Below are 136,235 nucleotides of genomic sequence, written 5' to 3'. Positions count from 1 at the left end.
TCTGGGCGGGACTGTTTATTCACTGAAGGGATGCCAGGGAATTTAACCCTACATTTCATTGTCCTCCTGGTATTTTCTTCCCCTGGGAGGCTCCAGGCAACCAGACGGAAGAACCAAGGTTTTGGCATCCGCCTGCCCTTTGAGCTCCCAGTGCTAGTGAGCGAGCGAGGGCTGATGGCACAGTTTCTTCACTTGCGAGTTGGAGCAGAGGGTCCCGGCTGGGGTTGAAAGCTGGACTCCAGGGGCGCCTGGGTGGCGCAGTCGGTTAAGCGTCCGACTTCAGCCAGGTCACGATCTCGCGGTCCGCGAGTTCGAGCCCCGCGTCGGGCTCTGGGCTGATGGCTCGGAGCCTGGAGCCTGTTTCCGATTCTGTGTCTCCCTCTCTCTCTGCCCCTCCCCCGTTCATGCTCTGTCTCTCTCTGTCCCAAAAATAAAATAAAAAAACGTTGAAAAAAAAAAGCTGGACTCCAGCTTAGGCCCCTCGTTCGGAACCTCTCCCACCACCCCCTCCCCCAAAAGACCGTAGCCCAGAGACGTATACTTCTCCGTGGAAAAAGAGAACTCGACTTTATTCAGAAAGTCTACAAAATACAGAAGGCGGATAAGTCGCTTACTGTAAGTCAGAAAATAAATAAATTCTAGGGGCCGGGCGAATTTTTTGCGTTTTTTTTTTTTTAACATTTTTTGGTCGTTGCCATCCGGCTCTCCCTAAATATAAGATAAAATGTGATTTATTTGCAGATATAAAATATAAAGTCCAGCGCAGGGCCACACACCGCTTTTCCCAGGGAGTGGGCGCTAGGTTTCTGGCTGGGGAGAATAACTTAGATTCGTGCAATAAATAAACAGCGGGGAGGGACAACCGTATTGTGGGGCGGGGCGGGGCGGGGGGGGGGGAGAGGGAGGCGCAGGGAGGGTTGGGGCTGGGGCTGGGCTTCCCAGGAGAATGGCAATCAACGACAGTGGCCAGCCCCTAAGCCACGGTGGACATTCCCAGGGGGAGGGGTGGGACCCTTCCCTTCTCAGGACCCCCTCCCCTGGCTGCAGGACTTGAGCATCTGTCTTCCCACCTGCCACAGTGGGTGGTCACCTCCTTGGTCCCCTTTCTCTTTGGCTGGCCAGCTCCTTCCATCTCTTCCATCTGTATCACCTTCTCTGGCCTTCTACTTCTCTTCCCCTAACTCACAGAGGCGGCTCCCGGGTCAGGGAGGCCCTTCCATCACCCTTTCCAGGCCGTGTCCACAAGCCCCCTGCCAACCCCCGGCGGGATCCCCTGGCTGGAATCTCGGGGCAGCAGTAAGAAAGCCTAGCTTTTCCAGCTCAACCACTAAGCACAGATGGCCTTGGGCACTGGCATGTCTGCTGGAGGACGGTGTCCCCATCTGTTAACTGACCTTCCCTTCTCAGCCCCGGGAGAGGACATATTCCTAAATCCTGGGGGGAGGCGGGGCTGTGGCACGATCTGAGCAAACAGTTTACACAATGAGGGGTGGCCCTCTTCTCCCCGACAGCCCTTCTCTAATCTGCTCTGTATTCCATCCTCCCAGTCCAAGAAGGCAGGACTCTCTCCGCCAAAAGAGACCCCAGGCGCCAACCCCACCCTACCATTCTCACCAAAGGTGCCCCACCCCAGGGCCACCTATTGGGTCCCGGTTATAGGGGCTACAACGAGGAAGACAGCAGGCTCGGGAGGGAACATGTGTTCACCACAAGAGCTGGTGGCTGCAGAGAAATGGCACCAAGGGACAGAGACCACGCTTAGGCACTTTGGGAAGGAAGCGGGGGTCGGAGGGGCGTGGCCTGGAACGGGCGTGGCCGGGCGGGGCGGGCACTAGGAGCAGGCGGCGGGGGCGGGGCCGGGGGCGGGGGCGGGGGCGGGGCCCGGGCCGGGGGCCGACTTGACGATGGTGATGACGCTGGCTGGCGCCACGAGCGCGGCCGGGCCGCGGGTGGCGGCCACCGAGCGCGCGAAGCCCTGCAGCGCCTCGCACTTGCCGCGCAGCGCGTCGAGCTCCAGGCGCATGGCCGCGTTCTCGCGCGCCAGCTTGTCCACCTCGCGCTCCAGCTCCGACTTCTGCTTCTGCAGCTCCTCCTTCTGGCACACGCGCTTCACGCGGCAGCTGGCCGCGTAGCCGCGGTTCTTGAGCGTGCGACGTCGCTGCTTGAGCCGCGTCACCTCCTCGGCCGAGAGCCCGCGCAGGTGCCGGTTCAGCTCGCGCACCGACAGCCCCATCAGGGCCTCGTCTGACAGGTGCGGCGTGTTCTCGCTCAGCTCACGCTTGATCTGGGGACAGCACGTGGAGCGCATGGGGAAACTGAGTGACCTGCTCGCCCCACCCCACCCCCGCCCCCCCGCCCCCCAGCCACCTCCCTGGGCACACAGCCTGTGATCAGGCCTCTTGCTTTCCAGCCCACGGCCCTTCCCGGGGCCTCACGAACACCTGAAGCCTGCTGAGCCCTTGAGGATGCCAGTAACTGAAGAGGCAGTTGGGATGGGCCAGCCTAAGCCAGAAGCGAGGGGGAGAACAGGGACAACAGAGGCAGCATCCTCACCTTCAGGGCTTTGCTGGATAAGGGGTCCACAGACATGTTTGCAGAAGGTGCCCTCTGGGCTGAGACCTAGGAGAGAGAGAGGAGACCGAGGTTACTTTCTCCTCTACTTGGAATAAAACTCAGACTCACTGCCTCGGCATTCAAGGCCTCTGCTGTTAAGGAAGTCCTGTCATACCACCTTTCTCTGTCCCAGGGGCCCATTCCAGCCTCAGGACCTTTACACTTTCTGCCCTCTTTACTGTTCTCTTGCCTTTCATCTTCCCATACCAGCCATCCTTCCACATGGGGTCCAGATATGTCTATTTGATTGTTTTTAACTTCTCACTGAAGTATAACCTACATACACCAAAGCACCCAAATCATATGTGGGGCACCTGGCCGGCTCAGTCCGTAGAGTATGTGACTCTTGATCTCAGGGCAGTGATTTCGAGCCCCACGTTGGGTATGGAACTTACTTAAAAAATAATAATAAATAGGGGCGCCTGGGTGGCTCAGTCGGTTGAGCATCCGACTTGGGCTCAGGTCATGATCTCGCAGTTCGTGAGTTTGAGCCCCGCATCGGGCTCTGTGCTGACAGCTCGGAGCCTGGAGCCTGCTTCCGATTCTGTGTCTCACTCTCTCTCTGCCCCTCCCCTGCTTGCACTCTGTTTCTCTCTCAAAAAGAAATAAACATTTAAAAATAATGAATAATATAAATAAAGAAACTTAAAAAAAAAACCAAAACACCCAAAAAAAAAAAACAGTCCCCTCCTCCCTCTTCCCCAGCCCAAGCTTTCCTCACCAAAGTTTGTCTTGGAGAAGCTTCCTCTGCCCGGCAGCCGCAAGCACGAATTCAGCACCACCCTGGTCAGGCAGGGCAGTCAGACCTCAACTGAGGAGGGGCCCAGGGGCCTTCAGTGTATCCTCCATAGGCCTGAAACCTCCGTGTTCCTTCGGCAACTATTTATCGAGCATCTACGGTATGCCAAACACTGACGTGGGGGAGATATGGAGAATGCATTCCGGAGGCCAGTGCCCACGAGGGTGACGGTCTCCCCAAGCCCCCTTTTAAAACAGCAGTCCTCTCCGTCCCTGCACATCGGATCTTCTCCCCCATTCGTTGTTAGCCCGCACTTCCTCATCTGTTACCATCCACAGGGAGGCAGTGTGGGGGGGGCGGTGAGGAGCACAGAGGACAGGGCGGGAAGACGCCCTGTGACCTCAGATGCAGCACCCTATCAATTCTCATTAGCAGTACCCAGTATGTCCGCAGGGGCAAATGAGGGCAAGCCCTGGTTTCTCGAACTTTCTGAGGGACACACCTCACAGCCTCAGCTCAGCCTCTGATACCTTCCCACGGGCCCCGAGAAACGCAAGTGCCTGGACCCGGGTGCCAGACACACCCGGAGCTTTTTGATGGCGGTTCCACTCACTACCTCCGATTCTGGTAGATCGGGTAACTGTTCTGTGCCTCAGTTTCCCCCACAGAGTGTGTTAGGTCACTCATGTTACTTCTCCCTGGGGACCCTCCCGTGGCCCCCATCTCTCTTGGGAGTCAAAGTCAAAGTCATCACGATGGCTCACAAACCACTGCATGATGTGGCCCCAACACACGCTTCTGACTTCAGCTTCGGCTCGGCTCCCTTCCCTGGCGCTGCTCCAGCCACACCCTCCTCCTTGCTGTTCCTCAACAAACCACGCCCACTCCTCCCCAGGGCCTTTGCACTGCCTGTTCTCCTGGCCTGGCTTTCTCTTCCCCTAGATGGCCACAAGGCTTGCTTCCTCACCTTCGGGGCTCTTTTCAAATCTCACGTTCTCACTCCATTTAGAATTCCCAGCCCTGGATATACACACACACACACACACACACACACTCTCTCTCTCTCTCTCTCTCTCTCTCTCTCTCTCTCTCTCCATTTCCCTTTCCTACCTCACGTTTCTTCATGGTACTTTCCACTATATGTAATTGTTATGACATCTATTGCACATATAGGTTCAGTGTCTGCCTCCCCATTGGAGCGCCCTCTGCCTGCGTGCCAGTGCCCAGGGCCTGGCACACAGCAGGTGCTCACGTATTCCTGCCGAACTACCGTTGGAACTCTCACTGTGACTCAGGCCGACGTGCAGAGAAGCCCCAGGCTTCTCTGGAGCCCCCCAGCAGCTCCTGGGGCCCGCATAGCCAGGGGCTCTGGCACCCCGGAGGGAAGCAAGGAGGGGGACAGGAGGGGGAAGTGGCACTTGAAGAGATCCCCTGAGAGGGGCAGCCACCGTGGCCGTTGGGCTGGGAGGGTCCTCAGAGCCACCCAGGCTCCTTGCGGTGTAGCTGAGTCCCAGAAAGTCCCAAGTAGGACCCTGGCCTTTCACCGACACTACCCTGAGACCCTCCCAAGCCACCCCTGCCAATCCTGCCCTCCAACACGGGCCTCTTAAATAGCCTTCCCGCCACACACACACCTGGGAAGGGCCTAGAATGCTTCTCTGCTGGCCTCCGCTCATCCTCTTCACAGCAACTGGACGTTCTTTCCACCGGTGACTGTGACCACGTCACCACCCAGATGAAAACCTTCCATGGCCCCTTACTAGCCCTGAACAGGGTCCAGGCCCACCTGCGCGGCACCTGAGGCCCGTCTGCCATCACTGCCCGCCCCCATCTGGCAGCTCAGTCAGAGTTTCTTTCACTTCCTCCCTCCCACACCGTATGGCCCCTGGGCAACCCCACGCCCCGTGACACGTCTCCCCCTGACTTTATCTGGCAGACTCCCACTCATCCTTCTGCCCTGGGCCCAGACAACTCCTCCTCCAGGAAGCCCTCCCTGATCCGTAAGAACGTCACGGGTGCCGCCCACCCTCGCACATCCCCCCCCATCTTGTGATCGTCTATTTCCTCGTTGTCTCCCCACCTGACAGGGAGCTCTGCGGCAGAAACGGGGCCGGAGCAGTTCTGGGTGCCGAGGCCACCAGCCCCGGGCCCGGCAGGGAGCAGGCGCTGGTGAGACGTGGGTGGGTGGTCTGACACCACGACCCGGCTTGTCAGTGTCCGAAGCGAACGCCAAGCCCGAGCCTAGCTGAACACTGTCCAGGAGAAAACCTCCCCGTGCCCGTCTCCAACTCTTCCCCCGTTCTACCTGCCGCCTTCTTCTGCCTGGCAAGAATAGAACACAGAGGCTAGGGAGACGGGAAGGGAGCAGAAGGGATTCTGCCCTCACGATGCTGGGCCCCCAGGTGGGCTATGGGAAGGAAGGAGCACTGGATGGAGTCGAGCCTGGGTTTGAGTCCCGTCTCTGTCTTCTCCGGGTTGTGTGGCCTCGGGCAAGGCACTGCACCTCTCTGGGCCTCCACTTTTCCTACTGTGGGATCAGAACGATACCCGCCGAGCAGGGTTTTGGAGGAACCAAGTGGTATAGAACGCAGAGGTCAGTGAGCACCTGGGGGTCATTAGAATCGCTGAGTCCGTCCAGGAGGGGTCAGGCTGGTAGCCCGCACTGGGACCTTGCTTTGACTCAGGGTCCCCAGGCCGGCTGGGGTCACACGGGAAAGGCCCTCGGAGAGCACCCAGCCCTGCATCCTCACTTCACCCACGAGGAGGTGGAGACCCACGGAGGGGCATCTCTTGCCTGAAGTCACACGGCAGGTGAGTGGCTGCCTCCCCCCCAAGTTGGCGGGGGCCGGGGGGGGGGTGGATTCTGAACACGTGTAAAGGACCCAGAGCTGGATCCGGACCCCTTTCATAACAGCATCAGCCTGGTCCTCCTGACGGCTCTGTGAGGTTAATGCCCAGAGAGGTCAATAGGGTAGTCCAGGGTCACCCACAGAGAGACCTGATAGGAGAGGTGAAGCAGGTTAACTGAGAGCCCGTTGGGTGCTAGGTGCTGAGCCCTGGGTGCTGTGGCTGATGCAGAACCTCGGAAGCACGGCCTGACCCACAGACAAGAGGGGAATCTCTGGGCCTTGGTTTCTTCACTTGTAGGGTGGGGACAATCATAACAGTCTAAGCACGTAAGATACAAGAGACTTAGACAAGGTCAGGAGCTGCAAATGGCTGGCTTACCTCCCCATCGCCCCCACCCCCTCCACTCTCTCTGCAGGCATCACTAATCAATCACAGCACTGTTCCCCCACTGAGCTTTGGCGGGGGGGGGGGGGGGGTGGCGCCTGGGTGGCTCAGTCGGTTGAGCGTCCGACTTTGGCTCAGGTCATGATCTCGTGGTCCGTGAGTTCGAGCCCTGCGTCGGGCTCTGTGCTCACAGCTGAGAACCTGGAGCCTGCTTCAGATTCTGTGTCTCCCTCTCTCTGACCCTCCCCTGCTTGCACTCTGTCTCTCTTTCTCTCAAAAAAAAAAAAATAATAATAATAATAACAAATAAACATTTTTAAAAATTAAAAAAAAAAAAAGCCTCAGAATCCTTCTCAACACGGGGCGACTGGGTGGCTCAGTTGGTTAAGCGACCGACTTCGGCTCAGGTCATCATCTTTCACTTTGTGAGTTCGAGCCCCACGTCGGGCTCTGTGCTGACAGCTCAGAGCCTGGAGCCTACTTCAGATTCTATGTCTCCCCCTCTGTCTACCCCTCCCCTGCTCATGCTCTGTGTCTCTCTGTCTCCCAATAATAAATAAGTGTTTAAAAAAATTAAAAAAAAAAAAAAAAGAATCCTTCTCAACACAACACACGCCCAAGAGGTGGAAACTGTTGGCCATCTGCTATTCTATAGAACGGCTGAAGTTCCCATCCACTCAGCTGACTGGGATTCTAAATACTTTCAGTTTCTAGGGACACTGTGAACCTGTTCTTCCCTCTTCTCCTCCTCCTTCTCCTGCTCTAGCCTCAGCCCCTTCAAGCAAATCCTGGATGTCAGCAGAGGCACCTTTGTTTGCCCAGGAATGTCCCGGCTCAGCAAAGTCAGGTAATCACAGAGGGAAAGTCACAAGAAGGGGGAACTGTCTGATAACCTCAGGCTTTCACTCTCCAAGCCCAGGCCAGGGGTCACAGGGCTCTAAGCCAAGGGGCGTGGGTCCTCCGCCAGGCTGCCTCGGCCAGTCTGGGGGACCCTGGGCCGGAGACAGCAGCAGGTCCAACCAGCTCGGTAACTGAGGCAACCAAGCGACTGTTTGATGGCAGTGATGGGCTGGGACCCAGGGGTCCCGATTCCCAGGACCCCCAGCTCGGGGCCCTTTCTTCAGTGCCGGCCACCACATCTCCCCCCACCTCCTCAGTTTCTCCTCTTCTTCCCTCGGAGGCCAGCAGAGTTGACCTCCAGGGTCTGCAGGTTCCCCACATTCTTTGGGAGGCACGAGAATGAGTTTACGCTCGGGGATTGATTGACAGCTGCCTCGCCCAGTCAGCAGCTGCCAACCCCGCTGCACCCGCCCCCCTCCCGGGTCCCGAGTCCACTCCAGAGACATCCTGCAGACGGCCCACCCACTGGCATGGGCTCCTCTCCGGCTGCTGAGCCATTCTGCTTCCTCTGTGAGGACAGAGGGAAAAAATGTGTTTTCCTGGGCCTGGGCCGCCAGCGCTGGTTGGAGCCTCCTCCCTGCTGGAAGCCGAGCAAAGCTGGGAGAGCCCAGCACCCCATGGAAGCAGGGCCCTTGCATTCTAGCTCTGGTTCTGCCACCCCCTCACGCTCACCAGTGTGACTTCAAATCCGTCCCTCCCCTCTCTCTCTCTGGGCCTCAGTTTCCCAACATGCCGAACTTCCCCCAAGCCCAATGCACCTCCCAGCACTGATGATTTGGGAGTTTTATAGAGTGTCAGATTCTGGTCCAGAATGGAGCTCCAAAACCACCAGCAGAGTGGACGCCCTGGGAAAGGAAATCAGTGAAGGCTCCCCGGAGGCAGGGGCATGAGAACACAAGCTCGGAGACCATCGGCCTTGACCATCCCTCTGCTCCACCTGCACAGCCAGGGACCACTTCCCCTTTCAGCTGAACCAGGACTGCAGCTGCCTCCTCGCTGGCTTCCAGTCTGGGCTGCCTCCACGGCCGGCCCTGCCATCTGTCCCGCACCGAGTGCTGCCCGAGGGTCTGCTCACTTTTGAGGGGCTGCTTCAAGAACCCTATAGCCCACTCGGGCTCCCTGCTTCACTGGAAGTTTCCCAGGCCTCGTTTTCCAAGTGCTGTGGAGTTCTTTCGGGACACGGGCCTAGTGTTCATTCCTTCATTCAATCAGCAACCATCCAGGAAGCACCTACTCTGTGCCAGGCTCGGTGCTGGGTCCCGAAGGCCCAAAGATGAATCACAGTCCCTGCCCTTAAGGGCCTCGTAGATGACCAGCACGCCATCTGAGAACCCAGCTCACTGGTCACCTCCTCAGGGAAGCCTCCCTTGATTGCCCTGGCTAAGTCGGAGCCCTGTTTATATGCTTTCAAATCACAGTGGCTGCTGCCCCGGACTACCCATCTCAGCCATGGTTCTGCATCGAGTTTGGTAGCTCTTCCTTCAACTTTGGCTCCCCCTCCTCGATTGGAAGCTCCAGAGGGATCTGATTTGCTCACCATCTAATCCCCAGCATCTGGCCCATGACAGGCTCCATCGCTGGGGGGTGCCTGGTTCCTGTGCTCCTGGCTGCCGCCTCCCTCACCCAAACCCTATACTCCCGGACCTCCCTGGGTCCAGCCTGGGGCTGTTGGCTCTTCTTTTTCTCCCATAGGCTGCAGGTGGAGGCTGCCACACCCCACCCCACCCCACCCCCCTTCTACACCCATCCTGCCGCCCTGCATGTTGCCTAGTCCCTGCTGCAGATGGAGATGCTGAAGTTCTGAGCTGTGGAAGCAGGGCTCACCAGGGCTCAAAGATTCAAGGTTAAAAGTTCGTCCGGTTCCTCACCCCCTCTAGCTCAATCACTGCCCCCCCACCCCCACCCCGCGGACGATTCTGAAGCCCTGTGGTGGGAGGGGGAGGGCAGAATAGGACCAAGGACTCCCTAGACCCCATCCCGTTCCACGAGGCTGATGCGGACGGGGGGGTTGAGTTCCGGGCCCCACCCCTCATACGTTGTTCAGGACCAAGATCACCTGTTCCACTGCCTGTTGACCATGCCTAGCCCAGGGTGAGGACTCTGGGTCCTAGGCCTGGCCCAGGCCCTCAACTAGCTCCTCAGGTCCAGCCATCCATAGGTCTGACTAATCCCACCTGGGAACTGAAACCACCAGGAGAGCAGAAACCAGCTCCACCCCAGTCTCCCGGTCTCACCCTCCCCAACCCAGCAGGTACAACCTCCAGAACCAGGACCAGCCAGAGGAGCCACCAAAGAGAGGAAGCCACGGATTCCTTCCTACTTCCCAGCTTTGTGGTGGGTTTTCAGGCCCTTCCTGTTCCTCCCGAGAGGGAGGGGATGAGCAACCCCGGGGAGATGAAGGAGAGTCCCTAGGGTCTGCCTTCCTGGGGCAGCTGGAAAACCTGGGGACAAGGACAGAGGCATCAGGGTGCTGGGGCGGGGGAGGGGTGGCCCACTCATCTCACCCCCCAGCCCAGCCGGATGGGGCCTTTGATACTTTGCCCCACCCTAGGGCTGCAGGCGCCGGCTCTGGGCGGGGGACAAACACCGCAGTCACATGGCCGTGTCCCTGGGAAACTCCGGGGACAGCCAGGGCCTGGCCGAGGTCTGGACGAAAGGGGACAGCCGGAGGGAGAATTCCCGTACCCCCGTGTGACCTTGGAACTGGCCACTTCCCTCGGTCGGGTCCTTATTCCACATTTATTCATGCGGGCGCACTCTCTCCAAGGCACACACAGGCCCCGGGGTCTTCACCCCCCTGGGAGCGCGCGCGGCGGACACACCACACACACACACACACACACACACACACACACACACACACACACACGAACCGGGCAGGATACGCGGGACACTGGCCCGGGAACACATACGCACGCCCGCCTTCGGACGTAAACAAACCGCGCACGCACTGCTCGCGGGCACCGGTCCAGGGACTGTTCTCACCGAGTCACGTACGTGCACACACCGCCCCCGGTCCCGCCTGGGCGGACGCTGACGCTCGTCGGCCTGCGCTGCCCCTTCCTGCCCCGCTCGGCCGCCTCCCCGCGCGCTCCCCCAGAAGGGGCCCGTCACCACCGCACCCCGCCAAGCTCGCCTGGGCCCCGTCTCGGAGCTCCCGGACCTCTGGCCCCCGCCCCCACCCCCACCCGCCAGCCGTCCGGGCGAAGGACACACCAAAGCGCCGACGGAGCGGGGCCCCGGCGCCCCGCCCCGGGCACGTTCCCGGGCACGGAGACCCTGCCGCCTCGGGTTTCGCGCGCCCGTCCCCGTCTCGGACCCGCGTCCCTCACCCGCAGCCGCTTCGCCTGGCGCCCCGTGCACGCGCGGCTGCCGCTGCCGTCCCGGCGTTGCTGTCTCGGCCCGCGCCCTCCTCCTGTCCGGTCCCCCTCCGGTCCCGACCGCCGGTCGCTCCGAGCCGGGCTCCCGAGAGCGCAGCGCCGAGTTTTGTTGTGGGGCGGGCGGCGCGGGGGGCGGCGCGGAGTTGTAAGGCGAGCTTCCCGGAATTACTCACTCACAGGATTCCTTTCATTCATAAAAACCCAGTCATGCGGTGACGTCACCGCCTGGCGGCCCCTACGGCCCCGGAGCGGCCTCCCGGCTCTGGGCCCCGCCCCCAGGCGGCCCCGCCCCGATCGGGCCCCGCCCACACAAGGCCCGATCTCCGGGCCTCCGCGCGGCGGGCGTTCTCAACCCCAGTCAGAGGCGGCTGGGTGCGTTCACGTGATACCTCGCGAGAGCCGCGTGGGCGGAGGTGTCGTTTGTCTCGTTTTTGCAGTCGACAGCCCCGTACCTCTTCTCCTTTCACCCTACACCCTCTGCCTTGATCTCATCCAGTCCCGTGGTTTTAAACGCCATCCATATGCCCAGGATCCCCAAAGAGCTTCTCCAAAGAGTTCGAGACTGCCCACTCTGCACCTCCACCCGGGTGCCAGAGGAGGACCGCAAAAATCCAATTCCTGACCACCAACACTACCTCAGCTCCCGCACACCCCCAGACTCCCCGATTTCAGTTGTTCAAGCCCGATTCTAGGAGCTTTGCTCCATGCCTCTTTCTCCCTTCCTCCCCACCAGTCAGGCTGGCTCTCCCTCCGACGCCGCCCTGCATCTGACCACTCTACTCCATCTCCCGTCCCCCCACCTGGTCCAGGCACCCTCAACTTACCTCGACAATGGCAGCAAGCTTCCTGATGGACTCCCCACTTTGCTCCCAACGGCTTTCTTCACGCACCAAAGTTCTTCTTAAAACAAGGATCAGATTGTTTCACACACTTCCTGCTCTCTGGCTTAATTCCCTCACCGGCTTCCGTTTGCATTTGAAATATAAACTGTACTCCTCCTTTTGGTCTATAGGGCCCTAAGCCACCTGACCTCTACCCAATTCTGCAGCCTCCCCTCCTTCCACTCTCCCCTCACCCACTATTCTTCAGTCACACTGCCCTTCTTACTGTTTTTCAAACACGCCTAGCGCGTTCCTACCACAGGTCCTTTGCACAAGCTGTTTCCTCTTCCGTTCGCTGCCAGGCTCTTTCTCATCTCTCAGGTCGGCTTAGATGTCACTGTCTCAGAGAGGCCTTTCCTGACTGCCCTAGCTAAAAGAGCCCCCACTTCTGAAATAGGTTTTTATATTACCTTAATATCTCCTATAGTTGCTCACTATGTAATCTCTGTCTCCCCAACCAGAATGTAAGTTTCTTGTCTACCTTGTTCATCACTGCATGTCCTGAGCCTAGAACAGTGCTCAGCACATAGTGAGCCCTCAACAAACATATACTGAGGACATACATGAGTGGAGGCTCAGAGAGAGAAAGTGACTTTCCAAAGTCACCTAGCTAGGAAGTACCAGAACTGGAATTTGAATCCAGACCTGATTGACTCCTGGTCCAGACGTTTGGCACTATACCCAAATGAGTGGGTCCCAGTATAAACGGGAGGGATGTATTCAGTGCCTGGAGCTCCACTCAAAAGGGGCAGTTTGGGGGGCACCTGGGTGGTTCAGTTGGTTAAGCATCCGACTCTGGATATCGGCTCAGGTCATGATCTCATGGTTCTTGGGATCAAGCCCGGCACTGGGCTCCAGAATGAGAGAGCCCTTGTTATGCCTTCCCGCCTCTGGGTCCAGGTCCATCTGGGATGGGGACAACTATCTCTCACTTCCTGAAAGCCTTGGGTTTCCTATGCAGATTGGCCCACTAGCTTCCCAAGTGACCAAATGTTGTGGCGAATTTGACTTGACGCTTAAAGAACCACACCCCCCCAGCAGATTGCCCACTTGCCCTACATCTACACGTCGCACAGAGCCCCTCATGTTACCCCTGGGGTACAAAAGTTCTTGATTTTACAAACTGCGCCCTTGTGGCTGGTGGTCTTTCTCTCTCCCCACCTCCATTTTCTAAGAGCATCTCAGGCCATAGTAGTGAATGAACTAGTGAATGAATCCCCGGTGGCCTGCACGACACCCCTGGACACCATGCTCCCTGAAGCCTTTGCTCCCATCCCCAGCCTGCCCTCGTCAGGGGGTCAGCACTTCAGTGCCCACACAGCAGAGACTGCTTCCCCGAAGACATGGTTCCCTTTCTGGTCAAGGTCGAGTGACAATGTCATTTTTTATTTTTTATTATTTTTTTGCTAATTTTTTTTAATGCTTACTTGTTTTTGAGAGAAAGAACATGAGCGGGGGAGGGGCAGGAAGAGAGCAGGAGACCCAGCATCCGAAGCAGGCTCCAGGCTCCGAGAGGTCAGCCCAGAGCCCGACGCGGGGCTCGAACCCACGCACCGTGAGATCGTGACCTGAGCCAAAGTCCGAGGCTTCACCCACCGAGCCACGCGGGTGCCCCCAGCAACGTCGTTTTTAAAAGCAGCAGCTCTGCGGCTTGAAAGGGGGCTCCCACAGGACAAACCTAGGACAATTTGAACATCAAAATAAATAACAGTAATGATGATCAGAACCCATTAAATAAAAAGAGAATCGATGAGTCTATACTAATGTGAATAAATGAATGAATGGATAGATGAATGAATGAATAAATAAATAAGACAAAGCTCCTCCTTCCAGTAGAAGGAATGACAGGGTGAGAAAATGACCATCAGGCAAGCATTCTAGTAACAATGGATTCCAAGAAGAATCGTCAATGGATACGAAGATTTGATGAGCAGCGTGAAATTGTGTAGCCTCCAAGTATTGCCCTAAATACGATTTTTAATTAGAAAAGGGACGATAGTAATCCTACAGTGGAGAAACCTGGCCGATACCCCTTTCACTAAGTGATCAAAGTTCCCATCCGCAGTGAGGGGACAAATCGACCCGTGCATCCCCTAAATGATGCACTGAGAAGGACGAGGCATCCAAACACTCCTGGTGAAGGTGATCGTGAGGAAAACGTGTGACCACCCTAACGCCGAGAGACCGTACGTTTGAAAGAAATGGCGAGATCACGAAAGACGAAAAGAGAGGGCAGCTGTTCCAGGCTGACAGGAGACACGGCAACCGGCAACCGAAGGCGGTGTGGGGTCCAGGATTTCCTGCTGGTACGAAGGACGTTGTGAAGAGAGCTGGTAAAACCCCAGTGAGCTCTGGAGACCAGCTAATAGAATCTCACTGGTGTTAATTTCCTGATCTGGGGTCCTTGTCCTGCCGTCAGGCAAGAGAGAGTCCTCGATTTTAGGAAACACGTGTGGGCATATTTGGAGGTGAAGGGGCTTGCAATTTACTCTCAGATGGTTCAGAACAAGACAGAAGGGAGTTAGAAAGATAATGTGATAAAATATTAACAGCTGGGGGATCTGGGTGGAGCACATACAGAAATTCTGTCATTCCTGCAATTTCTGTTTTAATACCTTTTTTTCCTTTGTTTTGCTTTTTTTTTTTCTTTCTTTTTTTTTTTTTTTTTTTTTTTTTTTTAAGTAGGGGCTCTCAGGGTAGTCTGCCGGCTTCAAATCCTGGCCTCCACCCCTCCACGGGCTGAGTGACTTAACCTCTCCCTGCCTCACTCTCCTCCTTTGTAAACTGGGTTTACAAATAGTGCCGACCTCATGGGTTGAGAAACAATTTAATGTGTTCACACTTAAAAGCATGTGGCCCGGTGCCAAGTGCGGGATAAGAGACTGATAGATATTGGGTGAGAGAAAGAGGAGTCCTCCGGGATCCCCTAGCTTCCTCCCTGGGCGAGTGGCACAAAGACAGTGAGGACCCCGCCCCCGGGGCCAGAGACCCCACCTCCTGCCGGCCGGCGGGGCGGGTCCTGTTGCCAGTTTCTAGGGAGGGAGCATTTCAGCCAGCTGAGTCAGGCAGAACACTGACTGCGAAGCTCCACCCCCCTGTCGCCTGGCCAAGACACCAAATAGCACCCAAGCACATCTCCGTGGGACCCCAGCCCACAGGGCGTGCCTTGCTCAATAGCAGGTGCGCGGTGACAGCTTGACCCAGGCCGGGCTCTCAGCTCACTCGCACCCCTGGCTGACCCCGGTGTGGGGCATTCCTCGCTCCCAGCCTCAGTTTCCCCATCTGCAGTGACAGCCTGGGATTAGGTCAGTGATTTTGAAACAATCTCAAACCCACTAAACTTTCTTCGAAGGAAAGTTGACTCTGCCGTGTGCGTCCCACATTGTAGAACAGCCTGGAGGCTCACTGCCAAGGGGGACCGGTGCTGGCTTTGAGACTCCCGGTTGGTTGGTCGAGTGTTCTCTGGAGGTGCTTCCTGCCCTGAGATTTGATTTCCAGGCCCCTAAGAGCTCCTGTCCCTGGACACTGGGGCCTTCCCAGCCCCCCTTAGGGGGGGCAACCCTCCCTCAACTGAACCAGGTGCCGCATTTCGGGTGCATTCCTCTGCTGGGTGGGAGTGATGTCACAGGGATCATTTCTGGCCCTGGTTCCCAGTTCTTCACCCGTCGCGTGCCTCTTACCACCTTATTACTGCTTAAGACTCATCACTATGTTTAGGGGACGCTTCCTATGTGCCAGGCACAGCACTAAGTGCCTCAGACCTGTTTGCACGGTGTGTATTTCCCCGGATCTTTTCTCCCACTGCTAAATCCACCAACCATCCCCCCCCCCAATCACCTGTGCTTTTATCGCATTTCAGCGTCTTTATAACTTCACTTTCCTTCTCACAAAAGCCCTCCACGTGGCAGGCGGGCAGTGGGGCACAAATGATCAGCCTCATTTTAAAGGCGAGGACACGGACCAGTTTACGGGCTCGCCAGCTGCCCAGAGGGGACCCCGTTGCTGGATGTGCTGGGCCTGATTGCCACAGGTCCTCTCCACCATTTGAGCAGCTAGGTGTTGTCATCGCCTGACGAGAAATCGAGAAATCTGAACGCCAGGAGGGGAGGCAAGACCACCAGCCCAATATCCACACATCCAGTCAGTGGCAGAGGACCCATCCCCACCCCCCCAGCTCCTGTCCACTCTCTCAGCACTGACATTTTCCCCAAGCGGCTGACATCACCAATCCCCACCCTGCCCCCACCTTTTATCCCCCCCCATCACCCCAGCCCCCAGCCCCACCTTTTCTTCCCTTTCACAGCCAGATCTCTCTCACCCCCTCTGTGCTTTCTTGCCCCCTCGCCTCCCCAGGACCTCCTGGTTACTGAACCCAGGTTCCCTTTCCGTCCCAGTCTTGTCCTTGGACAGCATTGGACCGTGTGGCTCCCTCCTCTCCGTTTTGAAACACTCTCTTGGCTCTGCCTCTAAGGCTTGGGCTTCCCTTCCTACCTTTTCAGTCTCTATCCCTGCTTCCCCATGAGCTCAGTGATTAGTGATGCTCCGAGCTGGCCTCTGACTGCTCTTGCTGTCCCTGGGGAATCTCATTCCCTTTCAAGATCTCAGGGGCCATCGGTGCTGATGACTCCCAGATCGTTGTTCACGACTGCGACATTCCCTAGGCTATCCCTGCCTGGTCCCGTGGAACACGATCCCTTGTCATTTTGTGATTTTTCCAGGAAAATCATATTTGCCTGTAGTCCAGGGCTTTGTCACAATAAACGATGACCTGTGTATCTGGGGCAAGTGTGCATTAAATTGTGAACTCTAAGGACAGGAACAGAAGGACCTTTCGTGTCCCCACCCCGCCAAGAGTGAGGCTGTGCACGTAGTAGGTGCTTTATCCGTACTGGCTGGAGAAACTGAAGTGAGGAGCCCCGGAGAAAAAAGAAAGGGAGGAGACCCCCACGTTAGACCCCCATCCTGAGAGGCTAGACTCCGCATGATCACTGGCACAGGTCCCACATCTTTGCCCGAGATGCCCTCTGCCCAGCCTCTGCAAACCCTCACCAGCCTTCAGGATCCAGGTTCAGGCTAACTTCTTGTCAAAGCGTCCCTGGCCCTCTGGCCCTGAGGCCACGGTCTCTCCTGTGAGCCCCTGCGCTGGGCTGAGGGGCCCCTAGAGCGGGGACGTCTTGGCTTAGCTGGCCAGGACCGGCTTTCCTCCTTGGGATGGGAACACACGTAGCTGCACAGCCCAAGGTCACCTGCACTCATTTCCTTCCAGAAGAGGGTACAAGACCCGATGCCTCCCACCCCCCACCCCCAGCATCAAGTCAGAAGCCATGTAACTGGTGTAATCATTACACAGCTGCCTGTGACCTCTGTGCCCTCCAGTCACCTCTCTCATGTAATCAGGGGGATTTTTTTTTTCCCCACGTCAGTTGTCTGCTTGTAACCCTTCCGGGGCTCCCACTGCCTGCAGAACAAGATCCGTATCCTCAGCCTGGCACTCGAGACCCTTCACGCGTGGCCTCTGTGGCTCACTGCCCACTCACCTGCTCACACATCAGATTCCAGGAGTGTTCAGCCTCTTGCAGTTGCCCCAAACGATCCGCACAATCTTATGATGTTGACTTTTGCTCATACGGTTCTTTCCATCTGGCATGTTTTTACTTTCTTTCTTTCTTTCTTTTTTTATTTATTTCTGAGACAGAGAGAGACAGAGCATGAGCAGGGGAGGGACAGAGTTAGAGGGAGACACAGAATCCGAAGCAGGCTCCAGGCTCTGAGCTGTCAGCACAGAGCCCCACGCGGGGCTCGAACTCACGGACCGTGAGATCATGACCTGAGCCCAAGTCGGTCGCTCAACCGACTGAGCCACCCAGGCGCCCCATGTTTTCACTTTCTTAACCCAGCTGGCAAACTCCTATTCAACCTTTGAAACCCCACTTAAGTACAGGGGTTAGTGGAGGCACCTGGGTGGCTTGGTTAGGTGTCCGACTCGGCTCAGGTCATGCTCTTGTGGTTCGTGGTTTGAAACCCTGCATCGGGCTCTGTGCTGACAGCTCAGAGCCTGGAGCCTGCTTTGGATTCTGTATCTCCCCCTCTCTCTGCCCCTCTCCTGCTCACTGTCTGTCTTTCTCTCTCAAAAATAAATAAACATTAAAAAAAAAAAAAGAACAGGGGTTAGTAAATTTTTTCTGTAAAGGGCCAGGGAGAAATATTTCAGGCATTGTGGGCCTTATGGTTTCTGTCACAATTACTCAAAATTCTGCCGTTGTAGAAAGCATAGGCGTGTGAATGAATGATGTGGCTGAGTTCCAGCAAAACTTTGTTTGGAGGACCAGGTGGTAGGGGGGTTATTTTGCCCGTCCCCGTTCAAGAATCATCTCACAAAGCTTCCCACTGGACAGACCTCACCAATGCCTTCTTGCAATGCCCTCTACACCTTACGCGTTCTATCATGACACAAACCCCAACCGTAATGATTCTGCGGTCGTGGTGATTGGATGGGATAACGGGCCATACCGTCGTCTCTCACCCCGCTTTCTAGAACAGCCTCCTCACCGGCCTCCCAGTCTCTGCTTTGCCCCTTATGGTCTAATCTTGCCCGAACAGATAATGATCTGTTAAAATGTAAATCCAATCAGGTCACGGTGCTCAAAAAACGCTCCGTGGCTCCCCATTTCCCGCCAAGTGAAAGCCAAAGTTTTGAAGCGGGGCTCGATCCCACGGCCCTGGGACCACGACCCGAAATCAAGAGTCAGACCCTCAACCGACTGACCCACCCAGGTGCCCCTTCCCCAGCTTTTGAATTATAAAAATGTTCAAACACACAGAAAAGGGAGGGACTAACACGACGGCACTCACATACACAACCCCAGATTCAACATGCAAGGTATTTGGAAAGATGCTAATAACATCGTGACACTTCACCCGAAGACTCTAGCAAAACGCACTCCGTGTTTGGCTTTATCTTATCATCTGTCTTCCCACCACAAGACTGCAAACAGCACAAGGGCAGAGATTTTTACCTATTTTGTTCAGTGTGGTTTCCTCAGCAGCAAGAACATTACTTGGCACCCAGTGGGGACGTCTACAGAGTAGGGAAAGAAAAGAGAAGACAAGGTCCTGATTCTGCTTCTGCCTTTTATTGACCCGTGACTTGGGAGATCATTTCACACTGCAGAACCTAGGTTTCTGCAACAACAGAGTAGGGGGCGCGCCTGGGTGGCTCAGCTGGTTAAGCTTCCGGGGTCTTAAATTCCACTCAGGTCTCCATCTCACAATTCATGGGATCCAGCCCTGTGTCAGGCTCTGCGCTGACAGCTCAGAGAGATTCTCTCTCTCCCCCTCTCTCTCTGCCCCTTCCCTGCTCATGTGTGCGCTCTCTCCCTCTCACAATAAATAAACGAACATTTAAAAAACGCAATAAAGTGGAGGATAATAGTAACTACTTCTCAGCATTGTTGTGAGGATCAGACAAGGTAAGGGTGGAAAACTGCACCATTCGGTAAATTTCAGTTACATTTCCATCCAACTCTGAGGCAGAGGACTTGGTCTAGCCTGATTCTCTGGCTTCTGGGCTCCTAGAAAGAAGACCTTTTGCTCTGCGATGTTTGTAGCTGCCAGCCCCACCGAGATGTTTCTAGCACAGCCCCTCAAGAGAAGTTCTTGGACTTGAACGGCCCCAATGCAAAATCCAACAGAAACCCAACGGAGTGCATTCCCTTGCCTACTCATTTGCCCCCGGCCCTCCCATTGCTTGATCATTCAGTGCTACCTAATCATCCCCTATACTTCATCTCCTGCTTTATCCACTCCTTTAACAGTTTTCACCGGAAATACCTAGAGGAGGGGCACTCGATTTCATCAGGCCCTGAGATTCTACTTTGTGAATTTCTTTCATGGATCTCTGAGGGTTTCTAACAATTGATCCGGCCTCCCTTGGCCTTTTCTGCATTTCAGGTTCGGTTGTGCGTCTGCGTTGCCAAACTTGTCTTTCAGACCCACTTTGAATACCCGAGTGGGTGTTTGCTGAAGAAAGGGACTCGTCCCGCTGAACCTACATGTTTTCTTGGGTCAGATTACTCCGCAGAGGGAGGAATGCCTGGCCTTTTGCAAGCTTCCTGATAACCATCGCCCTAACTCCACTTGTGTGGGGCGTGGAGAGCAAAATATTTGCAGTGAGAAGTCTGAGTCTTCACCTGGTTCTCTCGACTCAAAGCTGAAACTCTTGAGCAAAATTCAAATTGTGGTTTAGGGACATTTTCTTCACCTGTAAAATGCAAACCAGAGGAACTGCAGGGGCACTTGGGTGGCTCAGTCGACTGAGCGTCCAACTTGGGCTCAGGTCATGATCTCATGTTTTGTGGCTTCAAGCCCGGCGTAGGACTCACTACTGTCAGTGAAGAGGCTGCTTCGGATCCTCTGTTGCCCTCTCTCTCTCTGCCCTTCCCCTGCTTGCACTGTCTCTCTCAAAATGAATAAGTAAACTCAAAAACAAACAAACAAAAAAACGAAAAAGAAAAAGAAAGAAAGAGAAAGAAAGAAAAGAAACTACAATTCAGAGATGATGGATGTGAAGTCAAATTATTTTGTAATGGGTATTAGTTCACGTGATCTGCTTGGTCACAAGCAAATCTGTCACTACAACCTAGGCTCCTCTCTTCTCTTCTGTGTCCCTTTCTCAGCATTACTAATCATAACAACGACCATTTGTTGAAATTCCACTATGTGCAGGCACAGAGATTAATTTATCTCCAGGTCACAACATCCTTATTAAGGATGAGGAGTCCACAGAGACCAAGTCATTTGCTCAAGTTTCTACTAAAAGATATTTCCTGAGATTAGCTTGCTATAGGGCTGCCAGATAACAACGAATATATATATATATATATATATATATATATATACACACACACACACACACACACACACATATATACATATACATATACATATATATATTCGTATATATATGTATATTTTTTTAGCACAAATGCACTTAGTGTTTTTTTATTTAAACTGAAAAAGTATTGGTGGTTGAGCCAAAATTCAAATTTAACTGAACGTCTCATATTTTTATTTGCTCAATCTGGGGGTCCCCCGGCAAAACCAAAGCAAGTTCCTCCCCGCGACGCCCTACGTCTCCCTGACACTAGGTTCAGACTCCAGACCTCCGGACCCTTTCCGGAGGCGGAAGGCGGAGAAGGCGGAGACTCCTGCCCCTCATCAACATGTCCACCAACGAGCCGGCGCGAGGACCTTCCGCCCCGCACAGACGTGGCCGCGCCGCGCCGCGGAGGATTGGCTCCAACCCAGAGCCCGGCCTTCCTTGGCGCTGGGAGCCCCTTCCATTGGGCAGTTACAAAACATGGCGGAGCCCCGCCCCCGCCTTCCTCGCACCACCCCCTCGCGGCGCGGGGGCGGGGCCGCAGCGGCGGCCGCGGTAAGGGTTTCGGTGATTGGCGGAGGGCCGTGGCCGGACCGTCACGTGGCCTCGGGCACGTTTGTTTGCGGAAGTAGGAGGAAGTAGATGTGCTGAGTAAGCCGAGGTGAGTGACGGCCCAGGGGAGGCGGGCCTTGAGGGCCCTTCCCAAACCTCCTCCGCGCCCCAATTTCGGTGGTCTCCACCCGGACCCTCCTTCGGACCTCCTTTGTGTTCCCCGGTTTTTAGTCGTGTCCTCCATTGGCCCTCGTGTGAACCCCTGAGTGCCCGCAACTTCCGCCCTTTGATCCCCCAGCGTCCCCAACTTCCATCTGTGACAGCTCTTGTCTCATCTCGAGCTTGTGACACCCCCACCCCCTGGGTCGCCACCTTCGACCCTGGGTCCGTCCTTAGTACCCCGGTCTCCTTGATGTGTCTCTCCTCTATCCTGACTTCCTTAGTGAGGCCTTCCCCGTCTTCCTCCAGCTCCGGTGCCTCTCAATGCCCTCAGCTTTCACTCTGGGCCGCGTTGATTGACCCGTTTCCTTCCTGTGCCTTTGTCAGTGCTCCCCACTTTTCTGCCTCTGTATTCCCACTTGATCCCTCATTTCACCTCTTTTCTGACTTTCTCCATTTGTGTCTCCCTTGTTGTCCATTTTACTCTCCCCCATTTCTGACTCGCTTCTCCTTGCTTGTTGTCTCTCATGTGTCTCCAGATTTCATCTGTCCCTGCTCCCCACCAGGTTCCCCGTAGCTTCCTCACCCAGGGTCTCCCAGCCCACCAGTCCGTGTCCAGCTCCTGCTCCCAGAGATGCCCTGACATCTGGTGACAGGGAGTGCATGACCTGTGTGACCATGCAACTGGGATGGGCAGGCCCGTGGGTGTGGGACAAGGAGGGCACAGGGCTCAGGGATCTGTGCCCATTTTTTTTTTTTTTTTTAGTGGACTACGCATAAACAAATACCTTCCCTTCCCCTGAGCTTCTGGGTCTTTCCCTCACCTGCCCTTTCACCCACCCAACAGGATGTTAGGCAGGTTTGGGTTGGCAACACAGATGCCCCACCCTTGTGCTGAATGCAGTGTTTCTGTTATTGTCTCTGCTTTAAAATGTTCCTGGAGCATGGAGGCTGTTTTCTGTCCCAAGTCTCAGTTTCCTTATCTGTGAAAGGGGGATTGAGGTTGAAATTTTGAGAAAATGTAGCAGATGAAGCTTCGTAATCGGCACGGTCCTGTGCAAACGCATGGGTTTGCTATTGTGTCATAGGCGGGAAAGGGAAAGGCATAAAAGGACAAAAAGCAAGGAGGGAAAGGCAAGTAGAAGGAATGTTGTCTTTCATTTAGCATTTGGCCATATTTATGGCTCATCTGCTGTGAGTTAGGCTCTTTTGTGTGTTGTTGCTTTTACCATCCGTTCATTCCTCATTTATTGAACAACTATTTATGGACTGTTTATTACGTTCTGGGCTCCTCTTGATGTAGCCAATGTCATTCCTATTTCACGTAAGGAAGAGAGGCACCAGATGTTGAGAGGAGACTGGAGTCCCACCCTGAATACCGTACTTTATAACACCCGTGTGGGCCCGTGTGATTGCCCTGCTGGGCAAGGGTCACTAGTGTTGTCTCAGGGCCCAGGGCACTTTTTCTCCCTTCTGTGGATTGCTCTCTCGTTAAGGGATAGCATCCTCAAAGGAGAATTTCCTTTTCACTCAGCAGAATGATGTCACCAAGAGAGAGGAAGTGCTGTGTGTGGGTCTGCAAACATGTGCTGGGTGTGTATGAACGGGGTGAGGGGGTGTAGTGATGGGACTGTGTTACGAGCTTCACTTCATAGAGGGTGGCTCCTGGGAGAACATTTTAATAGACCCGTGCCTTAAATGCCTCTTGTCTTTTTTGATCTGTCTTCATTTTTGCGGGCGATCTCATCCGGTCTCATTGCTTTAAGCACCATCTCTACTCTGACAACTCCCAAATTTATGTCTCTGGTCCAGTCTAGGTCTTTCCCCTGGATGATAGACTCACCTGGCTTGCTCAGCACCTCAAATGGAGGCCTTTCCAAGTTAAAAGCATTCAGAATTAAGCTCCTGACATTCATCTCCTGCGTCCCCTTCGGCCCTGCCCCACCTTCCCCCAAAATCTTCCCTTCCTCCCCGCCCCTTACTTTCCCATCTTTAGGAAATGGCAGTATTCTTTTTTCTTTTCTTTTCTTTTCTTTTCTTTTCTTTTCTTTTCTTTTCTTTTCTTTTCTTTTTTTTAAATTTAAGTTTATTTATTTATTTTGAGAGAGACAGAGACAGTGTGAGCAGGGGAGGGGCAGAGAGCTAGGAAGAGAGAGAGAATCCCGAGCAGGCTTCCACACTGTCAGCACAGAGCCCGACACGGGGCTCAAACCCACATACTGTGAGATCATGACCTGAGCCGAAGTCGGACGCTTAACCCACTGAGCCACCCAGGTGCCCCTTCTTTCTTTTTTAATGATATTGTTTTGTTTTGTTTTTTGTTTTTTGTTTTTTTCTAAATTTATTTTTGAGACCGAGAGAGACAGAGCAGGAGTGGGGGAGGGACAGAGAGAGTTGGAGACACAGAATCCGAAGCAGGCTCCAGGCTCTGAGCTGTCAGCACAGAGTCCGACGCGGGGCTCGAATTCACAGACCGCGAAATCACGACCTAAGCCGAAGGGGGACACTGAACCAAATGAGCCACCCAGGTGCCCCAGAAAATGGCAGTGTTCTTCTTCAGTTGCTTAGACCAGGGCTGTCAGGTTATCCTTGAAGCCTCTCTACACCCTGCCGTCCAGCCAGTGATCTGTTAATGTTGCTCCTTTACTCCAGGCCTTGCAGTGGCTTCTCTCACTTGTACATGCCTGGCGCTCCATTACCCCCCTGACCTCACTGGCTCCCTTGCTGTGCCCGGAACTCATCAGGCATGCTGCAGCCCCAGGGCCTTTGCACTCGCTCTTCCTTCTGCTTGGAAAACTCTGCACCTGGGTATCCGTACCATTTCTGCCCTCATTTCCTTTTAGTCTTTATTCAAGGTCACGTCCTTCGTCAGGACTTCCCCGGTCACCCTGTCCAAAATTTCAGTCTCTACCTCCACACTTCCTATCCCTCTCCTTTGGTTGACTTTTCTTCTCAGCATCTAAGTAGCACCTAAAACCAACGTATCTGTGTTGCCCATTTATCTTTTTTTTTTTTTTTTTTTTTTTTTTATAGCTCTCTCTAAAATAGAAGTTCTAGGACGGCAGGGGTTTTTGTCTATGTTGCTCACACCAGCGGAATCTCTGCTGTTAGAACAATGCCCGCCACAGAGTAGGGCCTCGATAAATATTTATAGAGTGATTCATAAAATGGGCCACCCTGTACCTAGGCACGAGCCCAAAGATCTCTTCAGGCGATCGGTGTCTCCCGTCCTTGGGAGCCCCAGCAACACATCTGGGGCAGCCCGCTGTCAGCTGTGGTCCAGCCAAGCAGAGCAAATGAAAAAAGAAACCTTCTCCTCCCTTGAAGGGCGTTTGCCTCTGGCGCGTGTGAATGGCGCTGCGTTTTCAGACGTGAGCCTTAGCTTTCGGAGGACAAGAGGTTGACCGTCGAGCCACTCGGCCACTTTCCGTTCAGGCTTTCTCCTTGAAGGCAGTTTGAGGATGACGAGATGGCATGCCAGCGGCCGACCCCTTGGGTGCAGAGCCTGGCAAGTTACATAACGTCCTGTGCCTCAGTTTCCCGTGTGCAACGTGGATAGAAGTACACCTTCTCTTAGGAGAGTCGTGAAGATTAAATGCGATAATTGCCTCAGCCACATGGTGAGGTGCTGGGTGCCCCGTGGGTGCTGAGTGCACGTGGCAGTGTTGTTTCCTGGGTACAGGGACGGGAGCCAGCTCTCCTCGTTCCTCACTCACATCAGGAGTTTGGGATGCGCTGGGATCAAAGAGAACATCTGAAGGAACCTTTTGGTTTGGAGGCAGCTTTGGCGGTCCAGAGCCTGGAGGGGGGATGGAAAGAAAGGACATTTGACCTACCCCTACTTTCATCCAGTCTTGTCTCATGCACTAATGGAGCACCGACTGTTTGCAGGCCCTGTGCGTACCACAGTTCAGGAGTCCAAAGAAGAAGCCACCAAGGGCCACCTGCCTGGGTGGCTCAGGCGGTTAAGCTTCCGACTCTTGATCTCAGCTCGGGTGTGGATCTCAGGGTCGTGAGTTCAAGCCCCGTGTTGGGCTCCGCCTGGGGCGTGAAGCCTACTTTAAAATTAAAAAAAATTAAATAAAAGGAGAAGAAGCCATGAGTCCAGCCACCAGGCAGTACCTCCCACTTCTTTTCTCTGGGCCTCGGTTTCCCTGTGTGCCAGACAGGGACAGCACCCGCACCTTCCTTCCTTCACGGGTGTTTGTGGGCTTTGGGACAGCCAACAGAGGTGGGACATGTTTGCCAGCCATAAAATGGGGTGGTCTCGTGAGAGGGCCTCATGAGGCGGTGCGCTCACGCGTTGAGAGGTGCGGCCGGCGGGGCCGAAGGAAGGAAGGCAGTGCTCGGCCTGGGCTCGGTGCCCTGACCACCCTGCCCGGGCAGTGGACCGGGGGGACACATCAGCCACACAGGAGGGATCGCTGGCCCGTGCCAATTGTTCCAATCATGGGACATCCTGTCCTAAGCAGCCGGGGCTCGGGAAGCCTGATTTACAACTCGAGCGGTCCTGTGTGTGCTCCCAGGATCCCCCACGAGGCCAGGCCTGTGAGGTCAGCTTCCTGACCCGGCTGCCTGTGGGATCCTGTCACGCACCTCTCCCGGGCAGCTGTCCCGGGCCTCTGGCTGGGCTTTGTCCAGAAGGAAGCAGAGGGCTTAAAGAGGTCCCCTGCTTAGACTCGGAATGAGCTCAGCTTCAGGTGTGTAAAGCCAGACTTTCCAGACCAAAGCTCGGTGCCACTCGGGAGGCCCAGCAGGTGCCCGTGCTCGTGACCTGAGCCGAAGTCGGACGCCCAGCCGACTGAGCCACCCAGGCACCCCGAAACATGTATTAAAGATCCACTATTCATTGGGAGCAGCATGCCATGTGCTTGGGTAAAAAAAATAGAGGATAGCAACCCAAGCCAACAGATGCACCGTCATCATCACGGGAGAAAGGCTCCTTTGGGGGAGCCGCTGGGCTGTGTGAGGGTGTCCGCAGGGCTGAGAGTAGGGGAGGCTTAGGGTATGACTTTCAGATGCGGTGTCCTGTGAGCCGGTTCTTGAAGGACGCGGAGGGTTTTTTCGTTTGTCTGACGGTGCGAGCGTACCATGAGGCAGAGGAGGAAAGCAGGGGAACACAGTCTAGGCAGGGGTGTGTGTGCAGGTGCGGGGAGGCCTGGGGGGGGGGGGCATGTTCCAGGAGGTCTCTGGTGCAGCGTGGCTGGAGGAGGGGTGCAGGAGGTGGGCTCGGCCAGCTCCTGTGGGCGCTTGCCTCCCTGGCCCGGAGCTTGGGCTGCCTCTGGAAGGTGGTGGGAAGTCTGTGGGCAGGTGGGGGCATCCGATCTGCATCCTGCGGTAGGCACAGAGGGGCTGTAGGGCTGGACAGGCCGACCTGGCTTTCGTGTCGCACGGGCACCGAAAGGATATAGTGCAAGCTGAGAGTGTGGCAGGGGGGACCTGTGTGGCACCCTGAGTCTCCACAGGGGGCAGCTGGGCCTTGAAGGACAAGCAGAAGCTGTGACAGAGATGAGAGTGGTGGTGGGGGCAGGGAGAGGACGATCCAGGTAGGACAGGTAGACAGTTTGAAAACGCGGGGCCACCCCTGTCGCTGAAAGAGAGAACTGTCCCAAGGAGGAGGACAGGGGACGGGGCCCAGGACCTGGCGGCTTTGCACTTCCTCCCTTGCTTGACCCCTGCCTGGGGTCCCTCGGGGACTTCCCGGCAGAGGTGGAACCAGACATTTGGGGACGGAGTTCTCCACAACCACCGCTGTAACCAGCCCACGTGCTCCCTGTTCCTTATGGCACTTCTTCAGCTGTGTCGTCTGCAAGCTAATTAATTAATTTAGAGAGAAGAGAGCGAGCAGGGTAGGGGCAGAGAGAGGGAGGGAGAATCCCAAGCAGGCTCTGCACTGACAGCGGGGAGCCTGACGTGGGGCTCAAACTCCCAAACCGTGAGATGGTGACCCGAGTCGAAACCAAGAGTCGGAGGCTCAACCCACTGAGCCTGCCCCCCCCCCCCCAGGCGTCCCCCGAGCACGGCTTTAAATTAGACGCTGGCAGAGTGGCTCCGTGGCGACCAGTCTTCATGTTGATCCAGCAGTGCCCGTGGTGCCCATCCACGCCGCCCAGGCCCCGTGAAGGTGCTCGTCCCCGGACACATCATACGGGCCGTCTCCCTATCTTCCCACAGGTTCTCTTGTGCTCCGTCTGTGGGGTGGCCTTTCACCCGGGACCCCACTGCAAAGTTCAGCTCAAGAATCACGTCGTGCAGTCCTCCTTTCCTGACTCTTCCCCCCCCCACCCCCCACCAGGGGACAGAGACTGGGCTTGGGTCCCCCCGGGGCTACTCATTTTATGAACCCAACCGGCCGCTTCCGGGGAACTCACCAGAGACGCCACCCGTTGGTTCCAATCTGCCTGTGACCCCAGTACTGTTTCTTTTTTTGTTTTGTTTTCTTTTTTGGTGGACATCGGTATGTCCCACTTGAACTTGCCCTTCCCACACCCACAGTCTGAGGCCTCCTCGGGCCTCAGTTACTTTATCTCTAAAATGGGGACACTAGGACGCGTCCTTCCTGCCTGACAGGTCCTCTCCCCTAGGGGCGCCTCACCCAGCAGAAGAAGACTTTCTGAGTCTTCCCTGAAGAAACCAAGCAGGCGGGCTGGGCCTTTGACAGGGGATGGGTCAGCAAAAATAAGGAGAAGAGGCCAGAGAAATCCGGCCTCACTGAAGGGAAGACGTAGGTGACACCCGGAAATCGCAGGAGTGCAGAGGCGGGACTGTCAGCGTCCCCCTCACCACAAAAGCTCTTGCTTTTCTGCCTGTGGCATCTGAGAGCTGCTCAAAGCCTTAGGTGCCCAGGAGCGGACAGTCCCTGCCAGATGACCTTGGTGTCCCCTGCGCCACCACCTACGTGGTGCGGGGAGCAAGCCCAGGTGAGGAGCCGTAGAGACCGGGTGTCAGCAGATGAAAGCGAGTGTTGATGATCTGGGGAGGGAGGTCAAGGGCAAGTAGCTGTGAGAAGCCAGAGCGGGGAGGAAGGCAGGGGTGAGGGGGTTGGGGGGGGGGGGGCTGTTCCCATGGCAGCCTGCTCCCCAGCCCCGCGTGCTCCCCCCTGCAGCCTCGCTGGAAACAACGTGGGCTCCAAGGTCAGGGGCAGGATGGGAGGGAGAGCGCAGAAGCGAAGCCAGAGGGAAGCACAGGCATGCGCTCTGTCTGCTTCTCACTCGCTGCTTTCCGGGCTGGTCTGTTATGATTGTTCCAGGATGTGGCCCAGGGGTTTCATTTCCTTTCTTCTACCTTGTGATAACAATGGCCCCTGTTTGTGTGCCCACGGTCGGCCAGCGTCTGGGACGCTTTCCCTCCATTGTGTCATTTCACCCTCACGCCCACCCTGGAAGCCTCCGGGTGATGGCCAGACCTGTCCTTTCTGTGGCCAGGCTGTCGTCAGCATGTGGGAGGCAGCCCGGCCACCAGCCCCAGGACCCTGAGGAAGGCGTCTTCTCCTCTGGGGCCGGATGTCTGCTTTTCCATCCAGCTGGTCGCCCGTGGTGACTCTCCCCTCAACCTCCAGTGGGCTCATGGGCGCTGGTGCTCTGGACTGTACCCACTGCCTCTGAGCCCCTCTCTGGTGCCACCCGCCTGCTCTCTGGGAAGCCTCTGTGCTGCTTTTCTTTTTTTAAAAAAGTGTTTATTTATTTTTGAGAGAGAGGGAGAGACAGAGCATGAGTAGGGGAGGGGCAGAGAGAGAGGGAGACACAGAATCCAAAGCAGGCTCCAGGCTCTGAGCTGTCCGCACAGAGCTCGACGTGGGGCTCGAACTCACGAACCGCGAGATCGTGACCTGAGCCGAAATCAGAGGCTTAACTGACTGAACCACCCAGGCGCCCCTGTGTTGATTTTCTAAGCCGGTCCTGACCCCCGTGGGTCCCCATGTCCCCAGCTGTGGGTCCCAGGGGCTCAGCCTTTACTCCTACTTTCTTTAAAAAAATAGAATCATCACACACACAAAATCCTTTTCCATTCCATTTGACAAACAGGAAAAAGGGGGACAAAATGGCCCATGAACCCAATATCCTCATCTCCCCTTCGTATTTTGGTATTTTTCTATCCCTTCCGTCGTGGTTGTTGCATAATTTTTACTCAGTTAAATTATGTTTTCACAGGCTTGCTGTGGGCCACGCCTGTGCCAGGGGTGAGTGCACATTGGTGAAAAGACCAAGCACCTGTCCTTAAGAAGCTCAGACTCTCTCTAGGCTCTAACTCTTGTCCTTCACCCACTCGCTGTGTGACCTTGGGCCCGTTGCTTTACCTCTCTGTTCCTTGATTTTCTCATAGGTGCAACGAGGATGATAACGGTAACAATTTCATAGGGTGGTGGTGCAGATTAAAGATGAATATATGTCAAGTTCTTGGCCCAGGGCCAGAGAGCACAGAGAGGCACATGAGTGTTTGGTCTGGCTGGTGTGACGTCAGGCAGGAGGATCAAGGAGAGAAAGGACATAGCAGATAGACAGCTCAACAGTGGACAGGCAAGGCGGTGCGAGACAGCCCTGCTTTCTGGAACCTTGTGAGGTTTGGAGCCCAGTGGGTGGGACCGACCGGGAGAGGCGGCGCGGAGAGGCAGGGGCCTTGCGGTCAAGTTTGCAGTTCACAGACAGCACAGGGAGCATCGAGGACTCGACGCCACAGAGCCTGTAACACCACCGCGTGCTTCCTGAGCTGTAACGGTCACCGTCACTGTCTCTCGTGACTCCAGGGGCTCTCTGGAGTAAACACGGCGGAATTTACAATTCCTGTAATGTTGGGTGTAGAAGTTACTTCCGTTTCTGGGTGAAAACAAACATTGTTGCCGCGCACACTGATGCGTGTGCCACGCCTTCTGTCTCGGAGGCGTCTTTTCCAGGGACAATTTCCCATGCCGTCTTTTGGGGTCCCTCCCGTCTCCTCTGGCTATGGGGAGGGGCGCAGGCCCCCCCCGCCCAGCACCTCTGTCCTTTCCGCTCCCAAGGGCAGGAGAAAGAAGGACCTTGGCACAGGTCTAAACATTCTTAGATCACAAGAGGAAGGGTGCTGCACAGCTGCAGAGCACTTTCAAAACTCTGCAAGCACGGTCTCCGAGCCTCAGTTTCCTTATCTGTCAGAGGGAGGGCGATCGGAGTAAAGAGGACTAATAATGTTTATTGAACGTTCGCTGTCTGCAGGTTCTGTTACTGGGCACCGTTACGGTTCTTACGGTGCACATAAGGACACTGAGACACAGAGAGGTTAAGTGACTTGCCCGAGGACACACAGCTGGTAAGGATTTGAACACAGTTTTGCTCCGGCACCCTGCCTCGTGTGGTTTTCTCAGAATGGAATGAGACAGTCACGTAAGATGCTTGGCTCAGGGCCTGTTGCCCAGTCAGTCAGGGCTCAGTAAACGTCCCCTGGTGTAATTATCGTCATCGACCCTTGTTCCCTTCCTAGGTGGTTCTTCGTAGGCTTCTTGTTCTTTTTATCCCCAAGCTCGATCCTCTCCTCAAGAGCTGGGCCAGAGTGTGGCCAGTGTCCGTTCACATGTCCACCCTCCCCCGGGGTGCCCACACTCCCGACCCGGAGCCAGAGGGCAGCCTGTAGCTAAATGTCACCCAGCTTTGGTGGCCCTGCCTCAGGAACGCAGTATGCTTTCTGGGAGCCTAGGCAACAGTGAGACGTCTGATTCTGTTGTCCCAACTGGGAACGGTTTCCACGGCAGAAACCGTGACCCTTTGAATCTGACACGTAAATGTGTTTCCATCCAAACACACGTTTGTGGTGTCTAAGTCTTGATGTTCACGTTCCTTGCCGAGGCACTTGGGAAGCCGGTGGTAGCAGGCACCAAAAATTGGAGACAAACGCTTCCAGTCCCCCCGCCCCCGATGGAGTGTGGGACGATCCTGGTCCCCTTGCGGCCTCTTGTAGAGACGGGACACTGGCTTCGTTTGCAGAATTGAAATGACTCATGGCAAGCTTTCTGAATGCTAAAATCCTGACTCTGAACCTCAGGTAGCAAGAACCCCTCCATCTGGACAGAGCAGTATCGTCTGTGTGTATTCATGTCTGCCATCTTCTTTTTTTTTTTTTAAGTTTATTTATTTATTTTGAGAGAGAGAGAGAATATCCCAAGCCGACTCCATGCTGTCAGTGCAGAGCCCGACATGGGGCTCGAACTCGTGAACTGTGAGATCATGACCCGAGCCGACATCAAGAGTCGGACACTTAACCGACTGAGCCACCCAGGTGCCCCTTTGCCGCCTCGTTGAGTGATACGGCTCCACACTACAGACGAGGAAACTGAGGCTCCGTTGGGGAAACTGGTCAGGAAGCAGGAGGGGTCTGGTCCCCTGGGTATGGTGGCAGCTTCCCATCAGGCCTTCTGACCCCCTACCCAGTGTCATTTCTCTTTCTCTCCCTCCTTTCCAGGACCCTCCAGGCCCAGAACCAGCAGCACTGGTGGGGAGCGATCTGGGAGCCTGTGCAGGAAACTGCTACCCTTGGTGAGGTGGGCAAGGGAGACTGAGCCCAGCTGACCAGAGACCCCGTTTTCTTCCAGACCGAGGGGGCAGGTGGCAGGGCCTCCCCACCTGCCCCGCGGAAGATGCAGTTCTTTGGGCGCCTGGTCAACACCCTCAATAGCGTCACCAACTTGTTCTCGAACCCGTTCCGGGTGAAGGAGGTGGCTGTGGCGGACTACGTCTCGAGTGGCCGGATTCGGGAGGAAGGGCAGCTGGTTCTGTTCCAGAACTTTCCCAGCCGCACATGGGACTGCGTCCTGGTCAACCCCAGGAACTCACAGAACGGATTCCGGTGGGTGACGACGGGCTCCCACACGCACCTCTTTCCTTTGACTCCTCGCACTGGAGGTCCCTTGGGCAAAAAGCAGCTTCTTTGGGCCTAACATCTGAGGGCTCTGGAGTGGGGGGGGGGGGCACCTCCTAGTCTGTGCACCTTCTGGCCTGTCAGGGGCCCCGCAGCAGGGGCGTGGGGATAGAAGCCTAGGCTTCGTCCTGCCTCCAGGCTGGACCCATGCTGCGGAGGGAAGGAGGAGGGACAGGAAAGCCGAGAAGGGTCAAATCGGGTCAGGTCGAGGGATCACCTGTAGCCCTGGATCTTTAAAGGCGTGACTGTCCTTGTCGGGGCCGGCCAAGGTGCGGGAGAATGTGTAAGGAGTGGACAGCGCTCACTTTTCAGGGCATGCTGGGTCTCCCGTGGGCTGGAAGGAAAGGGTGGGAAGCCAGGACAGGGCCAAGAGAACTGAGCCAGCTGCAGAGCCGAGTGGCGCAGGGGTGGAGAAGTGGCCGAGCACCCGCCACGCAGGGTCCAGAGGAGCCTGGCAGACTGGCACTGGGCTAGTGCTGATGGGCCTTTTTCCATCCGTTCATCCATCTGGCCGGCCCACCGTCCACCCCTTCACCACACACCGGGCGTCTCCGGTGGCTCGGGAGTCCCGGGCCCTGGGCCAGGCCCAGCTGGCGCTGTGAGACACGCTTCGTGTCCTTACGGAATGTGCGGTCTTCGGGGGAGGCCACGTGCACAGCCAGGCACCGTAACAGCCACGTGCGGAGAGCCGTGGCAGGGGCGGACAGTGGGGACGCGGGAGGTGATCGCTTCCCGATGGGCTACTCCGAGCCTAGAGTGGGTAGGAACGTGCCCGGCAGAGGAGAGTGGATAAGGTCATTCCAGACGAGCAGAGGCGTGGAGGTGGGGGGCGCCTGCAGGCTGACAGGCCGGGTCGGATCCCCGGTGCGTGCGAGGCTTTGGTGAGAAGTGAGGCCGGAGGGAGCCTCCGGGGCCGTGCCGATCGAGGAGGCGTGCCAGCAGGATCTCAGCGGCGAGCTGGGGGGGGTCAGTGTCCAGCCAACAGGAGGAAAGTGGAGGCGGCCTATCAGGGGAGAATCCAAGTCTGGCTCTACAGAGAAACTGAGGCAGAGGCCCCCACAGTGGGCAAAGAACACAGCTCAGCAGCCAGTGGGGACACCAGTTTTAAACAGGAGAGCTAGTCCACACGCCGGGCACAGATGGGCCTGAGCGGATGGCCATCCTGCTGGCCTTGGTCAGGACAGGGCAGGCAGGCTTCCTGTGGCTCCAGAACTCTCCTCCCCAGACCCGCAGCTGAGGGCGGCCGGTGGGGAACGCACAGCTGAGCACGTGGCGGGTCCCCTCTTTGGAGCACCACTCAGCTTTGCTTTTGGGGCACCCCGCCCCGGGAGCCCTACCAGCCTCCCCCATCACCCAGGTCCTGTCCGCTACAAATGTCCTTTGACAGGGTTCCAGATCCGACTCAGCAAGCTCGAGCCCCACTTCCATCCAGGGGGTTCAGCCCTTTGCCAACAGCTTATTAACTACATGTTTATTTTTCTCATGTATTTTATTTTTAATGTTTATTTGTTTAACAAATAATTTATTTACAAGCAGGGGAGGGGCGGAGAGAGGGAGACACAGAATCGGAAGCAGGCTCCGGGCTCCGAGCTGTCAGCACAGAGCCCGACGCGGGGCTCGAACTCGTGAACTGTGAGTTCATGACCTGCGCCGAAGTCGGATGCTTAACCGACTGAGCCACCCAGGCGCCCCAACTACGTGTTTATTTACTACCTTTAATTAGGGGGCCACTTTATACTATTTTCACATATGGTACATGAGCACATCCTCCAGTGACCTTTAGAAGGAAGCAAGGAAAGCGGTATCCCATTTTATGGGTAGGAAAACTGAGGCTCGGGAAGATAAGGGAGTCATTCAAGGTTGCACGGGAAGCAGTGAAGAAACGGAACCTGTGTCCTCTGGTTCCTAAGCCTTTTCTCTCCCTGCGCCGTTGTGTTTTTCCGAGCCTTTAGACGGAATAGGGAGCGTCGGGTGTGGTTTCGAGCCAAGCGCAGCGCGTCTCCTCTCAGAATTCCTGACCTCCCTCACCTGGCCCTGGACTCTTTCTCCTCTTCTTCTGACCTGCTCCCACCCAAGCGTTTCTGTCTCAGCAGATGGCATCGCCATCCATCTGCGTGGTTGTGCAATCCAGAAACCCAGGAGTGATCCTTGGTTCCTCGGGCTCCGTCACCCCCAGATCCGGGTCACGACTGAGTTCTGTCGGGTGCCCCTCCCAAGCACACGTTGAGTCTGCCGCTGCTTCTCCGTCCGTCATGCTTAGGTTTGGCCTGAGTGATTTCTCCCAAGTGACAGCCACGGCAGACAGCTCTGCTCTGCAGAGACCCCAGGGGCCCGGGCTCTTGCTGTCTTGTTCTACCGTGGGTGGCCTTCATTCTCTAGGTCACCACCTGGTCCCAGGTGGGCCATGCCAGATTCAGCCATCACGGCCATCTTCCCAGTCGGCAGAAAAGTGAAGCACAGGGTGAAAAAAGGCACCCTTCCTTCTTAGGGGCTTCCCGGAAGTTGCACAGAAGCCTTTCACCTGAATCCCTTTGGCTCGGACGTGGTGGTCACGTGGCCACAAGTAACCGCAAGGGAGGCTGGGAAGCCGAGCCTTGTATTCCAGCCGCGTGCCAATCCAAAATCCGGGGCTCTGTTATTCTCCATTTTGCTGCCGCCTCTCTTTCCAGGCCATGGTCATTGTACACACAGACTCCAGCTGCACCCCCCGCCCCCCAGCCTCTGGCTCTCCTCCCATCCTCTTCCAAGCTGCTGTCAGAGCAGAGCTTTCCAGAGCACAAATCTGATCCCTCCCTTCCCTGCTTCACTCTTCAAGAACTCCCTATGTCCTTAACTCATCAGCTGCTTAGCCTGGCTTGAAAGGACCAGCGTGGTCAAGCCTTGCTCCTCCCTCTGGTCTCAGCTCTTGCCACCCTGTGCTCCTGGCGTTCGCCCAGACTCTTCCGTCGGCCTAGAATGCTTTCCTTTTCTTGGCCCGCCTCACTTCTGCTTGCCCTTCCCTGACCTTCAGGCTAGAGCAGGGGCTGCTGCCGTGTGGCCCCATAGCACCCCATCCCTGCGCTCAGTAGACTGCCTTCCTGGTGGACCACAGAGCCCGTGAGGGGGAGCAGCCGTGTGTGTCTTGTTCAGCCCAGTACAGTCCCCAGCACCCGGCCTTGTGAGATGAGCACCGTGTAGTGACGCAGCTTCGGCGGTATTTACGGAGGGCTCGCCGTGCGCCATGCCCTCTGTCCGGGACTGGGGACTGTCGGATTCAAGGCAGTTGGGGAGGTGAGCTGGGAAGCAGGGTGGAGGTTATGAAGAGGTGCAGAAATGGCCATGCCGAGGCCTGGGAGGGGGGGGGAGGTGTGAGGGCCAGAGCCCAGGGGTTCTCCTAAAGGTAGTCATTGCGGGGTCTCCCCCGCTGCTCCCAATCCCCTGCAGTTCGTAGAAGGAAGGTGTGGTGTTCTAGACTTCTCCGGGGTGCTGACGTCCTGCCTTTGAAAGGCCTCCCCCGCCTTTGCTCACCCAAAGGGCTCCGACTGCCCCACGGCACACAACCCCGTTACAGGTAGCCAGGGAGGCTGGTCAGTCGTAGAGCTGGGGTCCAGACCCAGCATTCTGGCTCCGGGACCCAGGTCTTCCTTCCCCTCCCCCTACCGGGCCACCGTGCAGTGCGGAGAGCTGGGCGGGACTCCGCTCGCCTGGGCCCGTCCTGGGCACCCCGGGCCTGACGTATGGTCGGTCCAGAGCCCTGGCTCTTCTGGTAGTCTCTGGGAGCCTTGCGTGCGCATCCTGATAACATCCAGACCTACGTTCCTGCTGTGAATTCATCACCTACTCCTGCCCCTTGCTTGTGACATGTGATCTTTGCTTCTTGAAAGGGGACTGATCTTCGAGGCAGCCCCCCCCCCCCGCAACACTGGGACCTCAGACAAGCTGAGTGGCCTGTATCCTGGCTTGCTCCCTCCCTATTCATCCAGCCCACAGCCCACCCTCTCTGAACACAGCACACCTTCAGGAGCTCACACAGTAGCAAGGAAAGGTAGATCCGTACCCAGCATGCAGCGGGAAATATGTTACAATAGGAACGAGGAAAGCTCTTATGTTCCCCAAACAGACCTCCCCCTTTGCCCCTTCCTTCTCTGTCCTCACTGCCGCCGCTCTTCCCCACCCCATTTGCCCGACCCTTGGCTCCCTGCTCTGTGGGCGGGTCCTCCCCCACTCTCTTCTCCCTCGGCACTGTCCATGCTTCTGTCTACCCCTCTTGCCTGGGATCGCTATGTGTCTGTTTGCACCTGTGTCTCCCCAGCAGACCGCAGAGGTCCCGAGGGACAGCACCTGGGTCAGAGTCATCTCCCCGAATGCCCGTGGTAGTGCCAGGCAGGCACTCAGGTGCGTGAGGAGTATTTGTCGCAAGTGTGGTTCCCCCCGCGTCCACTGAAGGTAGATGTGTCTTTAACAGGAGGGGTTAGGGGTGCCCCGGTGGCTCAGTCGGTTGAGCGTCCCACTTCAGCTCAGGTCACGATCTCGCGGTCCGTGGGTTCGAGCCCCGTGTCGGGCTCTGGGCTGATGGCCCAGAGCCTGGAGCCTGCTTCCGATTCTGTGTCTCCCTCTCTCTCTGCCCCTCCCCCGTTCATGCTCTGTCTGTCTCTCTCTCTCTCTCAAAAATAAATAAACGTTGAAAAAAAAATTTTAACAGGAGGGGTTGGAAAAGGCCTCTCGGGGGCAGTTGGGGGAGAGATGGGCCTAAAAGGGGGAGGAGGAAGATTTCACCTGGAGGAGGCACCGAGAGACGGCTCTGCAGAGAGAGAGGCACGTCACGTGCAGAGAGTTTCTCCTCGGTGCCGAAGGGCTCGTGCTCAGCTTTGAAACTGGAGAGTTAGATACCACTCTAGCCTAATGGTTCTTGCCCATGTTTTGGTCTAGGACGCCCTTGAAAGTCCCAGGGGACCTCTCCATCTCTCTCTCTCTCTCTCTCTCTCTCTCTCTCTCTCTCTCTCTCTCTCCCCCCCCCCCCCCCGCCCCAAATGCACGGCATGCGATTTCCTGAAGTTCACGGAGCCCCTGAGGCACATCTACAGCTCACTCGCAGCCAAGGCTGAGGCTTCCCGGAGCTGATGCCAGGTGGTTTTTGTCTGGGGGCTCAGTTCCAGAAGAGAGGGAAAAGACAGCCCCACGAGCCCTCTCGGTGTTCAGTCTTCTCTCTGAATCTTGTGCCCCTGGCCCTAACCCACGGCTGGCTCTCCCTCGAAAGCCTCAAGAGTTTTCTCTCCCGGTCTTTCCCCTACTGGGCCTGGAGGAGGGACAGGGTGCCCCTTGCCCCCCACCCTTGAAATCATCATCCTGTATTATCCACACTCTGTCCCGGGGTTCCCCACACCCTTGGGGACATGTGCCCCTGGCCCAGAGTGCCCTGTCACCATCACTACCTGTTTTGATGCTCGGTGACTGTGAAATTTGCAGGGCGCCCTCCCCACCTTACACCCACGGCTCTTGGTGCCAGACCTCCCTCAGCCCACATGGCCATTCCCTGGATCTTGTCATCACCAGTAACCGCGGCTCTTCTGCAAATACAAGCCCCCCACTTGCCGCCCTTGCTCCTGTCTTTCCCGCTCCTTCTCCCTAGTCCTCTCAATGCCAAGTTCTCCCCCTGCAGACACAGACCCAGGTGTCACCCTGCTAGGGTCCCCGTCCCCTTCATGGACTTCACTTCCTGCCCTGCTGAAACTGTCATTATGATCACACCTTGCATACCATACCCTCTCTTCTTTCTTGCTTCTCTTTCTTTGTCATATTTGCTTGGCAAAACCCTAATGCTGGTTAATTCCGGTTCTCCACCATGGCCTGAAGAGCTCCCCTCCCTGCCGATTGTCCTCACCCCAAAGGGCCAACAGGTATGTCTGACCCTGTCCTCCACCTCCTTCCCTCCCCACCCCCTTCATGCTCACCTGCAGCTGGTTGTGCCTCCACCCTGTCTGCCCACACCTGCTCCGGCATTCTGGGCCTTCCCTGTTGTCACTGCAGAGGCCGGTCCCCGTCAAGGTCAACATCCCCTCATCCACCTCAGGACATCACTTCAGCAATTCTTTCCTCTCTCCTGGGTAATTTCTCCTCTTGACCAGGTATTTTCCATTGCTATACAAATGTGCTGTTTCTTCTTTGTTCCTTTTTTAAAAAAAATTTCATCCTTGACTTCATTTCCCCTCAGGCACTGCCTCTATTCAGCCATCCCCAATTCCCTCCTCCTGCTCTCTCTCTTTAAACTTGTTAAAGATAGTGAAATACACCACACACGGAAAAGTATGTGCAGCTCAATGATCACAAATACCTCTGTAACCAGCACCCATGTCAAAAGATAGAACATTGCAGCACCTCGGAAGCCCCCCTTTTGCTCCCTTGTCCCCCTAAGGGTAACCATTAACCCAACTTACTGGTTATTGCTTCTGTGCCTGCCTTGTTTGCACAGCCTTTTGTTAGTGAGATTTCCACATGTTTTTGCATGGAACTGGGTCCGGCTTCTGTGCAGTACAATTCTGCTGTGTTAACTACATCACAGCTCACTTATTCATTTGTGTGTTGGTGGGAATTTGGGCTGCTTCTGGTTTTCTTGGTGTGTATACGTGTGCATTTGTGGTGGGCGTCTATCGGGGAGTGGAACCAGCTCCCGAGCTGAGGCCATACACACCCTGAGCTTCAGTGGATAATGCCCATCTGGTTTCCTGTCAGCGGTGAAAGAGATTCCTGTTACTTCTGATGTATAGTGTTGACAACTTAAAAAAAAAATTATTCTGTTGGATGTGTAGTAGTGTCTCGTTGTGGCTTTCATTTGCCTTTGCCTGATTACATACGAGTTTGAGCACCTTTGGATAAGGTGATGAACCATTTGGCACTCCCTTCAGTGAAGTACCTGCTCCATGCTCTTGAACACTTGAAAAATAAAGTTCTTTTTCTTACAGTTTTAGCATCTGTATTCAAACACACACCTTTTGTTGGTTATGCGTGTTGCAGCCATCCCCTCATGGCTTACCCTTGTACTTTCTTCTTCTTTTTGTTTTTAATGTTTATTTGTTTATTTTAGAGAGAGAGCACAACTAGGGGAGGGGCAGAGAGAGAGGGAGACACAGAATCCGAAGCAGGTTCCAGGCCCTGAGCTGTTAGCGCAGAGCCTGATGCAGGGCTCTAACTCAGGAACTGTGAGATCATGGCCTGAGCTGAAGTCGGACGCCTAACGTTTTAAATTTTTAACATTTATTTGTTTTTGAGAGACAGAGAGACAGAGCATGAGTGGGGGATGGGCAGAGAGAGAGGGAGACACAGAATCTGAAGCAGGCTCCAGGCTCTGAGCTGTCAGCACAGAGCCCGACATGGGGCTCGAACTCATGGACCGAGCCGTGAGTGAGATCATGACCTGAGCTGAAGTCGGACGCTTAACCGACTGAGCCGCCCAGGTGCCCCAACCCTTGCACTTTCTTAATGCTATCTGTTGACAAGAAAGAATTCTTAGTCTCAAGGAAGTCAGAATCTCTGATCTCTTTTATTGTTTGCTTTCATGTACCGTATAGGAAAGTTCTTCTCTCCCATGAGGAGTTGAGGATATTTTTCTGTAGTTCTGTAGTATCTTCCCGAAGCTTTATTATTTTGCCCTTTGTAACTAGATTCATTATCTATCTGGAACTGATTCCTAGGTCATAATGTCTACTCTCAGGGCGTAGAAGCTCTGAGGCCTCAGCTGAAGGCCTTGGTTTCACCAGGCTCCTTCCACCTGGTAGGCCTCGAACTTTAATCTCTGTTTTCTAACTACTGAAAAACTGCCCCAGTTTCCGCTTGGCTCTGTAACCTCTCTGCTGCTGTTTTCTGTTTGGTTTCTTTCTTCTTCCTCTTCTTTTTTTTTTTAATGTTTATTTATTTTTGAGAGAGAGAGTGAGCATGAGCAGTGAAGGGGCAGAAAGAGAGGGGGACAGAGGATCCAAAGCCAGCTCTGTGCCGACAGCAGCAAGCCCTATGCGAGGGCTCGAATTCATGAGCTGTGAGATTATGACCTGAGCCGAAGTTGGATCTTCCACTGACTGAGCCACCCCGGTGACACTGTGGTTTCTTGACATCTTGCTCCGCCTAGCTTAGGAGGGAGAATTGCTTGCAGAATTTTGGGCTTACTTCCCTGTAATTCCCTCAAGTTCTGGCCTTCTTGGAAAACTCTGAACACTGGCTTCTCTTTGCAGCGTCTGGCTGCCTCCCAGCCTTTGTATCCTTTATATCCTGCATCACAGGTCCCAGAGTGCCCTGAGTAAAAATGTGGGGCGTACCTCAGTGTGCTTTCCTCTTCTCTACAACCTTGGCCTGTATTCTCGTCTGCCTTGGGCTCCCTCCAACACCTTCATGTACTCATTTGCATTAAGTCCTGGTTTTCTATTTGTTTTCAGCAGGAAGGCTAGTTTGGTATAAGCTCCTCTGTCCTATCCAGAGGTAGAGGTTCCTCCACAAATTTGATAGAGAATGTTTACATTATCACTGAGTCAGGATGTTTGCCAGATTTCCCCATGACTTCTTGTTTGAACCATAGATAGTTAAAAAAATTTTTTAAGTTTATTTATTTATTAAAACAATTTTTTAATGTTTACTTATTTTTAAATTTTTTTTTTCAACGCTTTTTATTTATTTTTGGGACAGAGAGAGACAGAGCATGAACGGGGGAGGGGCAGAGAGAGAGGGAGACACAGAATCGGAAGCAGGCTCCAGGCTCCGAGCCATCAGCCCAGAGCCTGACGCGGGGCTCGAACTCCCGGACCGCGAGATCGTGACCTGGCTGAAGTCGGACGCTTAACCGACTGCGCCACCCAGGCGCCCCAATGTTTACTTATTTTTGAGAGAGAGAGAGAGAGAGAGAGAGAGAGAGAGACACCAAGTGTGAGTGGGGGAGGGGCGGAGAGAAAGGGAGACAGAATCCGAGGCAGGCTCCAGGCTCTGAGCTGTCAGCACAGAGCCCTACACGGGGCCCAGACCCACAGACCATGAGATCATGACCTGAGCCAAAATCAAGAGCTGGATCCTTAACTGACTAAGACACCCAGGCGCCCCATTAAAAAAAAAAAAAAAAATTTTTTTTTAGGTTTATTTGAACCATAGATAGTTTGTATGTATCTTGTTTAATTTTCAAACGTATGGGAGACTTTTCGTTCCCTTTTTGTTCTTGGTCTCTTGCTTAGTTTCACTGTGGTCAGAGAACATGGTCTAAATATTTTAAAGCTTTTGAGGAATACCTGGGTGGCTCAATGTGTTGAATGTCCGACTCTTGGTTTCAGCTCAGGTCACGATCTCACAGTTTGTGAGTTCAAACCCAATGTGGGGCTCTGTGAGGATTATCATGGAGCCTGCTTGGGATTTTTTGTCTCCCTCTGTCTCTGCCCCTTCCCCACTTGTGTGCACGTGTTCTCTCTCTCTCTCTCTCTCTCTCTCAAAAATAAATAAATAAACATTTTAAAACAATAAATATTTTAAAACCTTTGAAATTTGTTCAGATGTTCTTTACGGCCCAGCTTACGCCTAGTATTTGTAACTTTTGTTTGCACATGCTTGGAAAGAAAGCTTATTCTGTAGCTGACAGTGTTTCATCTATGTCGGCCAGGTCAGGTTTACTAATCATTCTAGATCCAATAGGGATTTTTTTTGGTTTGATTGTTTTATGAGTGGTAAAAGTTACTAAAATATTTCAGTGTGATTGTGGATTTGTCTCGTTTTTTCTCTTTTTTGCTGGAATTATGGATGATTTCATTGTTTTTAGAAATGTCTAGTTTAAAAAATTCTATCAAGTTTGACTTTGTTCTGGAGATTTATTATGAAGTGCATATTAGCTTAATTGTCATATTTTCCTGGTGGGTTGAAACTGTCATCATTATGAATTGTCCCTCTTTGTTTCCAGTAAGGCTTTTTACCTGAAACTCTATTTTGTCTCTTATCATTATAGCTTCACCAGATCTTTTAGGTTAGTATTATATTGTATAATATATAATATATAACATAATATAACATATAAATATAAAATAAATATAAAAATGTATAAATACTCTCTTTATATATATATACATTTATATATATACATTATATATACATTTATATATATACATTATATATATGTGTGTGTGTGTGTGTGTGTATATATATACACATTTTCCTTATATTTTTAATCTTGTTAAGAGTATAGAGTTGACTTTTTTCCCATATTATCTTTGTCTGTTATTCCTTACATTTATTTGGAACATTAAGTCTCTTTCTACTTCATACAATTCTGATATATTTGGGTCTAAATCTGTCATCTTGTTATTTTCTTTGTTGTTGTTCTACCTATTTTCTTTATTCCTTTCTTTCTTGTCTTCTTACACAGTTTTATTTTTGTTTTGTTTTAGTTAGCTTTACTGAGATGCGATTTACAAAAATGAGAAATTTACCAACTGGAAGTGTAGCATTTGGTGAGTTTCGGTGACACCCATGTGCCATCACCACAGTTAAGATACAGAACATTTCTGTGGTCTCCAAAATTCCCTCCATGCTCCTTTGTGGTAAGCCCCCGGCACCCACCACAGCCCCTGGCAAACACCGATACGCTTTCTGTCACTAAGGTTTTGCCTTCTAATCATACAGCATGTAGTCTTAAGACTTTTTTTTCCACTTAGTGTAATGGTTTTGCAATTCATGATCGTTTTCTTATTATTCCATTTGTCCCCTCTCTGTCAGTCTGAAAGTTATGCATTCTGTCATTCACTCTCTCTCTCTCTCTCTTTTTTTTGTCATTCTCTTTCAGTGATAACTGTTGGGGGACAGTTCTTTGTGGGTCTCTCATGTGTCTCTCAAGCAGAGACACTGACTTCCTCTGTTTCAGGTTATCTTTACAAGGAGGTTAATACAGCGAACAGCCTTAGAAAATAGAGATTGGGTCTTTCCCTAGAGCAGAGGGGACATTTGCTTACTCTCTTGTGGAATAAAAATCATATCATCCTCCAGGGCAAAGCTGAGACAGATTTGCTTATTCACAATGGTAAAAGATTCAAGTTCCCTACACTCAGGGTTTCTCTCTTCTAATGCAACGTGAGCAGGTGTCACCTGGCCCTCTTCATGTCACCCTGTGGGAACTGGATCCCAGGGAACTGGCGCACACGCTGATACTCTGGCTACTGCTGTTGCTGGGAGTAACAATTTGGCCTTTGTCTTGGATCCAGGAATCTTGTGTCTTCTGCCAGCATCCATGAAACTATGTCAGGCTAACTTGTTAGTTTGCAAGTAGGGCAAAATCGGAAACCCTTCCCAGTTCTTGATAGAACCCTAGAGATCGGAACACACATCCTTGGACTGACTGAAGTACAATTGATACGTTAGTGTCTCCCAGAACAACAAACGGGTCCTAGAACTTTTTAACCCCATTTGTTCCTCTCTAGGCTTCTATACCATTTGTTTTTTTAATTCTATTTTTATTTTAAACACAAGACATGATGCCACCAACACTTATTTAGTTTCACCCACAAAAATGCCATTTTCCTGGTACTTCATCCCCCCCCCCCCCGCCCGTATCTTAGGCCATTGATATGGGATCAGGTTCCTTCTATCTGGAGAAAATCCGTTTCTGTTTTCTTTTGTGTAGGTCTGCTAATGACAAAGCCTCTCTCTCTTTCTCTTTGTGTGACGAGTGAAATGTTTTAATATCAGCTTCCTACTTAAAGGGAAGCGTGCTGGTATAGAATTCTCATTGACATTTATTTTCTTTTAGCTCTTTAAGATGTCATTCCACTGTCTCTGGCTTCCACTGCTGAGAAGCCAGCCGCCAGTGTTTGAAGACAACTTTTTCCTCTGCTATTTTTAGTATTTTTCTCCACGTTTTGTGTACAGCCGTTGTAATATGGTACCTGTCAGTTGCTGCTGTGTTTCAGTATGTTGACGGATGTGCGTCGTCCTCTGTTACTGCTGTGTAACAAACTACCCCAGGACTTGCCTTAAAACAACAATCAATTGTGTAGCCCACACAAATATGCAATTTGAGCCGAGCTCAGTGGGCAAAGCTCTCTTCTACTTTGCATGGTGTTAGCCAGGGTGGCTTGACTGCCGTGTCCAATTCTAAGATGACTCACTCACAACTGGCAGGTTGGAACTGGCTGTTGCCTGGAAGTTCGTCCAGAGCTGAGGGTCCAAGGTCAAGAGTCATCCCTGTGGGTTGTGTCAGTTTTCCCATAGCATGATAACTGGGTCCCCAGAAAAAAGAGGTAGAAACTTCCAGTCTCTCAAGACCTTGCTCCAGAAACTAAAGTGGCATCACCTCTGCCATATTCTATTGGCAAAACAGTTACAGAGTCAAATTAAAGGGTAAAGAGCCATAAGGCACCACTACTCAATGGGAGCAGTGTCAAAGAATTTGGGGGCCATGTTTTAAAACCCTGCACGAGGTCCCTAAGTGTGAATTTCTATTTTTGTGTTTGTGTGGGAGGGCGCGTAGATATTTTCAGTCAGTCTAAAAAAAGGTTTCATCAATTTTGAAAAGTTCACAGACATGAACTCTTCAAACATGGCTTCTGTGCGGTTCTTTTTCTGCTCTGTTTCTGTAGTGCCACTTATATGTATGGTCCATCTTTTCGTTATATATTCTGTGTCCTTTTTCTCCTGTCCTGCCTTTTCATCCTTAGGCTCTTCAGGCTTTATTCTGTTTACGCTTTTCTGGCCTATGTTCCTATTCACTGGTTTCTCTTCAGCATTTCCCAGTCTGCTTTTTTTTTTTTTAATGTTTATTTTTGAGAGAGAGAGAGAGAGAGAGTGCGAGCAGAGGAGAGGCAGAGAGAGAGGGAGACGGGGGACCTGAAGTGGGCCCTGTGCTGACAGCCAAGTGCTTGATGCAGGGCTCGAACTCTCAAACCATGAGGTCATGTCCTGAGCCAAAGTCAGACACTTAACCAACTGAGCCACTCAGGCCACATCCAGTCCGCTTTTATATTTGGCCACTGGGTTCTTACTGTTGCCAATTGGATGTATGTATTCACTTAGTTATTAAGATTTTATTTTTATTGATGTATTTTTAATTTTTTTAACGTTTATTTTTTTGAGAGACAGAGAGAGAGCATGAGTGGGGGAGGGACAGAGAGAGAGAGGGAGCCACAGATTCCAAAGCAGGCTCCAGGCTCCGAGCTGTCAGCACAGAGCCCGACACGGGGCTCGAACCCATGAGATCATGACCTGAGCCGAAGTCGGACACCTAACCAACTGAGCCACCGAGGTGCCCCGAAGCCTGGCCTTCTGTTTCTTTTATGTTTGCTTCTCCCAGGTACCTGGTAGCATTAGCCCTTCAGGGTGCCCACCCACGGTAAGAGGTGGCCCGCCCCTGGCCTCCGGTCCCTGTCCCCCGAGCCCACGAGGTTGTCAATGCTACGGTGTATCCCTCCGGCCTCTCAAGTGACAGCAGCCTTCAACACCAGGCTCACTTCCTAGATTTCCGTAATCCGTCCAGCCTGGCACTTCATCCCAGTCTACTTAGGTATCCAGCGCCTCAAGCAGATGGCCTTTTATATTTTGTCGCACATTTCTGGTTGTCCCGAGGAGGCGCTCCCGTTCACATGACCTAGTCTGCCGTGGGAGTGGAAGGCCTCAGAGAGATCCTGTTTTCTTTTGGGTTCTTCTCACTGGAATTCAAATGCCTGCTTCTACCTTCCCCGTTAGCTACCTCTGCTTGCTCCCCTCTACAGCAAAACCCCTCCAACATACTGTCTGTACTTCTCCAGTTTCTTCCATTCCATTCCTTCTTAAACCATTCGATTCAGGCTCTGCTTTCCACCTAAAGTGTCTTGTCAAAGTCGTCAGTGGATGCTAAGCCCAATGATCAATTTTCAGTGTCATTTCTTTTCTTTTTTTTTTTTTTTTAACATTTTAATTTATTTTTGAGACAGGGAGAGACAGAGCATGAACAGGGGAGGGGCAGAGAGAGGGCGACACAGAATCTGAAACAGGCTCCAGGCTCTGAGCCATCAGCACAGAGCCCGACGCGGGGCTCGAACTCACGGACCGCGAGATCATGACCTGAGCTGAAGTCGGACGCTTCACCGACTGAGCCACCCAGGCACCCCAATTTTCAGTGTCATTTCTAGTTGTCATTTCGTGTGATTATACCCGACAGAGCAACAGCATTTAACGTGGAGCACGCTGATGTTAAGAGGTTGGCAGGACGAAACAAAGGGGAGCCGAGGAGAATGAGGAATAACTTCCTTCCTTGTCCTCTCTTCTTTGTTTTTTCTATAGCGCTCATTCCGCGGCAGTTTGTTTAATGTACTTCCTTATTTTGATTTTTACCTTACTCATTGTGTTGATCTCGCCCACAAAAACATGGGCTCCGAGAAGGCAGGCCATGTCATCTGTTTCGTTCATTAACTTACCCCTCCATTTAGAACAGTGGCAGGGGTTTGGGGCGCTCGGGTGGTTCAGTCAGGTAAGTGTCTGAATTCAGCTCAGGTCATGATCTCGCGGTTCGTGAGATCGAGCCCCGTGTCGGGCTCTGTGCGGACAGTTCAGAGCCTGGAGCCTGCTTTGGATTCTGTGTCTCCCTCTCTCTCTGCCCCTCCCCTGCTCATGCTCTGTCTCTCTCTGTCTCAAAAATGAATAAAACATAAGAAAGAAAGAAAGAAAGAAAGAAAGAAAGAAAGAGAAAGAGAAAAGAAAAAAGAAAAGAAAGAAAGAAAGAAAGAAAGAGAAAAGAAAAGAAAGAAAGAAAATCCTGACTCCATTTAGAGGTGTGTGCGTGCATGCGTGTGCACGTGTGCGTGGTGGAGAGGGGAGTCCAGCTGGAACAGGTCAGTGCACAGCCAGAGGCAGGCAGTGAGCCGTCCGTGGGGACCCAGGGCTTCTGACTCCAGCGAGGGTGTGGGCTGAGGCTGGCTCATTTCTGTGTCGTCCTCCTGTGCCCTGGCTCCACAGACTCTTCCAGCTGGAGAGGGAGACGGACGCCCTCGTGAACTTCCAGCACTATTCTATCCAGCTGCCGCCCTTCTACGAGAGCTCCAGCCAAGTCCTGCATGTCGAGGCCCTGCAACAGCTGACTGACCTCATCCGCAGCCATCCCAGCTGGTCGGCGGCCCATTTGGCGGTGGAGTTGGGCATCCGAGAGTGCTTCCATCACAGCCACATCATCAGGTGGGCCAGGAGGGCCGGACCCTCAGGAAGGTCCCCGGGTCTGTGTGTGTGGACGGGCGGGTCCGGGGAGTCTCTCAGCCCTGCCTCAGTTCCCCTCTGTGGGCCGGTGTTGCCTCTGAGTGGGGAGTATACGAACGCCGGACTGAAGCCAGAAGGAGAAACGTAGGGCCCACCTGGTGTGTTATACCCACCATGAACTTGAATCCTTCCAATACCCGCATGAAGGGTCATCAGCCCCCCAAGAGACTATGTGGCCTGTGCAAGGTCAGTCCGCTGGAGACGGCCGAAGAGGCCTCAGATCCTTGCATCTCCTTCCAAGGATCCGGGTGCCCTCCTGGTGGCTGGACCGCTTTCTTGCAATATGGCCCCTCAGCCAACACTTCCATCAGTGGAAGTGCCCCCCCGAGAGGGACCATGTGGGCCCCGCCGCAGGACTCCGGCTCGCCTGCTTGCCCTGAGGTGACCGCAGCTCGTTTCAGCTCTCAGGCCCTAGGCTCAAAACTCCTCACTGCCCTTTACAGCCTACGGACCTGTTCTTGCACACCATCATGGTGTTTCACTTCCCAGTGCTTCTGTCCATTTCCTAGGGCGGGCACAGCTGCTATTATTGTTATCTTTTCATAGATAAGGATATTGAAGCCCCCGAGAGATTAAGCCAGTTGCCCGAGGTTAATGAGATTTCTGCCTTCCGACCCTCTCTACCCCACCCTGCCTGCCTCCCACTTCAGGCTGGCGTGGGCCTAGGACGCATGTCTCATACGGATGTGCCACTGAACAACTGATAAGATTACATCAGCCACAAATAAGTGGTTTGAACCAGGCAGCCTGAGCATGGCGTGAATGCCCCTGAGCTCCAAGCCCACTTCCCTCTTCTGCACTTGAGTTTCTCAGCACCCCTCCCTCCTTCCCTCCCCCGCCCCCCCCCACCCCGCCACAGCTGTGCCAATAGCAGGGAGAATGAGGAGGGCTGTACCCCCCTGCACCTGGCCTGCCGCAAGGGCGACGGGGAGATCCTGGCGGAGCTGGTACAGTACTGCCATGCCCAGATGGACGTCACGGACAACAACGGAGAGACTGCCTTTCATTACGCCGTCCAGGGGGACAATTCCCAGGTGCTGCAGGTGAGCGGGGGTGATCGGTGCTGGCCACACCCACTGTCCCCACTTGGCCCCGAGCTCCTTCCTGGAGGGTATACCCTCTCCTCCCTTCCCTCCTCCTGCTCGCCAAGGAGAGACACATCCTTGGTCACCGTACTCTGACCACCCTCGGGAGGTCCTCCAACCCAGGAAATGAAATCAGAGGTCCAGTCCAGCCAGTCAGTTTAGTTCAGCTTGTCCCAAGCACCCACCGAGCCTGACCCTGGGCTGGGTGAATTCATTTCAGCTTTTCCTGGAGGGGCTCATGGTCCGGTGGGACCAGATCTCCAGTGCCCATCCCTGGGAACAACCCCCTTTTAAGTTTCTTAATTCAGAAAAATTTTTTTATTTAATTTTTTTTAAGTTCATTGACTTTTGAGAGACAGAGAGAGAGAGAGACAGAGACAGAGTGCAAGCAGGGGAGGGGCAGAGAGACAGGGAGACACAGAATCCGAAGCAGGCTCCAGGCTCCGAGCCGTCAGCACGGAGCCCGACGCGGGGCTCGAACCCACGAACCGTGAGATCGTGACCTGAGCCGAAGTCGGACACCCAGCCAATTGAGCCATCCAGGCACCCCCAGGAATTTTTCCCACGAGCCACAGCAATGGCGGCCCAGCCCCCCAGCCGGCTGGCACAGACAGCTTCCTGTTTGCCTCCAAACCTCCTTTCTCCGGGGCTTCCCTTAACGTTCCTACCCGGGTTATAATCCTACCCGTGTTATCTCATCGGCAGACTTCCCTTCCCCTCAAGTCTCGGCGGAGGGGGTTGGCCCGGAGGGTGTTGGGGAGGGTCACGCAGGGGGCTTTCCTCTGTTAGGCCCCAGCCCACCCCAGTGTCCCTCTGTCAGCTCCTAGGGAAGAACGCATCGGCCGGCCTGAACCGGGTGAACAATCAAGGGCAGACCCCACTGCACCTGGCCTGCCAGATGGGGAAGGAAGAGATGGTCCGAGTACTGTTACTCTGTAACGCTCGGTGCAACATCGTGGGGCCCAGTGGCTACCCCATCCACGCAGCCATGAAGTTCTCCCATAAGGGGTAAGACCGCCCCCCCCCCACCCCCCACCCCCCGCCCCGTTGGCTGGCTCTCTAGCTCTGACATCTCTTGTCCTCACGCCCAAGTGAGCAGTGGCTTCCCCAGGCTCATTAGATGTGTATCAGATGCTGGTGCCCAGGGCCGGCCTGGCATGAACAGAGTGCTCGATGAACGTGTAGCAGGTGTGAATCTCCATCCAGAAAGTCAGCTGTGCAAAGAGCAGAGCTTTCAGATGTTTTCTGTAACGCACCTTAATTTCTGGCCACGAACCTCCCTCTCCCAAACTGGAGAAGAACGATCCAAATCCTCCCCGGGTTCCTCCCCTTTCCACCTCCCCCAGGTGGTCCTCCTGGGCTGGAGTCACACGCAGCCCCGGGGAGGGGCCCACCCGACCTGGGTCCTCTCGCACCCAAGCCCACCAGCCCGATCCGAACCCCTTCCTGGCTACAGTGCTGCCCTGTGGCTTCTGCAGCTTCCTGGCTCGAGGCCCAGGAATGCTTGGCAAGGTGGCCCAGAGCCCCATCTGCCCCATCTTTCCTGGCTGGTGGCACCGTTGGGAGGCAGGTACCAGGCACATGCCGTGGGGAGCCCCAGACCAATCTGGGGCTTCTTCCCTTCTCCCGAGACCTGGGAAACCCTGTTCTCGGGAAGATTCTCCATGTGGAGTGTGGGTATGTGTGTATGCGTGGGGGGGGGGGTGAGAAAAGAGAGGAATATCTTAAAATGTGGCCCAGTGGGAACGCTGTCTGGAATGGCTGACCGAATGAATGAACGAGGCAGTCGGTCCCGCAGTCCGGACACTGTGCTAGGCGCTGGCCTTAGACGGAAAAGAAAGCAGCTCTGGGACAGGAGACACAGAGGTCACCCGGTCCTTCTGGGCTGTGCTAAACAGGCAGGGGGAAGAGGAGAGAGGGCTGCACGCACATGGGGGCGGGGGCAAGCCTGGCTGTCCCTCAGGTTCTTCCTCTTCTGGAGTCTGCCCCCACCGTGCCAGCCCCTCTGGCGACGCCATCCCCTCAAAGGTCTGGTCCAAGCTTGGGCCAGCCCCCCTTGCCATGTCCTCCCCAGCACAGCCAAGATGGAGAACTTCCAGAACGACCTGACCAAACGGTTGGAGACAGTACTGACACCTCACCCCCAGGGGTCAGGTTCCCTGGGGGCAGGTTGCATCTGGAACGGGCACGGGTGGTGGGTGATGCCGTGTCATAGCTGAGACGTAGCATGGCGGCCTCCCTCTTGCTCAGCTCAGCCTCCCCAAGCCTTGCTGTCCAGGGGCCTGGAATTGCCCACGTTGTGCCTTCCTTGGACACCCCTAGCCACATTCCTCTCTCCCCTGCCAGGCCTCCCCTGTGGGGCTGGCAGAGATCGCAAGGGGTCTTCGCACATTAGACGACGCAGGGAGCCTCACACCTCGGGCGTGCCCGACTCCTGCCACAGCCGCGTCCTCCCAGGGCCCCGGCGGGGCCATCCCTCTGCCACCGCGCGGCAGCTGGTGGCAGCGATCACAGGTGTCAGGGCCACAGAGAGGGGTTCCGTCCCCGCTCCCGTCTGGGAGCCCCTCCGCTGTTAGCGTCAACTCGGCTGACCTTCACAGAGCCAGGTTGGGGCCAGGGACTCGACTTTTCACTTTGCCAGCTGTCTTCAAGGGTCGTTAGTGTTGTAGCACGTATCAGAATTCCCTGCCCTTTTAAGGCAGAGTAATATACGGACGGACCACATTTTGTTTTTCCCTCCATCTGTTGACGGGCACTTGGGTTGTCTCCCCTTTTGGCCAGTGTTGTTAGGAATGTGGGGGAACGAGTATCTGTCTGAGTCCCTGCTTTCCGTTCCTTTGGCTGTACGCCCGGGAGTGGGGAGTCGCTGCAGCCTTAATTGCTGTGCCTGTGCTTCCCGCAGGACACAGGTCACTGCGTGAAACAGCAGGAGCGGAGGGAGGGCCAGGGGATGGAGGCGACCGCGTGCCAGGTGCAGAAATGAAATGTCTTCTCTCCCTCAACCCCCACGAGTCCGGCTAGGACCGCGCCCGTGTTGCAGACGGCCTCAGCCACTTTCCAGAGATCACCAGGGAGGAGGCTGGGGCTTGACCCTAAAGCCAGCACCAGTGAGAGTGATCATGGCCGATTGCTGCTATCAGGGAAGGCTTCCTGGAGGCGGGGGCTTGAGCTGTGTCTAGGGGCTCAGGATACCCTGGACATACCACAGTACACGTGCTGGTTGGTTTTGTCGCAACTTTATTTGCAGAAACTCTTCTTCCCCAGTGGTTGAAGCCCCCAAGTCGTGGCCTTTTCCAGCCGTCCCCAGGCCACCTCCCACCATCCCGTGGCCTTCTATACTGCCCCTTGGCTCCTTTTCCCCCTAGGTGTGCTGAAATGATCATCAGCATGGACAGCAGCCAGATCCACAGCAAAGACCCTCGCTATGGAGCCAGCCCCCTCCACTGGGCCAAGAACGCAGAGGTAGGCAGAGTCTGAGGGTGAGTGGGGGGGGGAGGGGGCAGGGGGCAGGGTCCCAGGGCCCCATGTTCCTCAGCTGCCTGCGGGAAGGAGGTCCCTGAGATGATTCTGGGGGGTTGATCTCATAGTGGTCCCGCAGGCTTGCTGCTCGTAGGCTCAGGGTCCTGTCTGTGGGTTCTTTGTGTATGAATTGGGGGTCGTATGGCCTGGCTTTGGAGGCGTGAAATCAGCGAGGTGACGTGTGAGAAAAGGCTTCATAAAGTGCCAAACAGAAGTTGGTGCTGGTACTGGCTGTGCCCACAGAGAGCCTGGTGGGGCAGCGATTCCACGGGCCGCCCCTAAGCCAAGCTCCATGCCCCTGGGAGGGTGGAGGCCTCTGGTCCCTCACCTCCAGGAAGCACAGCTCAACAGGGCCCTGGATGCCCCAGAGATTGTGGTCCGTTGTGACGGGCCAGGAGGGAGGAGATTGCCAACTTCTGCAGGGTACCTCCTTCCTGCCCTGAGCTAGATGCCAAGTCCGGCCTTTCGTGTTCGAGTGTACGAGTTGTCATTCGTTGTCACCCCTCTGTGAGGTAGGGACTTGCATTTCTATTGCCACAGAAAACTGAGGTCCAGAGGGTGTGACGGCCTACCCAAGCTCCCAGGACTGGGAGGAAGTAAGGCTGAGCTGTGGGCTCAGGACTGACCGGTTCCAAAGGCCACGCCCCTCGCCCCGTCCCAGGCTCCCAAGGCCACGCCCCTCCCCAGGTCCCAGGCTCCCAAGGCCACGCCCCTCCCCAGGTCCCAGGCTCCCAAGGCCACGCCCCTCCCCAGGTCCCAGGCTCCCAAGGCCACGCCCCTCCTCCCCAGGTCCCAGGCTCCCAAGGCTACGCCCCTCGCCCCGTCCCAGGCTCCCAAGGCCACGCCCCTCGCCCCGTCCCAGGCTCCAAAGGCCACGCCCCTCCCCGCGTCCCAGGCTCCCCAGGGCTGTGGGGCGTGCAGGGGCGGGTGTCGCCAAGGCCCAGGGAGTGGCCAGACTTTGGCAGGATCCCAGGGAAGGTCACAGGGAGCAGGGCAAGTTGTGGGACTTTGCTGAGATGCGTGGGGTCCCGTTAGTTCCAGGAAAGGACCCGGGAGCTCCTTAAATCAGCCAGCACAAATCAGCTCTTTGTCCTCTAGCGTCCTGCTGATGATGTGGGAGCCAAGATGTAGGGCTACCCCCAGAACTGGGGCCTGCCACCTGAGTTCTTGTTGCTAGTGCTTTCCGGAGGCCCGATACCTGACGCCGCTCAGGGCGGCAGTGGCAGCCCCCAGGTGTCGCCGGCCCCTGCTGCCCTTAGTGACCGCCTCCTTGGGCGCGGACCCTTTCTCCCGCAGATGGCCCGCATGCTGCTGAAGCGGGGCTGCGACGTGAACGGCACCAGCAGCTCGGGGAACACAGCCCTGCATGTGGCCGTGATGCGCAACCGCTTGGACTGTGTCATGGCCTTGCTGACCTACGGGGCCAACGCCAACGCCCGCGGAGAGCACGGCAACACGCCGCTGCACTTGGCCATGTCGGTGAGCCTGCAGGGGTGGGTGGGGGGCTACCCGTCGCTCCCTCCCTTGACACCCTCTTCCTTTCCCCGCCCCTCAGAATCTTCTTACCTGCCTACACTCCATTCAGACCTGCCTTCCCCCTTAGGAACCTTCCGTGTCCCCCTTTCAGCCCAGAGTGTCGTCTCCTTCCTCTATGCCCCTGTCCCTCTGGCTCCCGCGTCCCCCATGTGACAAGTGCATGGTGCGATGGCTCTGGCTACCCGCTGTGGCCTTGGGCAAGTCACATCACGCCTGTCAGCCTCGATTTCCTCATCCGGAAACCGGGGTGTCGGTACTGGCTGCGGAGTGAGCAGTGGATGCTCGGTAACCCCAGGAGGAATGTCCAGACGACACATGTGGTACCTGGCACCAGTGGGCAACCCTCAGGTGTCACTGCTCCTTTCCTGCATCAGGGAAAAATACCCGTCTGCATACTGTTTCTATCTCCTTGGGGAGGCTGTAAGCTCCTGGGAGGCAGGGTCTGCTTGTACATCTCCGTGGCCCATGGTAGGTGTTGGCCGCGGCTTTTGGTTTATTATAGAGCAGAGTTCCCCCCTCCAGTCTGGATAGACAACTAGAGTATGAACATAAGGAATACAGGGAAGGGACTCTTACTACGTTACGGATGTGTGTGTGTTCCCATTCCGTAGCAATACCGTGTATACATAAGTATGTATGTTCAACAGATTTCCAAGTGATGGAGTTGGAGAGGCATCTGGGACTCTAAAAGTAGATTTGGGGCACCTGGGGGGCTCAGATGGTAAAGCATCCGACTTCGGCTCAGGTCATGATCTCACGGTTCGTGGGTTCGAGCCCCGCGTCGGGCTCCGTGCTGACAGCTCAGAGCCTGGAGCCTGCTTCGGATTCTGTGTCTCCCTGTCTCTCTGCCCCTCCCCTGCTCATGCTCTGTCTCTCTCAGTCTCTCAAAAATAAGTAAATGTTAAAAAAATTTTAAAGATGTAGATTTAGGGCAAACTCAAAGACATCCTGTTTTATAGCAAAGGCCATCACTGTGGTAGAGACACTGTTACCCTGGGAGGTGGAAACTGTAAATAAAACCATGGCCATTTTCAGCACTGAATGAGCCATTAGAATGATCTAGTCCATCAGTTCTCAAAATTTTGGGTCTATGTGGTCCCTTTATAGTGTTAAAAATTAATTATTGAAGATCCCAAAGATTTTTTTGTTTATATGGATTTTATCTATCTATATTTATTAGATTGGAGTTTAATCATAAGACATTTTCAAAATATTAATTCACTTACTAAAAAATTTTTTTTAATGTTTATTTTTGAGAGAGGGACAGGGCATGAGTGGGAGAAGGACAGAGAAAGAGGGGGAGGCACAGAATCCCAAGCAGGCTCCAGGCTCTGAGCTGTCAGCACAGGGCCCAACACAGGGTTCGAACTCACGAACTGTGAGATCATGACCTGAGCCGAAGTCAGACGCTTACTGGACTGAGCCACCCAGGTCCCCCTCAAAATATTGATTCATTAAAAAATAACAATTCACCAATCACAAGCTAGCCAAATTAAATAACATTTTTATGCAAAACAACTTTATTTTTCAAAACAAAAAACAATCCAGAAGAGTTGGCATCCTTTTACATCTTTGTGAATCTTTTTAATGCCTGGCCTCAGAGAAGACATACTGAGCCTCCTATCTTCTGCTACATTTATTCTCTTGCAATATGTTGTTGAATATATGTTGGGGGATAAGAAGAAAATCTGGCCTCCCTATGCTATGTTGGAAAAGATACACAGTTGCACCTTTTCAGAGAATCATGGATATTCTTTGATGTTGCACCAAAACTGGACAAGGGTAGTTTCTGACAAGTCAGTTGCAGTGGGCAGAGCAGCCATCTCCAGGAGCTTTTCACACTTTGTTACATTAAACACTTTATTCCACTGGTATCTCTTGCACTTGGCATGGATCTCTTACCCATGCGTAATTTCCTTGGAAAATACCGGTTCGCCATGTATGCGTAGAAACGGCGACCCATTTCATCAGACGCTATCAAAACCCCACATTTGTAAATATCCCCACTGATCTCATCAGAAAAACCTTTCAGTTTGGGGAAGCCGTCAAAGCTGTCAAGCCCACTTGTGGCATATACAAGTTTTCTGGAATTGCCATTTTTGTTTGCAAGCTTGAATTTTGTCGTTGGCACAAAATATCGTCAGATGTTTTTCTTGAAGTGCCAGGCTCACTGCGTTCATTTTTGAGAACACGTCTTCTGGATACCCAAGGCTGAACAATCGCAGTTTGTCAGTCATGGTCTCAAATAAAAATGGTGTTCCCGGGGAAAAAAACGTGCACTTCTGCTCACAACTCCAGCAAATTGCCAACGTGCTTTTCCTCAAGATAACAGTTGTACTCTGGTATGCCACAGAAATGCCCAGGCTTTCTCTCTATCTTACAACACAAGGACACGATGTCAAATCGTAATAAAATTCATTCTTACTGCTTCATGAAGGGCATTCCCTTAATTGGCTGATTTTTAAAAATGTCTTTATTTATCTTTGAGAGAGAGAGAGAGAGAGAGAGAGACAGAGTGCAAGCAGGGGAGGGGCACAGAGAAATGGAGATACAGAATCCAAAGCAGTCTCCAGGTTCTGAGCTGTCAGCACAGAGCCCAACACGGGGCTCGAACTCAGGGACCATGAGATCGTGATCTGAGATGCTTAACCTATTGAGCCACCCAGGCGCCTGTTAATTGGTTGATTTTTTACTGCTAGTGAGTGGCAAAGAAGAACACCACAACGGTGTCACCGTCTTGGTATGGCACTAGGAGCTTTATCCATCATTGTTTTTATGCCATCAGTGCTAAAGTTAACACGATGCAAGAAGCAAACACCATCTTGATAGTCTTATGAAAGCAGGGTTTTTTTTTAATTTATTTTTAGTAATCTCTACGCCCAACCTGGGGCTCAAACTCACAACCCCAAGATCAAGAGCCACACACTCTTCCAACTGAGCCAGCCAGAGGCCCCTGTGAAAACAGTTTGAACCTCACAAACCCTCTAGAGGGCCTCACACGTTCGGTGGGGGGCGGGGGGGGGCACACGTGTCACTTTGAGGACTGCTGACATTCACTGGTTCCCATACCTCAGGAACTTGCAGACCGGCCTCACATTTTTTGGCACGTTGATGTGTCACTTGCACAATTAGTGCTCAATCATTTCTTTAAGTTGGTTTGCTTTTATTAACTTATTTTTATAAAGTTGTTATTTATTTATTTTTTGAGAGAGTGAGAGCACGTGTGTGCACCGGCCAGGAAGGGGCAGAGAGAGAAAGAGGGAGAGAATCCCGAGCAGGCTTAACGCTGTCAGTGCAGAGCCCAATGCTGGGCTCGATCTCACAAACCGTGAGACCATGACCTGAGCTGAAATCAAGAGTCGGCCGCTTAACCCGCTGAGCCGCCCAGGCGCCCCTAAGTTGGCCTGCTTTTCAATCTTACTTAAATTTATTTCAAAGGAGATGGTCTGTCGCCACCGTAAGGGGTAAACCAGTGACACGAAAAGAAGGAAACCAAGATAGAAATGCATAACTAATGACTCAAGCATGCATAATCACCAGTGCCCATATAAATCCTAATGTGCATGAGCCACTATTTGGAAAACTGCATTCTAGACACAAGTCTTCATTCTCCAGGCCAGGAGATCAGGCCCCAGGAAGAGGGAGGTGATAAGACCAGAGCGCGGTCTCCAGGCAGCCAGTTGATTGGCTTGTTCTGGGAAACCACGCCCCACCCTGCCCCGCCCAGCCTCCGATGTTAAATGCACAATGCGCTTTGGAGGCAAGCTGCCCTTGGAGGTTGCCGTCAGGGAGGACGTGTGCCCAGTTACCCCCTCAGAAGTGGCACCCTACACCTGATGGACAAGACAGCCTTCCCTTTCCCCGCTCACCCTTTGCTGCTGCTTCTGGAAGTGATCAGCAGCTGACCCTTCGGTGGCCCCGTGGCCCCTGGGGCGGGGGTCATAGATGCACTGCTTCCTTCCAGGAGCTGGTGGGGCTGGCACCTGGGGTGAGTCACTTCCAGCTTCTGCCTGGGTTATTAAACGGGTGGGGGACCTGAAGGGTTCTAGCACCTTCTGCCGTGCCGTGAGAGGCCCGCCGAGTCGGTAGGCAGAGCGGAAGAGGCTGGCGTCCTTTTTCTCTTCCTTTCCCTGAGCCGTTGGATTTTCCCCTCACTTCATCCCCAACAGAAAGACAACGTGGAGATGATCAAGGCCCTCATTGTGTTTGGGGCAGAGGTGGATACCCCAAATGACCTCGGAGAGACTCCTGCTTTCATAGCTTCCAAGATCAGCAAACGTAAGTGCCCTGCACTCCGGTCCCAGAGTTGGGCGGGGGTGGTGGTGGTGACGCATGCACTGGGGAGGAGGGGTGGTCCCAGCAGCCCGGCACCAGCATCCTGTCCGTACCCACCCCACTTGCTCCCTGCGTAGGGTTTCCAGGAGCACCTGGGAGGCAGAGAGGGGAAGCTTCCTGTGCCCGAGCACAAGGGCCATACCCAGTAGGTGGGACCCTCCAAGGGGCTTGCCAAGCCAGCGTCCTCTTCTGTGCCGCCCTCATCCCACCTCCGGATGCCAGGACTCGGGGGGAGGCAGGTGGGGGAGGCAGTAAGTAATTCCCGGATGGAGCCACTCGCAGGAAGAACGGTGGGTGGATGCATGCCCGCTACACGAGTGTGTGTGCACGCGGGCTTGAGGCACACACTGCATGCTCGCTTGGTGAGCCCTGGCATCAGGGCTGGAGAAAGATCATCCTCAGCAGAAGCCCGGGCCCCCTCGGGGGGTTTCAGGGAGCCGTGGAGGCTGCCGTGGGCGCGCAGGTGACTGTGTGTGCGCACGTGTGTGTGTGCTACTTCCTAAAAACATCCTTTTTAGTTACCCTGTTAGATGAGGGTAAATGCCCACGGACTGGCTCGTCCCTTTCGAGCCCTGGGAGGGACTCGGCATTCGGCAGTTTTGAGAATTGCCGTACGTGCAGCCCCGACACGGGGCGCGATCCCACAAACCACAAGATCATGACATGGGCCCAAATCACGAGTTGGACTCTTAACTGACTGAGCCACCCAGGCGCCCCATTGTCGTGGGTTTTTTTGTTTGTTTGTTTTGTTTTTTACTGTTTTTAAATTTTTGATTTCTGACTGTTCATGGTAGTTTGTAGAGATGTGTGTATGGAGGGGGGAGTCCTGTTTTCTTGACCAGAAGTGAAGGGAAAGAGGGGGACCCCAAATACCCAGACCGGGTAACCTCGACCCCTTTCCAGATTCTGTGGTCAACCTCGGCACCTGCCCTGGGCCCCAGGAAGCTATTGGGCTACAGGTGACTGGAGTCAGCACGCCCTGTCAGGGTGGGGTCAGACCTCCCGGGCGCCCGGTTCCCCCACATACCCAGGCCGCCTGGTAGATGAGAGAGGGGACCGTGTGTGGAAAGGAGGGGCCTCTCACTTGCTTGTTGACATCATTTGTGATCCTGTGCGATCTCCCCTCCCCCAAACCTTACTAGTTGTCACCAGGAAGACGCTCTTAACTCTGCTGAAAAACGTAGGGGCCGACCACCGCCTCCCACTCACCCAAGGGGCCCCCTCGGAGCAGTGTTCCACTGCGACACATCACTCCTTGTTCTCCCAGGAAAGATCTCAGCCCCCACCGATCAGCTTAAACAACCTAGGTAGGCCTCTTTCCTGCCACACTCCCTCCTCTCCAGCTGGTCCCCAGGCACTGGGATCGGAGCAGTCCTGATCCGAAGGAAACGGGGCCCAGGGTAGAAGTTGTTGAAAGGAACGAGGAAGGTTGGGGCAGGATTCGTCAGCCTCTGGAGGCAGCCAGCACCCATGGAGCCCAGAGGCCTGGGGGGAGAGGGGCCCCTGGCTAATGGCCCACAGTCCATTTCTCCTGAGACGATGTCCTGAACATGGTCTCCGGTCTGGGCGTCCCCGTGGCACCTTTGGGGTGAGGACTGTCTCGGCCTCTTGTGCCCTGGGAGCTCAGGGTGGGCGGTGAGGAGTGCTGTTGGGGTCCGGCACCCCTGGCCCTCTGGCTTCAATGAGGAGCGTGTCTGCCATGCTGCTGTATCTCTGTCAGGCCTGGGGCCCGTGTGTCTGTCCCCTGCTGGCCCTTTGGTGACCTACAGGCTTTTGAACAGGGCCAGGCAACCTGCATCTGCCCCTAAGTGACCTTGGTGCCCGTGGAGATGGCCCCCAAGGAGATGGGGTCCCATCTCTGGGCTTTCTGTGGGCTGACCCAGCCACGGCCTAGACCGTGTGAGAGCCGGGTCCCCTGGATAGGGCTGTCGGCAAGCAGTCCTCGGCAAGCTGGCCTTTCTCCCCGCTGCTGTGGAAGCAGACACCAGCACCTGTAGCCTGGATGGCCCAGCCTAGCCAGGAGTCAGGAGAGCAGAGCCCGCGGCCACAGTTTGTCCTTCTGGCTCCTCCTCTCCGCTCCCCTGCCCGTCCCCGTCTAGGACCTGCCCCCCCTCCCAACCCCATCTTTATCTCTCAATTTTACAGGCAGGCAGTCACCCACGCCAGGCTGGATGGTGGGCCTGGGGCGCAGCGTCCGGTGGGTAATGCCCTGGGCCTGGAGGGGCTGCAGAGCCTGCCCAGCCCCGAGTTAGCTGTAGCTCTAGTGGCCTCTTCTCAGCTGCCTGCCCGAACACATGAGCCATCCTTGCCACCCTCCCCCTGGCACTCTGGCCGCTGCCTCTCCTGGCCGGTCTCCGCTTGATTCGCCCACCCTCTGGCCACCCGCTCTGGTGAGGGTAGATACACTGCCTTGCAGCCTGCCTTCCTGCTTTGCTGCTTCTAGACTCTGCACAGTGGTGGGGAGGGCAGTCAGAATCCGATGGCATGGCGGTGCTGGGCCAGGCCCCTGGGGCCGGGCTGCTGGTCAGGAGGGCAGCCAGTCCATCCGGGGGGGGGGGGGGGCGGGCTCGGGCCCAGAGGAGAACATGGGCAGAGGGTGGGTGCGGCTGGTCTGAGAGGCCGCTGAGGAAAGTTCCAGACCTGGGATCAGGACGAGCAGCCTCTGAAGAGTGGTCGGTTATCTCCCTTTGCTCATGGGTTTAAACCGAAAGGAGTGTCCTGACTCACTCCTTTTGGCTAAATGACCTTGGACGAGTTTATGTAGCCTCTTTGAGCCTCATCTGTAAATTGGGAATAAGGATTCTGGTGACGGCGGCTGTCAGCAACTCCACTTGCCCGATGCATGAAAAAGTGCTCTGTGAGCTGGAAACACCGGCCACGGAAGGGGTGCTTGTGCTCTGGGGCTTTGGGAGGAAGGCACCTCGGAGAATCTGGGAGGTGGACGGGCGGGGGTGAGGGATGCTTCCCAGGGCAGGGGGCCACCCTCTGCACTCGAGCCCGTTTCACCCCAAGGGGCCCGTGGCCTCTGGCCCAGCTGTGTCTTGGGACAAAGGGCCCTTCCTGGTGGCAGGGGGCAAGGTGCGCCCCCTAGGGCCAGCAGGGTGAGGGCTCAGCTCCAGATTTGCTCAGGGCCCGTGGGATGGGGGGGGGGGGGGGCTTGGCACCTGCGTGGCCCCAGCCCACTCTGCCCTGTGCCTCGCAGAACTGCAGGACATCATGCATATCTCCCGGGCCCGGAAGCCGCCGTTCATCCTGAGCTCCATGAGGGACGAGAAGCGGACGTAAGTGCGGGAGGGAGGGAGGGGGACCGCATGCACCAGGCCTCTGTTTGGTGCCCTCCGGCAGGCTCGGGGCTGTTGTCTAGTGCATACCACAGCCCTGTGAGGTGGCTTGTGTCCTCTGTAGTTCACAGCCAAGAGACTGGGTGTTCGGAGAGCCTGGGTCTGCTCTCTCATCAGGGACCGTGCAGGCTGTGGGTTACACGATAGAGCTGGCTGCAAGCCTGTCCCGTCCCTCCTGACCTTGTGTTGGTTTGTTGGGGAAGGTCACCCACATCCCCACTGCGATGCTGAGCCTCCTTCCCTCTGGCTCCATCCTGGCCCCTGCCCTGCTTCCCTCCACAGAGCTGGTGGGCCGGATGGACTTCCCGAGCACCTGCTGTACGTCCAGGCCCGTTCTTGGAGGCAGGCCTGCGTGATGGGCACAAAGAGCAGAGGCCTTTGTCCTTGAGGGCGGTCCCTGGGGCCTCAGAAGCGGTGCCTGCCAGCACGGCAAGTTCCCGGCACAAACGTGTGTGGGCTCGACGGCGCTCTGTCTTCCTTTCCGTGATAGAGTTGCTTTCTTTTTTTTTTAATAATTTTTTTTTCAACGTTTTTTTATTTATTTTTGGGACAGAGAGAGACAGAGCATGAACGGGGGAGGGGCAGAGAGAGAGGGAGACACAGAATCAGAAACAGGCTCCAGGCTCTGAGCCATCAGCCCAGAGCCCGACGCGGGGCTCAAACTCACGGACCGCGAGATCGTGACCTGGCTGAAGTCGGACGCCTAACCGACTGCGCCACCCAGGCGCCCCTCGTGATAGAGTTGCTTTCTTGTTCCCCGTTTGCGACTGTCCCACGTCCCTAACAGCTTTCCTAGGGAGGGATTAGGATCCTTGTTTCGCGCAGACAGAACCTGAGTCCCCGGGAGGCGAAGTGCCTTGCTCAAGCTCACACCATGAGTGTCGGAGCAGAGACTCTAGCCCCCCCCCCCCCCCCCCCCCCCCCCCCCCCCCCCCCCCGTCTCCTGAGTTCCTGCCCTTTCTGCTGCCGCAGGCACTCTCCCGGCTGCCTCAGTAGTGCCGGCCCCCGCAGGGCAAGCTCTCAGTCCGCAGACACAGCCCCTGCTCCTAGGGCCAGGCAGTGGCAAGTGATTCTGCCTCCCCTTGCCTGAAGGGTTGGCTTCCCCTTGGGAAGTCCTACTTGTTTCCAAGGCCACCCTGTAACATGCCCCGTGGGGGTGCACCTGCCGCATCAGCATTGTAGTTCTCTGCTCCCACTGAACTTCCTGCATGTACGCGTACATGTGCGTGCACGCGCGCACACACACACACACACACACACACACACACAGCTGCACAGGGGCTGAGGAGGGTAACGTCCCGACCAGTAAGACCAGAGGAGGCAGATTCTCCAGCAGGACTCAGATGGTTTGCAGCAGCCTGAGTACTCTCCCTGGAGGTGGGACTGAGGCGACAATCAGGACACCCCCGTGGGGACCTTCCCACGAAAGGCTGCGAGCCTCGTAGCTCAGCCTTGCTCCCTGTGGGCTGACGTCTCCGTTGTAAGCCCCACATCCTCAGAAGGGTCTCTTGCGTTTTTGCTCTGGCCCCCTGGTCATGGGCCCTGCAGGCCTCCAGTGACGGCCCAGCATCCCCTGCCACACTCTGGGCTTGCTGCGGGGCTGGGCGGCTTGTCCAGAAGAAGGACCCTAGAGGTGGGCCACCCGGGCCTCCTTCGTTCACCGGCTAGTCCATCGGACGCCTCCGGAGTGCACTGGAAAGGCAGCGCTGCGCGGGGCAGGGCAGTCCCTGCCCTTGGAAGCTTCTGTCCCACCCACTGGGGGAGAAAGTGAACGAGGGAAGACCACCTGCTTATGGGAGGGAGCAAGAAAGTGGGTGGAGAAGGAGCCGGCTGAGCCGGAGGGTGCCAATGGCATCAGAGCAGGCTTCTCCGGGCGGTGACATTTACGCTGAGACGGAAGGATGAGGAGACCAGACGGAAGCTTCCTAGTCTGAGCACAGACAGTGGAAGCCTTAGGGCAGGGAGCTGGGCACGGCAGGACCGAGGGAGACGTGTCGGGTCGTGTTGCCCAGCAGGTGACTCGGGAGTCAGCAGACCCTCCCCTTCCCCCATCCCTGTCTGGGTCCGGCCACATCGCTTCCCCATCTCGTGACTTTGGGTGGTCACCTAACCTCTGAGCTTCACTCCTTCCCAGACGTGCACAGGGGTAGCAGGGAGCGTCTGCCTCCAAGGGGTGTGGGACATCTAAGTGAATTCATGCGGGTGAAAGCCCCTCACAGCTCCTGGCACAGAGATGGTGCTTCCTCCCTGCCCCCCTCCTCCCTCTCCACCACCGTTCCTGGCTGCAGGAGAGCCCTTCCCCCAGCCTCGTTTAATTCAGACAGACTTTTCTCAGGCACCTGCTTCCGGTCAGGCCCCCGACTGGGAATCTAGGCCCGACCAAAACCCAGTGGGAGAGACAGACCCAGGTGTCTGCTGAGGTGACACCTGGCCGCTCCCTTCATTGTTCCTGCACTTCCCCCTCCTGAAATACTATATGTTTATTTCCTTACTGACTGCGCTCCCCCTACCTGCCCCCTGCCCCCACACACACCCCTAAAAGCCCAGTAGCACGAGCTCCACAGGGCCTTGTCTCACACAGTCACAGATGCTCAGGGACACGGGCCCACGTAAGGAGCTGGGCTCTAACGGGCCCTCTTCTCTCCCGCTGCTGTCCCCACCACAGCCACGACCACCTGCTCTGCCTGGACGGAGGGGGCGTGAAGGGCCTCGTCATCATCCAGCTCCTCATTGCCATCGAGAAGGCCTCGGGCGTCGCCACCAAGGATCTCTTTGACTGGGTGGCGGGGACCAGCACTGGAGGCATCCTGGCCTTGGCCATTCTGCACAGTGAGGGGGGCCCCGGGGGCGGTGGGGGCAGGGTGTGGGGGGGCGGTTGGGATCCGCCCTCGAATTGGGCTCAGCTTCTTTTCAGAGCTTTGCAAAGAGAGTCACTGGGGACGGGAAGGCCTGTAAGCCCTTTGTGGGGCGGGTAAGGGTGTTGGGGTCTGAGGCTCGAAAGAGAAGGGCTTGGAGGCAGGCTAGGGGCATGGTGCCCTGCCCTCCACGGGGGACAGAACTGGTTGCCTTTCAGTGTAGGAACCATTTTTATGTCAATTGCCTCCACCACTCCTGCCCATAGCCTTGTGAGGCAGGCACCTCAGGGCCTCAAAACCTGCTGAAAGTAAGGAAAACCATCCTGATGGTGGATGGTCTCAGGGAGGAGGAGCCACAGGGCCACAGAATGCCGGAGCCCCGGCCTGCACGTCTCATTTTACCCCCAGAGACGTGAAGGCCCCGGTGGGAGAGGTGACTCAAAGTCACATAGCCCACCCATGGGGTTACTGGGGCTAGGACGGTTCCCTAGACTCTCAGCCCAGCACTTCCCAAGGCCACAGGGCCTTGCACTGCAGCGCCCTGCATACCAGACAGGCTTCTGGGTAGTTCTTGTCTCCACTCAAGCTGGGCTGCCTGTGGGGGGCCCTCCCAGAGCCAGCAACCACCCAGGCAATTGTCCTCTGCCTTGGCATCCCTAACCTGACATCCTTGCCCCAGTGCCTGGCGGATTCCAGGCTCTCCAGGCCCCCTGCCCCCCGCCCATGTCTTGAAGGCACCAGGAGAGGACCTTCTTGTCCCCAGGCAGGGCCTGTGGGTCAGGTGCAGGCTCCAGCTCAGGGAGCCCCAGTCCCCTGGGGGAACCACAGGTACCTGGGTATTCACTGTGTGAAGAGGCCGCGGGCCAGCAGTTCAGAGTGTCAGGGACATGGGGCAGCCTGCTCAGCCGGTGGCTGAGAGCAGCGTCCCATCGAGCTCCTCCGGGACGAGGAGGATTATCAGTCAGTAAACTGCTAGCGTCAGGGGGCCCACATCCCCTCTCTGGTCTCCAGTTCTGCCTCCCATGAGAGCAGAGCTATCTCGGATCTGCCTCTGCTCGGTGGGGCAGGAGGTCCGCGGCGGAGGTTCTGGCCTCCTCCAGAAAGGGTCACTTCCTTCTTTAGACTCCCAGGGGCTATGGGAGAGATTTGAGAAGTCTCATATGGGCAGACCCCCTCCTCTCCGCAGCCCCCTCTGCGCGCACAGCCCAGGTGCGGCCTGCTCCTTCTGGCTGTCCTCAGAGGCCCGCAGGACAGGGCTGGCCCTTCTGTTCTGAGCCACATGAGGTGGCTCTAGATTCAGTTTACAAGCTCTCACACTCTCGGGGCCCTCTCTAAGGAAAATAATACAAAGTTGGGAACACAGAATTAGGCCCAGAGCCGCGGGGCTGCTGAAGGAGGTTTCTGCCTCTGCGGGAAGTTTCCCAGGAGAGGCCCAGGAGCCCAAGCCTGGGTAGTGCCTGAGCCAGTCCGGTCCCCTCCTGCCATCCCCTGCCGGCCACCGTGGTCCTGCGGCTGTCAGGGCGCGGCCCTCGTGTCTCCCCGATGTTGTTCTAGGCAAGTCCATGGCCTACATGCGGAGCGTGTACTTTCGCATGAAGGATGAGGTGTTCCGAGGCTCGCGGCCCTACGAGTCGGGGCCCCTGGAGGAGTTCCTGAAGCGCGAGTTTGGGGAGCACACCAAGATGACCGACGTCAAGAAACCCAAGTAAGGCTCCTCAGCGGGAGCGCTGTGGCTGTGGCCCCGGCTAGGCAGCCGTTCGGCTGTTCCCCCGCGGGGCTGCGGGCTCCCTGTCCTGGTCTGGTTAAAGCTGAGGGGCCGGGGAGGCCAGACGCTTCTTCCCAAGTGAACCGGGGGCTTCTGGAGGACATTGCGGACACCCTCACCCCAGGTGGGAGGGGGTCGCGTCTGGTCCACCATACACTCAGGACCTTTTTGCTGAGCAGGGCTCTGCCCCAGGCATCGCATGTGCGCGGTGGGGGGGTGAAAGGTGCAACCACCGGGCGGAAAGGCTGGTGCGCCATTTGCAGGCTGGTTGGGAGGTAACTGACCTGAAAAGTGACAGCCACGCAGGGCCGCCCGTGCTTGCGAAGTTCCAGAAGAGCCTGCAGCACAGCTCTTTCTTTGTAGTACTCCCCACCCCAGAATTACTTTCTCGTCCGTTTCTTGCCTGTCTCCCCGCCAGGCTAGAGCTCCCTGAGGCGGAAACATGGCCGTGTGTTTCTTCTGCACCCCCAGCATCTGGCAGAGTGCCTGCCCCAGAGCAGGGCATTGAGAAGTGTTCATGAGCTGACTGACTGTCAGAGAGAGAGAGAGAGAGAGAGAGAGAGAGAGACAACGAACTGAGGGCCTGAGGGCAAGGTGGTCACGGGGGCTTCCTGGAGGAAGTAACATATCAGCAAGGCCCTAGAAATTTAGGGAGGATTTCTTTTCATAATAAAGCTTTTTTTCTTTTTTCTTTTTCTTTTTTTCCACTTAAGAATAATACCTAGTCTTTTAACAAAATCTGGCAAATACAGAAAGTAAGAAGGAGGAAAATCTCATCCACGTAGTAAAACCCAAAAGATAACTGTTTTTGTTTTTTATTTATTTATTTATTTATTTATTTATTTATTTATTTATTTTAAATCTTACTTAGTTTGAGAGACAGAGCAGAGGAGGGGCAGAGAGAGAGGGGGAGAGAGAAAATCCCAGGCAGGCTCTGTGCTGTCAGCGCGGAGCCCGATGCAGGGCTCCATCTCACCAACTGTGACATCATGACCTGAGCCAAGACCGAGAGTCAGGCAGTTAACCGACTGAGCCACCCAGGCGCCCCTTAAAGATAACTGGTTTTTAAAAAAAATTTTTTTTAATGTTTTTATTTATTTTTGAGACGGAGAGAGACAGAGCATGAGCAGGGGAGGGGCAGAGAGAGAGGGAGACTCAGAATCCGAAGCAGGCCCCAGGCTCTGAGCCGTCAGTACAGAGCCGGCCGCGGGGCTCGAACTCACAAACCGTGAGATCACGACCTGAGCTGAAGTCAGACGCTTAACCGACTAAGCCACTCAGGCTCCCCAAAGATAACTTTTTAAAACATTTTTATATATTTTATCCTAGACATTTTTGCTCTTTTTTCTTATGGTGAAATAGAACATTTAGAAAAGTACATAAACCAGTTCAGTGAATAATTACAAAGCAAACACCCACGTAACCACCAGCCAAGTCCAAAAGCCCTTTGAGCACATCCCCAGCCCCATCACAACCCCTGCCCTGCCGCTTGGGGGCGCTGTCCTCCTGACTGCTGTCATGTGGATTTTCTGTACAATTTCACCGCCTGTGACTGCAGCCCTGAACAGCGTGGTTTCCGTCTTGCCTGTCTCTGGGCTTGGACGGACGCATTTTATGTTCTCGCTTCCCTCCGTCCATGCCGCATTTTGTCAGCGTGGCCCCCGCTGCTGGGCGAAGCTGTGTTGCATTCATTTCCATTGCCGTGGGGGACTCCCCTGGGCGGCGATGCCCAGTTTGCTTCTCCCAGTATCTTCCGTCAACCTTTCGGTTGTTTCCACTTTGGACCTCTGGGGAGGAGTCCTGCAGCGAACACCTCCGGACCTGACTTCTGACCCACAACTGTGCATGTCTCCGCCTGTCAGAAAATGCATGGCTTCAGCTCATAGATTCGGACCAACTCTTTTTTTCAAAGTGCGGTTTCTGTTTTCTCTCTCATTAAGCCATGTTTGGGAGTTTCTGTTGCTCTGCATTCTTGTTTATGTTTGGTTGTTATCAAACGTTTTTATCTTTACAAATCCGGGGGGGGGGGGGGGGGGGTGAAAGGTGGTGTCTCCATGTGGCCTGAATTTTCATTTTCCTGATTTACCGTGGAGATTGAACACGTTTGTATATGTTTAGAGGTTGTTTGTGTTCCTCTTTTGTAAAGTTCCTGTTCAGATGTTTTGCCTATTTTTGGTAAAATGGGGTTGTGGGATTTGGGGGTTAAGAGGCTTCTATGTATGTATGTATGTATCTATCTATTTTTAAGTAATCTCCACTCCCAATGTGGGACTCAAACCCACATCCCTGAGGGGTTAAGAAGCTTCTTAATGATTTATCTTAGAGAACATGAGCAGGGGAGACGGGCAAAAGGAAAGAGAAAGAATTGCAGGCTCCACGCTCAGTGTGGAGCCTGATGGCGGGGCTCGATCCCGTGACCCTGGGATCATGACCTGAGCCAAAATCAAGAGTGGGACACTCAACCGACTGAGCCACCTAGGTGTCCCAGTGATATTTATATCCTAAAAACTAGTCCTTTGATGGGTATATAGATGTGAAATCTTGTATATAGATTTGAAATCTTTTCTCCCACTCTGTGGCTTGACCTTTCATTCTCTTTACAGCGTTTTGTTGATGAGTGGATTTTTTTTTAAGTTTATTTGTTTATTTTGAGAGAGAGAGGGAGAGCATGAGCAGGGGAGGGGCTGAGAGAGAGAGAGAGAGAGAGAGAGAGAGAATTTCAAGCAGAATCTGAGCGGCCAGGGCTGAGCCTGATGCAGGAGTCAAACTCACAAACCACGAGATCATGACCTGAGCCCAAATCAAGAGTTGGACGCTTAACTGAGCCACCCTGGTGCCCCTGATGAATGGATGTTCGTAATGTGGTAGAATTTATAAATGTTTTTCTTTTTATGGCTAGTGCTTTTTATGTCTGTTCAAGAACCCTTCCTTGGGGCGCCTGGGTGGCTCAGTCGGTTGAGCGTCCGACTTCGGCTCAGGTCATGATCTTGTGGTCTGTGAGTTCGAGCCCCGCATCGGGCTCTGTGCTGACAGCTCAGAGCCTGGAGCCTGCTTCAGATTCTGTGTCTCCTTCTTTCTCTGACTCTCACCTGTTCATGCTCTGTCTCTCTCTGTCTCAAAAATAAATAAACATTAAAAAAAAAAGATTCTCTTTCTCTCTCCCTCTGCCCCTCTTTCCCACTCACATGTGCACTCTGTCTCTAAAATAAAAAAATAATAATAATACAATAAAATGAAATAAGTGTCCAAATCTGCCATATCCTTAAGAATTCTTTGTCCACTTCTTTTATCGATTATTGAGAGAGACATGTTGAAATCTCCTACTCTGGGAACTTGCCCTTTTGCCCTTTAGTGCTGTCAATTTTTCTTTTAATATTTTGACACAATGCTATTAAGTGCATGTATATTTAAATTTTTGTGTATTTTTCTAGTGACTGGGATCTTTTATTATTATGGAGCAGCTCTCTTTACCTCTAGGAATGCTTTTTGCTTTAAAGCCTGTTTTGTCCTGATACTAATACAGTGACATCAGCTTTCTTTGGTTATATTTGTGTGGTAGATCTGTACTCACCCTCTAATTCAAACTTCTTTGAATCCTTCTGTTTTAGAGATATCTTTTGTACTTTTACTTGTAATCTTTTACTCTTTGTTCTTATCTAGAGCATTTAGTCCATTTATAGGCTTTAAATGCATAGTAATATATTGATTTAAGTCAACTAGTTAAGTCTGATTTAGTTGATTGACTTGACTATCAGAAAGTTCATGTGGTTAATCTAATAGTTTATATGGCTGGTCCATTTTTATTTATATGATTACTGATATATTTGGGATGATATGTGCCATCCTATTTTGTTCTCCATTTCTTTTCTCTTTCTTACCTTCTTTTAGAATTGCTGAATAATTTTGATCATTATATTCCTCCCCCCCATAGTTTCAAGTTTGTGAACTCATTTCTTTTTTTGTTAGTGAATACTTTACTTATGAAAGCCTAAATTTAATTGATACCATTACCCTCCCCTCAGATAATCAAGGATTTTAAAATAATTTAATTCCATCTTGTTTTTTTTAAGCATCACAAGACATTATTACTAGCTTTTGAAGTTGGTTTTCATTTAGATTTACCCTTTAGACTTACCCAGTAGTGTGCTGGTAAACCAGATCTCTGGGGGGAAAAAGTCCTGATTTATAGTGTTCACTAATTCCCATGGCATGAACACTCCCACCATGGCCAATTTCAAGTTACCAACCATTTAATAACCACCTTGTGGGATTTAGCAATAGGTTCTTACAAGCCAGTATGAGCTGGCTTCTGCACACCATTGGCTCTGTGTGTGTGTGTGTGTGTGTGTGTGTGTGTGTGTGTATGCATTTGTGTGTGTGTATTACATCTTTGCTCTACAGTGTTTCTTGCATCTCAAACTTCCATCTGTGACCACTTTCCTTCTGCCTGATATGAATTACTTCCAGTTTAACCTGCATGGTATTTATTAGGCTTGAATCTTTGGATTGTTTCCTTTCTTCAGTTCTGGAATCCTGAGTTGTTATCTCTTCAACCCTTGCCTCTTCCTAATTTTCTCTCTCCTCTCCTTGTGGAACTACAATTAAACATGTGCTAGACCTTTTCTGTCTTCTGTTTCTATTAATTTCTCCTGTATATTCTGTCATTCTGTCTCTCTGTGTTACATCCCAGACAATTTCTTCTTACCTGTTTTCCAATTCACTAATTCTCTCTGTAGCTTTATCTAATTTTCCATTTAACCTATCCATTGATTTTTTAAAATTCTATTGCTTTTTTATTTTTTAATTCTAGAAGTTCTCTTTGGTTCTTCTTCAGTTCTTCTGGGTCATTACTGATAGTTTCCTATTCCTTGGTGATTTTATCACACTTGCCTTTGATGTTTTTAAACATTGTAGGCATAGCTGTTTTATCATCTGTGTTCAAGGACTCAAATATCTGCAGTCTTTATAGGTATATTTTACTGTTTATGTTGGTTTATACTGGTTTTTATTTATGATGTTTTATTTCATTGTGTGTCCTCCCCTCCCTTTTTTACTGTGTGGTGTTCCTTAGTGTTGAAATATAATATGACTAGATTCTATGAGGCCTAGAATGCAAGTATCTCCCTCCAGATTGTTTTGTGTTGTCTCTTCCAGGTACTAGGTACCCTACCATCTAATGCCACTATAACTAAATTCTTGACATAAAGTTTGGGGACTTCCCCGAGGTGATATGAATTTAAACCACAAATCTGCAGGAGGATTAGCTTGTGGTTATACATTTTCAGGAATTTCTCTCTCTCTCTCTCTCTCTCTCTCTTATCCAATGCCAAAGCAACTTTCTTCACAGGCTCTGGGGTGGGAAAGGGGCAGATTTATTTCTGGCTCACCCCTACCCAAGAGTGTAGTCCTTTGGGGTCCCAGCCTAATGTGGGGGTCTCCCATTAGACCCTGAAATTTTGGTGGGCCCTGGGCTTTGACTTTTGTCTCCCAAGTCCCATGAAGCCATCAAAACTGAAACTCAAATGTACTGAGTTTGGTATCTGCCTCAGGTCAAACCTAGGTCTAGGCTTCACTTACCTCTCTGGATTTTTGCTTATCCTCAGAGCTTACCCTGGTATTTCCTTTCTGTCTTGTCAGGTCTCCTGTGTTTTATTTTTACTCTTTTTTTTAATGTTTATTTTTGAGAGAGAGAGCATGGGGAGGGACAGAGAGACAGGGACAGAGGATCTAAAGTGGGCTCCGTGCTGACAACAGACAGCCCAATGCAGGGCTTGAACCCGGGAGCGGCAAGATCATGACCTGAGTCGAAGTCAGATGCTCAGCCGACTGAGCCACCCAGGAACCCCTAAGGGGATTTTTAAAAGTAATTTTTCCAGCATTTCACTTTTTGTTCAGTGGGGAGGTTGTTCAAATAAGCTTCCCACAGTATTCCCAGAAATGAAAAACTAGTATATTTTTCCTATGCAGAGGCAGAGTTTTTGTTCCCTTTCCTGTGTGTTGTTGTTGTTGTTTTTACAGCATAACAAACGTATTTCTTTGTTAGTCGGCTGGCACGATTTGGAGTGGGTGCAAAACATTTACTTACCCCTTCTCTTGCTAGTTTATTTTTTTTAAGTTTATTTTTTTTTAAATTTTTTTTCTTAATGTTTTTATTTATTTTTGAGACAGAGAGAGACAGAGCATGAGCAGGGAAGGGGCAGAGAGAGAGGGAGACACAGAATCGGAAGCAGGCTCCAGGCTCCGAGCCATCAGCACAGAGCCCGATACGGGGCTCGAACTCACTGACTGTGAGATTATGACCTGAGCCGAAGTCGGACGCTCAACCGACTGAGCCACCCAGGCGCCCAAGTTTATTTTTTTTTTTTTTAGTAATCACTATGCCCAACATGGGGCTCGAACTCATGACCCTGAGATCAAAAGCTGCACGGTCCTCCGGCTGAGCCAGCCAGGTGCCTCAGACCGGGCCGTTTTTTACTGTAATAATTACACTGCAACCAGTAGCTTTTTGCAAGAAGCTCTCACTGTAGCTCAGATTATTCCTTTGGGATAGATTTTCCAAAATGGAATTCTCAGATCAAAGAGCCAGGATATTTGTAAGATCTTAGTACACATTAGCTTCCCAGGGGGCTATGCCAGTCCGCACTCCCTGCACTATTTAAGGATGCTTGTCTTGTCTGACACAAGTAAGAGTCTTCTTTAATAGATTATAGACTCACACGGTGGAACGTTGAAGAGGTTATCAAAGGTGACACGGTGAGAAGTCTCCTCCCACTACTGTCTGTGAGCTGTAGCCACCGAGCTGTCCCCGGCCCTAGAGGCAGCTCATCGCTCCTAGGTTCCGCTCATGGGTCCTTCTGACCAAGCCAATAGGCACGTCAATTTGGGGGGTTTCGTTTTCAAATAAATGGTGGCATAGGACGCGCACTGGTCTAACCCTTACTTTTCGCACTTAACTGTCAACCTTGATGCTCACGGCCTGTCAGCGCGTCAAGTGCTTCCTCAGTCGTTCTGCAGTGACACAGACCCCACGGAGTAGGGGAGCCGCGATGCATCGGCCCATCCCGTTGGTGGACCTTTCAGCTGCTTCCAGTGGTTTACTCTGTCCACCGATGCCGCTGTTGACCGCTTTGCGTGTGTCCGTGAGAATGTCTTAGGATGAGCTCCCAGAACTAGGACCGATGGGTCCAAGGATGAGGCCTTCAGTGATTCGGACGCAGACGGCCAACGTGGGTTTTCAGGGGGTGGGTAAGTCAGGGACTTCAGCTGTCTTGCCCTTCGTGTCTCTCCAGGGTGATGCTGACGGGGACGCTGTCTGACCGGCAGCCTGCTGAGCTTCACCTCTTCCGGAATTACGAGGCTCCGGAGTGTGTACGGGAACCTCGTTTCAGCCAGAATATTAACCTGAAGCCTCCGACTCAGCCCTCAGGTGAAAACCATGTTGGCTGCATCCGTGGGAAACAGTCGGCCCAAGAGGCCGCGGGGTGGTGGGTGGGAGTCGTAGGCTTGCTGCTGGGCACCCCCAGCCCACCACCATCCCTCACACTGCCCCGAGTCTTTATCGGCTGAGGCCAGGCCGCACCGGGGCGCTCTCCAGTCTCAGGCTGGAGGAGGCCCCCGGAGGTCCTCAGCTGCACCCTGCCTTGCACCGGGACGGCGGGGCCAGAGAGCATGGCCTGCGGGTCCTGCTTCAGAAGAGTCCCCAGCCTCTCCACCTCTCCCTACAGACCCGCACACGCACAGGCACGTGCACCCTGGGACTGCATGGGTTTGTACCGGTCCCTCGTGCCACTGGGCCACCCTCTTCCCTCACCCCCAGAGCAGCTGGTGTGGCGAGCTGCCCGGAGCAGTGGGGCGGCCCCCACCTACTTCCGGCCCAACGGGCGCTTCCTGGACGGCGGGCTGCTGGCCAACAATCCCACGCTGGACGCCATGACCGAGATCCATGAGTACAACCAGGACATGATCCGCAAGGTGAGAGCGCCGCGGGTCAGAGGGGCTGGACGTGACCGTCCACCGTAGCCACCCCTGTTTCAGCAAATCTTACTAAGGACGGACTCCTAGGAGACCAGATGGCACTTATTTTCGTGCTCATTCGTGGGTGCCCTTCATCTCACGCTCGAACTTGCTTGATCTCACGCTTGAACTTGCTTGATGGGCCGTGTCTGCCCAGAGCTCTGTGCTAATCAGAGGGATTCTGAGGCCCAATCTGCACCGAGTGGTGAAGGGCGGCTAGTGGGCAGCAGGCAGAGTGGTCCATGCCTGCCGTGGTGCTGGCTGCCCTGCCCAGCCTGGGGACACGCGCTTGCCCTGTGTAAGCAGGGCTATCTATAAACAAGGATACGCCCCTCCAGGGGTTTGGGGTGCTGAGATAGCGGACCACGCAGGAGCCCAGGAGGAGGATAGCCTGTGCTGGGAGACCTGGGGGCTTGCAAAGGGCCCGTGGAGGAGACCTCTAGGGAGGAGACCGTGCAGAGTCCGTGACCCAGAGGAACAGAAGTGGGCCTTAGCCCTTAGCGCAGAGGCGGGGCTAGGCCCGTGTGTTACCAGCAGAGGTGCTGAGACGTGGGCTCAGGCCTCGGAGCCAGATGGCCTCAGGGTCTGGGCCCTGGCTCTGCCTGTCTTCGCTCCGGCCACTGCATGGGGGATGGGTGGTACCGGCATGGGGACTGTCATGAGGCGTCCGTGTGCTTTTGTGTAAAATGTTTAGGACGGTGCCTGACCCCTAGTGTGCCATATCCTTGCCGGCTGTGGTTCTCACTGTGGTCATCAGGAAGCCCAGGACGCAGCCCCTGGGTGACACAACAGGGGTGGTGGTCCGAGAGGCAGGCGCCCTCTAGTGGCCAGACCGGGAAGGGCAGGCTTCCTTGGAGGAGGAAGGGCTCAAAGATTTGGATGGGGAGGGTCATGGGTCATCCTCTGTCTGAGTCGCCTCCTACTGCAGATGAGGACCTTGGATGGCGGGGAGACTTGTCAAGGTTGCCCAGCATGTTGGAAGCGGAGCTTGTTGGGGAGCAGAAGAGAGGACAGCACAGGCTCTGGTTCTGCCACCTGGGGAAGGGTCCGCCGGTGGGCAGATCCCCTCCAACTACCCCTGTCCTGTCCCCAACAGGGCCAGGAAGGCAAGGTGAAGAAGCTCTCCATCGTGGTCTCTCTGGGGACAGGGAGGTCCCCACAGGTGCCCGTGACCTGTGTGGACGTATTCCGTCCCAGCAACCCCTGGGAACTGGCCAAGACTGTTTTTGGGGCCAAGGAACTGGGCAAGATGGTGGTGGACTGTGTGAGTATGGGCCCCTCCCCGTGTCCTCTCCCCTCTGGATCTCAGCCCCCTGGGACCCGGGGCGTCAGGGAGGCTCCGTTGAACCTCTTTAGCCGGCCCAGGGGAGGGGGTTCCTGATTCAGTCTCAGTGCTGGCAGGGACCCTTAGTGGCCACCTACACCTGGGGCTTTCAAACACAGCCCCGTGCGGAAGCCCAGGATATCAGACGGACAAAAGCCTGTCCCCCTGACCCCGGTCAGGGGCTGCTGAACCACCTGAGAAAACCTCAGACCGCGCCCCTGTGTGACACAGCTGGGACAGTCACTGCGGCCCAGGCAGGGGGACTCTGCCGAGGAACGGCTAAGCCAGACTAGAACCTGGGGGTCCCTGGGCAGGTGCTGTGGGTACAGCTTGTGTAGGACGCTCACAGAGACTGCTTCTTGCCAGTGCACGGATCCGGATGGGCGGGCCGTGGACCGGGCCCGGGCCTGGTGTGAGATGGTCGGCATCCAGTACTTCAGGTGAGGCCTCAGCTTCGGCTCCTGAACCTAGGCCCCAGCCCCGTGTCCCGGCCTGGCCAGACCCAGTGAACTAACCCACCCAGCCCTTGGTGTGGATGTCCCCTCTCCCCACGCGGCTGCTCCGTGCCCCAAGCCCTCCCCAGTCCTAGCTCTCGTCCCCAACCCAAGCCGAGCCTCGTGGGGTGACCCCCTCCTCCTTGACCCGGACAGATTGAACCCCCAGCTGGGGACTGACATCATGCTGGATGAGGTCAGCGACACAGTGCTGGTCAATGCCCTGTGGGAGACGGAGGTCTATATTTATGAGCACCGAGAACAGTTCCAGAAGCTCATTCAGCTGCTGCTGTCACCGTGAGGCCGCTGGGCACCCCCCGCCACCCCATCCCACCCACCCAGCCCTTGATGGAGAGGCCAGGTGACATCTAACCAGCGCGCCACTGGGCAGAGCTGGGCCTCGGCGGCTCTGCATCTCCAGACCAGACAGACCAGGCCTCAGAGGGCACTGGGCTTCCTGCCTGAGGCTGGTCCTGGGTCCTGCCCACACCGTCCCCGCCTTCTGGCACTTTTTGTCATTCCAGGCTTAGAAATCCTAGAGCCTCACTGGGGCCCTCTCCCTGATGGCCAAGGACAACTGACGCTTGGGCCCCCAGCCCTGTTAGCTCAGACACCAGGCGTTCTCCCAGGTCCCCTGGCGGAGGGGGGATGCCAAGACCCCTTCCACTCTCTGTCCTCTTCCCTGGGGTGGGGGGCTTGGAGAAACAGGCCTTTGCCCACCCATCAGCAGGGGAAACCCAAGCCCCGCCGACTCTGCCCTCAACACACATGCAGCCGCCTGCACCCCTCGGAACTGCCCCACCCTGCGAGCTCCCCTCAGCTCTCAAAGGTCACTTCTGTGACTTCGGTTATTCCTCCCGACCCGAGGTGGTTGATGGGTGGGGCGGGGATCCAGAGCCTGCCCTTAACTGAAATAAACGGTTTGATTCAAGCTCACCTGTGTTGTGTGCACTGTGCTCAGAGTCCCCCAGGGCCCCGCACCCACCAGCTCCCTTCAGCCTTGACTGTCCTCTTCCTGTGCCCCCTTGGATGAATGCTGTTTCCCGGGCTCCCCTGGGGATACTACTTCTCTGCTCCAGGCCCCCCCAAATCAGGCCGTGAGGGTGTTCAGAGGCGGCAGCTAAGTCCACTTGCCCACGGTGAGGGGTGAGGACGAGCCCCAGTTGCCGGGGCAGGCAGGGGATGAGACCCAGAAAGGGCAGGGGGCTTGGGCACGGTCACACGGCCAGCGCGGAGGGACAAGGTCTGGCCCGGGTCTGTGTGGCTCTGGGGCTTGTGGTACCGCCTCTCCAGCATGAGAGGGGCTGGGCAGGCTTTGGCAGATGTGGGATCCTCAGCCCTTGAAGTGCGGGTGTGAGCGGCTTGGGGTAGAGAAGAGGCCAGAGAACGGCGATGCCCAGTGGTACGTTTGGCCTCAGGGGCTGGGTCTGTCGGGGAGGGTTCTGGGGGAGGGCACCCCCGCAGCTCCGGCCCCTCTAACTTGGACGGGGCCCAATGTGGGCAGGCGGGAGGGCGGGGGTCCCCCCATAGCCAGGGGTCCCTGCGGGGCCTGGGGAAAGCCCGGCCTGGAGGAGGAGGTGACCTAAGAGAACGGCCCATCCACGCGTGCCCACCAGCCCACGGCTCACAGGGGTAAATAATTGAAGGGCAGGTCACACGAACCTGCCCGCGTCACAGGATGCCTTCCCCCCGGGTCTGGTTACGCCCCAGATCACATTCTGACATCCCTGGCTGGTGAATAATTAAGCTGCCACCTCCCCGGCCACCGCCGGCAGGCCCTCACCTCCGTGCTACCCTGCAGGATTCTTCACTCCCTTAGAGCAGTGGGCACTGGAGGGGACTGACCCTCGGCGCTCCCGACCCTGCCAGCACCCCCAGCCTCCTGCTCAGCACCTGGGTCGAAGCCCACTCCATGGCCCCCGAGATGGACCAGTTCTACAGGTCCACCATGGCCATCTACAAGGTGAGCGTGTGTGTGTGGCTGGGGGCCCGGGGCCCGAACATCCGTTCCCAGGGCTGGAGGGTGGAGGGTGTGCGTGGGCGCAGCATGGTCTGTGAACCGGCGTGGCTTGTGGGCATGACATGGGGATCCCTGGGCGCAGCCAGCCTTCTCACCTCTTCCCCAGACGCGGCCCACCGGCCATCAGGGTCTGGGCACATGCAGACCGAAGGCCCCCACCCCAGCCCCAACCTGAGGCTCGCAGGGCGGGGGTTTGTCCACACAGTTACCCAGGGAGCGACAGGCCTGCTGAGACAGCACTCCTAGATGCCGGACAAGGCAGGACAGGACCCAGGGTGGCCAGAGGTGGGACAGGGGGGCCGGAGAGCCACCTGGCCCACGACTGGAGAGTCCCTCTCTGTCTGTCTCTATCTTCCCGTCTCTGTCTGTCTCTCCTTTCTGAACCCCTCACTCAAATTTTCTGCTTCACTCCAGAGAGGTTACTGTAGTCTGCATAGACTTTTATTGAGCACCTACTGTGTACAAGACCCTTTCGCAGATAAGCCTCGTGGCACCCTGCCTGTAGGATAGAAAATAATCACCCCAAATGATAGATGAGAAAACCGAGGCCAGCAGGGTTAAACAGCTTGTTCAAGGTCACCAGAGATCCCAAAGAGGCTGCTGGGATTTGAACCAAGACCCAAGTCTTAAGTCCATGCCCAGCGCCCTTTCCACCATGGAGGGTACTCTCCTGCCGGCCATGGCCTGAGGTGGCCTATGACCCAGCCACAGCCTTGCTCCCGAGGGGCTCTTCTCTGGGAAGGGCAAGATCTGCCCTTGCCCCTGAGGTGACTGTCGGCCGCCTGTGTGTTCAGCCCAGCGGGGCCTGGACCCAGGGCAGGGTTGAGCCACACCCAGCTGGGGGCCCACAATGGACCACAGCCTTCAACCCAGTGGGAGGAGGAGAACCTTCCAGGCGCATTGTCCTGGGAACAAGTTCCTGTCGGGGCAGGCGTGTGAGCCCAAGGGATGGCCTCCGAGGCCCCTGCAGCAGAGTCAGGATCCTGGGTGACTCCGCATTTCTAGATGGGTTCCCCTAGGGTCGGGCTTCTCTCTGGGTCCGGGGGTGCCCTGCTTCTGAGGCCCAGTGACTTGCCTCCCTGCCCATCAACGTTTCTTCCTCTTCCAATCTATCCCCCATCACCCCTTGCCCTCCGGCTCCAGAGTATCATGGAGCAATTTAACCCTGCCCTGGAGAACCTGGTGTACCTCGGGAACAACTACCTCCGGGCCTTCCACGGTAAGTGCCCGGCCCAGGGCACCCAGCCCCTCGGCCGTCACTGCCCGCACCCACCCGGTCCCTCCGTGCACTGGTGTCCCCACCCATATTCTCTGCACCCCACAGCACACACTCAGCTCAGGCTCAGCCCTACACACTCCTGTCCACCACCCTCACCCACACACCCCCACACCCTCCTCTGCCCACTTCTTAAGTGCCCTCAGGTTGCTCCCGAGACGCAGAGCCAGGCCTGGTGGCCGACACAGCCCCAGCCACACACACAGTGATGCTATAGGTCGCCTTGATGCTATCCATGGAGCCCGCTGCTACACCCAAGCCCTCCCTGCCGTTCCGGACCTCAGAGTCAAAGCCTGCTTCCCCCCCGCCCCCACCCCCAGCAACCTCAGCCCGCCCCTACCCTGCGCATCAGAACTGGTCTTCCACACGGGTACACGCAGGTGCCTACGCCCCTGCCCATGACAAACCCCCGGATGTCCGGCTCAGCACCGATCCCTGTGCTCGGTGCATCCGCCCTGGGCCCTGCCTCCGCGGGGGGTGGGGGGGAAGCCCACCCCCCGCTCCACACCCGCTTTCTCCCCTGGCCGACGCCGCCTGTCCTCACGCACCACCCAGGACACCCCTCCCTGTCACGGACGCCTGTGGCAGACCCCACAGTGTCCCCTCCACGTGCCCTGTCAGGAGAGGTCTCCAGAGGATGGAGATCGGGGGGGGGGGGGGGGGGGGCTGGATCCGGACCCATCCCCCATCCCCACGCAGCTCTGTCCGAGGCGGCTGAGGTATACTTCAACGCCATCCAGAAGATCGGGGAGCAGGCCTTGCAGAGCTCCACCTCGCAGATTCTGGGTGAGGCGCTCCCCCTCCCACTACCCCCCCCACTCTCGCTTGGGCCTGGGGGTGCTCTCCTCCTAGCCCTGCCTCCACCCCAGGCCTCCTCCTGCCGTCCAGGCCCCTCTGTCTCCCTCCCGCCATCCCTCAGGCCCGAGGCCTGCCTCGCCCACCGTCCTGAGATCCCGGGGAGCGTGCCCGCTATATTCTTGCCCTTCCAGGAAATCTCCCCGAGACGCAGGCCTTGCGGCCACGGCCCAGACTCCTTGGAGCCCAAGCCCCTCCCCACCACTCCCTGCAGGGCTGTTCCGGGGCTGGGACAGGCACGGCCACCCTCCCAGAGCCATCTGGGAACTCCCTGGACTTTGGTCCCCAAATCCAGCCTCTGGCAGCCCCCTGTAGCAGCTTCTAGCAGGAGGAGGGGTGGGCGGGGCCGGCCGCCCCACTGAAGCTGCTGCCCCCCCCTGCCTCCAGGGGAGATCCTGGTGCAGATGTCAGATACCCAGCGGCACTTGAACTCCGACCTGGAGGTGGTGGTGAGTATCAGGCCGTTCGGCCTGGAGGAGACTGGGCTGTGTTCCAAGGAAGACCGGGGCCCCGACCTCCCACATCCTTTCTCAGGGAGGACTCCCTGGGACCCTTAGCGACACACGAGCACTGCCCTTCTGGGCACCCGCCGGCGCCAGGCTGTGCTGGGCGTGTTTATCTGCCATATATTGTGCAAGCCTCCAGCAACCCTGGGAGGCAGGAAGTACTTCTATCTCTATTTTACAAAGGAGGAAACTGAGTCTCGGAGATCCAGTCCCTTGCCCCAAATTCCAGAGTGAGTGGAGGAGCTGGGGAGAGAAAGGACCACTGCCCGGGTGCATCCGGCCAGGCCCTGCCCCCCTCCCTGGCTCCGCGGGCCCCTCCCTCCACGCCCCCAAGAGAGTAGCCAGGCACTTGACCTCGTCATGCCCACGAGGACAGCCCTTCCACCCCCGGCCACCCACAGAACCAAACCCAGTCTTCTCGGTGAGGGATTCCAGGCCCTGCTGAGCCAGCAGTCTCCCCGTGGCGCCCCCCCATCACAGCCCAGCACCCCAAAGAGCTGCCCTCTGCAGACGCGGCCTGGTGCCCTCACCGCGGGGCTATCTTCGTGCTGGTCTGTCAGCCTAGAACCACCCCTACCCTTGCCGGCCGGCACCTTCCTGAGCCTCCCTTGACCCCTGGGCGCGTTCATCACTTCCCCTCTGGACTCCCAATGCTGCTTCTATCCGTTCTTAGCACGTGGTGGTTAAGAAAGCGAGCTCTGCAGCCGGAGCACCTGGGTTCAAAGCCAGCGCCACCATCATTGCCTCGTGACCTTGGACAAGACTCTCTGCACTTGGGCTTATCTGTGTGTGAAACGAAAACGACCGTAAAAACCGCTGGCAGGATTCTTGTGAGGCCTAAGCGACTTCCTATGTCCCGGCACCCACCTGTAGCCCTCCGTGCGTCTCCGCCATGACGATTAGAGGCAGAATCTATCACCCCGTCTCTATCTCTGCGGGGACTCGGATCCCTGCAAGGGCTGGGCCGGAGCGTGGCACCAAGCAGGGCTTTGCCCAGTCTGGACAGAAAGAGCGAGCTTTGAAAAGGGGGTGCGGCCTGGCCGCAGGGAGAGGAGGCGAGAGCGCATTCCCAGAGGGGGCCGGCGGGCTAGGCGCGTGTGTGGTGGGCAGAAGTGAGCCAACGATGGGGAGCCGGGGCGGAGCAAGAGAGGACCTGATGGCGAGGGGTCTCGGAAAGCTCGGGAGGAAGTGTCAGCTCATTGCCACAGCACGTGGCTCTCAAATGTGGGGTGGGGGCCGGGAACCGCTGGAAGTCAGGGTGCTCTTTGGGGGAACGCCGTAAAAACACTCAGCAGTTTGATCACTATGTCAAAATGGGGAACGACGTCACGAGCAGAGAACACGCATCCTGCACAGGGGGAAACCCTGGTCCTGGGCGCCCGTCTGGCGGCCACCCGCAGGCTGGGAGCCCAGCCGTGCCTCTTCCTGGGGCTCAGGACGGGAGTTAAGGAGCACACCTCGTGCGGGGAGCCGGTGACTTCCGATTCTCGGGTTTGATGGCTCTCCGTGTCACTTGTGGCACATCTGGGCTGGCTAGGGACAAGTGTCATCCAGGGCCTCTCTGTAAGGAGAGCTGCCCTCTCTGGGTACCAGTGTCTTGGCTGTGACAGCCAGGCAGGGCCTTCGGCCAGAACCGTACCAGACCCAGGACGCCAGAGGCCGCCTCCCCCTCGGGCTCATTCACTCGACAGCCATTTGCTGCCGGGTGCCAGGCACTGTTCAGGCACTGGGGAGACCCTTGCCTTCCCCAAGAGAGGAGACGGACAAAACCCTAGACTAGCAAGTGACAGCTTAGATGCAAAATGTGCTCTGGAGGAAAGAGCAGGGAAGGCGGATAGCAAGTGTTGGAGGGCTCCAATTAAAAAAAAAATTTTTTTTAATGTTTATGAGAGAGAGAGAGAGAGAGAGAGAGAGCATGAGTGGGGGAAGGGCAGAGAGGGAGAGGGAGACACAGAATCACAGAATCAGAAGCAGGCTCCAGACTCTGAGTTGTCAGCAGAGAGCCTGACACGGGGCTCGAACCCACGAACCTTGAGATCATGACCTGAGCCGAAGTCAGACGCTCAACTGACTGAGCCACCCAGGCGCCCCCAGTATCATAGACTTCAACACATTTGATGTATTTTAGTCCTCTGTGATTATTGGCTTTGGCAAAGTTGAAAACGTCCCCTCTTTGGCCAGTAGAAGCTTCTTCAGTCTGGCTCCTGACTCTTTTGGGCACAACCCTACTGGTTTTGATAGCTTGCTGGGTGTCTTGCTTTGCTCAGCCTCTTCTGGTATTACACCAGCATCTCCTTTGTTCCTGGTCTTCATCAAGAATCCTGATTCTCGGGGCACCTGGCTGGCTCGGTCGGTTGAGCGTCCTACTGTGGCTCAGGTCATGATCTCACGGTTTGTGAGTTCGAGCCCCGCGTCGGGCTCTCTGCTGTCAGCTCGGAGCCCACTTCTGATCCTCTGTCTATCTGTCGGTCTGCCTCTCTCTCTTTCAAAAATTAACATTAAAAAAAAAAAAATCCTGATTCTCAAGGATCCAGAGAAGGAAAGCATTCAAATATCCCAGTTGCCTTCTGGCATGGAATGTTGAGTGTTGCTGTTGAAAGGTCTGATCGTCTATTTTTTCCCATCGTAAATCACTTACTTTTTTAACCTAGATGCCCGAAAGATTTCTTTTCTGTTTCTTAAGTTCAGTAATTTGTCTAGATGTGTCTTGATGTTGATCAGTCTGGGTCAATATGATCAGTATATGATATGCTTTTTCAATATGTAGTTTTAAATATATATTTTTTAAATTTAGGCATCGTTTTTTTTAAATTTTAGGCAGTTGTCTTGAATCCCAGTTTTTAGAATATTTTTGTTCTCTGTCTTTGCCTTTCTTCTTCAGGGACTCCTATTATCTGTATGTTGGATCTCCATAGCTTATCTTCAATATCTGTTTCTTCCTCTTGGCTATTTTTACTTCTTTCTTCATTTCTTTTTTTTCTCCTCCACTTCCAGATATTATGATTTAATACCTAGACCCCGAATGGAGTCCGTAATAGAAGTCCTATCAGGGGCGCCTGGGTGGCGCAGTCGGTTAAGCGTCCGACTTCAGCCAGGTCACGATCTCGCGGTCCGTGAGTTCGAGCCCCGCGTCGGGCTCTGGGCTGATGGCTCGGAGCCTGGAGCCTGTTTCCGATTCTGTGTCTCCCTCTCTCCTCTGCCCCTCCCCCGTTCATGCTCTGTCTCTCTCTGTCCCAAAATAAATAAACGTTGAAAAAAATAAATAAATAAATAAAAAATAAAAAAAATAAGAAGTCCTATCATAGTTGTATATGTATACACAATAATATATATTATCATATATAATATAATATATATTATATGTTATTGTACATATGAATATAAATATATTATATATGATATAATATATGTTAAATATATAATATCAGCTTGAATTCACCTTTTTTTTTAAGTTTATTTATATATTTTGAGAGAGAGAGAACGAGCAGGGGAGGGGCAGAGAGAGAGGGAGAGAGAGAGAAAATCCCAAGCAGGCTCTGCACTGTCAGCACAGAGCCCCATGCTGGGCTTTGAACTGATGAACCATGAGATAATGACCTGAGCCAAAGCCAGAATCAGACGCTTAAACCAACTGACCCACCTAGGCACCCCAAAATTCACCCCCTTAAAGTGCACGATTTAGAAGATTTTAATGTACCCACGGAGTTTTGAAACCATCCCCACTACCTAACTTTAGGACATTTTTGTCACCCCCTTCCCCAAAACACCATTCCCATTGGCAGTCACTCTCATTTCTTCACTTTTCCTTAAAAAAAAAAAAAAAAAAAAAAAAAAAAAAAAAAAAAAGGTTTCTGGGTGGCTCCATTGGTTAAGCATCTGACTTGATTTCAGCTCAGGTCATGATCTCACGGGTTTGTGAGATCGAGTCCTGAGGCGTCAGCCTCCACGCTTCAGTGTGAAGCCTGCTTAGGATTTTCCCTTTCTCCCTCTCTCTCTGCCTCTCTCTCTCTCTCTCAAAATAAAGAAATAAGCTTTTTTCAAGAATTTAAAAAGTCTTCCTCCTCTTTGGCAACCACTTTCTGATTTCTATCTCTAGTGATTCATTTGCCTGTTGTTGGACTTCATACAAAGGGAATCATACATGAGTATCCCTCTGCGTCCCACCTCGTTCCCTTGGTGAATTTCACAGGCATCGCTGCTTTGTTGTTTGATTGCTTAGTATTCCACTGAACGAATATACCACAATGTGTTTATCTGGTTTTTCCGTTGATGGTTGTTGGGGTTGTTTCCAGTTTGCGATTATTGTGAAGAGGGCTGCTGCGAACACTCTTATACAAGTCTTTTGTGGATGTACATTTTCATTCCTCTTGGGAAAAAACCTGGGGGCAAAATCTGTGGGTTTCAGGGTTGACATATATTTAGCTCTAATAAGAAATCGTCAAAGAGCTCTCCCAACCTCTTGTGCTAAGCCGCACCCCTGCCAGCAATGTTTGAAAGCTGCTGCTGTTCTATGCATTCGCCAGCATTGGATGTTGTCAGCCTTTTTTATTTTAGCCATTCTAGATGGTATGGAATGGTAGTTTATTGTGGTTTCATTTTGCATTTGCCAGTGACTGAAGACTTTTAACAGGCTTACCAGATATTTGCATATCTTGTCTCATGAAGTGTTTGATTAGTACTTTGCCCATTTATCAGGTAATACTTACTGTTGACTTATAGGAGTTCTTTGTATAGTCAAGATATGAGTCCTTTGTCAGGTATATGCATGGTGCGTAGTTTTTTTGCCCAACCTATAGCTTGTCTATTCATTTTCTAAATAGTGTCTTTGATGAACAGAAAGTTAGACTTTTAGGAAACCCAATTTAGCTATTTTATGTTTTTCATTTTATAAAAGGTGGAATCTGTTTAAACTCAGTAAACTACCTTACAGTTCATGAGTCAATGCTATGGCAAGAGCAAACACCAAAAAGAACACCTGTCTCTACTAACTTGACAATTTTAAGAAATGGCTTGTGCTCATATCTTTTTCAAGAAATCGTTGCCTACCCCTTTGGCAAAGATATTCTAAGTATTCTTGTAGAAGCTGTATGTTCTGGGCTTTACGTTTATTTCTATGACCCACCCTAAATTTGCTTTTGTGTATGAAGTGACATAGAGTCAGGGTTCTTTTTCCCCCTGTATAGACATTCGATTGTTCCAGCACCGTTTCAAAAAGACTTTGCTTTCCCATTGAAGTCACTTGGTGTCTTAGTCAAAAAATTTTTTGTTGTATATGTGTGGGTGTATTTCTGAGCTCTCTACTCTGTTCCGCTGATATATATTTGTCTATCCTTACAACCATACCACACTGTACTAATTGTTATTGCTTTATAGTGAGTCTTAAAAATCAAGTAGTCTAAGAATTTTGTTCTTCTTTCTCAAAATTATTTTGGACATTCAACAATGTTTGCATTTACATATTTAGAATCAGCTTGTTGGGGCGCCTGGGTGGCGCAGTCGGTTAAGCGTCCGACTTCAGCCAGGTCACGATCTCACGCTCCGTGAGCTCGAGCCCCGCGTCGGGTTCTGGGCTGATGGCTCGGAGCCTGGAGCCTGTTTCCGACTCTGTGTCTCCCTCTCTCTCTGCCCCTCCCCCGTTCATGCTCTGTCTCTCTCTGTCCCAAAAATAAATAAACGTTGAAAAAAAAAAAAATTAGAATCAGCTTGTCAATTCAAGAAGTCTGCTGGAATTTTGAGAGGGATTGCATTAATCCATAAATTAATGGTCCATCTTAATATTGAGACTTCTGATCCATGAACATGGTATACTTCTCCATTTATTCATTTCTCATAGCAACACCCTGTCATTTTCAGGGTAGCAGTCTTGCACATCTTTTGATAGATTTATTCCTATGTATTTGATTTTTTAGCCATTATAATTGGAATTTTTAACGTTTACTTATTTATTTTGAGGGGGCAAGAGCATGTGCATGCACACACATCAGTGGGGAGGGGCAGAAAGAGGGGAGGGAGAATCCCAAGTAGGCTCCTCACTGTCAGCACAGAGCCTGATGTGCGGCTCGATCTCACGAACCTTGAGATCATGACCTGAGCTGAAAGCAAGAGTCAGACATTTAACTGACTGAGCCACCCAGGCATTCCTACAGTTGGAATTTTTCAATTTCAGTCTCCAGTTGTTCATTGTTTGACATTATTTTAGTAGGATCGCTCTGGCTCCCGTACTAAGAATAAAATATCGGGGCGCCTGGGTGGCTCAGTCGGTTGAGCGACCGACTTCGGCTCAGGTCACGATCTCGCGGTCCGTGGGTTCGAGCCCCGCGTCGGGCTCTGTGCCGACAGCTCGGAGCCTGGCGCCTGCTTCGGATTCTGTGCCTCCCCCTCTCTCTGCCCCTCCCCCGCTCATGCTCTGTCTCTCTCTGTCTCAAAAATAAAATAAAACATTAAAAAAAATTATCAGCAGTGGAGGACAAAAGCAAAAGCAGGAAGACCAGTTTGGAGGCTGTTGCAATAATCTAGGGGAGGATTGAAATAACTTGGAAAGTGGCAGCACTGGTAGTGTTGAGAAGAAATCAGATTGAATGTAGAGCTAATAAGACTTTCTGATGGAGTAGACGTCAGTTGTAAAAGAAAAGGGAACGTCAGAGTAACTTCAAGGTGTTGTCCTGATCAACTGGAAAGTGGAGTCGCCGTTAGCCGATGTGGGAAATATTGAGTGTGGAGCAAGCAGTTTGGGTGGAGGGGAGAGATCAGGGACTCGGCTTTAGCTATGATAAGTTTGCGATGCTTATCAGAAAACCAAATGGAGATGTGGACATCAGTTGTATGTATGAGTTTGGGGTCAAGGTCTAGGTTCGGGTTGTTCGTCTGGGAGTCGTGAGCACATGGACAGATGAGCTCATGGAGGTAGTGGGTGTAGGAAGGGAAGGGAAGAGGCCCTGGGAGATCAGGAGATGAGGGGGAATCAGCGGGACAGACAAGAGGCAGTGAGGGTGGCGAGTGGGAGTGGAGGTTAGGGAGTGTGAGGAAAACCAGGAGAGGGCGGTGGGCCGGAAGCCAAGGAAGGAAGGTGTTTCGGGAGGAGGGAATGGTCAACGGTGTCAGATGATGACCACAGGACGAGTCAGATGAGTCCTGACAGCTGGCTTTGCACTGTGGAGTGTCAGTGATTTCAACAAGGACATTGTTGTTGGCATGGTGGGGCACAGACTGACTGGAGGGGCTTCCCGAGCAAACGAGAGGGCAGGAGTGGGATCAGCTCACAGGGACAATTCTTTCAGGGGGTTTTCCTGTGTAGGCGACAAAAAGATCTCTTGTAAGTCACTGAAAGAAGTCAATACATAGAGCTTACAGTGCGTGTTTTCGACAGTGGGTCTGCTCTCAGCTTCTGTACTGAGGTGCTCACAGGACCCGGTAATGAAGGATACGCTGGGAGAGGAAACCCTGGGAAGGGCAGTCTCTTTTCTGACCTGCTGGGAATCTGACCTGCCCGGGGTTGATGACTTCCTTGTTTCAGAAGCCACCTGCTAATAGTCCTATGGTTTCCCCATAACAAGAGCTCAAAGTTCACATCAGTTATCAACCTCTTAATAGATTCGTTTCTTCTGGAGCCTGACAAAGACTTTCCATTAACCCATTGGTGCTCGGGCCCCATCTTAATGGGACATCCTGGGTCTGTGCCCTCTACCCCTTTGGCGATCACAGCCAAACTGTGGCAATGGGAAGAATTACAATCCAGCCGCCCTGTTCTAACACACATATCCACGGTGTGACTCCGTTCATACGTGGCAGGAGTGACATCTGATCACATGCAAGGTTAGCTTATTCACAGCGACATCTCCCAGGTGAGAGTGGGAAAAGGCAAACAGAATTAGGAGGCGGGGAAAGGCCCCCAACTTGTCTCCTGCACTGACAGCAAGAGCCCTTTGATCTGTATTTTAAGAACATTTTAAAAGAGCTCCTGCACTCAGGCCTCCTTGGGGAGACCGCTCCCAGCCACCCAGGGCCCTCAGCTGGGGGCAGGCTGCACAGCCTCCCTTGCCCACCTTTGTGACAGTCCTACTTCCCCCCCGTCCCCTACCCCCCTGCACGGCTCAGCCTGCCAGCGCGGAGGTAATTCAGGGGAGCTGCCGCGTCCATTCTGTCGGGTTTGCGCATTGCAGATATTTTCTGTGGCCTTCGGCGTGGTTCAAGTTCGTCTCCAGGTACCACTCATCCACTTTATTAGTGCTCTGCTTACAAAGTTGCCGGGCTTTTTGAAGGTCTGCTCCAACCCCTCATCTCCCCCAAGCCCCGTTGTTTATTTTGGGCGATTTGTGCAGATTTTCAAGAACATACGCTCGGAGTTCAAGCACAAGTCTTAGACTGCCCGGTCAGGGGGAAGCAGAGCCCGGGGAGGGGCAAGTGAGGCGCCCCAAGGGCTCCACTGGGAGGTCCCGCAGTGCAGGTTGAGGTGGCTCACTTCCTTACTTCCTGGGTCCAGCAGATAAGGGCAGAAACGTGGACTTGGTGCCACTCCTAACACTGACCCCCTCCCCCCTCCCCCCGTCACACACACTCACCAGCAGCCACAACTCAGGGTTCAAGGCGTGGCCAGTCCCGAGGGGGCCACACTCAAGCTCCCCTACAGACCAGCCGTTACCAGGGTTTCAGAAACAATTATGGGAAGGAAAAAAAAATGTAAATTTTGCAACTTGAAAAAAAAGTTGGTTTATCTATTTATTTTGAGAGAGAGAGAGCGAGAGCGGGGGAGGGGCAGAGAGAAAGGGAGAGAGAGAGAGAATCCCAAGCAGGCTCCGCACTGTCAGCGCAGAGCCCGACGCAGGGCTCGAACTCACGAACCACGAAATCATGAGTCAGACATTTAAACGACTGAGCCACCCAGGGGCCCGTAAAACTTGCAACTTTTATGCTTGGCTGGTTTTCCCCGAATACGAGGAGAAGATTACCAGCATTCTCTTTCTGGGCAGTGCCCTGCCCCAAGGGACAGAGCGCCCACAGCCCAGCGTGGGGACCCCTGTGGCAGCAGGCGGCATCCACTGAGGGTTCTTGAGCAGGTGCTGCTGAGGGGAGAGGGTGTGCAGACAAGGCTGAGCAGAGACGGGAGTGGCTGCAGGGTGGGGGAATGTGCCGGGTGACCACCAAGGCCCATAGCGTCAAAGCTCTTCAGGTTCACAAAGCTCAACCTTCAAGAGCATCTGGCCGAAACTTCCCTGTTATAGATAGGGAAACAGGCCCAGAGGAGGGGCAGCATCTTGTCCAAAGTTACAGAGCAAACTGGAGGCTGATCTACTAGAATGCAGGTTTTCTGAGCCTGAGCCAGTAGCTTTCCTGGCCACGCAGGCGGTCAGCCGCCTCCGTCCCACTGTCACGCGAACGGCCACCCCTCAGTGAAGACCTCTCAACAGCTGTGAGCGCTTTCCCTGGGTCGGGCCCTGCCCACGGTGGCTGGGGACACGGAGATGGGTCAGACGACGTGCGTGCCCACAGCGGCTCGCTGCATCTCCAAAGGGGCTGCGACAGGGGCGCAGGAAGAAATCTGGCCTATGGCTCGAAGAATGAAAGTAAACGAACAAACGTATACACGTTCCAGAAAGAAAACGGGAGAGCGGTGGATTCGCTGGGGAAGTCGGGAAGGCCTCCTGGCAGAGGGGGGCAGGGAAGCTGGTATTTCAAGTTGGATAGCACATTCCAGGCAGAGGGTACCGCATGACCAAAGCACAGACTGAGTCTAAGAACCAGAAGACGTTGCTACGCGTATCGGACCGTGTGTTGCGACCCAGTTACCGCACTAAGTGTTTCGCATTTTTTTTTTTAAATTTTTTTTTTTCAATGTTTATTTATTTTTGGGACAGAGAGAGACAGAGCATGAACGGGGGAGGGGCAGAGAGAGAGGGAGACACAGAATCGGAAACAGGCTCCAGGCTCCGAGCCATCAGCCCGGAGCCTGACGCGGGGCTCGAACTCCCGGACCGCGAGATCGTGACCTGGCTGAAGTCGGACGCTTAACCGACTGCGCCACCCAGGCGCCCCGTGTTTCGCATTTTTTAACCATTCAATCCTCCCTCCCTCCGGGTGCTTTTATTATGACCGTGTCTCTGACGATTGGGCAGGTGCCTGGGGTGTGAGGAACGCGGTGGGCTGTATTAGACTGGGCGGTGCGAGGGATGCTGGGGTCTAGAAGGATCGGGGCCACCCTGCCCACCCCCACCCTGTACTCCACACAGGTGCAGACGTTCCACGGAGATCTGCTGCAACACATGGAAAAGAACACGAAGCTGGACGTGCAGTTCATCAAAGTAAGTCTGGCCACCCACCTTGGCCCCCCCCCCCAGCCCATCACAGGCAAGACCGCCTCTCCCCATTTGATGGATGAGCACACCGAGGCCTGCGCTGGGTATCGACTGGCCCCAGGCTGTACGTGTTCCCAGCTGAGCCCCCGCCCCCCCCTCTCTCCACGCCACCCAAGGACAGCCGCCAGCACTATGAGATCGAATACCGCCACCGAGCCGCCAACCTGGAGAAGTACATGTCTGAGCTGTGGCGCATGGAGCGCAAGAGGGACAAGAATGCGCGGGAGATGAAGGTGCGTGGGCTGGGGGGCCAAGCCGGGCTCTGGGGGGGACGCCCTGACAATCCCCCTTCCCCCCTGCCACCCAGGTCCCCCGCCCAGCATCAGCCCAACTCTAGGAGGGCCACTTGCCATGCCCTCTGCCGTGAGCAAAGCCAGAGCGCTCAGCCAGCCCCTGGCGGCTGGGCACCACCGGCCCTCCGGGGCCACCCTCAGCGCTGCTCCCTGTGCTGTCACTTCCTGGCCCTCCCCAGGCCTCCCGCCTTCCACTTCACTGAGAAAACCGAAGGCCCTCAACCATGCTGCTCCTTGATCACGGTAGCGCAGGTCCCTGCCATCCTCTCCTCCCTCCTGCCCCCGGCTAGGACCGGCCCTCCTCCCCAGCTCGGGGGCCCTGGCCCTGTCCCTCTGTCTCCAAGACCTCTATCTCCTTTCCTGTCTCCTCTTCTATCTCCTTTATTTTTTCTTGTAGTGTTTATTTATTTATGTTTCGAGAGAGACACAGAGCAAGCAGGGGAGGGGCAGAGAGAAAGGGAGAGCGACAATCTCAAGCAGGCTCCGCAAAGTCAGCACAGAGTCCAGCGCGGGGCTCGATCCCACGACCCGGGATCATGACCTGAGGGGAAATCAAGAGCTGGACGCTCATCCCACTGAGCCACCCAGGCGCCCCCAGTCTTCTGGCTCCTTCAATAAGCTCTTACCTCTCCTCTTCAGAATCTTCCCTCCCAAGTAAGGGCTTATGAATCAACTCATTCACATTTTCTTAAACCAACCTCCCCGGGCCCCACTCCATGCTTGGCCCCGTGCCTGGAGCTGGGGAAAGAGGCATGGCCGTGAGGAGTTCCCCGGGCCGGGCGGACACAGAGCACGAGGATGCCCATGAGAGGTGGGCCTGGGAGCCAGGATGGGCTGGGCGCTCCAGGGAGGGCCTCCAGGAGGAGGTGGTTCAGGAAGGACAGGGGGGCTTCGGACAGCTGGCACTGGGGGGAGGTGGGATGTGGCAGACACCCACCCGCTGCCTCCTGCTAGAACCCGCTTCTCCCCCAGGAGAGCGTGAACCGGCTGCACGCACAGATGCAGGCCTTCATGTCCGAGAGCCAGCGGGCAGCTGAGCTGGAAGAGAAGCGGCGTTATCGTTTCCTGGCCGAGAAGCACCTGCTGCTTTCCAACACCTTCCTGCATTTTTTTGGCCGGGTGAGCGGGGGCCGGGGCCGGGCTTAACGGGGGGCCTTCCTCGGGTCTGTGCTCTCTGTGAGCTGGCTACCCCCAGAGAGTCCCCTGCCTTTGCCTTCCTTCCTTCCTTCCCCTCTGTAGATATTTATTTTATTCGTTTACTCTCCCCATCTATTCTTTTTTTCTATGTTGATTTGTGTCATCAGCTATTCATTCATTGATTCCTTCGTTCATGACTTTGCTTATTCTCACACTCATTCACTAATTCACGCCTTTCTTCGTTCACGTAGGAACCGTTTACTTTCTCATTCCTGCTTGCAGATACTATTTGCAAATTCATTAATTCATGGGCGTATTGAGTTATTGCCTATAATTTTATCGTATTATTTAAATCCTCTGTGCTCTTGCTCTCTTCTGTCTGCTAGACCGATCAGAGAGTCTTTCATTTTTCACCGGATTTCTTTTTTAAAAAATATTTACTTATTTATTTTAATGTTTATTTCTTCTTTTTTTTTAAAAAAATTCATGTTTATTTATGTCTGAGACAGAGAGAGACAGCGCATGAGCAGGGGAGGGGCAGAGAGAGAGGGAGACACAGAGTCCGAAGCAGGCTCCAGGCTCTGAGCTGTCAGCACCGAGCCTGCTGCGGGGCTTGAACTCACAAACCGTAAGGTCATGACCTGAGTGGGAGTCAGACGCTTAACCGACCGACCGAGCCACCCAGGCGCCCCTTTCGTTGGATTTCTAATGGATTTTGCTTTCCATATTCAGCTGCCCTATTGATTAGTGCTGTTGGGTTTATAACTATCTAATCTTCTCTGTAAATATTACCAGTTATGTATTTAAGGCCTCTCAGAATCCAGTCTGATGCTTTTCACTTCACTTTGCCTGAGATTCAAATTACCCTCCTTTCTCTTCTGTTATCTCTTAAGTGTGTTTTCTGTTACTAACATACAGCTCAGTTTGATTTTTTTTACCAGTGACAGTCCACGTCTTCCAATAGCAGAATTCAGTTCGTTCCCCTTGAACCCAAGTGATACACCTGTTTTATTCTTTCTGTATAACTTGAGTCAAGTGCATTTCCTTTTTATGTTTGTTGCCTCTTTTTCTTCCATGCTCGTTCTTGCCGCTGTGGCTGTGTCACTATACATTTCCTTTTCCCCTTTATTTTTTTTTTAATTTTTTTTAACATTTATTTATTTTTGAGACAGAGAGAGACAGAGCATGAACGGGGGAGGGTCAGAGAGAGGGAGACACAGGATCCGAAACAGGCTCCAGGCCCTGAGCTGTCAGCACAGAGCCCGACGCGGGGCTCGAACTCACGGACCGCGAGATCATGACCTGAGCCGAAGTCGGCCACTTAACCGACTGAGCCACCCAGGCGCCCCTCCTTTTCCCCTTTATTAGTTTGCAAATCCTACTGTCCTTTTCATCTCTACTCACGATGACCTCACTTTGTGATCCTCATGGTAATCGATATTCATCTATTATCTTTTCCAAAATATACGGACACCCCCCCCCCCCCCCCGCCGACACTACTCTGTCCATCGAGCACCCTCCCCAGCCCTTAAGATAAGGCCTTGGGAAGAATTTTCCTGCCCTCCCCGGCACTCTAAGATGTGGCCTGACGCCTCCCTTCATCCTCCCCAACTCCGGCTCTTGGTTTTGCCCAAAACTTCGGGAATTTTAGTTCCAGGCTCTCACTCGTCATTTCTTTGCATCATGACCCACGTGACCAGATACACCGCTCGCCACTGTTTTCATTCCTTTCCGTTCCCACTGTCTTGAGGTTTCTGTCCCGATTAACTGAACATGTTCTGCAGACACATCGTCTGAATCCGTGCACAGCTGCAAATGTCCCACTTTTACCCTGACTGCCGAGTGGCACGTTAGCTGGTTACAGGACTCCAGAGCTGTGGCCCTTTTCTCCTGTGGCCCAAGATGATGTTCCTCCGGCTTCTAGCGCTCCGTGTTGCGGATGCTAAGTCGGGTGCCGGTCTGTGTCCTGTTATTAGTTATGCAACTGGCTGTTTCTCTGGATGCTTGGAGATTTTCTTGGTGTCCTTGGGACTCAGAAACTTGTCTGGTTACCCATAGACGAGGGCCTGTCCGGGCCCCTCCCTCTGCGGGCTCAGGCCTATATTCAGGTCAGGGTAGCTATTTGCTCTTCTGGTTCCTAAATTATTAGCTCTCCGCCGCCATTCCTTTTCCTCCTTCTGGAACTCCACATCTACGACCCCCCTCCCCCCTCCCCATGTGTTCGTCTCTTCTTGGTCTGTATTTTGAGATCTCTCTCCCCTTGACTTGTCAGGCAACTGATGGTGTCCTCAACAGGACTACTCTCTCTTAGAGTTCATCTGTTCACTGTGTTATTTTTTTTAGGTTTATTCGTTTATTGAGGGAGAGAGAGAGGATGAATGAGCGGGGGAGGGGCAGAGAGAGAAGGAGAGGAAGAGAATTCCAAGCAGGCGCCACGCTCCGAGCTGAGCCTGACGCGGGGCTTGATCTCACAACCGTGAGACCGTGACCTGAGCCGAAGTCAAGAGTCGGACGCTTCACTGACTGAGCCCCCCAGGCGCCCCCGTTCATCCGTTGAATTTTAAAGCTTACAGTCCTGACCTTTGTCTGGGTAGGAAGGTGTCTGCTATGCAGCAAAGGCTCCGGTCAAGGTCTTGTTAAGCTTGTCACCCCTTCTTTCAGCTGCCTGGGTGGTCTGCTGGGTTCTCCTCCCTGACCACTGGGTCCTCTTAGGTACCTTGTTTCTTTCCTTTGCCTCCTCATGGTCCTCTTCCCATTCTGAGGTGAGCTGCAAGGGCTCAGGCAGAGGTACTGACAAATGTGGGGGGAGGGGGCAGTGGACCCCATCTCTAACTCAGGTCTTCCTGCTGCATATCAGCTCTCACTCAGCCTCAGGAATAGGGATTAATGTAGCCTACCCATGTGGAGAACCCCCGCAGACAGGGCTGCCGGGGAAGATTGCGCAGGTCGTGCACTGCACAAGGGTACCTGGTTGAGAGTAGGAGCTATGCTCTACCCTCAAAACTCAACACACTCGTGCAGACTGTGTTTTCCTGGAGAAAGGAGCACTTCTTTCTTTCTTTCTTGACATTTTTATTTTATTTTATTTTTATTTTGTATTTAATTTTATTTTTTTTTAACTTACATCCAAATTGGTCAGCAACAATGACTTCAGGAGTAGATTCCTTAATTCCCCTTACTCATTTAGCCCCCCCCCAACAACCCCTCTAGTAACCCTCTGTTTGTTCTCCATATTTAAGAGCCTCTTGTATTACTGTCCGGGAGCACTTCAGGCCCCTGCCAGCCCAGCACTGGTCAAAGTTCTGTCCTGCTGTCTTCTCTAGGTCCAACAGGGGCTGATGCCTCACAGTTCCTACCCACCTGGCCTGGTCTAGCTATTGACCCCTCTGGGGGGCGGGGGGTGGCTGGTGGGATGTACAGAAGGAGGTGCCAAGGACACTGGGACATGATCTTTCCACCGTGCCTTCATAAATTGATGACCTTGTCCCTGCATTTTCCAATATCGTTTGTTCTTTCATTTACGTATTTATTTTTTTTTTAAGTGGGGAAGGAGCAGAGAGAGAGAGAGGGAGAGAGAGAGAATCCCAAGAAGGCTCTGAGCCGCCAGTGCGGAGCCTGATGCAGGGCTCGAACTCACAAACCACGAGATCATGGCCTGAGCTGAAGCCGGACGCTTAACCGACAGCCACCCGGGTGCCCCTCACTCACGTATTTAATAAATATTTTTTAAAGCCCCGCTGTGTCTATGAAATAGAGGCTCTGTCTCTATTTCCATCTGGGTCCCTGACCCACCCACCCAGGCAGCTTCTCTATTCCTGATGCCCCCAACAGGGCTCCTCCCCCCCCCCCCCCCCCCCCCCCGCCCCAGCCTCATCCCTCTGTCCAATGCTTCCGATTTCTGTGCATTCTTATTTCGTTTCTATTTCTCTTTCTTCATATTCTTGTTCAGTTCCCCAGCCTCTGCGCCCCGGCTGCAGACCTAGCAAGTGATTTCACTTCTCTGAGTCTCATTTGTTCTCTGGCAAAAGAAGGAAATAATCCCCTCTTCACAAGGTTGATGTAATGATGTAAGTTTCATGCGAAGGAGCCCAGTGGAATTAGGTTCTCCTGGCCCCTGCTCTCTTCCCCACCCCCCCAAAGATGAAAACAAAAGCTACCCTTCAGGAGATCTGTCTGCTTGCAGTCGGCTGCCCCCCGACAGCCAGCAGCAGACTCCGGCCTCCCCGCCTCAGCCAAGCCCCTTCCCCAGTCTCTGAACCCAGGGACCCCCTGGTGCTGAGCAGAGTGGGAGACGCTGTCCCACAGCCAGCCCCAAGCTCAGGGCTCAGCCTTCTCCCCCTGCCCCTCCTCTCTCCCACGGACTGGGGCTGCATTCCAGAACTGTTTTACCTTCTTTTAAATGGTCTTCTTGAGACCTAACCCACACAGCACGTAATTGACGAATCATGCGATACGGGGTCCCCTGTGACGGGCTCCTCTCACGAAGCTTCGCGCTTTTGAGATTCATCAAGGTTGTGGCCGGAATCAGTACATCATTCCTTTTTTACGATTTTTTTTTTTTAAAGTTCATCTATTTATTTTGAGAGAGAAAGAAAGAGAGAGGGAGAGAGAAAACACGAACAGGGAAGGGCAGAGAGAGAGAAGGAAAGAAAGAATCCCGAGCAGGCTCCGCGCTGTCTGCACAGAGCCCCACACGGGGGCTCGAACTCACAAACCGTGAGATCGTGACCTGAGCCGAAATCAAGAGTCGGATGCTCCGCCGACGGAGCCACCCAGGCGCCCCGGTACATCATTCCTTTTTATTGCCAAATAACATTTCACGGTCTGGATAGACCACATTTTATTTATCCATTCATCCGTGGATGGATATCTGGGTCGTTTCTACTTTGCGGCTATTAGAAATAATGCCAGCGGGGATGTAAGTGAAAGTTTTTGCGTGGACATGTTTTCACTCCTCGTGGCTCTAGGGGATAGATTTGCTAAGGATGTGGGGTAGGTATCGTGTTGCTCTATCCAGCTGGTTTTTAGGACACACAAGATCTAACTCCCGAAGATAGTCAAACATACGTGTTTACCTGTCACTCTGTCTATAAACAGAACGCACAAGATTTGGAACAAGATTGAAAGAATGATGAGGGGGCGCCCGGGTGGCTCAGTCGGTTGAGCATCCGATTTTGGCTCAGGTCACGATCTCACCGGTCGCGGGTTCGAGCCCCGCGTCGGGCTCTGTGCTGACAGCTCGGAGCCTGGAGCCTGCTTCGGATTCTGCGTCCCCTCCCTCTCTCTCCGCCCCACCCCTGCTTCGCTCTGTCTCTCTCTGTCTTTCAAAAGTGAATACACATAAAAAAAAAATTTTTTTTTTTTTTAAAGAAAGAATGATGAGGGCCTGAGCTCAGCAAGCGGTCATTCTCACGCGCCTCCCGTGACCAACCCTGGCTGAGTCTGCGTCTGGTCAATAGCATGCCTCTCGGCCACCTCGCCCTTCGGGCTTCTCCGGGCTCGTCACAGTTGTGCGAGCGTATCTCCAGGATACGTTCCTAGGAATGGAATTGGCGAGCCCAGGGATGTAGGCATTCGCTGTGCCAGTTTACCCTTCTGCCAGCAAACTAGGAGATCCTCTTTTCCTCGATGACAGCGTGACGGCAAGCTTGTCCCTCTTTGCCAGCCAGCGAGGTAAAAATGGTCTCTCCGGACGTGGTTTCATTTATCCTCGTCTTACAAGTGAGACTGATACCCTTTTCATGTTTCAGAGCCATCGGACGCCCTTCACTGTGCTATCAGCATCGTTTCCTCCATTTTTCTTATTAGTTTCTCGGAGCTCTTTATATGTTACTGAGATTAGAGCTTCCTTGGTGATGAGAGGCACGTATCTTCCCAGTTTTGTCATTTATCGCTTGACTTTGCTTATTGTAGGTTTTGCCGTGCTTAAAAAATTATCTTGACTTAACCAAATGTATCCGTCTTTTCTAGCATAGGGGGCTCCGTATCATACTTAGACTGGCTCTCCCACTCCATCCTGTTTGGAAATCCCCCCCCACGGTCTCTTATGGTTTTGAAAGCCTGTGCGGTTGTTTCTTCCCGATCCCTGGCTACGCCGCCCGGAGGCAGGGCTGACGAAAGCCAGTAAAATTGTGCGCTGTCCAGGCTGGGACTTGGTTGCCGGGGCCTTTCCTCCCAGAACGCCCTAGCACCCGTGACCAAGACAACGTAGGGGCTGTCCACCCTAGTGACCCGCTGGCCACTTGCTCCTGTGACGGAGTCGCTGCTGTTTGGCTGCCCGAGATCCCCATGAGGTTTTCAGCAGCTGGCCCAGACTGAAGGGAGGAAGCGTCCAAAGGTGCCGTCCCAGGAAGTTGCCTCAAGATGGACTAGTGCAGGCCACGCCGAGGCTCACTGGCTGTGAGACCTGGGGCCAGTCATTAACTACTCTGACCCTCAGTATCTTCTTCGATAAGACGGTGGTAATAGTGACATCTAATTCCCAGGGCTATTGCGAGAATCAAATAAGACGATACGGGTGAGGCTTGAACACTGGGCCTGGCGCAGAGTAAATGCTCGACAAAGGGAAGCTTTGCTTATTCCTAAGGTGACGGTCTTGAGCTTGGCCTTGGGGGAGGAGATGCTTGACTGGAAAAGGGAGAGGCCTTTGGTTATTTATTTTTTAATGTTTGTTTACTTATGTATTTAGTTTTTAAATTTACATCCAAGTTAGTTAGCATCTACTGCAACAATGATTTCAGGAGCAGATTCCTTAGTGCCCCTTCGCCATGGAGCCCCTCCCCCCTCCCACAACCCCTCCAGGAACCCTCAGTTTGTTCTCCATATTTATGAGTCTCTTCTGTTTTGTCCCCATCCCTGTTTTTATACTGTTTTTGTTTCCCTTCCCTTATGTTCATCTGTTTTGTCTCTTAAAGCCCTCATAGGAGTGAAGTCATAGGATTTTTGTCTTTCTCTGACTAATTTCACTTAGCATAATACCCTCCAGTTCCATCCACGTAGTTGCAAATGGCAAGATTTCATTCTTTTGGATTGCTGAGTAATACTCCATTGTAGATCTATACCACATCTTCTTTATCCATTCATCCATCGATGGACATTTGGGCTCTTTCCACACTTTGGCTATTGTCGATAGTGCTGCTATACACATGGGGGTGCATGTGTCTCTTCGAAACAGCCCCCCCTGTATCCCGTGGATAAATGCCTAGTAGTGCAATTGCTGGGTCGCAGGGTAGTTCTATTTTAGTTTTTTGAGGAAACTCCATACTGTTTTCCAGAGCGGCTGCACCAGCTTGCATTCCCAGGGGGAGACCTTTGTAACAGAAGAGAGCATGGTGTTTTGATCATACCTGGGATTTAATTTATAGAAGTGACTGAGTGACAGCACAGAGAGGTCAAGGCCATTGAAAGACGGGATGGTTTGAATAATTTCACTGGGCTCTGGGCTCTAGGGGTTGGTTCTAACTGTCTGGCACCTGGCTCTGGGGTGATTGAGGTCAGGGGAAATACTGGCTTGGTGTGTGTTAGATAAGGGAGGTGGTTAGGGATGTGGGTTTTGGACCGGTTGTTTTGCATACGTGCTTACTGGCAAGTTGCTTACTATCTCTAGGAATTATCGGGCCCCGGGAGGGACAATCTGGGCAGGATTAACAAAGCCCCGGGGATGTCGACCCATAAAATACAGAAAATTAACAAAGTGATGTTTTTTTAATGTTTACTTATTTCTGAGACAGAGACAGAGCATGAGTGGGGGAGGGGCAGAGAGAGAGGGAGACACCGAATCCTACGCAGGCTCCAGGCTCCGAGCTGTCAGCACAGAGCCCGACGCGGGGCTCGAACTCACCAACCGTGAGATCATGACCCGAGCTGAAGTCGGTCGCTCAACCAACTGAGCCACCCAAGCGCCCCCTAAAAAAATGATTAATGCACACAGCAGGTCTGACATTTAAAGTCCCCTCACCCCAGGTTGTTATGAATTGCGGGGTCAACTGCTGAGTTTCCCGTCCTTGAAAGTATTCAAACAGTTAGATGCCTATGTACCAGGGGCACTAGGGGTGCTTACGTAGACTAAAAGGAATAGACTGGAAAAACTGTATTTGAAGGGCCTCTTTTTAGAAAACCACTCAAACTGGCTTACCCAGGAGAGGTATTTATCCCTTTGGTTAGTTTATCCCTTTAGTTCAAGGCGTTCAGGTATGGCTGGATCTAGGAGCACACGTGTGATTGGAAATTTGCCACGTTTCCTTAGTTGTAGTTTCCTGGGTTGGCTTCACTCTATTTAGCGAACCCTACGAGGTGACCCCGCGGCCATCTCTGGCTCCTTCCGGCTTGACGATCCCGTCATCCACAGCTTGCAGGGCCCGAGTTCCCAGGCCTAGGGTGTCACTTTTGAGTCCCCAGCTCCGATCTGGCTGACCCCGGTGTCCCCCCCCCCCCCCCCGCCCCGCACGCGGCCAGGCCCGGAGCACGCTCCAGAACCGGCGTGCTGCTGTGGAAGGAGACAGTCGGAGGCAAGCCGCAGCCGTTACGCGCCGCCCACTCCCCCGGCCTGCTGGGGTCAAGTGCTGGGGCCAGCCCTACCCCTCGGGCCGCTGACGCCCACCCGCCTGGACATGGTGAGGCCCTGGGCGCCAACGCCGCTGTTCGCGCCCCCGCCGATCCCCGCACCCGCCACGGCGCCCTGGGGGCCCGAGGCCCCCCCCCATGGAGCCTCTGCCCCCCAGGCTCCCCGTCTACGCAGCGCACCCTGGGCCGGCCTTTCCTCCCCGGCGCGGCCTCGGCGCCCCGTGGTGGCTGGGGCCGCAGGCCCCAGAACCCCTACGCCGACGTCTGGGACTGGGGGTGGGGGCTGGACTAGGGCGCCGCGGCCCACCCCTCCCCTCCCCGCCCCACCCTCCCCTGCCCGTCTCCCCTCGCAGCCCCAGCGGCCGCTCGCGGAGTTCAGCTCCCCGCGCAGCCGGCACGGCTCCGGCTCCTACGGCCCCGGCCCCGAGCCCGCCGCCGAGGCGAGGTCCGCGTCCCAGCTGGAGCCAGACCGCCGGTCGCTGCCCCGGACGCCGTCCGCCTGTGAGTGGCCCCGGCGCCCCGGAGCGCAGAGGGAGGGCCGGGGACGCGGGGGCCGGGAAGGGGCCCAGATCGCGGGGGAGAACCCGCCACCCACGCGCCGCCGCGCTCTCCCCCGCCCCCGGCAGCCTCGCTCTACGCCGGCAGCACCCAGCGCTCGCGCTCCAACTCCTTCGGCGAGCGCCCGGGCGGCGGGGGCGGCGGCGGCGGCGGGGGCGCCCGGAGAGTCCGCGCCCTCGTCTCCCACTCGGAGGGCGCCAACCACACGCTGCTGCGTTTCTCGGCCGGAGACGTCGTGGAGGTGTTAGTGCCAGAGGCCCAGAACGGCTGGCTCTACGGCAAGCTGGAGGGCTCGTCCACGTGAGTGGGCGCCCCCGGGGCGCAGGGGAGGGGGGTGGAAGGAGCCCCCCCCCCACCCCGACCCCGCAGGCTTCCTCGCCCCGCAACCTCCAGCCCCAGGGCGGTAGACGGCTCTCCCCTTCTCCCGCGCGGCGCTCCGTTGGATGAGGATCCAGTCCAAGGGGGTAGGAAGAGCCTCCCTGCCGAGTACAGGGCGGTGGCCCTCGAGAGGAACGAACGGGAAGGTGGGGGCTTGCTGGAGCCAGGCAGTGACCCCCCACGGGGCCTTACGGAGAGGGTGTGGTGCCCACTCGAGCCAGGGAGAGAAGGGAGGAAGGAGGGCAAGAGTAGTGGCCTGAGTGAATGGAGGCTTAGAGGGAGGAGTCAGCAGGTGCACGTCAAGGTGCTTGCAAGAGGATGCACGGATGTGGGGTGCCTACGTAGACTGAGGGGTGAGTGGGGAAGCATGTGAACGGGCTGGCAGAAGGGCAGGCAGGTGGAGACGGATTAGGGACTGGCGGTCCGTGGGTGGCTGCCCACGTGGATCCTGGATGCGGGAGGCAGGGTGGGATGATGGACGGAGGGAGGGGTGGAGGCCCGGGGACTACTGGATCAAGAACGGAAGGCTGTGCTGGCGACGTAGGGAGATGGCCACAACCACCAGGGTTGGAAACCCCCGCCTCGTGGACCCGCACAAGTCCCCACAACAGGCGTGTAGCAGACTTCCCCCCCCCCCCGGGGACCTGAGTGTCAAACCACCGGGGGCCGGTGCTCTCCATCCACGTTCCCGGGACATTTTGCCGTCCCCTCTGTGCCTCGCAGGTCAGGGAAGAAGGGGGGCAACTTTTATCCGTAGGCACTTTACGGTGAAGGCGGAAGCAAAACGCGTGGAAATGCTTCTGGTCTGTCAGTTTTGAGGTGAAATAGCTCCTAGTCACCTTCAGGCGAGAGCGCTGTTGGTTGGGTCTGGAGGTCTAAGGTGGCTTTTTGTGGAGAACGCTTTCCAGAGTGCTTGCAAGAATCCGCTGGGCTCCGCGGGGTCTGAAAAAGCTAAGGAACGTCGCGCAAAGTGCCTCTCCCCGAACCCTGGCTGTTCGGGAGGGGCGGTGATGAGCCTCCAGCCAGGCACGGACTCTAAGGGCAGGGTGCCCGGGGTCCCCGGAACCAGGGTTCTAGGGTGGAGGGAAGGGGCAGGGCTGAGGAGGAAAGGGCACTGGCTGGTATTAGGCACCTTAGGCTCGAGTGCCCTTTCCCCTGGCTGGTACAGTTGCCCGTGATCTCCGGGCCCCCCACCCTGTCCCCTGTCCCCTGGCAACCATCCGTCTGTGGGCCTGTCGGCCAGGCTGGGGGGCCTCCGGGGAGCAGGAAGTGTGTCGGGCTCTCTGTGGGCCCTCGCGTGGTGGGTACTCGGCGAGTAGCCAATGAAGCCGGTCACCACATGTCCTCGGACATGTCGCTCTCCTCCTTGGACTTCCGGCTCCCCCCAAGGTGACCTAGCCCCTGGCGGGACATGAAGCTGGACAGTTGGGCTTGGAGGTGGAGAAAGGTCTCCCGGGGGGGATTCAACGAGTTACTCTGGGCACAGCCTTTCGAGCAAGGCCTGGCACACAGCGCTGCCCGGTAACTGCCCTCGGAAGCGTTCTCTTGGGCACGGTTGTTGGGCCTTCTGCCTATGGGACCCTCTGCCTCCACCCCGCAGGAGCGGCTGGTTCCCCGAGGCCTATGTGAAGCCTTTGGAGGAGGTGCCTGTGAACCCCACGAACCCCTTGACCCCAGTGACCTCCATGAACCTGATGAACCCTATGAATGAGCTACCTTCCAGGTACCTGGGGGGTGGGAGGTGGGGCGGGGGTGGGACTTCAGGGGGAGCGGCCCCACCCCCCCAGGGGGACATCTGTGAGTGGCAGTCCTGAGTGCACCCAGCCTCCTTCGGTCCCCGGAGGAAGGGGACCCTCACCTCTCCACATGCCAGGGTCACTGCGTCCGTCCCTCTGCCTCCTCGGAGGACTGCCTCCAAGCCCTGTGGCCTTCCCCCCACCCCCTGCAAGGGAAGAAGCTGGTAGGATGCTGAGGGGCCCAGCAAGATCGGGGGGGGGGGGGGGAAGCAGCAGGGGCCTGACGCCTGACCCCCTGCCCGTCCCTCCTTGCTCTGGACTCAGATCCTACCCCCTCCGGGGCAGCCACAGCCTTGATGACCTCCTGGGCCGGCCGGGCAACTCTACAGCACCCTCGAGTACTGGGACGGCCAATCCCGCTCCCGAACCCCGAGCCGGATACCGAGCCGCGCCCCCAGCCCTGCACCCTCCGCCCTTGCCTAGTAGCCGCCGAAGCAGCGTGGGCAGCATGGGGTGGCGAGTGACGTCAAGGTGAGCCCCCTCCCCCCTCCCCCCCAGCCGGTCCCCAGGCCTGGGCTCATCCAGCAGGCTGGGAGACTGGAGACCGGGGGACCTCCCTGCTTTGCCACTGGCTGGCTGGAGGGGGGCCCTCCCTCCCCAGCCTCAGTTTGCCTAATCTGCAGGGAGGGTGTGGGATGGACTTCTGAGCCTGGGGCAGAGGGTGGGGGGAAAACATTCCTCTCAGGGACTGGAGCCCCCGTGGTCCTGCTGGGAGCACTGGGAAAAGGCCCGTCCTTCCCACCTCCCGGGAGAGGCAAGACCAGGGTCCTGGGTCGGACGGAGCCTGGGCTGGGACTGGCTGGGCAGGGACCGGGGGTGGGGGGTGGGGGGTGCAGGGAGAGCAGCTGGTGCCCTGGCCCAGAGCCTTCTCAAGTCTGAAACCCACAGAATTCTGAGCTTCGGAAATGCCCGGGCCTGATTTCCCCGAAGCCTGGCCTGCAGGGGCCTCTGGTCTAGTCGTCTGCCTTCCTGGAATGGGGAGTTGCAGGGGTGGGGGCTCACTTGCCCCTTTCCCCCCCTAAACCTGGCCCTTTCCTCCACCCTCACTGCAGAAACTTATGTCCTCGGAACAGCACCCTCCAGAGCTCTTCCCTCGGTGAGTCCTAGGACAGGAGTTGGGGGCGGCGTGGGGGTGGGGGCTCGGCAGGGGTTCTGGGGAGGGGGGAGATGAGGCAGGGGTGAGCGGTGACCAGTGGAGGCAGGAGGTCGGGGCGGACATGGCTCAGGCACCTGGCGACCTTCCTTGGAGCCAGAGCTAGCTGGACGGCGGGGGTGGGGGGTGGGGAGGGAACCTGGGCCCTCTCACCCCGACCCATCTCCCCTCACAGGGGCACAAACCCCTTTGCCACCGTAAAGCTGCGGCCCACAGTCACCAACGACCGCTCAGCGCCCCTCATCCGCTGAGGCGTCCTCCTCCATCCGGGGTCTAAGCTCGTCCCCACACCTGCCCAGGGGCTGTCGGGAGCTGGGGGCAGCAGCAAGAAGCGCAGCGGTGGACCCAAGAAGCCGGGGCCCTGGAACTGGGAGTGGCTGCCCCTCCCGGGGGACTGACCTGGGGTCTGGGACCTTCAAAGTAAAGCAGGCAGAATGGGGGACAGGACAGTCTCTTCCCCTCCAAGGGCCCCAGGACTCTCCCTGGGGGCCTGCCTCGTGCACCCACCCCCTTTCCCCTTCTCTGCCCCAGGAGGGAGGAGCCCCGCACACCCCCTTCCCCACCCCCCCCATACGTCCTCCTGTTTAACTTTTGTAAACGGGGAGAAATAAAGCAAGGAGACACAGCAGCAGGACTGGCGGTGTCGAACTGGGGGGGACAGGTGGGGGGTGGGGCATGGAAGCCTCCCACTGGAGGACGGTGTCCAGGAGGTCCTGAAGGTCACTAGGAGTTCCCCGAGAGGACTCGCTCACTCACAGCCCTTTACATCCCTCTTTTTTTTTTTTTAAGTTTATTTATTTTGTGAGAGAGCGAGTGAGGGAGGGGCATAGAGAGAGGGAGACAGAGAATCCCAGCGCAGAGCCCGATGCGGGGCTTGAACCCACGAAACGTGAGATCGTGACCTGAACCAAGAATCGGCCGCTCAGCAGACTGAGCCCCCGCCCGGGGCACCTGTCACATCCCTCATTTTAAGCAAATCTTTAGGTCTGCCCTGAAGCCCTCAGGGTCTATCCACCCAGCTCTGGCCCAGTCCCTTTGCTGCTGTGGTGGCCTCTCCAGAGGCGGAGGGGTGGCAGTGGCCAAGGTCCAGGACCACCAGCAGTCACCCTGCCACAGCCTGGGACACAGCGCCCTTTGTTCTGGCCCCTCCGCCCCCCCCCCTCGGTCCCAGGCTCTCCGACCTAGATTAGCCTGATCCGAGGGAAAGCCTCGGAGGCCCCTCCTGGAATGTGGTCTGGGGGTGGGGGGCAGGCGAGGCGCTGAGGTGAGTAGGGCTGGTGGGGTCTCTCCAGGGCAGGGCTGCGCCCCCAGCACCAGTAGGATCCTCCTCCCCCATCACCACCAGAGCAGGGCTCTCTGTGTGTCCTCTGCCCAGTGGAGGGGCCTCATTATCTCTCTAGCTCTGCTGGGAGGGCCTGAGACAGGGACCCCCACCGTGGGGTCCAGCCTGGCCCTGTGCAGCGGTCACTGCCCCGTCCCTTCTCCCTTTCCAGGCAAAAGCCTCTTAGCGGGGTGGGGGTGGGGAACACTCTGAGCTCCAGGCCTGAGGGAGTGAGCCGTGGGTGAGTCTGGCCAGCGGCTGATCTGTAGGCAAGCCTGGGGGAGGGGGGGGTCTTCGGCTGTGCGCCCCCCTCAGGCTAGGCTTCAAGGGGGAACCGGGGTGGGGGGGGGCAACCCCTCCCAGAAGGCCTCGGGAGATGTGAGGCTGGACGCCCAAACCCACAGGACGGCTCAGGTGAGTGTGGGGCAAGGGCTGCCAGGACCACCCCCTTGTCCTGGCCTCCAAGTGGCTGCGGCCACGGTGAGGGGACAACAGGCAGGAAAAGCCAGGACCCCGTCCTGGTGAGAGAGGGTCAGAGTCCCAGATTCCCACGGGTATCTTGGTGTTCCCCAGTGCCGGGAAGGAGACCCCACATGCAGAGGGGCGGTGGGAGGGAAGGAGGCTTCTGCCCAGCTGTGGGCTGGTCCCCCCTACTGGGGAGGCCTACCAGCCTCGTCTGTTACGGGGGTGCATGAGGCTGCTGTATGGGCCCCTGGGTGGAGAGCCAAGAGTGTGAGAGGCCTTAGAGCTGTTTTCTGCTTGTGTAGGGTTGGGGGGGGGGCGGGGGGGGCAGGCTGCTAGGGATTTGGAGAGCAGAAGCTCTCTTTCTTGGTGCCCCCTCAGAGGTCCCTATCTGCCCAGTGGAACCAGAGATCTGATCACCCCCCCCCCCCGCCCCGGCACCAAGACTCCTGGTTGGCCTGGGATAATCCGTCACCCATCGTACAGGTGGCAAAACTGAGTCTCAGCGAGGGAAGGGGAACTGCCCAAGTCACAGAGCAAATCCATGGCTGAGCCGGGGTGAACCGGAACTCGGCTCCCTTGCTCCTGAAGCAAGGCTGATGTTCTTACATGTTCTTGGGTTTTTCTTTTCTTCTTCTTCTTTTTTTCCCCTAAATGACAATAGTCATTTCTGATCATTGAGAAAAATTAGGAACATACGGCAAGGCCAAGGAAGAAAATAAGCCCCACCCATTTTGCAGCTGGCACCTGCTTCTCTGTCCCACACGTGGGGTTAGTCCCTCTGTGCTGAGACCCTCACACCTGCACACTGGGGACACTGGGGATTCCCAAGCACATGGGGCACACGCTGGCCGCCCAGCTCTCCCATTCACCAGCACCCCCTCTCCTGCCACCACCAGGTCCCTGGGCAAGGAGTCTTCCAGAGGGAGTCTTCCTGAAGTTCAGGCTCAGGTGGGAGCGATTCCATTACCGCACCCCCCCCCTTCATCTTTCATGGGTCCCTTGGAGGAGGGGAGACTTGGGGCGAGGTTTTGCCTGGGTTTCCCTTCTTGGCTCATTCCCTGAGCAGGGGTAGCCCCGTGCCTCGGATTCCCCCACGCTGGGTCTCCATCCCCCTTTCTGGCCTGGGCTACAGACCTTCGCTGCTCCCTCTCGTCCCCCTCCGCCAGCAGAGGCAGCCGCGATGGGCGCTGGCGGCCCCCGGCGGGGCGCGGGCCCCCCAGACGGGCGGCTGGGGCTGGGCGGTGCTGGGCGCCTGCTTCGTGATCACCGGTTTCGCCTACGGCTTCCCCAAGGCGGTGAGCGTCTTCTTCCGCGCCCTTATGCGCGACTTCGGCGCGGGCTACAGCGACACGGCCTGGGTGTCCTCCATCATGCTCGCCATGCTCTACGGCACGGGTCAGCGCCCCCTCGCGGGGTCCCTCCCCCAACCCGGGCCCAGGATTGAGAGCAGGGATCAGGGACTAGGAGACACGGAACCCGTGAGCCTTCCCCAGACCCCTCGGGGGAGGGCGCGGGAACCACTTTCTTCCTGTGAACACTGGCACCAGAGAGAGGGGGACCGAAAGGGCAGGAAGGGAACAGTGGCTCGAGGAAGAGCCCACACACCTGGCAAGCTTGGCCAGCCGGCAGGACCTCTCCAGTTCTGCCAAAAGGCCCGCCTATGTTACAGGTGGGGAAATCGTTCTAAATAAGATTCCGGCTCCCCGCTCCCCTGAGCCCTAACCACCTGTTGCGGTGGGGGAAATGCTGGCGTTATCCTGACCAAGCCTCGCGGAAAAGAGGAGGCTTTCCTCTTTCTTCTGGAAAGAGCCTGGGCAGCCCAAGGGGCGATTCCAGCTGTGCAGATAAAAAAAAAGGGAGTGGGGTCCACCTCTTCTGCTTGGGGTTCCCTGTTCTCAGGAGGACTGGGGATGGATGGGGGCTCTGGCCCAAGACGGGTCCCTCGCGTGAGTCCTCGGCCTGCCTTGGTCTGGCCCAGCCAAGCAGTGTGACCTTGGCCGGACGCTGCCCTCTCTGAACCGCTGGTGACCTTATCCCTTGAGCCATTTTCTGGGGCCGGGAGGTGCAAAGCCCGGAGTGTCCACGGGAAAGGAGGTTAGTCTGACCGGAGCGGTGACCGTGCCCGGCCCACAGGTCCGGTCTCCAGCATCCTCGTGACCCGCTTTGGCTGTCGCCCGGTGATGCTGGTGGGTGGGCTATTGGCCTCGGCGGGCATGGTGCTAGCATCCTTCGCCACACGCCTCCTGGAGCTATACCTGACGGCTGGGGTGCTCACAGGTGAGGGCGTCCACTGCTCACCTCCCCTACGAGGACGGGGCCCGGCCGTGAGGTGGGGGGGGGGTCGGGAGTCCTTGTGGCAACGCCTTCTGTCCTCAGTTTCCCCGCAAGGCCTTCTGTCCTCAGTTTCCCCTCCAAAGGCGGTCCTCGACGTCCCTCGGCTCAGTTTCCCCCGGGGGTCTGCCTGCCCCGTCGGGGCCTCCCCCTCCCCCCTCCCTCCTGCCCCGGGGCTGGGGTGGGGGCGCCCTCGGGGACCCCGGCACAGCGCCACCTCGCCCCGCAGGCCTGGGCCTGGCCCTCAACTTCCAGCCGTCGCTCATCATGCTGGGGCTGTACTTCGAGCGGCGGCGGCCCCTAGCCAACGGGCTGGCGGCGGCGGGCAGCCCCGTGTTCCTGTCGGCGCTGTCGCCGCTCGGCCAACAGCTGCTCGAGCACTTCGGCTGGCGCGGCGGATTCTTGCTGCTCGGCGGCCTCCTGCTGCACTGCTGCGCTTGCGGCGCCGTCATGCGGCCGCCGCCGGGACCCGGCCCGCGGCCGCGCGGGGACAGCGCGGACGACGCTCCCGGGGAGGCGGAAGCGGACCGCGCCGGGCTGCGCCTGCGCGAGGCGCCCCCTGGCGGCCGGACCCGCCGCCGCCTGCTGGACGTGGCCGTGTGCGCCGACCGCGCCTTCGGGGTGTACGCCGTCACCAAGTTCCTGATGGCCCTCGGCCTCTTCGTGCCCGCCATCCTGTTGGTGAACTACGCCAAGGACGCGGGCGTGCCGGACGCCGACGCCGCCTTCCTGCTGTCCATCGTGGGCTTCGTAGACATCGTGGCGCGGCCAGCGTGCGGCGCCCTGGCGGGCCTGGCGCGCTTACGACCTCACGTCGCCTACCTCTTCAGCCTGGCCCTGATGGCCAATGGCCTCACGGACCTGAGCAGCGCGCGCGCGCGCTCCTACGGCGCCCTTGTCGCCTTCTGCGTTGCCTTCGGCCTCTCGTACGGCATGGTGGGAGCGCTGCAGTTCGAGGTGCTCATGGCAGCCGTGGGGTCGCACCGCTTTCCCAGTGCTCTGGGCCTGGTGCTGCTCGTCGAGGCCGTGGCTGTGCTCATTGGACCCCCCTCTGCCGGTGCGTCCCTCGGGAGGAGGGGGTGACGGGCTAATGTCTCTAGATGGAAGAAAGCGCCCTCTCTGTCCCAGATGGAGCTTCCAGAGATGAAAGGAAGAGACCCATTGGCCGAGACAGCCTGGGGGTGGAGTCGGGGGTGGGGCTGCCCGTGGCCAATTAACCCCTCCTCCAAGCCAGTACTACCAGCCCTGGGTGGGGACGGAGAGGCCAAGAAGGCCCAGGAAGAGCCCGCCATCGACGGCTGCTGACCCGCTGGGTCATCTCAAGCGTTGGCACAAAGGCCTTGTGAAGTGCAAATGCTTATTCTCCTTTCGCAGATGGGGGGAACTGAGGCACAGAGGTCTAGTACAGGTGCAGTCCCCAAACTGAGCACAGCCCTGCCCAGTGCTAGACGCCCTTAGTTTGGAACACTGCCTCCGAGTGCTTTAGCGTCCCCAGCCTCTAAGGGTGACCAGGATAGGGACATAGGGACGATGTGTTTGAGGAACCAGCCGTGAGACCAGGAGCAGAGTGGGGGTGCTCGGTGTGCACATGGGGTGGTGACCCAGGGGCCCAGGGAGGGGCTCCCTCCTCATCTGTCCAGCGGGCCACGGCCAGGCCCTGCCCTCGCTTGGTGCAGCTGCTGTGCCCCGACACGATCTGGGCCTTCCACTGTGCGTGCCCCCTGGGCACAATTGCCTCTTGGAAATTGCCATGATGAGAGGCCAGGAAAGGATTCTTGCAGAGGCTGGCATGAAGGCAGCCTCACAGAGCAGGGTAGACCCCACAGGAGAGGACACAGGACAGCATAGGGCACGTTTGGGGGACAGTGTTCCTAAACTGTGAGGCAGTTCTCAAGTGAGGCAGGAATTGAGCTTGGGAAGGGGCGGGGCGGTGGCTATTAGGGTTCTCCAGGGTTGGCAGGTCGTCCCTGAGACAGCAGGGGGCCTGCCTGTGAGCAGCGCTGAGGTCAGGCTGCGGGACGGAGGGGAGCCACCTTTGCTGGGACCCAGGCTGCCCCTGAGGTGGAGTAAGCTGCCCCTCCTTCCAGGGCTGGGCTGGCCGAGTGGCCTCATCCAGCTCTGTCATCTAACCTGGGTGAGGGTGGCCTCCAAGCCCCCCACCCACAGCCACAACCCCCACCCCCACCCACCACCTGCAGAGGCTCAGGGAGCCCTCTTCCATTTTCTCATGTGACCTGGGTTGGGGGGTAGAGCTAATAGGGAGTGAGACTGAAGGACACTGCAGGGCCAAGTGTGGGAGGGGCAGGGACAGGACTGGCGGTTGGCTGGGCAGGGCAGGAAGGCAAGTTTGGGAGTGGTGCTCAAAGGGACTCAGGTAGGCAGCCGGCCTGGGTGGGGGGTGGGGGGACACAAGGAAGCCTCCCCGAGGTCACAGAGCTGTAGACCAAGAGGTCACAGCCTGGGGCGGTCAGCCACAAAAATGCCGAGAGAGAGGACGGAGCCCACAGAGTCTGGGGAAGCTCAGTCGAGGGAACCGGGGCCTCCTGGCAGAGGCAGGAGGGGGCTCGGGAGGGAGCTGGAGGGCAAGCTGGGCAAGGCCCCTGAAGACTGGGGGGGGGGGGAGGTGCGTGTAAAGAGCAAGGGACCCCCAGGAGGGCGAGGCTAAGCACAGTGTCCCCTCCCTACTCCTTAGCTGGGCAAGTCACAGGGAACGTGTGGGGCTTGGATCTGGGGGTGGAGGGGGTGCCCTGTAAACTGAAAGGTGCTGCCTCCCCAAAGAGTCCACACGACTTAAGAAATTGAGGGAGGCCCCAGGAGGTGGTGACATTTTTAAGGTCTCAGATGACAAAACCCGGGTGGTGTTTTGCGTCTGTAAAACGGGAACAAAGACCGGGGTGGGTGTCTGCGTCCCTCAGATGTAAACCCACCAACTCCAGGGAGGGCACTGCCCTTTTTCTGAGGTTGTAGGGAAGGGCAGTGGGTGGAGTCCCCCCCTTCCCCCCCTCCGGCAGACCCTTACCTCCCCTTCCCTGCCCCCCAGGCCGCCTGGTGGACGCCCTGAAGAACTACGAGATCATCTTCTACCTGGCCGGCTCTGAGGTGGCCCTGGCTGGGATCTTCATGGCTGTGGCCACCAAGTGTTGCCTGCGCCGCTCTAAGGACACCCCGCCCAGCCAAGGCGCCCAGGGCGGGGCCAGCGACACTGAGGACGCTGAGGCCCAAGAGGACGCTGAGGCCCTGCCCGCAGGCGCTGAGGAGCCCGGCAGCCTCCAGGCCCTGGAGGCGCCCAGCCCCGGGGCTGGGCCGGGAGAACCAAAGGAGGAGGCAGAGCCGGGCGTGGACCCCGAGTCTGTATAGCTCGGGGGGCACTAGGCGAGGTGGCTGGTGACTTTGGGAACGGGGCTGACCCTCTCAGAGCCCTGGCTGTCCCGAGGGGGCCTGGAGCACTGCAGGCTGCTCTGCAGAGGTCGCCCCTGGGGTCCTGGGTGGGCCGCCTCCCTCGTCTGCCCAGCAGGCCGCGGCCAGGCCCTGCCCTCGCTCGGTGGAGCAGCTGTGCACCGCCAGGGGCCGGGCCTGCGTGAAACTCAAGTGCATAAAGCTCCGCTGCGAGACCAAGTCCTGTTCCTGCGTCTTGGCGGCTCTGGCTGCCCCCACCCCACTGGGGGTCGGGGGTGGGGGGCGGTGGTCGGAAGGAGCCCGGGAGGCTCTGCTCAGGGCCCTCTGACCTGGAATCTGTTGGGGGAGGCAGTGGCAGAGAGGGGGGAAGGGTGGGGCGTGGAGGGGGAGGGGCGCTAGAGGTCTCTCTTGCACTTTGACTTTTGACCTCTTGCACTTGATCCAAGTGCGGGGAGCCCTCCCACAAACCTGACACCACTTTCTCCGCTTCTCTCCCTCCCAGTCGTGGGTGTGGGGACCAGGCCCAAGCCGGGCTATCCAGCCAGGGGCTCCAGAGAGCCCATCCTCCCAGTGACCCCCCCCCCCCCCGCCCCCCTGTCGGTCTCATTTTCCATCCAGGCCCTACACAGGATGTGGGGAGCCCTCCAGGTGCCTGGCTGGCTCACACAGGTCTGAGGTTCCCCCAGAGTCACTGGAGCAGGGACTACGTTTGATCTAACACTCACGGCGCCCAGACTGTGCCAGGCACTAAGTCCTTTCCAGGCGTCACCTCCTCGGATGCTCAAAATAGCCCACTAAGGCAGGGACCGTTATTGGCCACAATCACAGACGGGGAAACCGAGGCACAGAGAGGTCAGGGAGGAGCTCAGGGTTAGAGAGGCTGTGACTGGAAGCCAGGTGGTTGGTTGCAGTCTGTGCCCTTGGCCTCCACACTGGCTGTTCCTTCAGAGAGGCGGTCTGGTCTGGCAGCTCCGCGGGACCTGCGTGGACCCCTAGCGACAGCCCGTCCCTCCCTCCACGCTTGACAGTCCCATTCGGGCTGTTGCCCGTGACCCGTGAACTCACAGCTAATAAGCAGAAAGCCATTCTCCCCCCCACCCCATGTTAGCCTCTGCCCCCCCCCCCCGACTCTTCCCTCGTCAGGATGACCGTATAATTCAGTGTCCAAACAGGGACACTATTAATTACACGGGACCGCAGGTACAGACTGACGCGCGGCTCACGGGACACACGGCCACCCTGCAAAGACACGGGGTACGAGGGTGGCTTTCTCCACTGCCCTTCTCCCACGGCCCTGGCAGAACAGGCATGGCCGGAGGGTGGGGGCACCCTACGTTCTCTCCCCGACGTGGGGCCTCGGGGCCTCCTGAGTCAGTGTCTGTCCTGCCCTTCCCCAAACAAAGGCTGGGCTGCTGGCCGGAAGCACTGACAGACCAAAGATACGGGAGGACAGGAAAGGCTCCCCAGAGCCTCGGGGACCCGACAGATTGAAGTCCAAAGCCCACCCTGTCCCTGTACGCTGGGTGGCCCTGAGCAAGACATGTCTCTAGCCTCGGTTTCCCGTCTGTCAACGGGGACGGTAGTGCCAGTCACAGAGCTAGTGCGGAGAGGAAGTGACATATTTGAAGGGAACGTCCACAAATCCTGTCGCCCACCCTCCCCGGAGACCGGGGAGGCAGCAGGCGGGGCGTTGAGGGGAGGGGGGTCTGAGGCCACTGCAAAGAGCCCAGCTCCGTCTGGGTTCGTGTTTATTCGATACAGGCCCGGCGCCCAGCCCCTACCCCGGGAAGCGGCTGAGCCGGGGGCACGAAATAAATAAAGGCCGCCGAGGTGTGAGTGTGGGCTGCGGTGGGGCCGCCCCGGGCGAGGTGCGGGTGTACGTGAGACGCTGGCCTCAACCTCGGCCATCCACCCACGGCCCCCCAGCTCCGGTAGGCTCCAGGTGGGGACAGCGGCGCCGCCCAGGGGGGACGGGTCCTGGATTTCCTGCCGCCTCCCACCACTCCTCCTTTCTGCCCCCTCTCTCCTTCCTAAGGCAGTTCCAGAGGCCAAGCTCTCCATCTGGCTGGGGAGGGAGGGGGGAGGGGGCCGGTGTCCGGGGCCCGGACCTTTTCCCGGACGGGGCCCGGGCTCGCTGAGCTAGGACAGAGGAGCAGGGAGGCAGGCGCCCCAAGCCGGCAGGGCCTTTAGGCTCCGCCCTGTAGTGCGGCGGCCCCGCCCCCGCTTCCAGGCGCTGTCCTCCCGCTCGCTCACCCTGCCCCCCCAGCTCCGCACCCCACGGGGGCAATTCAGGAGCCACACCAGCTCCCGCCCTGGTCCAGGGGCCCGGCGGCCCCTCGCGCATCCCTGGACGGCTCCCCAGCTGCCGTGTCCTCGTCGTCTTCGTCCTCCTCGTCCTCCCCGTCGGTGAACTCATCCTGGCTGAGGCCGTAGGCCAGCGTGGTGTGGGCCAGGTCCACCTCGATGGGGAAGACGTCGGCGTCGCGCAGCACCGCGTAGCAGTCGTTGTAGTACTGGGACATGGTGGATACGAAGCGCTGCAGCTGGAACACGATGTCCTGGACTGGGGAGGGAGGGCAAGCGGACAGGCGCCGGTGGAGAAGCCCCTCCAAGCCTGCCCGGGCACCCCCCTGCCCCTCCCCCCGGGCTTCCCGTCCGCGCCTCGCGGAGGCCTCGCGCCCTGGGAGCGGGCGAGGCCGGGTCTCCCAGCTCCCGCGTCAGGGAAAGGGGGAGCCGGGCCCGCACCCCGCTGCGCCCACAGGGCGTGGACCAGCCCCGCTCAGGCCAGACCCCAGGAAGGGGGCTGCGTTTCTGCCAGGACTGTCCCTCTTGGGTCGGACTCAAAGCTCCGCCATGGCCTGGCCGTGGGACCTCACGTAAGTGCCTACCTGTCCAGGCCGCGGTCTTCCCAGCTCTGAGACGGGGAGAAGCCGGTAGCCCCGCCCCCCGCCCCCACCCCGGAGGGCGGTACAGGGCTGGGGCGGGGCATGCCCCCGAGGCCCCCAGCGCCCACCTCCGCCCCTCACCGTGCTTCTGGTCCAGCAACTCCACCTTCTCCAGCACATCTTTGCGCATCTGGGAGAAGCGGGCACGCGCCTCCTGGCGACAGCGCAGGATCAGGCGATACTCGTAGTTGCCAGTGCTCACGCGGTACAGGGGCTCCCCCAGGGCCTGGGGCAGGGAGGTGACCGTCAGGGACCTGGCAGGGGGCGGGCGGAGCCTGCTCTGGGACAGATGGGGGCAGGGGGCAGGAAGGCTGCAGAGCCCAGCCGCCAGCTCGCTCCCCCGCACCACAGGGCACTCGTCAAAGCTACCACTTCTGAGGACGCCAGGGATGGCCAGAAGCACCTGCTCATACCTTTGGCGGGGGGGGGGGGGGGGGGGGGACAAAAAACCAAACCCTCGCCACATTAAATAACGAACATCTAGTCCTAGGGTGGATCCTGCCATCAAAAATATGAAAAATTTAGGGGCGCCTGGGTGGCTCAGTCGGTTAGGCGGCCGACTTCGGCTCAGGTCAGGATCTCGCGGTCCGTGAGTTCGAGCCCCGCGTTGGGCTCTGTGCTGACAGCTCAGAGCCTGGGGCCTGTTTCAGATTCTGTGTCTCCCTCTCTCTCTGACCCTCCCCTGTTCATGCTCTGTCTCTCCCTGTCTCAAAAATAAATTTAAAAAAAAAGTTAAAAAAATATATGAAAAATTTAGATCAAAAACGCCTCTTGGGAAGGAGGAAAGTCAGTTTTTCCCCGCAAGAGCCTCACAGGGCCCAGAGGGGCTGGTTTCGGGGGGAGGTCCTACGGCAAGCTGGCCAGGATTGGGGCGCAGAGCTCCACAGCTGCAGAGACAAAAGCCCGGCCAGACCCCAAGCCTCTCCCAGGTAGGCCTGACCCCCCCCCCCACCGCGGTGCCCCTGGCAGACCCAGGACATTCTTGGGCCTGGGAGACAAGCGGGGGTGCGTACAGCCCCCTTTCCCACACCAGGGCCGCCCGACAGCCCCTGAGGACTCACGATGCAGCTGTACTCCTCGTCGTCCATCTCCTTCACCTTCAGGCAGTAGGACTGTGTGGGACGGGCGAGGCCACGATGTCAGGGCGGCGGCACCTTCGGGCTGGCCACCCTGTGCCCCACTTCCTCTCACGCCACAGAACCCCTACGCCCCCCGCCAAGGAGCAGCCACGCCAGGCCTCCTGGGCCCTGCGCATCCTCAACGAGGATAGGCTGAGACATGTCGGGGGCAGGGTGGCACCTCACTCAGACCGGCCCTTGCTCGGGGAGGCCCGGGGCGAGGTGCACGCGGGAGCATGCGGGCGCGAGCACGCATCCGGGAGGCTGGCAAGGGCCTGAGAAAACAGCCCAGCGTTTACTAAACTCAAGATGCTCTGGGAAAAAAGGGATTCCGTGGTCAAAAGAGCATGGGAAGGCCCTTGAAGACTCATGCTACACATAGGCCTGTCAAAGGCTTTGAGAAGTCCTGCAGCAAAGGAACCTTGGCTTGCTTCACGGAGCATTTTCCGTCAACTCCTTTGACCATGAGAATTATTACGTAAACATAAAACTCAATAATGTCCCTTGGCACCTACTTTATAACCACTGACCCACTGGTAAAAGTGCCCCCAAAATCCCAAGAGGTCAGAGTGGTCCAGAATAAGCCCTCTGCCTACCCCAGGCTCCCAGCCTCCCAGAGTCTCCTCTCAGCAGTTGGGGCCAGTGTCCAGGCTGCTGCCCAATTCCAGTACCTCCCAGGTCCCTGGTCCCACACCCTCAATCAGACACGACCGAGGCTGGCCCCATCCGGCTTGCCACCCTGTGGCCCACTAAGGGGCAAACTTCCAGGGGGGCTCTCTCCCCGTGGTGCCAGACCCTTCCCTCCCCAGAGACTGGAGACTCCACTCACCAGGTACTCAAACTTGACGTCCAGGTACTTCTTGATGGTGAGGCGAGTGTCTGGGATGGCTTTGTTGAGATAGGTGTTCAGGTCTGTCAGCATCTGGAAGGGATGGAGGGGGCGGATGCTCAGTCCCCCAGGGGCAGGGGGCAGGCTGGCCAGCTGACAAAGCATGACACCGACCCGTCAATCCTTCTAGTGGACTCAGGCGTCAGAGCCAAAGGGCGCTCCCAGACGGCTCTGTCCACTGAAGGGCGAGGGGCCAGGCCAGGCCAAGGGCAGACTTAACGAGTGAGTCGGTCAATGCCGAGTGAGGCCGGGGAGAGTGACTTACCCCCAGTCGGCCACGTCGGTGACCAAGCCGGACCCGCACCCCAGGGTTCCAACTCCAGTACGGGACCCTTTCTGCGTGCCGCGCTGCCCCCTCTCTACCCTCACAGGCTGACACACGCGTGCTCGACGTGACCTACCGGCTTGATGGTTTTCAGCAGCCGGATGCCGAACTTCTCGATGCTGCGGTGGGCGTCGGCAAACTTCACAAAAGCCTCGCTCGCAGCTGGCTGGGGCTCCCGCACCCCAATCACAGAGAACACGTCCCCAAAGGCTGCAGGACAAGTCTGCCCTGAAGGCTGCCCCTACTTGACCCCTTCGTGGAGGAGCCCGGGATTTGATGGGGAGAAGAAGCAGGGCAGGGGGGCCCGGCAGGCTGAAGGCCAAGGTCCGCATGAAGTCTACAAACCCAGGTAGGTGGTTCTACGCCCGAAGCGAGTTGGGTCTGTATCCCCTAAGGGAGCCGGGGCTGTACCTGACGGGAGTGGCCCTCGTTCCCCAGAGTGACCAGCGCATGGGGGAAGAAGGCTCGGGGGAAGAAGGTTGCCTGACAGCGGAGAACTGGTCTGGGAGTCTGGATGCCTGGGTCCTAAGGCCAGCTCTGCCCTAAGGAGCTGCGTGACTATTTCCTCTGTCTGGCCTTCATTTTCCCAACCGGAAACGGGGCTTAACTGCAGCTGCCCTGCCCTGCCCAGCTAACAGCCTTGTAGGAAATGAGACCACAAGTAAAAAAGGCCCCGTACACAGTAAGGCAGTACAGGTAAGACTGGGCAGGGCCCAGACGAGAGCCTGGGCCCCCACAGAAGACCGGCTGGTCCACACGTTCCCGACTGGCCTCCATTATTGCTATATGCCAGCATCTAGGCAAGGCCCGGCCCGGAAAGGGCCTGAGGTCAGGTGCTGTGGGGTCCGCCCGAGTGGGGGCGTGAGGAAGGTCCCGGGGAGGGGATCAGCCACACCCTCACCGTACAGGGAAGGACTGAGCTGACGAGGGAGTGAGGGTCTTTCCGGGGCCACTTGGCAGGTTTGGGGGTGCCCTTACCCCGGTGGGTCTGTGACAGCTCATAAAAGGCCCGCAGGAGATTCTTGGCGTGTTCTGTCATTCCTGCGGGAGAAACCCAACCAGAGGGGAACGGGGGCACGTGGTGAGACCACAAGGCCCCCCCCGGGACACGGCCTCCAACCCCCACCCCCAGGCCCTCACTGTTCCTGAGTTCGCTGGCTTTTCCCACAGTCACACTAGGGCCTGGGGTCGAAGGCTTAGCCCCCAGCGCCACCCGAGAGGAGCCGCCGTCAGACAGGGGAGCCAGGACTTGGCGGGGGCAGAAGGTGAACGAGGCCTTCTATGGGCTTCATCTCCGGGAGACGGCGGGGCTCTGAGAGACTCTCGCCTTGTCTACGCGTGCCACCGCTCGACTTTTTGTGGATGCGTGTGACTTCCGTAGTCAGAAAAAGGAAGTGATGAGAGGCTTCTTTTTCTGAAGAGTTCCTAACGGCCGCAGGACCCTAAAGCTCTACCCCAGGGCGGGGCTATGCTGGGCACTTACCGCCCGGCCGGGCACACCTCCCTCCGGGCACGCGGCCGGCGGCCAGAGTGTGCGCCCGCTCACCTTTATACAGCTCGGCGGTCCGTTCCAGCTCCTCCAGCCTCTTGACAAGCCCGTCTGCGGGGGTCAGAGGAGAAGGTGAGGCCAGTGAGTCTCGGCGAGCGTGGGGCGAGGAGAGAGCCAGGGGTGGCCTGAGCCAGGCTGGGGAGGGGAGAGGCAGCGCCCAGAGGAGAAGCAGGACTGGCACGGGCTGGGGTCCCAGGGGCGGGGGGGGTCTGGCATCTCAGCCGGTCCCGGAAGTGTTTCGTAGCGACCCGGGCCACCCAAACCACGGGCGAGCAGGGGACAGGCAGGGCCGCCCCCGGGGCGGCTCCCGAGACGAGCTGTCCCCCGACGCCCCACACAGGACGGGCACATCAGAGGGCCAGAAAGGCGATGGCCACGGAGGCACCAGCGCGAGTCACCAGCGCAAACCGGCTGGGCCCTCCCCGAGGCCCAACCCGTGGGTGGCTCCCCGCCGCCAGCCAAAGGCGGGCCCTCTCAAGCAGTCAAGGCTCCCGTGCGTCTAACACAAACCCTGCCGACAGCCAAGGAGGAAGGCAGGAGCCAGAGAGGAGCTGTTTTGACAACTCTCACGCAGGCACGGCGCAGCCCCTCCTGCAGAAGCCATCGCCATCACCATTGCGACGGCTCAGAAGGTTCGGGCTCAGAAGGGAGAACCGTGTGGGGCAGGAAGGCCAATTCGGGAGGGGCTTGGAGGCAGGCCTGGCACCGGACCTGGGTGGACATCTCCACCCATTTAACGCCTGTGTTTCTCAAGCACCTTCCGTGTGCCGGAGTCATGAGCTCCAAGTCATGCCCTCGAGGCTCACGGCCCAGCAGAGGGGGCGGTGGGGGGAGGGGGCAACAAATGACCAGAGTAACCTTGAGGGCTGTTGAGTGACAGGAGGGGAGCAGAAGCGGAGTCCGGGCAGAGACAGTGGCTGCGTGTCGGGGGGGGAGGGTGGGCTCTGGGGGAGGAGGGCATCTGGTTGGGGGCATTCAGGAGCTTGGCCCCCGGCCGGCCCCCAGGCGCTGGCTGCCCGGAGCCCTGGCACCTGGCCAGCCTGGCAGGAAAGGAGCCACGTAAGGGCGGCGCTGTTGTTCTTAGCTGGGTCATGGGACATCATGACAGCTTCAATTTTAGAAACCCTATTTAAGGCTGGGGAAATTGCAAGGTTTGGGGGGAAAAACACAACAACCAGCTCTAATTTCGTCTCAACGCATGGTAACTACAGTAACCGGGATTTATAGACACCAAGAAGCTGAAAATAGCAGCTGCCACTTTTGTAGCCGTTTGGAACGGGCTCAGACCCCACCCCCACGTCCCAGCCAATGAGGCCCAACTGAGCCTACCATATATATATATATAGGCATTTATATCCGCCCCCACATATATATACGGCAGAACTGCTATTTATAAATCCGGGCTGGGGACGGTCGGAGCAGGACCAAGTGTTTTGCTGGCCACACACATGCGTGGGTGTGAACGTGCCTGTCCGTGGCTCCCCGCCCCCACCTCCAGTCCCGGGCAGAAACCACCAAGACGAGGGCAGCAGCGCCACCTTCTGGAGAAAGGTAGGCGCGACGTGGGCGGTCCAGGAGCAGGGAGCCGGGGCCACACTGGAGAAGAGGGCACGCGGTGGCTGCCGCCAACGCTGTGACAGCAGCCGGGGCAGTGGCGAAGGCGCCAGCTCGGGCTGCTGGAAGGAAGCACCTCCATACTGTGTGTTGCTCTCATCTGTGACCTGGGCCCGGGATCCCCACCGGGGTGTGGGGGCCATGGCCGCCTGGGCTGACGGCTGCGGGCGCTCTTGGGGAGGCAGAGAGGCCCATGGGCGAGTGGATGGTGACCGTCAGCCCCACAGGCAGCAGGACCCACATCAGCAACGTGGGCAGCCAAGGCGCCCCTCTCTCCGGAAGCCTGGGCCTGAGACCTCGTCCCCGGGGCGGCTGGGCGGGAGGACAGGACTCACCATTGCACAGGATGGCCCGGCTCAGGCCCAGGGCGTCCGCGGTCCCCGAACTCATGTTCTCTACCAGCCGATGCTTTACCTTCTTCAACACTGGGACCAGGCGAGAAAGGGTCTCAGTGGACTCAGTGACAGGTAATCTACAGCAGGGCCCTCAGGCCATCCCTGCCCCAGCTCATCTCTCACTGCAAGCGACGGCAGGGGCTGAGGGGCCGCGCTGATGTTTAGTGCAGGGGTGAACGTGGAGTGGGGAGAGCCCCAGGCGGGCGTGCTGGGCCCCCTGCCCTATTCACTCCACAAGAGGGCAGTGTCGGGAGCTGGAAGGAGGTAAATGCATGTAATGCCAAGAGGCAAACCAGGGAGAGCCTCTTGTCCCTTCCGCATCTGGGAGCGGAGGTGCCCTCAACCACGAGTGGCCTCGGACCCCGGACTCAAGTATCGTATATGTGTTCGTATACTTAGTCCCTGGAAGGGGACCGGGTTGGCACCACAGGGCTTTTCTAGGGAGAACCTTCAGGACAGACTTGACCTGCTCTCAGCCTCTTTCCTTTAAAAACAACAGGAGGTGGCTGCGGCCCTAGGGTGGAGGAAAAGCGTGCCGGGCTCCAGAGCCCAGAGATCTGCGTGTGCATTCACCCAGGGGACGCAGAGCCCTCTCTGGGCCTCAGGCCTTGATGCGGGATGAGGCGGCTGGTCCAGAGGACTTCAAAGCTGCTGTCCAGCTCTGGAGTTTTGAAGTTACTACAGAGCCAAACCCAGCCCCCCTTGCAGGAGGCAACCTGTCCCAGGGAATGCCGTGGGAGGAAGGGCTGGCCTGCGACCCGAGGCCCGAGGCCTGAGGTCCAGTTCAGACCTCGAGCCCTCCTGGGAGTAGGGAGGCGGAAGAGGGGGCCAGGGTCGAGCAGGGGCGTGCGAGTGGTCATGGGGCACCACGCCTCATTGTGAGCCGCCCTCCCTTTTGGAAGGGTGAGGGGCTGGCCTCTAAGGGGCCACCCTACAGCAGCAAGGTCCCAGAGGAGGTGGCCAGGGGAGAGGGCTGAAACACGGGACAGAGCAAAATCAAGGACTGATTCTTGGGAGCCAGTGGCAGGCAGGAGAGCATCGTGGGTCCTCCTAGGCCCTCTGCACTGGCTTGGTCAAAAGCCACATAGCTCCTGACACACTGTCATAAAGAGGCAGAGGAGGGGCCAGGTGCCTGTGGGGCCCCTGCTCTGGTCCAGCTTACCAATGTCCAGGGACATGCCCTGCTTGGGGTCCGCCTGCAGCTTGTTGTAGTGAATAGTCACCTCCCCCTAGAAAAGCAGGATAGGCAGAGTTCAGATGGAGTCTCCTGGGTCCCAGGCCCCTTCCCTGGGGAAGGCCTGTCCGCCCCCAAATCTGCGGTCACGAGAGAATCCTGAGCCCTGGGAAGGACCCAGACCAACTACGGATTCTGCCATGCCAGGCCAAGGGCTGTGACACGGCCCTGCCTTAACTGGTTTGTTTCCAGTCCCTCCTTGTCCTGCTATGTGCCAGGCCCCGGGGAACCAGCGGGGACAAGGGCAGACACAGTCCCTGCTGCCACAGAGCTCACGGCGTGGCGGTCCCTGATGTCCCGTGCTCCAGCCGGATCAGGTGCCCCGCCTCCCTGACGCACGCCATGCTCCAAGCCTTCGCTACGCCATTTGCCCCACGTGGAGTGTCTTCTGCGCTCGAAGCCACCCCATCCTGAGGGGTCCCTCCATTCACTCAGCTAGTATGTCTGCATACTTTCTCTGTGCCCGGTGTTGGGGCTCAAAGGAGCAGGTGCAGGGCGGCCCCAACCTCCCAGGGACCGAGGCAGCAGGGAGGCTGACGCACGTCGCATTCTACATCTGGAAGAGAAGTGCCCGGCTTCTCCTGAGAAGCCTTCCCTAACCACGTGAGGCCACCACAGGCACTCTCATCCACGCAATCCTAAGACCCTTGAACTTGGGGCAGGATCCATTCAAATGCAAAACAGGATTCCAAAAATGAGTCCTGAAGGGGAACCAAACTGGCCTGACGCCGTCAGAGTCCCTCGGATGCACGAGGCTCTCTCGGGCTGCGGCAGAGCATGCCGGGGCCCCAGGACCGACAGCGGCTGGAGCAGCGGGAGTCAGACCTGGGCTCTGGTCCCGCCGTGTGACCAAAGCCAATCCCTTCCTCTCTCTGGGCACCAGTGAAATGGGGACGGTAGTCCCTGCCCGCACCCAAACACGGGAGCCGGGAGATCCTTGTGTTGATGTCAAGGCTGTGCACACACAACAGCTCTCGTCCTCGTGGGCACCATGGGGGGCTCAGAGGATGGGGGGGGGCAGTCTGTGAGCCCAGGAGGACCCAGGGGACTGAAAGTCCCTACAGGGATGAGGAGGGGGGGGGCTTCTCTTTCCTCCTTCCCCTCCCAGGCCCAAGCATGGCCCAACTGACATTTATCGAGGGTCTACTGACCCCGGCGGGATCACCTTGGACTTCCAGCTCCAGCTCCAGCCCTGAGAGGGGGACACGCTGGCTTGCCCCGAGGCCCTGGTTCGAGTCCGAAAGCTCCCCTGGGAGCTGAAGGGCAGGGGACCGAAAGGTGCCCACTCTCCCGCCAAGGCAGCACCAGTCCTCGAGTAGGAGCGGTATTTACTGACCACACGTGGGGGCCACCGAGGGAGGCTGGAGTGTGGCCCAGACCCCGGCGCACCAAGGAGGTAGCCGAGAGAGGGCCCGTCTCCTTGCAGGCCCGCCGGGGCCTCTGGGAGGCTGGGCGTCCCAGAAGGGTGCCTGTGTCCCCACCCCCGCGGCAGGCTTACCTTCACCTCCTGAATCATCTTCGCCACCTCCACCTTCGTTTTGCCTTTGATTGACCTGCCGTTGACGCCGGTGATCTCATCGCCAGCCGCCACAGTGCCGTCCAGGGCTGCCGGGGTGTTGTCAAACACCTGTGGGGGCAGGGTGGGGGAGGTGGGCAGAGCATCACGCTAAGAACACAGGGATTATTTCTTTTTCAATTTTTTTTAGCGTTCATTTATTTTTGAGACAGAGAGAGAGAGACAGAGCGTGAACGGGGGAGGGGCAGGGAGAGAGGGAGACACAGAATCGGAAACGGGCTCTGGGCTCCGAGCGGTCAGCACAGAGCCCGACGCAGGGCTCGAACTCACGGACCGTGAGATCATGACCTGAGCCGAAATCGGACGCTTAACCGACGGAGCCACCCAGGCGCCCCGGGGATTATTTTTTAAAAACTGATAAGGGAGACCGCACCAGCAAGAGGATCCACCTGTCCTTGGAAGCTGGACAGTGGAAAGCCAAGCGCCCGCAGAGGGGCTTTAGTAAGAGGGATCTAATCTTTGCTGGAAATTGCCAGAGGTCGGGAAGCGGACCTCTGGAAACAGCCACAGGTGGGTAGAAGGCAAGGTGTAGAAAGTAGGGAACCGACTCAACTCTGGGCTCCCTCCCTGTCCACACAGCCGCCCACTCCCCCTTCTCTGGGCAAGATGGAGATGGGCTTCCTCAGAGAAGCTCCCAACTCAGGCCCAGGGACCGAGGGAGGTGGGAGTGAGGCACGAGTCTAGACAGATTCAGGTTTAGCGAGTCCCAAAGCCCTCTAGCCCCACTGGGGCCCCAGAATGCCAGCAGCCAGGCTTACTGCCCTTCCCCGAGGGAGACTGGAGGCCCCTGCCCTGAACGGCCCGTCGATGTAGACACCGGGAGATCCCCCCCACAGCTTGCCTGATGCCCGACCGCCCCATGGGAAGCCCACCCGACACGGCCTGCACACGGATCTTCATGGTAGTAGGTGCCTGTGATGGTTCACTCCTAATGTAAGGATGGGCACTTGAGAAATGTGCCCCACATGAAAAATACTTAAACAGAAGAAAAGGAGCCATAGAAAGCAGCGACAAAGCAGAGGTAACAGAAAAACACAAGGAAAGCCATAATTAACATCTTCAAGGTGATCAGAAAAAGGAAACCAGGATGACGTAAAAGGATCGACTCGGAAATAGGAAAGATCTCTTAGCAATGCAAAATCTAATTGAAATGTACAATGTCAAAGAAGCTACGGAAACCAAGCCGAGGAAACTGACAAACTGCACAGCCAGAAGAAAAGAGAAAGAAAAATATAAGAAGGTCCATTCAGGAAGCCCAACACCAACCAAGAGGGGTCCCACAAGAGGGAACAGAAACCAGAGAGCGGGATCTCATCAAAGAGCTAATACTCGGGGCACCTGGGTGGCGCAGTCGGTTAAGTGTCCGACTTCAGCCAGGTCACGATCTCGCGGTCCGGGAGGTCGAGCCCCGCGTCGGGCTCTGGGCTGATGGCTCGGAGCCTGGAGCCTGTTTCCGATTCTGTGTCTCCCTCTCTCTCTGCCCCTCCCCCGTTCATGCTCTGTCTCTCTCTGTCCCAAAAATAAATAAACGTTGAAAAAAAAAAAAAAAAAAGAAAAGAGCTAATACTCAAGACTCCCACGGCAGAGAAAGACACGAGGCCCCTGAGGAACACACCCTCTGAGGCTCCGGCACAACAGACAGAAAAAGGCCTGTGCCAAGAGCCATCGTCATGGCCCTTCAAGTTGCCAAGGACAAGAAGAAGTTCCCAAGAGTCTTGACATTTCAAGGACAGAACGAATTACAGATAAAGAGTCACAGATAAGAAAAGCATCAGACAGGGGCGCCTGGGTGGCTCAGTCGGTTGGGCGTCCGACTTCAGCTCAGGTCATGATCTCGCGGTCCATGAGTTCGAGCCCTGCGTTGGGCTCTGGGCTGATGGCTCAGAGCCTGGAGCCTGCTTCTGATTCTGTGTCTCCCTCTCTCTCTGCCCCTCCCCTGTTCATGCTCTGTCTCTGTCTCAAAAATAAATAAACGTTAAACAAAAATTAAAAAAAAAGAAAAGCATCAGACATAACAACAGTGCTCGTGTCTAAAGATAATAAAATGCCATCGAATCTCTAAGTGAAAAATTATTTTCAAACTTGTCACTCTTTTTTTTTTTAACATTTATTTGTTATCGAGAGACAGAGAGAGACACAGCGTGAGCAGGGGAGGGGCAGAGAGAGGGGGAGACACAGAATATGAAGCAGGCTCCAGGCTCTGAGCTGTCAGCACAGAGCCGGACACGGGGCTCGAACTCACAAACCGCGAGATCATGACCTGAGCCGAAGTCGGTCGCTTAACCGACTGAGCCACTCAGGCGCCCCTCAAACTTGTCCATTCTTGAATTTGATCTGGCCAAGCGTCAGATGGAAAGAAAATGAAAATCACAACAAAGACAAGATAACGGCATTTTCAGAGACACAAGCTCTCAAAACATTCACCTCCCTGGCAGCCTTTCTCAGAAAGCTACAGGAGGATGTGTTCCACCACGATCAGGAAGTAAGCTGAGGAAGGCGCCCCTGTCCTGGGCAGCAAAGGAAAAAATCAACAAAACTAAAAGGCAACCGGCGGAATGGGAGAAGATATTTGCAAGTGACTGATCTGATAAAGGGCTAGTATCCAAAATATATAACGAACTTACAAAACTCAATACCCCAAAATCAAATAACCCAATTACCAAATTGGCAAAAGACATGAACAGACATTTCTCCAAAGAAGACACCCAGAGGACCGCCAGGCACATGAAAAGATGCTCAACATCACTCACCGTCAGAGAAATTCAAATCAAAAGCACAATGAGATACCACCTCACGCCTGTCAGAACGGCTAAAATCAACAACACGAGAAACAACAGGGGCTGGCGAGGACGTGGAGCAAAAGGAACCCTCTGGCACCGTTGGTGGGGATGCACACTGGTGCAGCTGCTCTGCAAAACAGTGTGGAGGTTCCTCCAAAAGTTAAAAATAGAACCATCTGATGATCCAGCAATCGCACTACTGAGTACGCAAAGAAAACAAAAACACTAACTCTTTTCTTTTTCATGTTTATTTTTTTGAGAGAGAGAGTGTGAACGGGGAAGAGGGGCAGAGAGAGGAGAGAGAATGCCAAGCAGGCTCCACGCACAGCACAGAGCCCGATGTGGGGCTCGATCTCACGAAACGCGAGATCACGAGCTGAGCTGCTATCAAGAGTTGAACGCTGAACTGACTGAGTTACCCACTCACCCCACAAAAACACTAATTCACAGGGATACATGCACCCCTATGTTTAGAGCAACATTATTTACAGTAGCCAAGATATGGAAGCAGCCCAACTGTCCATCGGCCAATAAATGGATAAAGAAGATGTGGTGTATAGAGACACAATATGCAAAGCCATAAAAAAGAAGGAAATCTTGCCATTTGCAAAGACATAGATGGATCTAGAGAGTATGAGGCTGAGCGAAATAAGTCAGAGAAAGACAAATGCCATATGCTTTCACTCGTATGTGGAATTTAAGAAAAAAACAAAAGTACAAATGGGAAAAAAGAGAGAGAGAGACAAAAGAAGAAAAAGACTCTTACCCCACTAAAAAGGAGAACTACAGACCAATTTCCCTGATGAACACGGACGCAAAAATCCTCAACAAGATTATTAGCCAACCGGATCCAACAATACATTAAAAAAATTATTCACCACGACCAAGTGGGATTTAAACCTGGGATGCAGGGCTGGTTCAATATCCACAAAATGATTAACGTGATTCATCACATCAATAAAAGAAAGGACAAGAACCATATGATCCTCTCAATAGGTGCAGAGAAAGCATTTGACAAAATACAGCATCGTTTCTTGATAAAAACCCTCAAGAAAGTAGGGATAGAAGGCTCATACCTCGAGATCATAAAAGCCATATATGAACGACCCAATGCTAATATCATCCTCAAAGGGGGAAAACTGAGGGCTTCCTCCTAAGGTCAGGAATAAGACAGGGATGTCCACTCTTGCCACTGTTATTCAACATAGTCCTGGAAATCTTAGCTTCTGTAATCAGAAAACACAAAGAAATAAAAGGCATCCAAATCAGCCAGGAGGAGGTCAAGCTTTCACTCTTTGCAGCGACATGATACTCTATATTGAAAACCCAAAAGATTCTACCAAAAAACTGCTAGAACTGATTCATGAATTCAGCAAAGCTGCAGGATATAAAATCAATGCACAGAAATCGGTTGCATTCCTAGACCCCAATAATGAAGCAACAGAAAGAGAAATCAAGGAATCGATCCCATTTACAGTTGCACCAAAACCCATAAAATACCTAGGAATAAATCTAACCAAAGAGGTGAAAAATCTATACACTGAAAACTATAGAAAGCTTATGAAAGAAATTGAAGACACATGGGGCGCCTGGGTGGCGCAGTCGGTTAAGCGTCCGACTTCAGCCAGGTCACGATCTCGCGCTCCGTGGGTTCGAGCCCCGCGTCGGGCTCTGGGCTGATGGCTCGGAGCCTGGAGCCTGTTTCCGATTCTGTGTCTACCTCTCTCTCTGCCCCTCCCCCGTTCATGCTCTGTCTCTCTCTGTCCCAATAATAAATAAAAACGTTGAAAAAAAAAATTTAAAAAAAAAAAAAGAAATTGAAGACACAAAAAAATGGAAAAAGATTCCATGCTCCCGGATAGGAAGAACAAATATTGTTAGAATGTCGATACTACCCAAAGCAATCTACGTGTTCAATGCATTCCCTATCAAAATAACACCAGCATTCTTCACAGAGCCAGAACAAATAATCCTAAAGTTTGTATGGAACCAGAAAAGACCCCGAATAGCCAAAGCAATCTCGAAAAAGAAAACCAAAGCAGGAGGCATCACAATCCCAGACTTCAAGCTATACTACAAAGCTGTCATCATCAAGACAGTATGGCACTGGCACAAAAAGACACTCAGATCAATGGAACAGAACAGAGAACCCAGAAATGGACCCACAAACGTGCGGCCAACTAATCTTTGACAAAGCAGCAAAGAATAGCCAATGGAATAAAGACAGTCTCTTCAGCAAGTGGTGCTGGGAAAACTGGACAGCGACATGCAGAAGAATGAACCTGGACCACTTTTTTTTTTTTTTTAATTTTTTTTTTTTTAACGTTTATTTATTTTTGAGACAGAGAGAGACAGAGCATGAACGGGGGATGGTCAGAGAGAGGGAGACACAGAATCTGAAACAGGCTCCAGGCTCTGAGCCATCAGCACAGAGCCTGACGCGGGGCTCGAACTCACGGACCGCGAGATCATGACCTGAGCCGAAGTCGGACGCTTAACCGACCGAGCCACCCAGGCGCCCCAAACCTGCACCACTTTCTTACACCAGACACAAAAATAAACTCAAAATGGATGAAAGACCTAAATGTAAGACAGGAAACCATCAAAATCCTCGAGGAGAAAGCAGGCAAAAACCTCTTTGATCTTGGCCGCAGCAACTTCTTACTCAACACGTCTCCGGAGGCAAGGGAAACAAAAGCAAAAATGAACTACTGGGACCTCATCAAAATAAAAAGCTTCTGCACAGCGAAGGAAACAATCAGCAAAACTAAAAGGCAACCGACAGAATGGGAGTAGATACTTGCAAATGACATATCGGATAAAGGGTTAGTATCCAAAATCTATAAAGAACTTATCAAACTCAACACCCAAAACCCAAATAATCCGGTGAAGACATGGGCAAAAGACACGAATAGACACTTCTCCAAAGAAGGCATCCAGATGGCCAACCGGCACATGAAAAAATGCTCCACATCACTCATCATCAGGGAAACACAAATCAAAACAATGGATACCACCTCACACCCGTCAGAACGGCTAACATCAACAACTCAGGCAACAACAGACGTTGGCGAGGATGCGGAGAAAGAGGATGTCTTTTGCATTGTTGGTGGGAATGCAAACTGGTGCAGCCACTCTGGAAAACAGTATGGAGGTTCCTCAAAAAATTAAAAATAGAACTACCCTACGACCCAGCAATCGCACGACTAGGCATTTATCCACGGGATACAGGGGTGCTGTTTCGAAGGGACACATGCACCCCCAGGTCTACAGCAGCCCTATCAACAATAGCCAAAGTATGGAAAGAGCCCAAAAGTCCATCGACGGACGAATGGATAAAGATGTGGTGTATCTAGACAATGGGGTATTACTGGGCAATCAAAAAGAATGAAATCTTGCCATTCGCAACTACGTGGCTAGAAGCGGAGGGTATTATGCTAAGCGAAATTAGTCAGAGAAAGACAAACATCCTATGACTTCACTCCTATGAGGACTTTAAGAGACAAAACAGATGCACATAAGGGAAGGGAAGCAAAAATAATACAAAAACAGGGAGGGGGACAACACAGAAGAGACTCTTAAATATGGAGAACAGACTGAGGGTTGCGGGAGGGGCTGTGGGAGGGGGGGAGGGGCTACATGGGGAAGGGGCACTAAGGAATCTACTCCTGAATTCATTGTTGCCATACGCTAACGAATATATAGCCACTAACATATTTGGATGTAAATTCATTTGGATGTAAATTTTTTTTAAAAATTATAAAAAAAAAAAAAAGAGAGAGAGAGACGTTCAACCGACCGAGCCAAAAAAAAAAAAAAGAAAAGAAAAGAGAAAGAAACAGACTCTTAACTACAGAGAACGCCTTGATGGTCACTGGTGGGGCAGATGGGTGAAACAGGCATGGGGACGAGGGAGGGCACTTGCCGTTTTGAGCACTGGGTGAGGCGTGGAGGTGCCGTGTCACCACATTGTACGCCTGCAACGAGCATTACACCGCTTGTTAACTAATTGCATTTAAAATAAACACTTTAGGGGGCGCCTGGGTGGCTCAGTCGGTTGAGCAGCTGACTTCGGCTCAGGTCATGATCTCGCGGTCCGTGAGTTCGAGCCCCACATCAGGCTCTGTGCTGACAGCTCGGAGCCTGGAGCCTGCTTCCGATTCTGTGTCTCCCTCTCTCTCTGACCCTCCCCCATTCATGCTCTGTCTCTCTCTGTCTCAAAAATAAATAAACGTTAAAAAAAATTAAAATAAACACTTTAGGGGCGCCTGGCTGGCTCTGTCGGAGGAGCAAACAACCCTCGATCTCGCGGTTGAGCGTTTGGCCCCATGCCGGGTGTAGAGACCGCTTAAATAAATGAACTTCAAAATAAATACATAAAATAAAATAAAGACTTTAGAAAAGAAAGGGGGCTCCTGGAGGCGGGGGAGTCCAACACAGGGGAGGGAAGGGGAGGGTCAGCGAGGACCGGCTGCAGCGCAGGTGGGGGGAACAGAAAGACGATGGGCAAAGTCCGCCTGAGGAAAGGGCCCTGAATGTGCGAGGAGAGTGCAAAGGGAGAAAACCCAGGAAATGACTTCATTTTTTAATTTTTTTTAAGTTTATTTATTTTGAGACGGAGAGAGCATGAGCGGGGGAGGGGCAGAGGGAGAGGGAGAGAGAGAATCCCAAGCTGGCTCTGAGCTGTCAGCACGAGGGCTCGAACTCACAAACCATGAGATCCCAACCTGAGCTGAAATCAAGAGTTGCGCGCTGAGCCGACCGAGCCACCCAGGTGCCCCCCAAGAAACGACTTTAAAAAAGAAAACTGAGTTAAGAATGGAGACAGAGGTTCCTCAAAAAGTTAAACACAGAGGCACCGGGGGGCCCAGCAATCCCGCTGCCACTCCCAGGTACGCACCCCCTAAAAAGGAAAGCGCGTGTCCCCACAGAAACTGCGCGTGCATGTTTGCGGTGGTGTCATTCGTAACAGCCGGAAGGTGCAGACAACCCAAATGTCCACCAAACGGGTAAACAAATTGTGGGGTATCCACAAAATGGAAGATTAGCCGGGAAAAGAATGAAATACTGAAATATGCCACAGCTTGACTGAATTTCAAAAACATTATGCTACGTGAAAGAAGCAAGATACGAAAGGTGACATGTGCAGATTCTTTTTATATAAAATATCCAGAAAAAAACAACCTCTATAATAACCAGATGACCAACCAATCGAAAATAACCGGCACACGGGGTGCCTGGGTAGCTCAGCTGGTTAAGCGTCAGGCTCCTGATTTCAGCTCGGGTCACGATCTCGTGGTTCGTGAGATCCAGCCCCGCGTCGGGCTCTGCACTGACAGCCCAGGGCCTGTTCGGGATTCCCTCTCTCCCCCTCTCTCTGCCCCCCCCGACCCCACTAATGCTTGCTCTCTCTCAAAATAAATAAATAAACTGTAAAAAATTAAATAAAATAAAATAACCAGCACAGACGCTAATTTGTGCGTCTGCGTCTGGGCAGAGCCCAGTGTAGGGCTTGAACTCGTGAACCGTGAGATGGTGACCTGAGCCGAAATCAAGAGCTGGCCGCTGAACTGACTGAGCCATCCAGACGCCCCTTAAATAATCTTTTTAAAAAGCACAACCACGGAGGATCCCTAAGCTCAGTATGCAGAACAGCGCGTTACTGTCCTCCTGCAACACGAGCTAGGGAGGACGGGCTCTTTATTTTCTTCACGTCCCGATCCCTAGCGCCCACCCTGGAGCCAGGCCCGCCGCGCTGACGGTGGTGACAGTGGGTTCGCAGAAACTGCAAAATCACTATGCTGGGGGGCTGGGGTGAGAGAAAGCAGAGTGGTTCTGGAAGACAGCTAACGTGCCCATCCACCGGACTGGGAAAAGGTGACAGATATTTACAAGGGACAGACCAAGAAGTAACAAGATAAGCATCTAAGTGAGAAAAATGGAAACGCACCGGAAGAAACAGCTACAAGGGAGGAAAAGCGGTGCTGCTGCCGGATGGGGTGGGGGAAGGGCGGGTGGGGGTGGGGAAGGGTGGTAAGAAGGGGTGGAAGAGGTGGGCTGTTATTTGACACAGGCCTTCTGGTGCTCTTGACTTATCCAGAGCAAATCGGATAAGCTTTGATAAAAATACAATTCAATTTCTGTTGAGAGTGGGGGGCGGGGGCACAAGTGAGCAAGGGGCAGAGAGAGAGAGACAGACAGACAGACAGAGAAGCAGGTCTCACCCAAAGTGGGGTTTACGTTTTTGTTTTCATTTTTGTTGTTGTTTTTTTTTTTTTTACCTGCAGTGGGGGCTCCCGTTCACCCGATGTAGGACTCGAACTCACAAACCGTGAGATCCTGACCTGAACCGAAGTCAGATGCTCAACGACTGAGCCACGCAGGCACCCAACACAATTCGATTTTTAAAAAACCAAAGTCTATGAGTATATAATCCCAGTTTCTTTTAAGCAAACCTGACTCCAAACAGGTGAGGAGGGGGAGGGGGCAGGGGCCCAAAAGGCACATGGCAAGGAGGCCAGGCCTGGACCAGGCCTCCCTAACACCTCCTGGGTCACAGGAGACCAAACTGCTCGTGAAGGTAGCACCCTGAGCCTGAGCAAGCCGGGCCAGATCCCGGGAATCTCGGTCTCCAAGGCCCAGAAGCGACTCTTGCAAGATCCTGGGAGACTACGGTCTCCCATCTGCCATCAATGACTACCTAGCTGAGAAAGTTAGATCAGGGTAGAAGCCAGGTCAAGTTTACGTCTGAGGTGGCAAGTTTCCTCCCGAGGCTACCGAAAAACCAGTCACTCCTGACCAGCCACGGGGTAAAGGAAACTGTCCCCACTCCTGAGTCACGGCTGACAGAGTATCACCAGGGCAGTCTCTTTGACAAGAACCACGAAATCATTCAGCACCTCCGGGAGATCGTCTGGGAAAACGAATGGCCGCCATAAACATAGTAACAGCTACTACTTCATGAGTGTTTACTGAATGCCAGGCACTGTTTGGGGCATTCTGTTTAACCACCACCGTGACCTTCACATTTTACACCATCACCTTCCAGGTGAGGAAACTGAGGCCCAGAGAGCTTAAGTAACTGGCTGCTAAGCAGGGAAGGTGACACTTGAACTCAGACCGTTATTACTTCACGGACTTGCACACTCCCCCCTACACTCGACTTGCACCAGGACTCAGGGCGGACTCGGTTCGTGGATTCATGAGAGGCATTTTTACCGAAGGTCGACCCCGCGCCAGGAACGCCACTGGGTGCTGACTGCGGTAACAAAGCAAACTCGGCTCCCGTCCTCAATGCGCGGAGTCTGGGAAGCGGCTAGATAGAGAACGACTAACGGGCAAACCCGTGATTAGAGACGGTGACAAGTGCTGAGAAGGAAAAGAACACGCTGAAATGACAAGAAAACCAGGGCACGCTGGCTGGAGGGGGAGGGGTCAGGAAGGCCTCTCTGACGAGGTCAGACCTCAGCGACGGGGAGCCATCAGCTCTGCAGAGTGAAGGATGAACCTGCCCTGGTCATGCCCCAGTAGGGAGGTGGCTCGCCCCTTCCAGGACCTCACCCCCACCTGCAAGGCAGCCAGTACCTGGACGATGTAGAGGCAGGGACAGTACTGGGCCCCTCCTCCTATGCTGATCCCGATCAGGTTCTGAGCATCCTTCTGGAGGGTCACCTTCCCAGGCACAGTAGGGATTCCGCTAGAAAGAAAAGACATGAGACTGCTTCCCCGGAGGAGGGATGACCGAGGGCACAGGGAAGGCTCCTGTTAAACTATCCGTCACCCATCTCTCAATCGCTCTGCTCGATTACCTCTCAGCTTTCACTACAAGGTTGGGCTTATTTATGTTTTGTGGAAAAATATTTGCCTTCGCTCACTTCCTCGTTCAGCAAACGTTGGCTAACAACCTATTGACGTCGAACACCATACGAAGCACTAAGGACACGGGCAGCGGAGTGATGGGGGATACATTTTGGTAAGGAGGCGAACAATTTTTAAAAATCTGTCCCACTCATCATCTGTGCCGGGGAGCAAGCTACGTTTACGAGATTCCTGTTCACCTTCAAAACCTGGCTCAGTGGCCACCTCTTTTCGAAGTCTTCCCTGAACATCCCAGCAAAAGCCCTGGCCCATCTGATCTCTCCTTGTCGCCAGGCCATTCTCCATTAGTGCCCATGTGGCCCTGGAATATCATCTGCTAATGTGTCCACAGCCCCCTACAGAGGGTGAGCTCCTGTTAGGGCAGGGTCCATTTCTGCTACAGGACAAGACCCAATCTCCCCCGCCACCCCACCCCCGGCTGAGAGGCAAGGGTCTCTGGACCTGGGACGTCTGGGGATCTGGAGGCCCTTGGGGCTCGTGCATCCCTGGGACCTGAAGGGAACAAAATACTCACAGTTTGTCCTCCTCGATGTCATAATCCAAGTCTGCAAACATGGTTCCGAGAGTTGAGGGGGGCTGGCTAAGTGCCCAGCTCGGCAGAGGAATGGGGAACTGGATCAGGGAGAGAAAAGAGCGTAGGGTTTAGGGACCCGCAGTGCCCAGATGTCAACCTCCACCGCGGCGATCCGGGAGAGCCGGACCCTCCCCCTTCCCCCTGGCCGGTGGGGGGAGTCCCCGGGGTTTGGGGGCGGGAAGGTAAAGGGTTCTTACTAGGTACAGGGGGGAAGTCCAGGCCAGGGCGGTGGACTCAGACCCCAGAGGCCGCCCCACGGGTCTCCAGGCCCTTGGGAACTACCGCGGTCGCTCACCGGAAGCGTCAGTCCCTCCGCCGGGTCCAGGCCAGGCTGGCACCTGAACCCACCTGCCGTTCCACCTGTCTGCGGCCGCGACTGTCGCGTCACTTCCGGCGAGACGCGGAAGTCCCGCCTTCTCCACCACCGGGGTATCTGCCCCGATCCCTGCAGACAAGCCTTCCTCCCGGGCTCCCTGGGCTCCGAGAACCAGAAAAGAGAACAAGTATTGGCGGAAACTCGCCCTTAGCATGAAACAGCGGAAACAGAGGAAAGGTCTGGACAGGCCGACAGCGCCCGACCCCGCCCCCCGCCCTGTGGCCGCCGCCATCTTGATAAGGGTAGGGTTCTTCCCGGCTTCCTCAGCGGGACGCGGGGGACCACGCCGGCCGGGCGGTTGCCTGGCAACGGAAGCATCCTTGGGCGCGGAGGCTTCCGGCGAAGTTCAGTGGAATACAAACCCTCTCAGATTTTCAGCACCCCGTCTTAGGGCGCTGTTTGTTTCTCCTGTGCTAGAATGACAGTCTCCGAGCTTTTAGGGCCCCTGGAGCCTAATCCCAGTTCTGCGACCAGGAAACTCAATGCCAGAGAAGGCAAGGGATTTTTGGTCCGGAGCCACCCCCCCAGGTGGTATTAAGATCTAGATCTTGACCCTGAGATTCCTGCCACCGGGTTCAGCGCCCTTTTAAGGCTTGCACACTTGTATTCAGTGGCTCAGTTATTGACCACAGATTGGACAAGTTACCTTCCTTTGCTTTTGTGTGCCCCTTTCCCCATATGCAAACTAAGAGCATTGAGGCACATGCTTCTGCGGTATTTGGCGAAAGGCTCCTCACACCTCACCTCCCTCTTTAGTCCTGAGGAGCAGGAGGGCCCCACGGAGGGTCACAGCTTCCTCCCAGGGGCAGCGGAGGAAGGAGAGACACAGAAGGATGATTATCCGAATATCCCACCATCCGATGGGATCCCCACGCCACCCCCTCCTTAG

General features: G+C 55.6%; 5 protein-coding genes and 1 non-coding gene across 21 annotated transcripts; 4 read left to right on the top strand and 2 right to left on the bottom strand.

The window, feature by feature from the left end:
- Nucleotides 1–544: 544 nt before the first annotated feature.
- Nucleotides 545–11,823, bottom strand: MAFF (MAF bZIP transcription factor F). 5 transcript variants are annotated; one of them, XM_030320617.1, is made up of 4 exons: nucleotides 10,819–11,014; nucleotides 3,335–3,524; nucleotides 2,554–2,619; nucleotides 545–2,284 (listed from the first exon to the last, which is right to left on the bottom strand). In XM_030320617.1, exons 3-4 carry the CDS (start codon nucleotides 2,587–2,589, stop codon nucleotides 1,832–1,834), a joined length of 489 nt encoding a protein of 162 aa, XP_030176477.1. In that variant the 5' UTR covers nucleotides 2,590–2,619; nucleotides 3,335–3,524; nucleotides 10,819–11,014; the 3' UTR covers nucleotides 545–1,831. The 5 variants fall into 5 exon arrangements, with proteins under 5 accessions (XP_030176477.1, XP_030176475.1, XP_030176478.1 ...); XM_030320615.1 differs by lacking the exon at nucleotides 10,819–11,014 and adding an exon at nucleotides 4,987–6,682; XM_030320618.1 differs by lacking the exons at nucleotides 3,335–3,524; nucleotides 10,819–11,014 and adding an exon at nucleotides 11,691–11,823.
- Nucleotides 11,824–21,219: 9,396 nt separating this feature from the next.
- Nucleotides 21,220–76,631, top strand: PLA2G6 (phospholipase A2 group VI). 10 transcript variants are annotated; one of them, XM_030320596.1, is made up of 18 exons: nucleotides 27,961–28,256; nucleotides 30,525–30,618; nucleotides 31,765–32,148; nucleotides 47,137–47,352; nucleotides 48,290–48,473; nucleotides 49,336–49,523; nucleotides 51,881–51,977; nucleotides 53,331–53,513; nucleotides 57,740–57,848; nucleotides 59,048–59,212; nucleotides 61,108–61,186; nucleotides 63,912–64,075; nucleotides 65,656–65,806; nucleotides 73,156–73,292; nucleotides 73,683–73,837; nucleotides 74,976–75,143; nucleotides 75,570–75,643; nucleotides 75,854–76,631. In XM_030320596.1, exons 3-18 carry the CDS (start codon nucleotides 31,940–31,942, stop codon nucleotides 75,996–75,998), a joined length of 2,424 nt encoding a protein of 807 aa, XP_030176456.1. In that variant the 5' UTR covers nucleotides 27,961–28,256; nucleotides 30,525–30,618; nucleotides 31,765–31,939; the 3' UTR covers nucleotides 75,999–76,631. The 10 variants fall into 10 exon arrangements, with proteins under 10 accessions (XP_030176459.1, XP_032449927.1, XP_030176456.1 ...); XM_030320597.1 differs by lacking the exon at nucleotides 30,525–30,618 and adding an exon at nucleotides 29,487–29,515; XM_030320595.1 differs by having other exon boundaries at nucleotides 29,487–30,618.
- Nucleotides 76,632–77,321: 690 nt separating this feature from the next.
- Nucleotides 77,322–105,197, top strand: BAIAP2L2 (BAR/IMD domain containing adaptor protein 2 like 2). Its single transcript, XM_030320592.1, is given in 19 exon segments — nucleotides 77,322–77,660; nucleotides 78,861–78,936; nucleotides 79,693–79,779; nucleotides 80,236–80,297; nucleotides 90,578–90,649; nucleotides 90,820–90,936; nucleotides 91,969–92,115; nucleotides 100,588–100,611; nucleotides 100,613–100,693; nucleotides 100,695–100,745; nucleotides 101,049–101,196; nucleotides 101,322–101,553; nucleotides 103,232–103,354; nucleotides 103,692–103,759; nucleotides 103,762–103,832; nucleotides 103,834–103,873; nucleotides 103,876–103,898; nucleotides 104,480–104,523; nucleotides 104,756–105,197. Coding segments are annotated over 19 exon segments (1,593 nt in total). The 5' UTR covers nucleotides 77,322–77,609; the 3' UTR covers nucleotides 104,832–105,197.
- Nucleotides 97,275–97,359, top strand: TRNAQ-UUG. The gene has a single exon. It is a non-coding gene; the product is annotated as a tRNA-Gln (tRNA).
- Nucleotides 105,198–107,546: 2,349 nt separating the features above from the next.
- SLC16A8 (solute carrier family 16 member 8) lies at nucleotides 107,547–112,304 on the top strand. The gene is given in 5 exon segments (XM_030320591.1): nucleotides 107,547–107,588; nucleotides 107,590–107,761; nucleotides 108,500–108,643; nucleotides 108,927–109,754; nucleotides 111,738–112,304. Coding segments are annotated over 5 exon segments (1,503 nt in total). The 3' UTR covers nucleotides 112,055–112,304.
- A 1,520-nt stretch (nucleotides 112,305–113,824) lies between these two features.
- On the bottom strand, nucleotides 113,825–135,465 carry PICK1 (protein interacting with PRKCA 1). Of its 3 annotated transcripts, none has more exons than XM_030320588.1 (13): nucleotides 135,266–135,465; nucleotides 134,911–135,008; nucleotides 134,103–134,214; nucleotides 123,661–123,789; nucleotides 122,091–122,157; nucleotides 120,869–120,958; nucleotides 118,917–118,970; nucleotides 118,349–118,411; nucleotides 117,447–117,580; nucleotides 116,986–117,078; nucleotides 116,100–116,150; nucleotides 115,120–115,264; nucleotides 113,825–114,656 (listed from the first exon to the last, which is right to left on the bottom strand). In XM_030320588.1, the coding sequence occupies exons 2-13, from the start codon at nucleotides 134,949–134,951 to the stop codon at nucleotides 114,382–114,384; spliced, it is 1,254 nt and encodes a 417-aa protein (XP_030176448.1). In that variant the 5' UTR covers nucleotides 134,952–135,008; nucleotides 135,266–135,465; the 3' UTR covers nucleotides 113,825–114,381. The 3 variants fall into 3 exon arrangements, with proteins under 3 accessions (XP_030176448.1, XP_030176450.1, XP_030176449.1); XM_030320590.1 differs by having other exon boundaries at nucleotides 135,319–135,465; XM_030320589.1 differs by lacking the exon at nucleotides 135,266–135,465 and adding an exon at nucleotides 135,168–135,259.
- Nucleotides 135,466–136,235: the final 770 nt, after the last annotated feature.

Source organism: Lynx canadensis, chromosome B4 (genome assembly GCF_007474595.2).
Source record: "Lynx canadensis isolate LIC74 chromosome B4, mLynCan4.pri.v2, whole genome shotgun sequence".
In the NCBI taxonomy this organism is placed as follows: Eukaryota; Metazoa; Chordata; class Mammalia; order Carnivora; family Felidae; genus Lynx; species Lynx canadensis.
Note: the sequence above shows the minus strand (reverse complement) of the source record. Positions and strands in the feature narration are given on the sequence as shown.

Excerpts from the sequence above, each read along its gene's own strand:
- PICK1 (XM_030320588.1), bottom strand. The coding sequence starts at position 134,951 with ATGTTTGCAGACTTGGATTATGACATCGAGGAGGACAAACT. Across the intron at positions 134,215-134,910 it reads GACATCGAGGAGGACAAACT|CGGAATCCCTACTGTGCCTG; the intron begins GTGAGTATTTTG and ends TTTTCTTTCTAG. Across the intron at positions 122,158-123,660 it reads AGATGATTCAGGAGGTGAAG|GGGGAGGTGACTATTCACTA; the intron begins GTAAGCCTGCCG and ends CTGCTTTTCTAG.
- PLA2G6 (XM_030320593.1), top strand. The coding sequence starts at position 28,203 with ATGACCTTGGTGTCCCCTGCGCCACCACCTACGTGGTGCGGGGAGCAA. Across the intron at positions 47,353-48,289 it reads CATCACAGCCACATCATCAG|CTGTGCCAATAGCAGGGAGA; the intron begins GTGGGCCAGGAG and ends ACCCCGCCACAG. Across the intron at positions 75,644-75,853 it reads GTCGGCATCCAGTACTTCAG|ATTGAACCCCCAGCTGGGGA; the intron begins GTGAGGCCTCAG and ends TGACCCGGACAG.
- MAFF (XM_030320618.1), bottom strand. The coding sequence starts at position 2,589 with ATGTCTGTGGACCCCTTATCCAGCAAAGCCCTGAAG. Across the intron at positions 2,285-2,553 it reads TATCCAGCAAAGCCCTGAAG|ATCAAGCGTGAGCTGAGCGA; the intron begins GTGAGGATGCTG and ends TGCTGTCCCCAG.